Below are 144,179 nucleotides of genomic sequence, written 5' to 3'. Positions count from 1 at the left end.
GTCTATGGGGCCAGAATCCAGCACTTTAAAATGGTGATAGAAGGGGTAGGGGGATTGGAGCAGGCGAGCTATATTTACCGAGTCTCTGCAGAGCTCTAACGCTACTTCCGGGGTTGCTCATTATCCTTCATATGTATTCACTGCTTCCCCCACCCACCTGCAGTCCCCGCGTGTCTGATTGGTTGCAGTCAGATGCGCCTCCACCCTTTGTGATAGTGTGTCTTACTGTAACCAATGAGAGGCGCTGTATGTGCGTCTCTTGCGGCAAAAAATAAATAGATAAAAAAATTGGTGTAGGGTCCCCCCCATATTATGATACTCAGCACAGATAAAGCATATGGCTACAGGCTGAAGCCCCCAGCCGTGCGCTTATCTTGACTGTGTATCAAAATAAGAGGAACTGCATGTGGCTTTTTTTTAAGTTATTTAAATGAATAATTTTGAAAAATGGCATGTGGTCCCTACCAATTTTGATACCCAGCCAAGAAAAGCCCGACAGCTGGGGGCTGGTGTTCTCAGACTGGAGAGGCCCAAACTTATTGGGCCCCCAGCCTAAATATAGCAGCCTGCAGCCACCCAGGATTGTTACATCTTGTCCGCCATAGTTATCAACTGTTGAAAATGCTCCTTGTTGAGGAAATCTTTTCTATTTCTGGGAACCTCTTGGATGTTCTGGGAGAGTTGTCAATTATGATATACATTGTCAATACTCAATACTTTCGAAAACCCAATTCCAAAAATGCTGGAGCATTGTGTAAAATGTAAACAAAACAAGAGTGCAATGATTTGGAAATCTCTTATCGCCATATTTTTTTCACAACAGTACATAGAACACAGATTAGATGGTGAAAGTTGGACACTTTTCCATTTCATTTGAAAAATTGAACTAATTTAGAAACTAATGGTAGCAACGCATGTCAAAAATATTGGGACAGGGTTAAAAGATGTATTACTAATGAAAAATAGATGGTGGGTTAATTTTCAACTAAGTGACATACTATTTATAAAATGAACATGTAACAGAGGCAGAGTCTCTCAGAGGCTAACATGGTCAGATGCTCACTGATCTGTGTAGAACTGTCTGTAAATATTGTGGAAACATTTCAGAAAAATATTCCTCATTGTAAAATTGCAAAGACTTTGACTAGCTCACCATTTACAGCACAATATCATCAAAAGATTCAGAGATTCTGTGGATATCTATGTACACAAGGGAAATGGCCGAAGGTCAATATTGGATGCTCGTGATCTGGAGACTGCAGTATGAAAAAAAACACGATTCGATCATGCAAATCACTGCATGGGCTTATGAATACTTCTAGAAATCATTGTCAATACAGTGTGCCATGCAATCCACAAATGCAAGTTAAAGCTATATCATGAAAGGAAGAAGCCATAAGTCAACACAACCCAGAAATGCTAATGTCTTCTCTAGAGCAAAGCTCATTTAAAATGGAATGAAGGAAATGGAAAAATGTTTTGTGGTCAGATTAATCAAAATTTTAAATTCTTTCATGAAACCTGGGGACTGAAGAGGAAAGAGACCATCCAGATTGTGATCAGTGCACAGTTCTGCATCTTTGATGAAATGGGGTTGTATTAGTGCCTATGGCTCTGTGTCACGCTAGGTTTTTGGGGAATAACAGATGAACGTCGAAAGGGGGTAGAGAGGGGAAACCCTGTCTCTAGGGAAGGGGGGAAATGGCTGATAGCCCTGGCTCCCCTGACATCCTTAGATAGATTCCGCACCTATTCCCTGATCAGGATACCTAGGCCCTGGCTGACCGTGAAATAGGCCCTAGATAATGACCACAGGGGATGAGCACTAGCCAACTCCATTTAAGCTGGGTTCACACTAAGCGACAGCGACAACGACGTCGCTGTTACGTCACTATTTTCTGTGACGTAACAGCGACCTTGTAAGTCGCTGTTATGATCGCTGCTTAGCTGTCAAACACAGCAACGCAGCAGCGATCATAACGTCGCTGTGCTACATGTGCAGAGAGCAGGGAGCCGCACTTAGCGCTGGCTCCTTGCTCTCCTAGGTACAGTACACATCGGGTTAATTAACCCGATGTGTACTGCAGCTACATGTCACAGTGCAGAGAGCAGGGAGCCGCGCACACTGCTTAGCGCTGGCTCCTTGCTCTCCTTGCTACAGTATACATCGGGTTAATTACCCGATGTGTACTGCAGCCACATGTGCACAGAGCAGGAGCCGGCGCTGGCAGCAAGGGCGGAGGCTGGTAACGAAGGTAAATATCGGGTAACCAGGGAAAGGTCTTCCCTTGGTTACCCGATGTTTACGCTGGTTACAGCTTACCGCAGCTGCCAGACGCCGGCTTCTGCTCCCTGCTCGCTTCATTTCGTCGCTCTCTCGCTGTCACACACAGCGATGTGTGTGTCACAGCGGGAGAGTGACGACCAAAAAATGAAGCTGGACATTCAGCAACGACCGGCGACCTCACAGCAGGGGCCAGCTCGTTGCTGGATGTCACACACAGCGACAGCGACGGGACGTCGCTGCAACGTCACAGAAAATGGTGACGTAGCAGCGACGTCGTTGTCGTTGTCGCTGTGTGTGACACCAGCTTTAGACCTAAAGATCACACAGGGAATACAAACAGGGGAATGCAAACAGATAACTTATCTGCAAGAAGACTTTGGTAGAATGACAGCAGCATACAACAACAGGAGATTCCAAGTCGACTGCAATCTGGACAGCATCGGAGTAAACTCTATCATTCCTTAACAAAACAAGTGGAAATGCAGGTATATAGAGACACAGGGAGTAGGGATAAGGATTTGCAGCTGAACTACCAAGATATCCGCAGGGACCAAAATGAACAGAGTTAACCCTAACAGGGGAGATACATAAAACTCCATTCACACCAAGGAACAAAGAATGGAATATGAAGAAGGTATTTGTGTAGCCAAATGTAGCGACCTTCTGCAGCCGGTCACCACAGGGTTGTCTGTCAACCGTGACACACCCGTGACACTCGGACAGCTTACATATCTTGAAAGGCAGTTTAATTGCTGAGCATTATATAGTGGTAGAGGTTATAGAACAACATACTCTATACCCCCATCCTGACAATGTCTATTTCACAGCAGGCATTATATATTTCAGCAAGACAGTGAAAAACCATATACTGCATCCATCACAACAGCATGATGGGTGTGCTGAAGAAGAGTTTGGGTGATGCACCGGCCGCCTACAGTCCAGACTTTTCATCAATAGAAAACATTTGATGCATTATGAAACAAAAAATGGCAAAGACCCAGAACTATTGAGCGGCGAAAATCCTACATCACATAAGAATGAGACAACATTCCTCTCCAAAACTCCAGAAATTGGTCTTCCAGATATTTACAGTGTTGAAAAAGAAGAGTGGATACTACACAATGGTAAATATGACCCTATGCCAACGTATTTGAAATATTTTTTTTTTTGTCGTAAGATAATTTTTTTTCAAATGAAATGGTAAAATGTCCAATGTTCACCTTCTGATCTGTGTTCTATGCTCTGCTGTGAACAAAAAATATCTATAACAGATTTCTAAATCATTGCTGTTACACAGTGTTTGGCTCTAAACTTGCCGAGTGTCATGGCGGCGTCTGACACTGTTCACACTGCAGAATCTGACACTCCACACTATACCTTCTCTGGTGCGTGTGAGTTGCACAGACAGACTTATAGACAGGCGTTAACCAGCTGTTTGCTTGCAGGAGTTAATCTCTACTAGCCTTCTGGATATCTCTTGGATAACATGTTGTGGGAGACCTTTACTCCCTGCCTTTTTAAGATGGTGTAACCTGGTTACCTATGTCGACTATAGCCTTTCCTTTGCTGTATTGTCTTACATCCCTGTGTGTGCTAGCTGTGTGATAGAGTTTTGGTTTCTCCGTTTGTCTATATCTGCGGGTTCAACCACTCCTGTCCTGGTCTTACCCTGGGGTAGGGAAGTGGGGGAGTAAATCAGGGCTTGCCAGTAGCAGTTCAAAGGAAAGCGGCTCAAACATCTTCACCATCAGAAGTATCTCTGGGATTAGGGACAGCAAGTAGCCCCCTAGCCAGAGGGCCAGTCTAGGAGCCCTAATCCCCTCCATGCCAATTGCATTCTTGTTTTCTTTACATTATGCACAGCTTCCCAACTTCTTTTGCAAAAGAAAATCTGCTTTTGCTTAGACACAGTAACCAAATATAGCACAGCTTTCATTTTATAAAAGATGTTTAAAAAAAATAAAGTTGTACCTTGATTGGCTGTTATGTTAGTGTAAAATAGGAACCAAAATATTGTTTCCACCAATTTTTTTTAAGCCGAAAAGGATAATTTACATAAAGGACAAAGAGACACAATTCCATGATGAAAAGTCAGAATCCATGAAGATATTTTGTTGTGGAATATGGCAATTTTATTAGGTGGTGAGGGTTATTTCCCCCATGTCAGTTGTAGCATTACAGCCAAGACAGTGCTGTGTAAGGCTGTGTGCACTGTGCATTTAATTGATCCTCTTCTCCATTATTCATGCCAGGAATACAGTATGGATGATAGCGGAGGGAAGGTGGAGGAAAGGCCAATTAACCTGAATGTGCACATAGCCTTAAGAGCAATTTATGTACAATGTGTAGTTTTTCCTCTGGTAATACTTGCAGGGGTAAAATGTCTTTTAGCATTTAAGACAGCAATTACAAAAAAAAGGAAACAGTTTTGGCACTTTAAAAACCCACAAAAAAAAGCCTGAAATAAACAGTTAATAATAGCTAAGAAAACGCAAGTAACAGAAACCAACTATGCATAACGATTTGGACAGCCGAGAATTATAATGTTTAAACTAAGAGAGCAATTATTTATTTTGGCACTCATTTTATTATACTTTAGGCCGCTTTACACGCCACGACATTGCTAACGAGATGTCGCTGGGGTCACGGAATTCGTGCTGCACATCCGGCCTCGTTAGCGACGTTGTTGCGTGTGACACCTACGAGCGACCGCTAACGATCCAAAATACTCACCACATCGTTGATCATTGACACATCATTCATTTTCAAAATGTCGTTGATCTTCTGGGATGCAGGTTGTTCGTCGTTCCTGAGGCAGCACACATCGCATTCGCTATGTGTGACACCCCGGGAACGACGAACAACAGCATTCCCGCGTCCTCCAGCAACGAGGTGTGAGTGACCTTCATGCGGCTGCTCTCCGCCCCTCCGCTTCTATTGGTTGCCTGCTATGTGATGTAGCTGTGATGCCGCACGAGCCATCCCCTTAGAAAAGATGCTGGTCGCTGGCCACAGCGACGTCATTTGGCAGGTAAGTATGTGTGATGCGCATTACCGTTTTTTTCCGCCACGGGCAGCGATTTGCCCATGACACACAAACGATGGGGGCGGGTGCGATCGCTAGCGATGTCGCAGCGTGTAAAGCGCCCTTTTCTCATATATAAAAAGTGAACAACTTCTTTAAATAAAAATTAATTTATACTAAATATTAGGAAAAAATCCTTCCGCGCCTTGATGTACTATTATGTCATGATGCAAGTGCAGGTGTACGCCTCTGACTATAGCGACCGGAGCTAACTCTGATCACTCCTGTTAACCCGTTAAAGGGAATCTGTCAGCAGGTTTTTGCTATTTAATCTGATAACACCATAATATAGGACACGACAACCTGATTCCAGTGATGTGTGACTTATTAGGCTGTATGTTATAGTTTAGTACAAACAATGTTTTATCAACAACAGATTATCACTGTCAGATTACATATCATGCACAGAACAGACGAGCTACTATGTCCACCCCGACCACTGATTAGCAGCTTGCTGACAATTCACACTGCCAGTCAGGGGTGTGGGCCAGGTGCTAAAAAGAGTAGAAAACATAGCTCTGACACATCTATATTAGACACAACAGATATTCTATGAAAACCAAGCAGCCCAGTAAGTGACATATTCCTGTAATGAGGCTTTCTTGCCATATCTTATCCTTCTCTCAGATTATATAGCAAAAACCTACAGGTTCCCTTTAGGCTATGTGCGCACGTTGCGTTCTCTGCAGTGCAGAAAAGAACGCACCCTCTGGCAGACTGGACACTGCGTTTGTAAAAAAAATGCACCCACAATGCATGCATTTTGGATGCTTTTTCCATGCATTTAGCATGCGTTTTGGATGCATTTTTGACAGTGCGTTCCCCCGGCAATTCAGCTCTGCTACATGCCGGCTGACAGCAGACACAAACAGAGTTGCGCGATGAGTCCTGATTAGCGGTCACCCGTGAAGGACTCACCGGTGACCGCTAATCCCCTGGGTGACTGAAGTGAGCAGCGCGATTAGCGCTGCCATCACTCAGGTTACCGGCGGCCAGCTGGAGTCCTCTACCCGAGACCGCAACTCACCTGTGACTTCATTGCTGATCGCGCGGCTCACTTCACTTGCTGCGTGGAGCTGATAGAGAGCGGTCTGGTCTGTGACCGCTCTTGTCAGCTTCATGTAGCAGAGCTTGATGCGTCACGGGACCTCTGTGGATTACGTCGGACCTAGAGGGGTATTTGAGGATTTTAATAAAGTGGTGAAAGAGGGTGTTTTTTTTGTCTTTTATTTCAAATAAAGGATTTTTTCGGGTGTTTGTGTTCATTTACTTTCACTTACAGGTTAATCATGGGGGGGTGTCTCATAGACACCTGTCATGATTAACCTAGGACTTAGTGGCAGCTATGGGCTGCTGCCATTAACTCCTTATTACCCCGATTGCCACGGCACCAGGGCAATTCGGGATGAGCCGGGTAAAGTCCTGGAACTGTGGCATCTAATGGATGCGGCAATTCCGGGCGGCTGCTGGCTGATATTGTTAGGCTGGGGGGCGCCGCATAACGTGGCGCTCCCCATCCTTAGAATACCAGCCTTCAGCCGTGTGGCTTTACCCTGGCTAGTATCAAAATTAGGGGGGGGGGGTAGTTTTTTTTAATTATTTATTTATTTTATTGCACGATATAGACCCACCCACCTGCGGCTGTGATTGGTTGCAGTGAGACAGCTGTCACTCAGCGTGGGGGCTTGTCTGACTGCAACCAATCATAAGCAGGGAATACCAGATTGAATAATGAGCGGCCGGCATTTTCAAAAGAGGAAAAGCCGCTGGAGCAGTGTGACAGCTGTGCAGCGCCGCTCCCGTGATCGGAAATCGGTGAGTATGAGAGAGGGGGAGAGACTAACCGATGGACCGAGAAAGGGACAGACAGACAGAGAGACCGACCGACAGAGAGAGAGAGACAGACAGAGCGACCAACTGACAGAGAAAGAGACCGACCGACAGACAGAGGGAGATTCACCGACCTCCACAGACAGAGATTGACCCACATTGACAGAGAGAGACTGAAAAGTCTCTCACGGTCAAAAAAGCATGCGGAACGCAACAAAAATGCAGTCCAAGTGCATGTTTGTTGCGTTGTGAGCCACATCATTGATTTCAATGGGTGGAGAATGCAGCTACAACGCACAAAAGAAGTGACATGCTGCTTTTTTTCCCGCAGCGAGTTTACAAACGCAGCATGTGCATTGATTTTTCGGCTTTCTCATAGACTTTGCTGGGGAAGCTGAACGCATGCAATTTGGCACTGAAAACACTGCAGTTCAAAACGCAGCGTTTCCGCGGGAAAAAACGCAACGTGCGCACATAGCCTTAACAAAAACCTACAGGTTCACTTCTCTCAGATTATATGGCAAAAATCTACAGGTTCCCTTTAACCCCTTTACAACCTAGGACATATATATACATACGCCCTATGTATCATCCCTCCCTTATTATTCCCCCCGCATTATTCCCCACACGCACATGTCTGATGATCTGATCAGCAGACATGTGCAGCTAACAGGTGCGGGTGGATCGGAGAAAACGAAAAATGGAAAATTGATGGGTGGTAAAGAGGTTGAATACTTCTGCTAATCACTGTCAGCATTTAAGTCATTCTGAGTGCTCATCATTGCCCTCCCATGACATGAAAACAGGGCATTGATGGCTTTCAGCAACAGCTAGGCGCCCACTGAAGAACCCCATCATTGCCATGTTTGTACTCCCACAAAACCTGGCATATGATTGGTCTTCATAGGAAACCATAATTAAAAATATATCCTTTAATACCTAATGGGGTATTTTCCAATTGTCTTTTGGGCAGCACACAACTCTGCAGTCTCCTCAGTTTCCTTACTACCTGGTTTCTAGCAGGGAGGGCTCTCCTTCTTGAGAGATACCTCTGTTGAACAGTAGAACTCTAGTATTAATAAAACGATAAAGCTCAGCACAAGTTCTGTGATAACACATTCAGCCATCAGAGCTTGTTCTGTCGTGTCTGGATTGTTATCACTATATTTATGCATAGAGGTAGCAGAACAGGGCATTTGGACAAGCACACAGCTCCAGACAGTGAGAGCAGAGAGGCAATAGCAGAATCGCTCAGAAAGCTGTAGGACTGGTGATATATAACTGCATCTCTTTAGAGATGGAGGTGGAAAAAGGGAACAAATACTTGCTATCAGTGGCGTAACTACAGTCTGATGGGTCCCAGTGCAAAATTTGGACCTGGGCCTCCCCCTCGCCTGTATGGGCCCTTTTAGCATTCTAAATCCTATAAAGACATGTGTTACTCCCCCTCCCCCTTCATTATGTGGTAATCTCCCCAATCCTGTATTAATGTCCCCTATCCTGGACCCCTTCCTGGTAAATATGTCCCCCATCCTGGTCTATATGTACCCCATTCTGATCTAAATGTCCTCCATCCTGGGCCCCTTCCTTGTAAATATGTCCCCCATCCTGGTCTATATGTTCCCTATTCTGGTCTAAATGTCCCCTATCCTAGGCCCCTTCCTAGTAAATATGTCCCCCATCCTGGTATATGTTACCCATCCTAGTATATATGTCTCCAATCCTTGCCCCCTTCTTGGTAGATATGTCCCCCATCCTGGTAAATATGTCCCCCCATCCTTGCAAATATGTTCCCCATTCTGGTATGACTTTCCCCCATCCTGGTATATATGCCCCCATCCTGATATATGTCTCCCATCCTGGGCCCATATATATGTCTCCCATCCTTGCCCCCTTCTTGGTAGATATGTCCCCCATCCTGGTAAATATGTCCCCCCCATCCTTGCAAATATGTTCCCCATTCTGGTATAACTTTCCCGCATCCTGGTATATATGCCCCCATCCTGATATATGTCTCCCATCCTGGGCACATCCTGGTAAATATGTTCCCCGTTCTGCCTCTGAAATAAATTTTCTAGTCACCTTCCTTCACTCCCACGTCCTGCTGCATCCTCCTCCGTAGAGGGAACAGAGGTCAGCAGCTGACATTGGCTTGCTTGCTATGGCGACACATGATATTACTGCTATACGCTGCTGATGCCCTGGCATGCCGATGTCAGTTGTTGGCATCTGTTTTGCCAGCGGGTTTTTGTGCTGAAATGCATTTTAGCTCAATATGAATCTTTGGATGCACATCTAGCTGAACTGGGCCCCTTCCATACGATTGTTATGTCCCTGACTTAGAAATCAATGAGCTGGAGGGTTGTTACTGGAAAGAAAAGAGTCAACTTCTCTCCTGGAATGTAACTACTGTACTCTCAGGGTCTGAAGGACGTAACATACTGGAAACAAGTTGTATACTATAAAAGATAAAAGCTCTTATTATAGAAGAATGACAGAAGGTAGAAAAATAAAATCATATGCAAACTTGTTTATTTTCATGTTGTCTAACTAATTAATTAAAGCAAGCCACAAACTTGAGAATACTCCTTTAAGCATTACATTGTGTAGCGGCAGGTGCAAATTCCCTATAAAGACTAAGGAGTACTTCTCACATAGCGAGATCTCTAACGAGATCGCTGCTGAGCCACGTTTTTTGTGACGCACCAGTGACCTCATTAGCGATCTCGCTGTGTGTGACACTGAGCAGCGATCAGGCCCGTGCTGTGAGATCGCTGCTCGTTACACACTTCTCTGGTTCATTTTTTGGATGTTGCTCTCCGGCTGTGAAGCACACATTGCTGTGTTTGACATCGAGAGAGCAACAATCTGAATGTGCAGGGAGCAGGGAGCCGGCTTCTGACAGTTGCGGACGCTGGTAACCAAGGTACACATAGGGTAACCAAGCGAAATGCTTTGCTTGGTTACTAGCGTATGCCACTCTCAGGCTGCCAGTGCCGGCTCCCTGCTCCCTGCACACATAGCCAGAGTACACATCGGGTAAATAAGCAAAGCGGTTTGCTTATTAACCCGATGTGTACTCTGGCTACGAGTGCAGGGAGCCAGCGCTAAGCGGTGTGCGCTGGTAACCAAGGTAAATATCGGGTAACCAAGCGAAGCATTTTACCTTACATGATATTTACCTTAGTTACCAAGCGCAGCATCGCTTCCACGCGTCACTGGTGGCTGGGAGCTGGTCACTGGTCGCTGGTGAGATCTGCCTGATTGACAGCTCACCAGCGACCATGTAGTGACGCACCAGCGATCCTGACCAGGTCATATTGTGGTCGGAATCGCTGGTACGTCTTTTAGTGAGACGGTACCCTAAAGAAAAAAAAGTAGAAGGGAAAAAAAAAGTTTTAAAAAATATTAAAAAACATGAAACTTTAAATGACCTTCCTTTTCTCCAATTAAACATAAATGAGTTTAAAAAATAACAAACATCTGTAAAAGTCTGATCTATCAAAAAATACATTTGTTTAACCTGTAAGGGAAACATCGTAAACAAAGACAATATTGAAATGCAAAAATCGACATTTTTAACTGACAGCACTACCCAGAAAAAATGGAATAGAGCATGAACTCAACATTTCCTGTTAATAGATAGGAAACATGATGGGGCTAGTATCATCTAGTTGGCAGATATTGCTTTAGGGATGATGCTCTGGCCTCACAATGATGAGAAAATATTTATATTCCTCTAGTGATCACGGGGCCAAAGTTGTACCTCCCATAACTGTAGGACCTATGCACACCCTGATATTTATAACTGTCTGCTGGTTCCTTAGCGGCTAGGACCCTGGTTTGAAGTGGACAGTTGGTTTCTGCTAAAGGCTATTCTCGCCACCCTTATGTACACAAAACTCTGACTGACTATCTTTCTTACCAGTTTGAATTTTTTGTCCATGCCATTAGGTTCTAGCTTCAATAAGGCTATGTTCACAAAGGGCTTTTTGGTGATTTTTTTTTTCTGACCAAAACCTGACTTGTGTCAGGAAATCTCCTTTGAGTCATCTGCATTTTTGGTGCTTTTTTTGTGCGTTTTTTTAGTGGTGTTTTTACTACGGATTTGGTGCGGATTTTCTAAAAAATGGGTTGTATCAATGAAAAAATGTTGCAAAAGCGCTGCAAAGAATTGACATGCTCATTCTTTGAAATCTGCAGCAAAGACGCAGATATTTGAAAAAATAGTCAGGAAAAAATCTGCCGGTGTTTGTGTGCATGAGATTTCAGAAATCTCATAGACTTTGCATAAAACCAAGCCAAATCCGCAGCTAATAAGCATAGTAAAAACTTACCAAAAAAGTCCTGTGTGAACATAGCCTAAGGGGTACTTTGCACGTTGCGACATTGCTAGCATCGGCTAGCGATGCCGAGCGCGATAGTACCCGCCCCGTCGCACATGCGATATCTTGTGATAGCTGCCATAGCAAACATTATCGCTACGGCAGCTTCACATGCACTTACCTGCCCTGCGACGTCGCTCTGGCCGGCGACCCACCTCCTTCCTAAGGGGGTGGGTCGTGCGGCGTCACAGCAATGTCACACGGCAGGCAGCCAATAGAAGCGTAGGGGCGGAGATGAGTGGGACGTAAACATCCCACCCACCTCCTTCCTTCCGCATAGCCAGTGGAGGCAGGTAAGAAGATGTTCGTCGCTCCTGCGGCTTCACACACAGCGATGTGCGCTGCCGCAGGAACGATGAACAACATCGTATCTCCTATTGGTGCGACATTATGAAAATTACCGACGCTACACAGATCACCGATTTTCAACGCTTTTGCGATTGTTTATCGGCGCATCTAGGCTTTACACGTTGCGACGTCGTTACCGGCGCCGGATGTGCGTCACTTTCGATTTGACCCTGACGATATCGCAGTAGCGATGTCGCAACGTGCAAAGTACCCCTAAAGGCTACTTTACACACTGCGATATCGGTCCCGATATTGCTAGTGTGGGTACCCGCCCCCATCTGTTGCGCGACACGGGCATATCGCTGCCCGTGCCGCACAACATCACCCAGAGCCGTCACACATACTTACCTGTCCGGCGACGTCGCTGTGACCGGCGAACCGCCTCCTTTCTAAGGGGGCGATCCGTGCGGCGTCACAGCGACGTCACTGAAACGTCACTGAACCGCCGCCCAATCGCAGCGGAGGGGCGGAGATGAGCGGGACGTAACATCCCGCCCACCTCCTTCCTTCCGCATAGCGGCCAGGAGGCAGGTAGGGAGAGCTTCCTCGCTCCTGCGGCGTCACACGCAGCGATGTGTGCTGCCGCAGGAACGACGAACAACCTCGTTACTGCTGAAGTAACGATAATTGGGAATGGACCCCCGTGTCGCCGATTAGCGATTTTGCACTGTTTTGCAACGATGCAAAATCGCTAATCGATGTCACACGCAACGGCATCGCTAATGCGGCCGGATGTGCGTCACGAATTCCGTGACCCCAACGACTCCGCATTAGCGATGTCGTAGCGTGTAAAGCCCGCTTTAGAGTCCTTTCTCTACTTAATTTTTCTCACCTCATCATTTATCATTGATCCTATGTTTTCAGGGAATTGATGGGATGTATGTCCCTTGTGAGAGAGATATCTCATGGATTTATAATTTTTTCCATGACACAAACTAAAATTTACCCTTTTTTCCTCCCACCCTTGGTGGCGGCGTCAGAGATTTGGTGCAGTAAGACTGCTGTATTACTCGTCCGAGGATCAGCGGATTTCCTGATCTGAGAGTGACAGCATGTATTTCTATGCAACTGTCACACTCCGGTCAGCAGAGCCGCCAGCCAGGATTGAGATGCTATCCTTGGGAAAGTAATACAACAGTTTGACTGTTGACAGCATAGAGGGGTGGTGGGTGGGGGAAGTGGTGAATATTCATTTGTATAAGCCACAAAATCTGACAGTTTACTTTCATTGTCATCCCCAAGATCATTTAGAGATTAAAAAGAATTGATCGCTAACACAGATCCTTCTGGCTCTCCATCACTAATTTTAACCAATTTTTATAATTTGCCACTTATGACTACTAGAGTTGAGCAAAAACATTCTCAGAATCATGGTCCAGAGGCCCCATCAGTGGTCCAGACCAGAACCCAACAAACTTACTTCTGTTGTTCGGCACCTCCAGCATTTCTTCTGATTAGTGCCATGCAATGTTATTATGTGATGACATCACCAATGACAAGCTAGCGACAGGCCTAATAATCATAAGGGACACCGCGTGTACCAACAGCTAGGAGAAAGTTTACCAGGCCTTAATTTGGTGGCCATGGAATGATGTTGCCGCTGGACAAAAGTCCTGCAAATATTTTTGCTCAACTCTAATGATGACTCTTGGTCCCTTAGCCATTGCTACACCCATTTGTACATAGTGTCCCCTATTTCTATTTCTGAAGCTTCAGTACAAAGCTGTTGTGTATAAGAGGTTGTGGTTTTGAATATACAAAATTAAGATTCATCACATCAGCCACACATTCACCATCCAGATTTGCACTAACCTCAAATGCATTGGTTAGACATTTCTTGCTTTTTATGAATCCAAGCTCGTTGTCTGTTATTAGATTGTTCTCTGTTATTTCAATTTGCAAGTCATTTCTTATAATAGTTTATAAAATTTCCATACCACTACACTGAACCTTATCACACTGTAGTTTCATGAGGCACTTATCCTGCTTTAAGTGAGTCTAAGATAAGAGATAGCCATCTTATCAATTATTGAACTCAGTTTCCTCAATACCCTTGGATGAATACTGTCTAGGCTGGGACTATATCAGTATTTAATGTGCTCAGATGCAAGAATGCCACTTTGTCTAATAAATTAGTGATATTGAGTGATGAATAGAGATGAGCTGATTTTATTTTTTAATTCACATTCGCCGGCGTTTCTGAAATGTCCCATAAAATGTAATTTTCAGTAAATAAATTTCATTGAATTTCAATACTGGAAAGCTTGTACTTGTTCAGAAAATACACAATAGGAAGAGAAGAGAGAACCCTGATAACCATAAGAGCTTGAACTCTATAGGAGAGGACCATGCTGACCATATGAGCTTACACTCTACAGGAGAAAGAGAGGACCCTGCTGATCTTAAGAGTTTACAATCTACAGGAGAAAGAGAGGGCCCCTCTTATCATAAGAGTTTACACTCTACGGGAGAGAGAGTACCTCACTGATCATAAGAGTTTACACTCTACAGGAGAAAGAGAGGATCCCGCTTTTCATAACAATTTACAGTCTACTGGAGAAAGGTAGAGAGAGGACCCCTGATAACAAGAGATTACATTCTACAGGAGAGAAAAATTTACCAAGTGACTCTGGAGATGGAAAATCACTCTGCCTTACATCTCTACTTCATTGGGAAATGCTGATGTGTGACAGCCCCTGTACTGACCCCCACTGTACAAGATATGATAATCTGTAAGATGTCATTGCTGCAGGGCATTATGGGTAAGCCATGAAAAAAGACATTTATCTTTCGAGGGCGACCAGCCCTCTTAGGGAACTTAAAAGAGTTTGTGATGTTGTAAATATTCAATATTGTCAAAATCACAGACTTGTAATGACCAACTTTTCTTGCTATGGCTGATAGGTTCACCCCTTTTGGCCTTCATTTGGACAACCTGCTGCCGGAGTGTTTCAGTCACTTTGGAACGGCACACAATTTTTGCAAAGTCAGTGCAAACTGAAAAGTAAGGTGGCTTTACACACTGCAACATCGCAAACGACATCGCTGTAACGTCACCGGTTTTGTGACGTAATAGCGACCTCCCCAGCGACATTGCAGTGTGTGAAACCCATCAGCGACCTGGCCCCTGCTGTGAAGTTGCTGATCGCTACAAATCGTTCAGGACCATTCCTTGGTCCTTTGTTTCCCGCTGTGCAGCAAAGTCTCAGTGTGTAAAGGGGACTTTACAGCGACTTTGTTAGCGACTTCCCTTTCAAAAAGCTGCTTTACCTGCAACACACATCCGTTTAAAACGTGCGTGTTTGGTCCGTTTCCGTACATACCGGAGATACGACCAAACGTGCACATATGGTTTTTTATGTTAAAAGGCACACGTGCGTGTTATTTGATCTTCCGAGAAATGTCCGTGTGTGATGCAAAATGTCGTTACTACATTTCGGAAGACAGAGTAGCGGGATGAGAATGAACTCGGGTGAACTTCACCCGACTTCATTGTCATGCCGCGGCTCTGTCTGTGTGCCGTGTACTGATTAGCGGTCACCTGTGAAGGATTCACCGGTGACCGCTAATCCCCCGAGTGACTGAAGTGTCCCCCCCTCTCTCATACTCACCGATCCCCGATCAACGGCGCTGCACGGCGTTCACACTTCTCCGGCGGCTTTTTCTAATTTGAAAAAGCCGGCCGCTCATTAAACAATCTCGTATTCCCTGCTTTCCCCGCCCACCGGCACCTATGATTGGTTGCAGTGAGACACGCCCCCACGCTGAGTGACAGGTGTCTCACTGCACCCAATCACAGCAGCCGGTGGGCGTGTCACTATGGAGTATAGAAATAAATAAATAAATAATTAAAAAAACCGGCGTGCGGTTCCCCCAAATTTAACACCAGCCAGATAAAGCCATACGGCTGAAGGCTGGTATTCTCAGGATGGGGAGCTCCACGTTATGGGGAGCCCCCCAGCCTAACAATATCAGTCAGCAGCCGCCCAGAATCGCCGCATACATTAGATGCGACTAATCTGGGACAGTACCCGGCTCTTCCCGATTTGCCCTGGTGCATTGGCAAATCGGGGTAATAAGGAGTTATTGGCAGCCCATAGCTGCCAATAAGTCCTAGATTAATCATGTCAGGCGTCTCCCCGAGATACCTTCCATGATTAATCTGTAAATTACAGTAAATAAACACACACACCTGAAAAATCCTTTATTAGAAATAAAAAACACAAGCACATTCCCTAGTTCACCACTTTAATCAGCCCCAAAAAGCCCTCCATGTCCGGCGGAATCCAGGATGGTCTAGCGTCGCTTCCAGCTGTGCTGCATAGAGGTGACCGGAGCAGCAGAAGAAACCGCCGCTCCTGTCACCTCCACGCAGCAAATGAAGAGAGCCACATGATCGGCTGAGCTGTCACTGAGGTTACCTGGATCCAGCGGTGGATGCAGCGGTGGCCACGGGTAACCTCAGTGACAGCTCAGCTGATCGCGCTACTCACCGCCGCTCCGGTCAACTCCACGCAGCAACTGAGGTTAGTATCGCGATCAGCTGAGCTGTCACTGAGGTTACTCGCGGCCACCGCTACATCCACCGCTAGATCCAGGTAACCTCAGTGACAGCTCAGCCGATCACGCGGCTCTCTTCATTTGCTGCGTGGAGGTGACAGGAGCGGCGGTTTCTTCTGCTGCTCCGGTCACCTTCATGAAGCACAGCTGGAAGCGACGCTGGACCATCCTGGATTCCGCCGGACATGGAGGGCTTTTTGGGGCTGATTAAAGTGGTGAACCAGGGAATGTGTTTGTGTTTTTTTATTTCTAATAAAGGATTTTTCAGTTGTGTGTCTTTATTTACTGTAATTTACAGATTAATCATGGAAGGTATCTCGGGGAGACATCTGACATGATTAATCTAGGACTTATTGGCAGCTATGGGCTGCCAATAACTCCTTATTACCCCGATTTGCCAACGCACCAGGGCAAATCGGGAAGAGCCGGGTACTGTCCCAGAACAGTCGCATCTAATGTATGCGGCCATTCTGGGCGGCTGCTGACTGATATTGTTAGGCTGGGGGGCTCCCCATAACGTGGAGCTCCCCATCCTGAGAATACCAGCCTTCAGCCGTATGGCTTTATCTGGCTGGTATTAAATTTGGGGGGAACCGCACGCCGTTTTTTTAAATTATTTATTTATTTCTATACTCCATAGTGACACGCCCACCGGCTGCTGTGATTGGGTGCTGTGAGACACCTATCACTCAGCGTGGGGGCGTGTCTCACTGCAACCAATCATAGGCGCCGGTGGGCGGGGAAAGCAGGGAATACGAGATTGTTTAATGAGCGGCCGGCTTTTTCAAATTAGAAAAAGCCGCCGGAGCAGTGTGAACGCCGTGCAGCGCTGGTGATCGGGGATCGGTGAGTATGAGAGAGGGGGGGACACTTCAGTCACTCGGGGGATTAGCGGTCACCGGTGAATCCTTCACAGGTGACCGCTAATCAGTACACGGCACACAGACAGAGCCGCAGCATGACAATGAAGTCGGGTGAAGTTCACCCGAGTTCATTCTCATCGCGCTACTCTGTCTGCTGTCTGCCGACAGTTTTCACGGTGGTTTTCACAAATGTGTGTTTTAGGTCTGACAACGTCCCCAATGACTAGCTAGGTCGTTCTGCAGGTCCGGATCGCTATTGCGTCGTTGGCCAGGTCTGCCTGTTTGACAGCTCACCAGAGACTTTGTAGCGATTCCGGCCAGGGATCGCTGGTGGGATCGCTAGAAAGTCTCAGTGCGTAAAAGGGGCCTTTAGGCTGCCAGTTACATTGGGTTTGTCAGATAATTAAGGAAATTATCACCAGGTGTCAGATTAACACTGATAACTTGCAAGTATCTCAAAGTATTCTCTAATTTTGATCAGTGTTATTTTTCATTTATCCCATTTACATTATTATCATGTGCTTTGGAATAAATTAAATGTATGAAATAAGCTTAAAATATTGTTAGATTATTCAGTTTAGAATATAATTACATAGGATGACACAATGACCTTGACATTTAGGAAACTGTGTGTTGTTCTCTCATTTTGATCTCCGGTGTAGAAGACTCTGCGCTAAAGGGGGCTTTACACACAACGACATCGCTAACGAGATGTTGTTGAGGTCACGGAATTCGTGACGCACATCTGACCTCGTTAGCTACGTTGTTGCGTGTGAAACGTACGAACGACCGCTAACGATCAAAAATACTCACCCAATCATTGATCGTTGACATGTCGTTCTAATCCCAAATATCGTTGCTGTTGCAGGACGCAGGTTGTTCGTCGTTCCTGAGGCAGCACACATCGCTACATGTGACACCCCAGGAACGAGGAACAACAGCGTACCTGCGTCCTCCGGCAACGAGGTGGGCGTCACTTTTTTTCGGCTGCTCTCCGCCCCTCCGCTTCTATTGGACGGCTGCCGTGTGATGTTGCTGTGATGCCGCACAAACCATCCCCTTAGAAAGGAGGCGGGTCAGCGGCCACTGCAACGTCGCTAGGCAGGTAAGTACGTGTGACGGGTCCTAGCGATGTTGTGCGCCACGGGCAGCGATTTGCTTGTGACGCACAACCGACGGGCGCTGGTGCTTTCACCAGCGACATCGCTAGCAATATCGCTGCGTGTAAAGCAGCCTTTACATCCAATTTCCAATGTCTTCTCTCCCAAATGTTCGTCTGGATGAATAGACCAAAATTTCCAGACTCCTTCCAAATCTTGTAAAAAATCCCATCAAAACAGTGGGGACCAACTCCATATTAATGATTAGGTCTGTGAATTTAAAATGGGATGTCATAAAATCTCTTGAGGTGTAGGTGTCCAAATTTGTACATAGAGTGTATACATGTATATGTTCGTAAGCTCTGTAGTTTCTTCAGCTACTGAAAGATTGCCTAGCTTTTGTACTAAAATTTGGTTTCAAAACAGCAGGGACGATGAGATCAGATATGGTACTGTGTATGCTGACACAGCAAATGTGCCATTTTGCTAAGGTTATAACAGAAGTAAGTTCTGACCACATTTGCAAATAGTCTGTGAGAGAAAAGCAATAAGTGGTGCACAGGAACAGCGGGAACTCTGCAGCAACATAACAGTAATTTAAGGGCAGCAACATCTGTACTTGTCAAAGTATGAACCTCGCTGCTTCCTCCTGTGGAAAAAAAGTGCTGCTCTTTTAACTAACTGTAGACGTAATATAATATCTAAGCAAAAATACACAGTCTTTATTTAATATACTTAGCTCTGCTGCACACATCTTAAGTCGTAAAGAATGGAAAAGGTACAAGCTTTGCAAAAATGAGTTTTATATTACGGATTGTTAAAGGTAAAAATGAAAAGTCGCAGCTGTGAGAATCCAGAATGAATAAATAATTACATAAACTGGAAGATTTATGAATGCACCAACAAAAGCAAATAGTAAAAAGTATAAAGACACAACAACAGTGGATATAAAAAGTCTACACATCCCTGTTAAAATACCAGGTTTTTGTCATGTAAAAGAATCATTTCATAATTTTTTCACCTTTAATGTCAGCCATAAGGCTTCTTTACACGCAGCGACATCAATAGCGATGTCGCTGGTGAAAGCACCCACCTCCGTCGTTTGTGCGTCACTGGCAAATCGCTGCCCATGGCGCACAATATCGTTAGTCCCCATCACACAGACTTACCTTCCTAGCGACGTCGCTGTGGCCGGTGAACCGCCTCCTTTCTAAGGGGGGCGGTTCATGCGGCGTCACAGCGATGTCACACGGCAGCCATCCAATAGAAGCGGAGGGGCGGAGAGCAGCCAAAAGAAAGACACGCCCACCTCATTGCCGGAGGACGCAGGTACGGTGTTGTTCCTCGTTCCTGGGGTGTCACACGTAGCGATGTGTGCTGCCTCAGGAACGACGAACAGCCTGCATCCTGCAACAGCAACGATATATGGGATTAGAACGACGTATCAACGATAAGGTGAGAAATTTTGTACGTGTCACGCACAATGACGTCGCTAACGAGGCCAAATGTGCGTCACGAATTCTGTGACCCCAACGACATCTTGTTAGCGATGTTGTTGCGTGTAAAGCCCCTATTCTCCATAATCCATTGGGAGACAAACTGAAACCTTTTGGGTTGAAAAAGAATAACTAAAAAAATGTAGTTGCATAAATTTGCACACCCTTGAACTAAAGCCTGCTTTACACGCTGCAATGTATCTTACAATGTGTCAGCGGGGTCACGTCGTAAGTGACGCACATCCGGCATTGTAAGGTACATTGCAGTGTGTGACAGGTACGTGCGATTGCGATTGAACGGTAAAACGTTCATCGCATACACATCGTACCTTTCTCTAGAATTGCACGTCAGGTTGTTCATCGTACCCGGGGTAGCACACATCGCAGTGTGTGACATCCCGGGAACGATGAACAGATGTTACCTGCGTCCTGCGGCTCCTGGCCCACAATGCGGAAGGAAGGAGGTGGGCGGGATGTTTACGTCCCGCTCAGCTCCGCCCCTCCGCTTCTATTGGCCGGCTGCCGCGTGACGTCGATGTGACGCTGAACGTCCCTCCCACTCCAGGAAGTGGACGTTCGCCGCCCACATCGAGGTCGTATGGAAGGTAAGTACGTGTGACGGGGGTTAATCGTTTGTGTGGCACGTTCATCAAATCGAACATGCCACACATACGATGGGGCGTTGCAAATCGCATACGATATCGTATGCGAAATTGCAACGTGTAAAGCAGGCTTAATACCGCAGGTTTGCAAAATTCAGATTTCTGAAATTTGGTTCAAACCAATGACTAATTCTTATGTGTTCTTATGCCATGATTTAAAACAAACAAACAAACAAACAAAAAAAACCAACAAAAAACACTTCTCTTTTTAACCGTCCAGTATGGATTTTGCCCAAAACGGGAGTGAAATTACATACAAGCGAGATGAACAAGAAAAGTCTTCACTGTAGGAAAAAATGTACACAATATTATATATAAACATGTGTTGAACATTCATTCTGAAGCTTTATTGGAAATTAATTATTGAGTCTTTTCTTCTTCTCTTGATCCCTTTTCTCTTATAGAGGGATACAGATCTTCTCTGTGAAACATCCAGCAGTCGTCCCCCATCATCTTCATGTTCCATCTTCTTGATATCCTGATGCAACCTTTTTCCTTGCTCTTTGCTAACAGCACCAAGGTTTTCAGGAAAGTAGTACAAGTGGGAATGTAAAACATGTAACTTCAAATTTCACAGACAACCCAAGGCTTTGAACATTTTCAGCATGTTCTCCACCATGGACTTAGATTTTGGATCTTTGTTGTTACCTAGAAATTTCTTCACAACGTCTTTAAAAGTAGCCTAAGCCCTCTTCTCAACAACTTTCATTTTTGTTTCGAACACATTGTCCTTCATGAGTGTCCGAATATCTGGACCCACTTCCTTTAGTTTTACTTTGGACAGTCCCCGAAACTTGGTACACAGTCAGGTACTCTCTCCTTCTTTTGATTATGCTTTCATAAACTGCTTCGTCAGTCCAAGCTTGATGTTGAGTGGTGGTAGGAGAACTTTAATGGGATCTACTAAACTTCCTGAAACTATGTTCTTGAATTCAGGTTGCAAAGATGTTCTTGTTGGCCAACATTTTTGGCTCCAGTGATGAGTCCTATCCTGGCTGTCCCATTCACACAAAAGGGTACTTTGTGTATCCTCCTTGCTGCTCAAGGAGCAAAAAGAGGGAGATTTCAAATCACCACATTTTGATCTTGCTTGATCCACGTAGATATGTTTCCTGAGAATAAAATCCAAATTCTCATTGCTTTCCTTGAAGTATACAGAATGGCCCACAGACACTGATGCATAAGCCTATGGAGTCAGTGTTTGTGATAAAACTGTATGTGATGGGATTGTTTCAATAGTTTTACTGAGTTGAGCAATTGAAAGTATATAAAAATCAACTTTTACTTTTCAAACAATTTTACGCTTGCAGATCTGTGTACTTTGTTGAAGTTCCCTTTGAGAGTATTCAGTCTTTTTGAGAAGGAGGAGTCTATCAGCATGGCAAATTCACAATTAGCAATCTTTGTCCACTTCTTCTTGAAGTAGAGCTCCAAATCTATCAGATTGCTAGGCAATCTCTTGTGTACAGACCTCTTCAGGTCCACCCAAAAATGTTCAATTAGATTCAGGTTTGGGCTCTTGCTGGGCCACTCCAAAGCTTTGATCTGCTTCTGGAGAATCCATTCTTTCGCTGATTAAGGCTAGGTTCGCACACTGCGTCTTTTTGACGCTGCGTTTTTGTGAGTTTTTGGCCACTAAAAACGCACAAAAACGCACCTGCGTCGAAAAAAACGCATCAAAAAACGCATGCGTTTTTTGCCGCGATTTGGTGCGTTTTTGTCTGCGTTTTGCTGCGTTTTTGATCTCTGCGTTTTGCTGCATTTTTCAAATGCATTGCATGGGCGGAAAACGCAGAAAAACGCAGGAAAGAACTGACATGTCCATTTTTTTTTTTAACTCAAAAACGCAGGTAAAAAAAACAGATGTGTGCGGACAGCAAAAATGAAAACTCATAGACTTTGCTGGGGAAGCAAAGTCCTGCAGTTTTGAGGCCAAAAACGCACCCGAAAAACGCGCAAAAATGCCGCGAAAAACGCACTGTGCGCACATAGCCTTAGATGTATGCTCAGGAATGCTTTCATTTCGAAAGGTGAAATTTCTCTTCATCTTTAGCTTTTTAGTAGAGTCTTCAAGGTTTTGATACAAAATTGATTGATTTTTGGAACTGTTCATAATTCTCTACACCTTGGCTAAAGCCCCAGTTTCAAATGCCAAACAACAGTCTCAGACCATAATGTTTCCACCACCATTCTTCTTTGTGGGTATGGTTTCCTTTTGTTCATATGCTACACATACTTTTTAGAATTGTGGTTCAACCTTGGTCTTATCAGACCAAATTTTCCCACATGGCAGACTCGATATAGGTTTTGGCAAAATATATCCAGGTATGGATGTTATTCTTTGTAAGAAAAGGCTTCCATATTGCCAATCTACCCCACAAGCCAGACTCGTGAATCATACCGAGATTGTTGTTACATGCTGTACACAACCAGTACTTGACAGACATTCCTCCAGCTCCTGTAATGTGGTTGAAGACTTTGTGGCAGCTTCTCAGACCTTCTCTCAGATGTAGTTCTTGAAAAGTTCTTACTGCCAGAACCTTTGATAGTGGCTAGAAGATCCAAAAACTTAAAAGACACATTGGTACATAGCCACTATGTTGCTAAATCTTGTAAGAAATTAAGCATACCATTATCCGATTTAGGATTCTTCCCATGCGGTTTATGCAAAGCTTGTGCTAATTTGGTCAAGTCAAAAACCTTTTCCAACTTTAATCTGTCTAAAAAATTGATCAGAAAGCACTTTTTGTGTACATCTAAAGGAGTAGTATATGTAGGAGAATGTTCTTGCAACAATAAATATGTGGGATTGACCTCATGGGAACTGAGAATCAGAGTATGAGAACACTGTAGAGACTTTGACTAGGCCAAGACTGGAGGATTATGTGCAGCTTAAAATTATAGCTAACCTTATTGCATCTTTGCACTTTGCTTGTTATTATTTATTTTCAAATGTTTTTAATAACATATCACTATTTTATTACAATATTAACTTAACATATTAGGCACATTATGAAGCACTTTAGCATATGATTTTTATATTGCACAATACTCCGCACACCATGCACAAACATTGCTGGTCTTGATAGGCATCGACATCTGTAGTAACTAGGGATGATCGAATACCTCAAATATTTGGCTATGCCCATATTCGACAAATAGGTCGCCGCAATTCGACTATTTGAGAATATTCGATGCGCAATGTAAGTCTATGGGAAACCTGAATAGTTGCCGAATAGCAACTATTCTGGCTTCCCATAGACTTAGTAAACAATTAAATAAGATCCGGCACTCAAACTTGTAGAATTTGCAAAAATAATTTTTTTTTTATTGACAGGCGTAGTATTCTGTGTGACAATCAATATTCAATATAACGTTTCAGTCATATGTGACCTTCTTCAAAATATTTCATACTGTAAACATGATAAACAAAAATAAACAAAATTCACATCATTTTGTAGAAAAAAATTTCACTTGTTAAACGCATGCATAATGAAAACATACAGTACATCTCATCAGGGTGGAAGACATCAAGACATCAAAACAAGAACCGACTAAATAAAAAGGGAACATAAAGTCCATATATAGTGGTATATTTGATTTTCAAATAAAGGAAAAGCACGGATTCCTATAAAAAACAATTGCATATATAAAAATCAATATATAGTAGGAAAATTTAGTATACAATAGTATAGTTTTATTGATGACATTTTTTACGTATGGGGGGGGTCCTTTGGATTCCCTTCTGGAATTCCATAAATATATCAATAGAATCTGGCCAGAACTACGGTTTACTTTACACTATGACCTTAAGCGGATTAATTATTTAGATACGGTGGATTAAGGATTCTAAAGGAAAATTGCAGACAAAAATATTTGTAAAACCGACTGATAGGAATAACTTACTTCTATACAATAGTTACCATCCTAAAGCCACGAGGAATTCCATCCCTAAATCACAATTCATGAGGGTTGAAAGGATTGTGAGTCAGCCAGACACAAAAAGAGAAAGATTGCGGGAAATGGAGTTAAGGTTCAGGGCTAGGGGCTATCCCCAGAATGTTTTAGGCTATGTGCCCACGCTAGAATGTCCCTGCGGATTTTTTTGCCTGAAAATCCGCGACTTTCGCGGCAAATCCGCACCCGCGGATTTGCCGCGGATTTGCCGCGGATTTACCGCGGATTTGCTGCGGATTTTGATGCGGATTTTTTTTTTTATTTTTTCCCCATTCAAAGCCAAAAATCCGCACCAAATCTGCACCAAACAATTGACATGCTGCAGATTTTTCCGGATCAAAATCCGCGGCAAATCCGCCGCGGAAAAATCCGCAGCATGGGCACAGCATTTCCAAAATGCCATTGAAATGGCTTGGAAGTGCTGCTGCTGCAGATTTTCGGCAAATCCGCGGCAAAATCCGCGGTAAATCCGCGGTAAATCCTGTAGCGTGGGCACATAGCCTTAAGGAGCAGTATAGATGGAGTTAATTTAGATCATAAGACAAATGACAAACGTCTGGCTTTTGTACACACATTCCATCCCTACATGTACAAAATTCATAAGATCATTAGGAGTAATTGGCATATTCTCAGTCGGGCTTACCCTGATGTTCCAGAATTCAATTTACCATTCTTACCATGCTTTCATCGTCCATCTAATCTGGGGAATAAGTTAGTGAGGGCGGATATTGGTACAATAGCTACAAGAACTATTCAGACTCACCTATTGACCCCTAGGAGGGGCACGTGTCCTTGTATCAATTGTACTCAATGTAATAACATACTAAAAGGAGACAAGGTCTTACATCCCCACAGTGTCCAAGGGTATCTCATAAAAGGGTTCTTCACATGTGACTCATCTTTTGTAGTTTATATTATTAAATGCACATGTGCACTTTTATATGTGGGTGAGACAACACAACCAGTGAAAGACAGGATTTCACAACACAAGTCAACAATTCGTTGTGAGAGATTAACCCTTCCATTACCCTTTCATTTCCAAAAATGTGGTCATAATCTCAATCAGTTGAGGTTTCAAGTATTGGAACAGATACCAATACATAGATGTGGGGGTGATAGGATCAAACATCTCAAACAAAGGGAAGCCTTTTGGATATTCACTAGAGTTGAGCGCGGTTCGCGGTTCGAGGTTCTCCAGTTCGCGGCTCGAGTGATTTTGGGGGCTGTTCTAGATCGAACTAGAACTCGAGCTTTTTTGCTAAAGCTCGATAGTTCTAGATACGTTCGAGAATGGTTCTAGCAGCAAAAAAAACAGCTAATTCCTAGCTGGCTTTCCGCTGTAATAGTGTAAGTCACTCTGTGACTCACACTATTATGACATTTCAGTGTATAGTGTGCGGGAACAGCGCATTCAGATCACTGCTGTATGTATAATGGCGATCGCCATTTTTCTTTTTTTTTTTCCTTGTCTTCCTTCCCTAAGCGCGCGCATGTAGTGGGGCGGGCCAGCATGTCAGCCAATCCCAGACACACACACATCTAAGTGGACTTTTAGCCAGAGAAGCAACGGCATGTGTGATAGGATGTCCATGTCACATGTCCCTGCATTATAAAACCGGACATTATTCTCCAGCACGCCATTATCTGCCTTCTGCGTCCTTGGTGTCAGACATCACTGGCGCAGCTCTTATCGCCGATACTGCTGTGTACGCTCCATACACAGCGATGGACAGCTTAGGGATAGCACTTTCTATCAGTCCTTTTAAGGGCTCTTACCGGCAGGGTCAGAGCCATAGGTGACAGAGTTTAAAACAGAGTTTAACAGCTACACAAGATGACAGCGTCTGTGTAGCTAAGGTCAGGGATTTCCTCGCTGCATTTCCTCATTAGGAGGGATAGAAAGGCAGGCTTCCTTTCCTCTACCCAGAGACACACAACCCTGGCACTGTACCCTCCTGCCCTTTGCACACTCCAACTCATTGTTACTAAGCCAATTTACTAGCAAACACTGAGTGAACTTAGTGGCATCCTAAACGTGGCTGTTGGACTGCTGTATTGCCCCAGTAGTGCAAAAATATTTGCAGCACGTCTGCCTGCATTGCACACTAAAACTCATTGTTACTAAGCCATTATACTAGCAAACACTGAGTGAACTTAGTGGCATCCTAAACGTGGCTATTGGACTTCTGTATTGTCCCACTAGTGCAAAGATATTTGCAGCACGTCTGCCTGCATTGCACACTCAAACTCATTGTTACTAAGCCATTATACTAGCAATTTATGCTGCCAGTTTAACGGCTGTAGTTGCATTGTCAGGGATAATTATTCTTTATTATTCTGCTGTTAATAAAGCTAGACCACAGCTGCAATCTACACCACCTCTCAATTTTTACTACCACATTTTAAGTGCACAATCTTGTCGCAATCAACATGAGTGGCAAAATGACAGATGCTGGTGGAAAGGGGAAGAGGCGTGTTGGAAAAGGAAAAAAAGGGTTTGTCCGTGGGGAAGGTGGCAAAGCTCCATTAACATCTGCTGAAGATAGACCATCTACCAGCAAAAGTAAGATGTCTACTACTTACCGTGGACAATCCGATGTGCTCCCTTTTTTACGGACACGAACAACAGGAACAAAGGTAGATGATGGCCAAAAAAGGAAAATGCTTGAATGGATCTCAAGTGGTCCAACAAGTGCCCTCTCAGCCACCTCAACTACCGCATCCAAAAAACACCAGTCCTCTGAGTTGTCATCCCAATCAAACTTGCTTTCTCCCAGCTCTGATGTCTCCATCAGCCCTGCACAGTATGGTGGAAGTGAGATGGCTGAGTCTGCAGAGCTGTTCAGTCACACTATAGCCTGGGAATCAGAGGTCTGCTCCCAAGCTACAGTGAGTACAGACCAGAAAATGGTCTGCAGTGATGCCCAGAACCTTTGTGACTCTGATTCAGGCCGTGAGAACCAAGTTTCTGAGCATAATGTTGACCCTTTGTCACAAACTGTAACACCTGTGGTTATAGACAATGAGGAACATACTGATGACGATGAGATGCAGATACCAGATTGGGATGACAACTTAAATATTCGGTCAGGGCAAGAAGAGGCTCGGTCTGAGGGTGAGGGGAGTGCAAACACAACAATTGATGAGGAAGTTCTAGATCCCACTTACTGTCAACCCACAGTCAGGCACTCGAAGAGGTCAACAGAGGCGGTGGAGGAGGATGCAACCGACGACGAAGTTACCTTGCGCCTTCCTGGACAGAAGAGGAGCACTGGTAGCACGTCTACAACTGCATCATCAGCCACCACTCTGCCTCTGAGCACTAGTCGGGAGGGCTCAGCAGGTCGCATGCCCTCTAAGCCTTGCCTAGCCTGGTCCTTTTTTGACATAGAAAAAGATCGCCCAAATTATGTGATGTGTAAAATTTGTCGTGATTCTGTTAGTAGAGGTCAAAACCTCAGCAGTTTGACAACTTCTTCCATGAATCGTCACATGAATAAATATCATAGGTCCCAGTGGGAAGCTCACCGTGCTGCAATGCGGCCTAGAGGAGCGAACCAATCCACGGCCTGCCCCTTCCAGTGCATCCGCACGCTCTTCATCTTCTAGGACTGTGGGGACAGCTGTCACACCTGGTTTTCCACGCACAACTTCCACCACTGTAACCGCAACAGGCAGTTTGCTTGGTAGGTCGTCAGTTGGTTTGGAAGAGGAAACAAGTGCGTGTGTACAGCTCTCTCAGACATCGATAGCACCAACATTGGATGAAGGCAACATCATGTCTCCGACTGCACTTTCCTCACAAACCTGCATTTTTCCAGGGACACCCTACTCAACACCGTCTACACACAGCAGCCAGATCTCTGTCCCTCAGATGTGGACAAATAAAAGGCCATTTCCTGCGACCCATGACAAAGCTAAGAGGTTGACTTTATCCCTCTGTAAGCTCTTGGCTACCGAAATGCTGCCTTTCCGCCTGGTGGACACACAGGATTTTAGAGACCTTATGTCTGTCGCTGTGCCCCAGTACCAGATGCCCAGTCGCCACTACTTCTCTAAGAAAGGTGTGCCCGCGCTACACCAGCATGTCGCACACAACATCACCGCTTCCTTGAGAAACTCTGTGTGTGAACGGGTGCATTTTACCACCGATACTTGGACCAGTAAGCATGGACAGGGACGTTACATGTCGCTGACTGGGCACTGGGTAACTATGGTGATAGATGGTGAAGGGTCTGCTGCACAAGTCTTGCCGTCCCCACGACTTGTGTGTCAATCCTCTGTCTGTCCAAGTTCCGCCACTGCTTCTGCATCCTCCACCTCATCTGGGTCCTCCACCTCCGCCCCAAGCCTGCCTGGTCATGCCACCAGCGTTCTCACTGCACAGAAGGAATCACGCACCCCTCATTACTATGCTGGCAGCAGAGCGCAACGTCATCAGGCGGTCTTTAGCTTGACATGTCTTGGGAATAAGAGTCACACAGCTGAGGAGTTGTGGTCAGCTCTGCGGTCCGAGTTTAATAAATGGTTGTCTCCACTCAACCTGCAGCCTGGTAAGGCCGTGTGCGACAATGCTGCAAACCTGGGTGCGGCCCTTCGCCTGGGCAAGGTGACATACGTACCTTGTATGGCTCACGTGTTGAACCTTGTTGTCCAGCAATTTTTAACACACTATCCCGGCCTAGATGGCCTTCTGACCAGGGCACGAAAACTGTCTTCTCACTTCCGCCGTTCAAGCGCCGCAGCTGAGCGACTTGCATTGCTCCAGAAGTCTTTCGGCCTGCCGGTTCATCGCCTGAAATGCGATGTGCCGACACGCTGGAATTCGACTCTCCACATGTTACAGCGACTGTGGCAGCACCGCTGAGTCCTGGTGCAATACGTCATGACGTATAGCCTGGGCCAACGAGATGCAGAGGTGGGGCAGATCACCCTGATGGAGTGGTCTCAGATCAAGGACCTATGCACCCTTCTGCACAGTTTCGACATGGCGACGAATATGTTTAGTGCTGACAATGCCATTATCAGTATGACAATTCCAGTCGTTTACATGCTGGAGCACACGCTAAACACTATTCGGAGTCAGGGGGTGGGACAACAGGAAGGGGAGGAACTACAGGAGGATTCATATGCGCAAGACATAACAACATCTCCAAGGTCCAGACGTTCATCATCACCAACACGGCAGGCATGGGACCATGGGGGACAGGGATCAACAAGGGCGCATGGTAGCAGGCGAAATGTTGAGGAAGGTGCAGGAGAACATGAAGAAATGGAGGACGAACTGTCCATGGACATGGAAGACTCAGCGGATGAGGGAGATCTTGGTCAAATTTCAGTTGAAAGAGGTTGGGGGGAGATGTCAGAGGAAGAAAGAACGGTTAGCACCTCTATGCCACAAACACAGCGTGGACTTGGTCCGCATGGCTGCGCAAGACACATGAGTGCTTTCTTGCTGCACTACCTCCAACATGACCCTCGTATTGTCAAAATTAGAAGTGATGATGACTACTGGCTTGCCACACTATTAGATCCCCGGTACAAGTCCAAATTTTGTGACATAATTCCAGCCATAGAAAGATACGCACGTATGCAGGAGTATCAGCAGAAGCTGTTACTCGATCTTAGCTCGGCTTTTCCACCAAACAACCGTGCAGGTGCAGGGAGTGAATCTCCCAGTTGTAACTTGACAAACATGGGACGGTCTCGTCATCTTCAACAGTCTACCCGTACCAGTAGGACTGTATCTGGTGCTGGTAACAGCAATTTTATGGAATCTTTTCATAATTTTTTTAGACCCTCCTTTGCAAGGCCAACAGAGACAACAAGTCTAACACATAGTCAACGGCTGGAGAGGATGATACAGGAGTATCTCCAAATGAACATCGATGCCATTACTTTGCAAATGGAGCCTTGCTAATTTTGGGCTTCAAATCTTGAAAAATGGCCAGAGCTCTCCCGTTATGCCTTGGAGATTTTGTCGTGTCCAGCTGCCAGCGTTGTCTCTGAACGTGTCTTCAGTGCTGCTGGGTGTGTGCTGACAGATAAGCGCACGCGTCTGTCCAGTGACAATGTGGACAGACTAACGTTCATCAAAATGAACAAGTCATGGATCCACAAGGAATTTACTACCCCTGTGTCATCCTGGGGAGAGTAAATGCTTGTGGATTTGGAATGTGCTTGATGCAAATCATAACATCCTGTTTGCAACTAGGGCACAAGTGCTGCCACTGATGGGGTGTCTGTGTGGCCCAATTTTTGGAAAAAAGGGAGACTCCGCTTGGAGTAACCCTTGCTTGCTGTGTTTTTTAAAAATGATCCAAGATGAACAGAGCTGGGATCAGGAAAGACTTTGCTACCTACCCCGGTGTCATCCTGGGGACGGTTAAGAATGGCGTATTTTTGAATGTGCTTGATGAAAATCAAAACATCCTGTTTGCAACTAGGGCACAAGTGCTGCCACTGAATGGGTGGGTGTGTGTGGGGCCCAATTTTTGGAAAAAAGGGAGACTCCGCTTGGAGTCACCTTGCGGTGTTTTACATGATTTTAGAAGGGCGTGCCATGCCTATATCTGTGTCTCGTCCTCTTTTTCCTCGTTACGCTCTTTTGTTTTCGCATGAGAATTTGTTCTTGTCACTTTCCCATGTGTTTGTGTTGTGTTGTGAGTTGTTTGTCACCTTTTGGACACCTTTGAGGGTGTTTTCTAGGTGTTTTTATGTGTTTGTGAATGCCTGCCATTGTTTTCTATGCGGTTCGAGTTCGGTTCGTCGAACGTTCGACGAACCGAACTCGAACGGGACCTCTGTTCGGCGAACCGACCTCGAGCCGAACCGCGACCGTTCGCTCATCTCTAATATTCACCCTTCAGTCATTAGAACCCAGGGGTCTGAATAGGGACTTTGACACCTCTAGTTTCATATAGATTTAGTTGTTTCGAATGTCATTTTAGACTGACTTGTCTCCTTTGTGTTTCTAGCAAAAAACCTGACTACTGTTGTGGAGGAGATTCAAGAATATAGGTATCTTTGTTACCTCTTCCCTTTCCTTTGTCCCATCCCCTGATTCACATATTATCTGTTATAGCCTTGGTTTTACAGGTTTGTAGTTAATTTTCTCTATTTCCCTTTCTCTTTTTATATTTTTTTTTACCTCTCCACATTCTTTTGTGTGTTCCTATGTACTTATCTGGTTTACTTATAATATGACGACATTCATAATACCTGTTTTATTTGTATTCACTTGGTGCTTATTCACACTAATCCCTAATCCCGGTTTACCTAACAAATCTCCTGAGGAAGAAGCCATAAGGCTTTGAAACGTGTAGACAAATAAATTCATTCCTTCTACATGGATCCTTTTTTCTACGGCAGCGGGGTTTATTAACCCCTTTCTCTCCATATTTTAACTGCATCTCCAAGTGGGTTCTGCTGCAGCTGTATTTACGCCATTACAGTGGTTGTAACCCTCGCAACTACACCAGGTGAGTCTACCCTTACAGCACCTTTGCTGACAGTGTTTTAGTATAAGACCCTATTTGCACTTACTGTCTCTTCCAGCACTTTTAAATATTTTAGGTTTTTTTTTATTATTTTGCCACTAAAACTATTTCAGTTTGTTTCTCAGTGGATTTGTACAGATTATGAGCGACATTAAAGGTGAAAAATGTTCTGAAATGATTCTTCTGGGAAAGATTATTTTTAACAAACAAAAGCCTTGGGATGTACTTTTACATCCACTGTATTTTTATATGGGACTATGATATTGATGGCCCATCATTACCATAGATCAGTGATGGCGAACCTATGGCATGTGTGCCAGCCGGGGCACGCAGAACCCTTTTTGCTGGCACGCGCGCTGTATCCTCATCCTGACGCTTTGAACTGCTGGTGTGATCGCGCCGTCAGTTCAAAGTTGTGTTGGAGCGGAGGGATATTTCTCCTCGCTTTCACACTCCTCCTCTCTTAGGCTGCTGGTCTGTTGCCTAGGAGACGGAGGAGCGTCAGTAAGCGGTGCTGGCATTATGAAGTCTTCTGGCCGAGCGGGAACTGAGGACCCAGCGGAGCGCAGCAGTGGAGCGGGTGCTGGAAGGTGAGTTGTGTGGTTTTTTTTGTCTTTATAACTTGTGTGCGGTAGTCCCAAGGTGGGGATGGGGGGGCCAGTGCCAGCATGGGGAGAACATACATGCCAGCATGAGGGGGGAGAACATACATGCCAGCGTGGGGGGGAGAACATACATGCCAGCATGAGGGGGAGAACATACATGCCAGCATGGGGAGGAGAACACACATGCCAGCATGGGGGGGAAACACACATGCCAGCATGGGGGGGGGGAAACATGCATGCCAGGATGAAGGGAAAACATGCGTGCCAGCATGGGGGGCGGAAACATGCATGCCAGCATGGGGGGGAAACATGCATGCCAGCATGGGGGGGAACATGCATGCCAGCATAGGGGGGAAACATGCATGCCAGGATGGAGGAGAACATGCATGCCAGGATGGAGGAGAACATGCATGCCAGTATGGAGGAGAACATGCATGCCAGGATGGAGGAGAACATACATGCCAGCATTGGGAGAACAGGCATGCCAGGATGGGGAAAACATGCATGCCAGGATGGGGGAAACATGCATGCCAGAATGGGGAGAACATGCATGCCAGGATGGGGAAAACATGCATGCCAGGATGGGGGAAATATGCATGCCAGGATGGGGAGAACATGCATGCCAGCATGGGGAGAACAGGCATGCCAAGATGGGGAAAACATGCATGCCAGGATGGAGGAAACATGCATGCCAGGATGGAGGAAACATCCATGGCAGGATGGGGAAAACATACATGCCAGGACGGAGGAAACATTCATGCCAGGATGGGGAAAACATGCATGACAGGATGGGGAAAACATGCCAGGATAGGGTACATTTACCAGGAAGGGGAACATTTACCAGGATGGGGAACATGTTAAGATGGGGAATATTTACCAGGAAGGGGAACATGCCAGGAAGGCGGACATTTACCAGGATTGGGGTACATGCTAGGAAGGGGTACATTTACCTGGATGGGGGTACATTTACCTGGATGGAGGTACATTAACCAGGATTGGGAACATTTACCAGGATGGAGGACATTTACCAGAAATAGGGTACATGCCGGGATGGGGGAACATTTACAAGGATGGGCAATATGTCAGGATGGGGTACATTTACCAGCATGGGGGAACATGCCAGAATGGGGTACATTTACCAGGATGGAGGACATTTACCAAAATGAGGTATATTTATCGGGATGGGGCCATGATGGGGACAAATATGCCAGTATGTAGGAAATATATGTAAGGATTGGGGACATGTTTACCAGGAGGTGGCCAGGAAGGGGGACATAACTACACAATGAAAGGGGAGGGTAGCAACTTGTACGTCTTTATGGGATTTGAGGATGTTCAGACTTTGAAATGTAGATGTGGATTACAGGGTGAAATCTAATTGCATTCCATGCTAAAATCTCTGTCTAATATGCTGCAATTTTTTCCAGAAAGATCAATCCAACTGCTGTGTCTGGAAAGGCAGGGGCTCAGCTTCAATGTGTGGTAAGCACGCATGAGCGTAATGCCCCCTGCTGAAGAGAAGACTGCAAAGATAAGGTTAAAGGGAACCTGTCAGCAGAAATTTTGCACTAAACCTAAAAGATTTCCCTTCTGCAGCTCGTGGGCTGCATTCTAGCAAGGTTCCTGTTGTTATTGTGCCCCCTTTTAGACCAAAATAAATACTTTATAAAGTGGTACCTTTTTGTATGCAAATCTTGTTGATCATACACGGGGGCGGGCTGTCTGTTGTCTGTTATTCTGCCTCCTGCCGCTTTACGCTGTCCCCCATCGCTCAATTTCATACCTCAGGACACCGCCCGAGGTCTCGCGCATGCGCCGTGCCATTCTAGCAGGACTGCACTGTGCACAGTGTGACCGCTGGTGACGTGTTGCACAGGCGTGAGATTATGGGCGGCACTGTGATTTTCATCAGCAAGTACCCGCCCATAATCTCGTGCCCGCGCTTTTCACTCTGCCTCCACCGTTATGCTGCTCCGCTCCTCCCATCTATTTCCTGCTCCAGGGCAAGATGGGAAAGAGGTGACGTGGGGTCATCTGCCCAGCGCATGCGCAGAATGGTGGAGGCAGAGGGGAAAGTGCGGGCACGAGATTATGGGCGGGTACTTGGTGATGAAAATCACAGCGCCGCCCATAATCTCACGCCTGCGCAACACGTCACCAGTGGTCACACTGTGCACAGTGCATAGTCCCACTAGAGTGGCACGGCGCATGTGTGTCGCCCTGGGCAAGCCAGGGGACACAGGTCACACACCACCACACCCTACATCCCAGTTAGGAACACCAAAGCTAACCTAAAATCCTTATTGCCTTCCTCCAGAGGCTGATGATTCACACCAGGGGGTGGGCCAGGCGGTTGGCTCCGCCCACCGAGGAGTTCACAGCTCTGGAGGCGGGAAAAACCAGGCAGTTAGAGCTCAGGGAGAGCTTGAGTAAACAGCTAAGATGAGTTAAGGAAGTGAAAGTAGAAGGAAGTAAAGTGGTAACGGAGGAAAGCAAGAGTGGTGACAGAGAGAAAGCCTGAAGTAGTCCAGCTGTGTGCAGGACAGGTCAGCAAGGTCAGCAACGGCGGTGACTGTCTGGAGTAGGACCGTTTGGAAGTTCCTGGAAGGACCGCGGACGGGTAGTGGCCCGGCGGTCTGGAGCAGTGTTCCGAAGGACAGTCAGCACCAGGGCAGGGGCCTCTCGGACCCCGGCAAGGCTAGGAGTCGCCAGAATTTGCCAAATCCGTCAGTGAAGGGGACGTAGATCCCCCAACAACCAAGTCCCGATTGAAGGCAACAGCCCAACCAGTGTAAGAGAGGCACCGCCACCGCCAAGGCACCAGTTTCTCAGGGCCAGCGCCTGCGGGCAAAGAGTAGAGCTCCCCCGGTCCAGCTTGAAGCCGGGGAGTGGGTTACCGGTGGGGACCCATCGCAACCAACAAGTAAACAAAGGTGCAAGGAAGAGGGACATCACCGTCACCTACTGGGAGAGCAAGTGCAGCCGTCCATGGGACCGTCTTACCAGCTGTGAGGTAAATCCGGAGATATGACGATAAATCATGATACTCAAGTATGTCAGGAAGCCCTCTCCTGGTGTCACCCCCCCTTTCCTTCACACAACTGGTTTAGCAACAAATCCCATGGCCATGTCCTGTGATATGGAAATTAGGTGGCTTAGGGACAATGGACACAGGATGACTCCCTGCCGTGACCCTGTAGTGGGGGCTGCTAGCTAGTTAGCAAGGCTATGGAAATAGCCAGACAGAACGACTCCAGTAAAAAATGGTTCATATCTCGCAAGCCATGTTTCCGATAAATATGGCAACCATAAAAATGGTGTCTCCGCATGTGGACGATGCCGGCACCCCCTTTTTATGGGAGCAGGACATTGGGAAATGCCCCAGGCGTGATATCAGCCAATGGGGAACTGGCAGACAGGTCATGAGTCCCCTCGTTCTGTAGCTAAATTCATAACTGTCACAATGAGAGCATTGGCGTCCGCCTACGACGCTCCCAGGCAAAGTTATGGCCATATTCCATGTTGTGGATTTTGTCCATAACTCCAGCCAGGGGTGGAGCAGTGCTTCCCTGTGAGGTCACTAAGGTAGGAGGGGACCTGGATTGCCCAGGTTGATAACCCTACTTCGGCCATTTTCCAGTGTTCTTCTGCTCGGGGGCCTGGTTGGGAAAGACCTGTGAGGGAGTTCCTGGAAACCTGGTCTACAGCGCCCCCCTGTGGCCAGACGCAACAAGGTAACTGCTGGAACTGTGTATGCCTGTTTGTAACCCATGCTTTGATTGTAACTGTACTCTGACATATGTATATTCTGTAGATTCCCTATTGTATATATTGTAGTTTCTAGTGTGCTTTAGGCTGATTAAATTATATAATTAATCTTGGGCTGTTCTGTTATCTCGATCTTGAATCCCACGTCTGTGTGTTCGGCTAATAGTTACCGTAAATCGGTTGGTGGCAGCGAATTGTGCCAAGGATTATTGTGGGGAGGCCAGTGAGATTCGGGGAGATTTTATATATTCCGCCCGCGGAGGTCGGGGGAATATATACCTTACTCTCACCGGGGACCCTTCAATAATCGGCATAAGTAGTATAGCGGCCTCCTTGCTTATTGTCGGGCAATTCCATAATTGGCCTGACTATAAGAGGGGCGCTAGAGAGCGCGTCACGTGCTCTGTCGGTCGGTCGAGAGGTATAAAGGAGGGGTGACCCCCACTTGTTACCCCCCGATTGTGACGTACTGGTAGCCAGCGCGGGGGATTTCTGATTGACCCCCCCGGTGGTTTGTGACATATTGGTGGCATAGCGGTGGGATCGAGATAATAGTGTGTGTGAGTGTGAGACCCATACTCCCAGACACTAAAGACTGCCTGCAGCAGCTGTGGCTGCTGGGGTCTTCAGACTAGCTCAACACTAGAGTGTCAGAGTGCAGATACTGTAAGGTGTGTGGAGGCATCAGGTGTCAGTTCTGTGTCAGTGACCAAAAGTCTGCAAGAATGGCTGATGGCACCAGGAGCAGAGCTATGCAACTGGCCAATGCTAAGGCAGGAGCCGAAGAGAGGGAGGACGGTGCTGTGGACAGCAATGAGGAGGTTGCCCACGAGTCCTCCAGGAGCTCGACGCCAGAAAACCGTTCTGCCGAGGACATTGCGCAACCTGGCACTGCTGGACAAGATGAGGAGGAGCTCACCCAAGGTTCCTCAACGAGCCAGATGCCAGCCCTCCGCTCTGAAAGGGACAGTGAATCGCCTAGCTCTGCAGCGTGCCGCAGATCACCACGTGCCATTCCACCGAGCCTGGGAGGCTCGGATAGCCTTCTTCAAATGGCTATGGCCCTTCTCCAGGCTGGAGACCAGAAGGGCTACAAGGAACTCCTGGCAGAGCGCAGGGCAGAGCGGCAGGCAGCGCGTGACGCTGAGGCTGCGGAGCGGCACGCAGAGCGTGAGGCTGCGGAGCGAGAGCGGCAGGCAGCGCGTGAGGCTGCGGAGCGAGAGCGGCAGGCAGCGCGTGAAGAGCGAGAGCGAGAGCGACAGGCAGACCGTGACTACCAGCTGCAGCTAGCTCAGCTCCGGCCCTCATCAGCCACATGTGACCTTCGAGACACCAAACTTCCAAAGGTCCGTGTTGAGGACTTCCCAGTGCTGGAGAAGGATGGAGACTTGGACTCTTTCTTGACTGCTTTTGAACGGACTTGCTTGCAGCACCATCTGGACAAGGACCAGTGGGCCAAGTACCTGACCCCCCGTTTAAGGGGTAAGGCCCTGGATGTCCTTGGGGACTTGCCTGCTGAGGCAGATCAGGGCTACGACACCATCAAGCGGGCCCTGATCCAACAGTACAACCTCACTCCAGAGTCCTACCGCAAGAAGTTCCGGAGCCTACAGAAGGGACCAAAGGACTCCTGGGCTGACCACCGGCGGGCACTTGCCCGAGCTGCCGACCACTGGACCCAAGGCCTGCAGCTTTCCACCGGACCGGAGATCCTGGACTTGTTCATCACGGAGCAACTCTTGTGGAACTGCCCTGAGGATCTCCGCCAGTTCATCCGAGACCAGAAGCCAAAGGGGTCCACGGCTACAGCTGCCCTTGCCGATGACTACACCAACAACCGGGCCCCTGAGGCCAGGAGAGCGGCCACCAGCAGCACCTGGAGAGGGGGTAAGATGAATTCTGCGACTGCCCCACCTGCCCCTAGACTGCAGGGGGTGTCCCCCTCAACTCCCCTCTCCAGGCCCGTGGCAGAACCAAGACGGTGCCACCAGTGCAACCTACCTGGACACTTCAAGGCCATGTGCCCTCAGCGTCCCAAGGCCCCGGCTCCGTCCCCGTCCCAAGGGCCGCCCAAGGTGTATTGTGTGGGTGGGGGTGGTGGTAGGTCCCTGGACAGCTTCCAACCTGTCACCGTCGGCCGGTCTGTGACCATAGGACTGCGAGACAGCGCCTCGGAGGTGACTCTGGTGCGGCCTGAGATGGTGTCCCCCCAAGACTTGATCCCTGGAAAAACCCTCGCTGTCTCCGGGATGGGAGGCATTGACCCGGCGCTGCCTGTTGCTGACATTTATGTGGACTGGGGCGCAGGGCGAGGGGTGAGGGAGGTGGGGGTAACTGATCGGATCCCTGCAAACGTGCTACTTGGGACAGATTTGGGGCAGATAACCTCCCAGTTTGGGCCCCAACCAAGGGCTGAACCTTCAGCCCGTACTGACATGCCTCCGGACAATGTTAATGTGTTATCTATGAATGATGTAAGGGAGGAGGGAGTGAACTCTGATATTTCTGCTTGCATAGACACCATAGACACACACTCAGCTGCAGCTGTGACAGGGGAGGGGGTCAGAGAAAGGTGTGACAATGCCTCTACAAGTAACCAGCCTGTGAGCTGGGATCTGTTGCCCTCTGCAGGGATAAGCAGAGAGCAGGGTGCTGCAGGGGGAGGACCAGTGTGTGGGGTGGGGGCTACCACAGCAAATGTGGGGTCCCCAGAGATTTCACAGCGGGGTTCTGTTGCTGCAGGAGGGGAACAGGCAGGTGAGATTGGGGCCGGTCCAGGAGCGGAAGTGCTCCCAGGTAAGATCTCGGTGCATGGTTCCCCCACAACCGGGGTGTCAGGAAGCCAGGTAGGTCTGCCTGAACCGGCGACTTGGTCAGGAACGGAGGAGGAGCAGGCACGACCCACGGTCGCAGCGGCTGTGGCCGCTGTCACCCGCAGTGGGAGTGCTGGAAGCCAAGGGGCCTCCCGGAGGTCCGATAGCTCTTCCCCTTCTGACCAAGTGGCAGCCGAGTCAGGTGGAGGCCAGGACACAGGTCCCGGGGTACTGACTGAAGATGTGACAGTCTCGTCGATTCTGGCCACATCTAGTCAGGGGTTTCAGGCAGCGTTAGAAGCTGACGACAGCCTGAAAGCTCTTAAGGAGCAGGCGGCACAGCCTCCCTCGGACTCGGACCCGGAGCGAGTGGTCTGGGACCAAGGACGGCTGTACCGGGCCACGGTCCAGCAGGGTTCACCGGAGGCGTGGCCCAGGGACCGACAGTTGGTGGTACCCTATCCGTTCCGGACGGAGTTGTTGCGGATCGCACATGAGATTCCGATGGCCGGACACCTAGGGATCGCTAAGACCAAGGCCAGGTTAAACCAGCATTTCTACTGGCCAAAAATGGGGGCCGATGTGGCTGCCTACTGCCGTTCGTGTGAAACCTGTCAGAGAGTGGGGAAGGCGGGGCCACACCCCAAAGCCCCACTAGTATCTCTGCCAATCATCGATGAGCCTTTCAGGAGGGTGGCTGTGGATCTGGTCGGCCCGCTGGCCATCCCCAGCAGCTCCGGGAAACGCTTCATACTGACGGTAGTGGACTATGCCACCCGGTACCCAGAAGCAGTGGCCTTGTCGTCCATTCGGGCTGACAAGGTGGCCACCGCATTGCTGGAGATTTTCTCCCGAGTGGGTTTTCCCCAGGAAATGCTCACTGACCGGGGGACCCAATTCATGTCCCAGCTGATGGAGGCCCTCTGTAGGCAAGTCCAGGTGCGACATCTGGTGGCCAGCCCGTACCATCCACAGACTAATGGCCTGTGCGAGCGGTTCAATGGCACCTTAAAGCAGATGCTTAAGATGTTGGTCGACTCCCATGGGCGTGACTGGGAGCGGTATCTCCCACACCTGTTATTTGCTTACCGGGAGGTTCCACAGGCCTCAACAGGATTCTCACCGTTTGAGCTCCTGTACGGGCGACGTGTGCGGGGCCCCCTGGCTCTGGTGAAAGAGGCTTGGGAAGGGGATTTGGCCACCCCTGGAGTGTCGGTTATCGAGTATGTCATGCGCTTCCGGGACAAAATGCAGGCCTTGACGCAACTGGTACACGACAATATGGCTCAAGCCCAGGCCGATCAGAAGCGTTGGTACGACCAGAACGCTTGTGAGAGGACCTACCAAGTGGGTCAAAAGGTGTGGGTACTGGTCCCCGTACCACAGGACAAGCTTCAGGCAGCCTGGGAAGGCCCATACCTCGTGTACCAGCAGCTCAACCCTGTAACGTACCTGGTCACCCTGGACCCTGCCCGTGGAAGGCGGAAGCCCTTCCATGTGAACATGATGAAGGCACATCATGAGCGGGAGGCATGTGCGCTCCCCGTGTGCAACCTGCCCGAGGAGGGAGAAGCGGAAACCCTCTTGGATATGCTAGCCCAGGTTAGGGCAGGCGGATCCATTGAGGATGTGGAGGTTGGCCACCAGCTCTTGGAGGACCAACGGTCCCAGCTGTGGGCCACCCTACACCCCTTCCGGGGGTTGTTTACCAACCAGCCCGGAAGGACTGACTTGGCTGTCCATCACGTGGACACTGGGGATCATCCCCCGATCCGGCGTTCAGCATATCGGGTCTCCCTGGAGGTGCAGCAACACATGCGCCAGGAGATTGACGAGATGCTGAAGCTGGGGGTGATCCAGGCATCCAACAGCGCTTGGGCCTCGCCTGTAGTCCTCGTCCCTAAGAAGGACCGAACCACTCGGTTCTGCGTGGACTACAGGGGGCTCAATGCGGTCACGGTCGCCGATGCGTACCCAATGCCACGCATCGATGACCTGCTCGATCAGTTGGCCGGGGCTCAGTACCTGACCATCATGGATCTGAGCCGGGGATATTGGCAGATCCCCCTGACTCGCAAGGCCAGGGAACGCTCTGCCTTTATTACCCCATTTGGACTGTACGAGTCCACGGTGATGCCATTCGGGATGAGGAATGCCCCTGCCACTTTCCAGCGGATGGTCAACACCCTGCTCAAGGGACTTGAAGGGTACGCGGCCGCGTACCTGGATGACATTGCCGTCTTCAGTCCCACCTGGGAGGACCACCTAGAGCATCTAGCACAGGTGCTCAGGCGGATCCACCGGGCAGGTTTGACCATCAAGCCGGGAAAGTGTCAGCTGGCCATGAGCGAGGTCCAGTACCTCGGTCACCGGGTAGGTGGGAGAACACTGAAGCCCGAGCCTGAGAAAGTGGAAGCCATCGCATCCTGGCCCACCCCCAGGACCAAGAAGCAGGTGATGTCCTTCTTGGGGACCGCTGGGTACTATAGGAGGTTTGTTCCATGCTATAGTAGCCTGGCAAAGCCCTTGACGGACCTCACCAAGAAGAAGCTGCCCTCTGCAGTCGATTGGACAATGGACTGCGAGACAGCCTTCCGGGCCCTAAAGGACGCCCTGTCCAGCCCGCCCGTGCTACAGGCAGCCGACTTCACGCGGCCGTTTGTAGTACAGACCGACGCCAGTGACTTCGGCCTCGGTGCGGTGCTCAGCCAGGTGGACTCTGCGAGCCAAGAGCACCCAGTCTTGTACCTGAGCAGGAAGCTGTTACCAAGGGAAGTTGCCTATTCCACGATGGAGAAGGAGTGCCTGGCCATAGTGTGGGCCCTGCAGCGTCTGCAACCCTATCTATACGGGCGCCACTTCATCGTGGAGACGGACCACAATCCCCTCAGCTGGTTGCACACCGTCTCTGGGACGAATGGGCGATTGTTGCGATGGAGCCTTGCGCTCCAGCAATACAACTTCACCATTCGCCACAAAAGGGGCCGTGACCACGGTAACGCAGACGGGCTGTCCCGACAAGGAGAGGTCGCGGACGGGCGCACGGGGGAACACCGGAGTGTGCTGCCCCTAGCGCCCTCAAAAGGGGGGAGGTGTGAGGTAAATCCGGAGATATGACGATAAATCATGATACTCAAGTATGTCAGGAAGCCCTCTCCTGGTGTCACCCCCCCTTTCCTTCACACAACTGGTTTAGCAACAAATCCCATGGCCATGTCCTGTGATATGGAAATTAGGTGGCTTAGGGACAATGGACACAGGATGACTCCCTGCCGTGACCCTGTAGTGGGGGCTGCTAGCTAGTTAGCAAGGCTATGGAAATAGCCAGACAGAACGACTCCAGTAAAAAATGGTTCATATCTCGCAAGCCATGTTTCCGATAAATATGGCAACCATAAAAATGGTGTCTCCGCATGTGGACGATGCCGGCACCCCCTTTTTATGGGAGCAGGACATTGGGAAATGCCCCAGGCGTGATATCAGCCAATGGGGAACTGGCAGACAGGTCATGAGTCCCCTCGTTCTGTAGCTAAATTCATAACTGTCACAATGAGAGCATTGGCGTCCGCCTACGACGCTCCCAGGCAAAGTTATGGCCATATTCCATGTTGTGGATTTTGTCCATAACTCCAGCCAGGGGTGGAGCAGTGCTTCCCTGTGAGGTCACTAAGGTAGGAGGGGACCTGGATTGCCCAGGTTGATAACCCTACTTCGGCCATTTTCCAGTGTTCTTCTGCTCGGGGGCCTGGTTGGGAAAGACCTGTGAGGGAGTTCCTGGAAACCTGGTCTACAGCGCCCCCCTGTGGCCAGACGCAACAAGGTAACTGCTGGAACTGTGTATGCCTGTTTGTAACCCATGCTTTGATTGTAACTGTACTCTGACATATGTATATTCTGTAGATTCCCTATTGTATATATTGTAGTTTCTAGTGTGCTTTAGGCTGATTAAATTATATAATTAATCTTGGGCTGTTCTGTTATCTCGATCTTGAATCCCACGTCTGTGTGTTCGGCTAATAGTTACCGTAAATCGGTTGGTGGCAGCGAATTGTGCCAAGGATTATTGTGGGGAGGCCAGTGAGATTCGGGGAGATTTTATATATTCCGCCCGCGGAGGTCGGGGGAATATATACCTTACTCTCACCGGGGACCCTTCAATAATCGGCATAAGTAGTATAGCGGCCTCCTTGCTTATTGTCGGGCAATTCCATAATTGGCCTGACTATAAGAGGGGCGCTAGAGAGCGCGTCACGTGCTCTGTCGGTCGGTCGAGAGGTATAAAGGAGGGGTGACCCCCACTTGTTACCCCCCGATTGTGACGTACTGGTAGCCAGCGCGGGGGATTTCTGAGTGACCCCCCCGGTGGTTTGTGACACCAGCCGTTTGGTTTACCGTAAAAAACTGTGTCAACGTCTCAGGCTGAGTGAGTACCACAGTGCCGCAAGGCACAGCGCTGCCCCCGCGTCCCTGCGCCCACCAGGCCCTGCACCTCCCAAGCCATCACCGGGCCCCGGGATCACCAACCCCTACCCATGGAGGGGCAACACAACACCTGGCTGCTCCGCATCACCATCCCCCATATAGAGCAGCAGTGGTGAAATCACCACAACCGTGGGTGGCGTCACGGACATTATCCCAACACCCCAAATTCCCCTTTCACTCACGGGCGAGGAGCACCGCTCGAGAACCCCCGGGATCCGGCCCACAGCTCGAGCCACCACTGAGCAGCGGCAGAAGGGGTGAGCGCGGTGTGCTGACACCCTCCTCCCCGCCCGCGACAACTTGGCGTCACGAACAGGATCTTACCGCTCTGCCGTCTGGTAGAGGTGCGCCTTGTTACCGCCGGAGGTATCCGGCAGGAAAAGTTCAGAAGCCGCCATCTTTGGCGCGAAAAGTTCCCGCTCGAGCGTCTTCTCGAGTAGTAGAGGCGCGAAGGCCAAAACCCCGCCCCGAGAGAGGAGGGGCCGGAATGAGCTAAGGGGGACGCGATGGCGGCTGGACGCATGTAGCTGCAGCTATAAAAGCAGGGACGCCAGGACTCTGCAGACTGACTGGGTTCCTGGAAGGCACGATTGCCAAGATGTACAACCCAACTCCCAACGAGGAAGCCCCCGTGCCCGGCACGGCGACGTGGTTGAGGGACCGGACCGTCCCGCTGAGTAACCGTCTGCAGGCTGATATGCAACTCCTCCTGGAGGAGTGGGAGACCGACATGGCGGACGTGGTGGTTGCTATGTGGAGACGCGAGGCAGAAGAGGATTTGGAGGAGCGGGTAAGCGACCCACGCCCCTGTATTCCTGAGGGACCGGCCGTTAGAGCTGAGGGGCCCGGCCGGCTTCTGCTCACCCTACCTCTCCCCCTGCTACCCTTAATAGCTGCTGCCACCCCACCATTAGGCCCGCTACCTGCCCAACCGGTAGCGATACCCTGCCCAGCCGCTCCGGCGGACCAGCCGGCTACAGACGTCCGGGACGTCCCTGAAGTACACCAGGGGGAACCGCTGGAGCCGCGGCCCCTTAACAGCGTGGTGCCTGAAGTCCCAATAGAGACTGTGCCAGACCCTGAGCCCGGAACCGTGGCCTGGATGAAGGCTCGGGTGATTCAGTTCCACCAGCGTCAGCAGGAACAAATCCTCCAGATGATGGAGCAGTGGACCAACGAGGTGGAGGAGCTGATTACAACTGCCCCGATGTACGGAGGGGAAATGGATGTAGCAGAGTCGACTGGTGACCCACGTCCCTATGTCCTACCAGGACCGGCCGCTGCGGCTGAGGGGCCCGGCCTAGTCTCGGCCTATGCATCACCCTTGCCGTTGCTTATGGGGCGCCTCAGTGTAGACTCGCCTGGTCTGCTATTCCGTGCTACTGCCGAGGGATCTGAAGTGTTGGATCCTGGAGGCCAGGAGGCTGCGGCAGCTGGCGGTGACCCGCCTGACGTAGGAGCTCCAGCGGTTTGTCATACCCCGGGTACCGGTGAAAATGGATACCGGGTGCCCCTGTCTCCGCCGGCATGTCGGTGCATGTTGGGCGTGCTGGTGGAGGGGGATGGAGCTGCCCTAGCTGAGAGTCCGGAGTAGGGCAGCGGAGCACCGCTGCGCAGTCCCCGTTGGGACCACCACTTTGTTTGTTGAAAAGTTTGAAAAGTTTGAAAGAATGATAAGAAGAAAATGATACCGAGTACATTACCTGATTTGCTTTGTGATTTGAAACCGGCAGGAGCCGGCACTGTTGTCCCCGTGGGGACTGTTTAAAAAGTTTATGCATGGGAACTATCCATGGACAAGCCCGTGAACTTGCAGGGCACCCACAAACGTTAAGTGTCTTGTAAATATGTTGTTTGCCGTTACCGTTTTCCGCAATGCTGCCTCCGGAGAGGCAGGTTGGAGGGAGGGCCCTCAGCAGAGCAGGCTGGGGCCCAGCCACCAAAGGAACTGGTGGCTACCCTCTGGAGGGAAGGACAGATCCCGCTCGGGTACCGTGTGCTGGACTGTGGGTCAAGGGGTGCTGCCTGGGCTTTAGGGGCAGCATCAGGGCCAGGTTGCTTGGGTGGGAGAGAGCGGAAACCGTAACCGTAAACCGTTATGCAACGTTAAAGAAATGTGCCTCCCGTTAAGGGAAGAGTTATTATTAAAAATGTACATATGTTATTATTTACCATGTTATCTTTTGCAGAAAAATAAAACCGGTGTTGGACGGCAGCCCGCGGACGGTCTGCATTTTGCTAAGGGGGAATGTGTCGCCCTGGGCAAGCCAGGGGACACAGGTCACACACCACCACACCCTACATCCCAGTTAGGAACACCAAAGCTAACCTAAAATCCTTGTTGCCTTCCTCCAGAGGCTGATGATTCACACCAGGGGGTGGGCCAGGCGGTTGGCTCCGCCCACCGAGGAGTTCACAGCTCTGGAGGCGGGAAAAACCAGGCAGTTAGAGCTCAGGGAGAGCTTGAGTAAACAGCTAAGATGAGTTAAGGAAGTGAAAGTAGAAGGAAGTAAAGTGGTAACGGAGGAAAGCAAGAGTGGTGACAGAGAGAAAGCCTGAAGTAGTCCAGCTGTGTGCAGGACAGGTCAGCAAGGTCAGCAACGGCGGTGACTGTCTGGAGTGGGACCGTTTGGAAGTTCCTGGAAGGACCGTGGACGGGTAGTGGCCCGGCGGTCTGGAGCAGTGTTCCGAAGGACAGTCAGTACCAGGGCAGGGGCCTCTCGGACCCCGACAAGGCTAGGAGTCGCCAGAATTTGCCAAATCCGTCAGTGAAGGGGACGTAGATCCCCCAACAACCAAGTCCCGATTGAAGGCAACAGCCCAACCAGTGTAAGAGAGGCACCGCCACCGCCAAGGCACCAGTTTCTCAGGGCCAGCGCCTGCGGGCAAAGAGTAGAGCTCCCCCGGTCCAGCTTGAAGCCGGGGAGCGGGTTACCGGTGGGGACCCATCGCAACCAACAAGTAAACAAAGGTGCAAGGAAGAGGGACATCACCGTCACCTACTGGGAGAGCAAGTGCAGCCGTCCGTGGGACCGTCTTACCAGCCGTTTGGTTTACCGTAAAAAACTGTGTCAACGTCTCAGGCTGAGTGAGTACCACAGTGCCGCAAGGCACAGCGCTGCCCCCGCGTCCCTGCGCCCACCAGGCCCTGCACCTCCCAAGCCATCACTGGGCCCCGGGATCACCAACCCCTACCCATGGAGGGGCAACACAACACCTGGCTGCTCCGCATCACCATCCCCGGGACCCCCATATAGAGCAGCGGTGGTGAAATCACCACAACCGTGGGTGGCGTCACGGACATTATCCCAACACCCCAAATTCCCCTTTCACTCACGGGCGAGGAGCGCCGCTCGAGAACCCCCGGGATCCGGCCCACAGCTCGAGCCACCACTGAGCAGCGGCAGCCGCCGGACCCGAGCAGAAGGGGTGAGCGCGGTGTGCTGACACCCTCCTCCCCGCCCGCGACACATGCACGAGACCTCGGGCGCACTGGGCGGTGTCCTGAGGTATGAAATTGAGTGATGGGGGACGGCGTAAAGCACCAGGAGGCAGAATAACGGACAACAGACAGCCCACCCCCGTGTACGATTAACAAGATTTGCATACAAAAAGGTACCACTTTATAAAGTATTTATTTTGGTCTAAAAGGGGGCACAATAACAACAGGAACTTTGCTAGAATGCAGCCCACGAGCTGCAGAAGGGGAATCTTTTATGTTTAGTGCAAAATTTCTGCTACAGGTTCCCTTTAAAATCAATTATTTACATAATAGGATTGGTTGGCACTTCGGAAAAAAATTGGGTTTAGGGCTAGAGTTTGGGCACTCAGCCTGTAAAGGCCCAGTCACACACAACGACTTACCAGCGATCCCGAAAACGATGCGACCTGATAGGGATCGCTGGTAAGTCGCTGGGAGGTCGCTGGTGAGATGTCACATAGTCAGACCTTACCAACGATACATGAACGATACAGGTCGCAGTAGTAGTAGGCCATCAGTGTTGAGTAGTGTAGCTGTGAATCCTGCAATGGGATAAGCTAGCTATAAACTGCATGATCTGTGTTTCTGCCCCTCAGTCTGTTCTTCTCTCCCTTTCACCCTCCTCTCTTCAAGCAGAAAGTCTGGGGCTCATAGGCACGGAATCGAAATTCAGGAGTTGGACGCGATGGCAGCAGAGAGGTGACCACGATCTTTTTTTTGCTGCGCATTCATTAGCATGTTAGTACACCCACAGGGGTGTGCTTACATGCTAAGGGGGCCAACTAGCCAAGGGAACTAACGCCCATGAGACTAGTCGCTGGCTTTATTAGCATATCATATGGGATATTTAGAAATACTTTTTCTAAAGACCCCTTTGTGTCGCCCTGGCAATACCAGGTAGTCACAGAAGTGGTACCATACTCCATCCTTCTTTAAATCCAACATAAAACCCACACCCAGGTACAACACACAGCCAGTAAAGCCTAGCCACCCCCTCGTGACAATAGGGACACACCAGTGGGCGGGACCAGGTGGATGGGAGCGCCCACATAGGGGTCCTGAGGTGTCAGGGGCAGGAACACAACAGAATGGTCTAGTTTAGTTAAGTTCTGACAGTTGACAGTGGAGGAGTGAGGAAGTGCAGTGGAGTCAGGGGTTGGGGCCCCTGGACTACCGGACTAAGTGGCAGACGGCAAACAGGACCGAAGGCGACGGAGATCCGGTCGTCGGAGACCTTAAGTGGACCGGGGCAGGGTTGTAGCCCACCGGTGCCGACATCGGGAATCCGGTCTGGAGGCCGTGCACAGTCGGGGTACCTGGACCCTAGGACGAGGAAGGTTGCAAGCTCCTTGTTAATTAATCAGCCGGGGACAAGGTTTCAGGCCGCGTTCCACAGAAGCCCAGAGAGCAAAACGGAAGCCCAACACAGGGGATAGGGTGTCCGTCAGAACCCACAGAAATCCCAAGGGTCAGATATAGTGGGCCACAGCTCCCAAACATACACAGTACCGGGAGTGGACTTCCCCGTTCCAAGCGCAGTTGTCCCAGAAAAGACACAGACACTGAATGCAGAAGGAAGGGACCCCTGTTTGCTACACCCGGGTGTGGGACCCGAATACACCCGCCGGAGGCGACCGGTCACTGGCAATTTGGTTTACCACTGGACTTTGTGTGTGATTCCTTGAACTGTGAGTACACCATTTACCCCCGTTCCAACCCGGCATGTCCCCTCCTGCAGCCATCGCTCCCGTGTTCCTGGGCCCCGGGACCACATCTCCCCTACCAGTGGAGGGGATTCCATCCTGCTGCCCCACTCCATCAGCCCTGGGCGCCCCATCATCAGGCAGCGGTGGTGCTACCAATTCTCACTGCAACCCACGGGTGGCGTCACCAACAAATCAACCCCCTGTAAATACTCCCTTCCTACGGTTGTGAGGACGGACGGCTGTGTGAGCCCGGGTCCGGCCACCACTCGAGCCGGTTCCGAGAGGCCCCTGCATCCCCATCCCTCCATCCCCCATCCGCAACACCTTTATTTATGCTACTATAGGCTGGGACAGTTAGGCAGGGATTAGCAATATGGACCCAGAACTGCTCATGGTCCTGGGTGCATATTGCACCTGACAGGTTCACTTTAATTTGTTACCTGTAGCCAACGCTTTTCCAGTAAGCCGGCTAGCCAGGCTTTAGACACTATTTAGCTGCAAATAAACCCTATATCTGCAGATAAATAGCACTTCTCGAGGTGACAGTTTCCTTTTAAAGAGGTGTCCAGTACATTTGTAGGATTTCACTCTGACTCCTAACATTGTGTAATGTACTATTAGGATTAACTCTCTCTGAGCTCAACACATTCCTGCTCTAGATGCAATTTGCACAGAAACAGTCACTTGCTATCCATTTTCTTTTCTGCTTCTCTCATTGTTTCAAATGAGAAAAACAGAACACAATGGTTGTAAGTAGGCAAACTGCACAAGGATGTGACATGTGCACAGTGTGTGAAAACAGCCGAATTCTAAAACAAAATCAGAATTTATTTTTTGAGGGTAAAAATAAATTTTCAAAAATGTATTTTATTTATTTATTTATTTTTTTAAGATTGTAGTCAAAAAGGGTTCACTATCTAACTTTAGTATAGTGTTCAGTTTTTGTCAACACAATTTGCTGTTAGATGAAATAGGTAAAACTATGAGAACAATTAGCAATTTACAATCCACAAAGTTTTTGTTCTAACATCATGTTATTCCCACATCTCTGTAGTAAGCTTGGTTTTGCTCCTGTATCTATGTAGTAAGCTCAGTTCCTGTACTATATTTATGAAATAGGATCGGTTCTGCTCCCATATCTATGCAGTAAACTTGGTTCTGCTTCTATATAAATTTAGTAAGCTTGGTTCTGATACCATATCTATGTAGTAAGCTTGTTTCTGTTCCCATATTTATGTAGTAAGCTTGGTTCTGTTCCCATTTCAGTGTAGAAGATTGGTTTTGTTCTCTAGTATCTATGTAGTAAGCTCAGTTCTGGTACTGTATCTTTGTAGTAGGCTTAGTTCTGTTCCCATATCTATGCAGTAAGCTCAATTCTGTTCCTGTATCTATATAGAAACCTTGGATACCGAAATAGATCAAAAAAGACAACCGTACATAGCACCAACATAAATAAGTACATATATCGCAGCTGAATAATAAAGAGGTGCATGGGCTGTAAGGATATAGAACGACCTACAGAAAATTATATAGGAGACACAGAAATGTAGAAAAAAATCCACAAAAAAAACGGTGAGGTCAAAAACAATTTATTTATTAATTAAAAAAGAGGCCTCCACAATGGCAGTGCAAACCAAAAGAAGAGGGCATCACATGTAGTGCAAAACATGAGGGCAAAGACTCTGTGACATATGATATTAAGCTTGGTTCTGTACTTTTATCTATGTGGGAAGCTCAGTTCTGGTACTGTATTAATGAAGTAGGCTCAGTTCTGTTCCCAGTAAGCCTACTTCTGTGCTCGTATTAATGTAGTAGATCGGTTCTGCTCCCATATCTATGTAGTAAGCTTAGTTCTGTTCCTGTATCTATACAGTAAGCTTGGTTATGTTCCGATATTTATTTAGTGAGCTTAGTTTTGGTACTGTATTTTTCTTGTAGGCTCCGTTCTTTATCTGTATCTATTCAGTAAGATCGGTTCTGTTCCCTTATCTATGCAGTAAGCTTAATTCTGGTACTGTATTTTTGTTGTATACTTGGTTCTTTTTTTTGTATCTACACAGTAAGTTTGGTTCTGTTCTTATATCTATGTAGTAAGTTTGGTTCTGTTCCTATAGCTATGTACTAAGCTCAGTGCTGGTACTGTATTTATGTAGTAGGCTCGGTTCTGTCCTTTATCTATGCAGTAAGCTTGGTTCTGTTACCATATTTATGTAGTAAGCTTAGTTCTGGTACTGTATTTTTCTTGTAGGCTCAGTTCTTTTTCTGTATCTATTCAGTTAGATCGGTTCTGCTCCCTTATCTATACAGTAAGCTTGGTTCTTTTCCCATATCTATGCAGTAAGCTTAGTTCTGGTACTGTATTTTTGTTGTAGGCTTAATTCTTTTTTTTGTATCTACACAGTAACCTCAGTTCTGTTCTTATATCTATGTAGTAAGCTTGGTTCTGTTCCTATATCTATGTACGAAGCTCATTTCTGGTACTGTATTTATATAGTAGGCTTGGTTCTATCGTGTATCAATGCAGTAAGCCTGGTTCTGTTTCCATATTAATTTAGTAAACTTGGTTCTGTTTCCATATCTATGTAGTAATCTTGGGCCACTGCTTTATGATTGCCACCCAGGCAACAATTTGCCAGCCAGCCTCTGCCAAACAGAAAGTACTGAGTCTGATAGGAGAGCCTGATATTGTTAGAACTGAATAGGTATCAGTCATTGCGTTTGTTACTTATTGAGCTTACACCAGCTTGTTGGCCAATACTGTTGAAGTAAAAAATAGATGAATAATTTATGAACAGCGTTCTTTTCCTATATAACGATCAATTATTCCAGAAGATTTCATAATTTGACACCTATTAACTTTTCACTTTGCCATGAGAAGTTTTTACTGTAAAGCACAGCTTGAGGCTACTTTCACACTTCAGTCTTTTTCCATCGGTTAAAATCCGTTGCCTTGAGAAAATACCGTATCCTGCAACATATTTTGCAGGATTCAGTTTTTTCCCCATAGACTTGTATTAACATCGGATTATGACTGATGGCCTTGCGTTGCATCCACCGTGCGACGGATCAGTCGTGGAATGATTGACCGTCTGGTGGAAGGAACTGACACTGTAACGTTATTTGGAGCGTCAAAAAAACTCACTGCGCAGGATTCCGTCAATCCGTCAAGAGGTATAATGGTTGTCTATGGTGCAGGATTCCGCCGTAATCCGTTGCACGACGGAATCAAGTGCTGGATTCCATCATGTTCTACTGAGCATGCCCAGTATGTATACACAATCACATTGCAAGGCTCCAGATAGGCTTGATAGAAATATTCCACACACAATTTTAGCTATAACTGCATTTATTCTGCCCCTTTCTCTACAAACTGTCACAGATGGCCTATGAAAACACAGTAATAGGTCACCAATATGTCTGGCACTCCCATTGGGCTGTCCGAAAAACAAACAGATCATGACGCATCCGTCGTAAAACAGACGCACAACGGATGTAACGGACACGATGGATCAGTTATTTCACAGGATTCCTGTGAATGGAATCCTGTGAAATAACACTTCCGTTGCATCTGTTGACAGCTGAAAAACGACGGATCAGTCGTTCCATCGCAACGACGGACCTGGCGGATTTGAAATGACTGAAGTGTGAATGTAGCCTTACAGGGGTTCAACAACAAAAAAAGTCTTGTCTTTTTTACTTTTAGCAATACCCATTTCCTTTTTCCTTTACACGTATCTCAAATTCACAAATTGCAAAAATGCAATATGCAGCCAAGAATAAAATATTCAGGTTGTTATTTTTGGTTGTTTGGAAGAATATTTCTGTGTGATTTAACAGATTGCAAAATTGCTAATTAACCATGGTTGCTGTAAACAAGTGTGATAATGTAGAAGTAATGTAGAGAATGCAGAATTCCATGACAAACACATTCTACAGAATATCACAAAAGTGAGTACACCCCTCCCATTTTTGTAAATATTGTATTATATCTTTTCATGGGACAACACTGAAGATATGATTTTGTGATACAATGTACAGTAGTCAGTGTATAGCTTGTATAGCAGGGTAAATTTGGTTAGAGTTCAAATGGTCTGCTTCTACCTGGAAAAATTATGAAGTAAATATAAGGACTCAGATTTAATCAATCAACATCTTCTTCAGCTTTCTACGGTATTAATTAAGGCCGGGTACGAGGATGATCCAGGCGATGTCATGCACATCACTGACCATAATCTTGCACCTGAACAAAGATCTCACCGGCTTGCGCGAGGGCAACTATGTTTTTGGTTCGGCCCGCAATGGGGCAGAGCAAACTGCGCCTGCGCAATCCGGGAATGACTCTGCGCAGGCGCGAGATTTGGCAGAGCAACGTGGATGGTGACGGAGGCGTCATCTGCGTCAATCATGAAAGGAGGATGGCGAACAAGGCCAGAAAGAGGGACAGGAGCCAAAAATGAGCACACCCATCTGACCCGAACACGTCAATAGCATACATGGCGGTCAGATTTTATAAAGTTATTTCTGGGGTCTGCAAGGGGAATCAGGAGCAAGGTGCACCTTCATAGAATGCAGCCCAGTAGCTGCAGAAGGTGATACGTTTGGTTTAATACTGAAAAAACTGGTGACAGGTTCCCTTTAAAGACCTAGTAGTACAGTAATAAGCAAATATGTTTATTTTTGTACAGACATTACAGGTGTGACACAAAATAGGCTTTTAAATTATTATTTTTTTCAGTTCATTTGAGGTATCCCAGTATCCATTCTACTATTGTTGTGTGGCAGTAGATCTGGTCCAGTGTGCCAGAATTACTTTGGGCACTGTAAGTTAGATGTATAATTCATTGTATGTGTGTACACAAAGGAATGAAAAATGTGCCTTGTGCCTTGTACTTTGCTGCCATCTACTGGCTGATGTAGGCATATGAAAGATAAACATTCATTCTCCCACCTCATGCTGACACATTTACTTTAAGCTGGTATAAGCCAATGTAGCCCAGGGAAAGAGAGGAAGCACCACAACTCCCAGGCTCAATTCCAGTCAAAGCTGAGGGGACATCATTCTCCATATACAGTGGCATGCAAATGTTTGTGCACCCCATGGTCAAGTTTACTATTAACAGTTGAGCAAGATGAAGATGAAATCTCTAAAAGGCATAAATTTAAACATGACACATTTCCTTTATGTTTTTGGCAAAAAAAAAAATATTTTCATCTTTTACATTTTAAAAATTATAAAAAGTGAAATGATCCAATGCAAAAGTTTGGACACCCTTGGAGATTTGTGTACTCAAACCTTAATTAGCCTGTTAGGCTTATGTCTGGTTCACTATTATCATTAGGAAAGGCCAGTTGATGCAAATTTCACAGCTTTATAAAAACCCATAGAATCATAGAATGGTAAAGTTGGAAGGGACCTCAAGGGGCATTGGGTCCAACCCCCTGCAAGTGCAGGCTTTCCTAAATCAACCCAGCTATATGTATAGAAACCCAGCCTCCTCTAACCTTGTGCCAAAAAACAGGAGCCATGGTTTCTCCTAAGCAACTGCCTAGCGCTCTGAAAATGAAAATAGTGGAGGCCCACAAAGCAGGAGAAGCCTACAAGAGGATAGCAAAGTGTTTTCAAGTTGGTCTTTCCTCATTTTGAAATGTAATTAAGAAATGGCAGTTAACAGAAACAGTGGAGGTCAAAATAAAGTCTTGAAGACCAAGCAAAATTTCTGTGAGAACTGCTCATAGGATTGCTAGAGAGGCAAATTAGAACCGCTGCCTGACTGCAAAAAAACTTTCAAGGAGAATTAGCAGACTATGGAGCTGTGGTACATGGTTCTACTGTTCAGAGTCACCTGCACAAATATGAGCGTCATGGAAGAGTTATCAGAAGAAAACCTCTCCTGCGTCCTCACCATAAAATTCAGTGTCAAAAGTATGCAAAGAACATTTAAACAAGCCTGATGCTTGGGAAACAAGTTCTGTAGCCCAATGAGGTTAAAATTGAACTCTTTGCCTACAATGATCAAACATATGTGTGTAGAAAAACGGGCACAAATTTACAGGAAAAGAATATCTCGCCAACCATTAAGCATTGGGGTGGATTAATCATGCTTTGGGGTTGTGTTGCAGCCAAAGGCACAGGGAACATTTCATGGGTAGAGGGAAGAAGGGATTCAGTAAAATTTTAACAGGTTCTTGATGCAAACATAACACCATCTATAAAAAAGCTGAAGTTGAAAAGAGGAGAAGAGAGGATGGCTTCTAGAAATGGATAATGATTCTAAAAGACACATCAAAATCCACAATGGATGATCTTAAAAGCTGAAGCTGAAGGTTTTACAATGACCTTCACAGTCCCCTGATCTGAACATCATTGAAAATTTGTGATTAGACCTCAAAAGAGCAGTGCATGAAAGAAGAGCCAGGAATCTTACAGAACTGGAAGACTTTTCCAAGGAAGAATTAATGAAAATCCCTGAAAAATGAATTGAAAGACTCTTGGGTGCTACAAAAAGTGTTTAAAAGTTGTGATACTTGTCAAAGGGAGTTCTTGCTTATTTTTTATTACCTGTATTAATTGCACTTGTTAGGCCGGGGCCACACTAGGACTAATGCAATCCTTGCATGACACTCAGCTCACGCTTGCAGCACAGTGTAAGCCGAGTGTCATGCAAGTGTCACTGCGACTGAGGTCCGATCATGCGATCGGACCTCAGCTGCGGGGGGCGGGCCGGCACTGAGGGGGGGCGGGCCAGCGCTGATGAGGGGCGGGCCGGCACCGAGGACAGCGATTTATCTACCTCTCTCCTCCGTAGCCGGCTATTGCCATTTTTGCCCTGCACTCGTGGTACACCGGTGTACCGCGAGTGCAGTGCGATCTTTCTCTCGCCCCATAGATTTGAATGGTGCAAGAGAAAGAGTCTTGCATTAGAATTGCAGCATGCTGTGATTGTTTTCTTGGTCCGATTAGGGCCGAGAAAATAATCGCTCATGTGCACTGACACATAGGCTAATATTGGTCCTAGTGGAATGCGATGTTTTATCGCATTCCACTCGGTCTGATTTTCGTCCCGTGTGTCTCAGGCCTTACCTGTATATAAGACAGCGATCCACACAATCAATCACACTCCAACCTCTCCACCATGGCCAAAATCAAAGAGCTGTCTAAGGACACCAAGGACAAAATTGTAGAGCTCCCCAAGCCTGGGATGAGCTACAGCACAATAGGCAAGCAGCTTAGTGAGAAGGCAACAATTGATGATGCAATTATTAGAACATGCAAGAAACACAAGATGACTATGAAATGTTCTAAGTCTGGGGCTCCATACAATAACTTGCCTTGTTGGGGTAACGATGATTCTGAGAAAGGTCAGGAATCAGCCCAAAACTACATAGGAGAACCTGATCAATAACCTGATGAGAGTTAGGACCACAATCTCAAAGATTACCATTAGTAACATACAACCCCATCATGGGTTTAAATCTTGCATTGCACGCAAGGTCCCCTTGCTCATGCCAACACATGTCCAAGCTTGTTTGAAGTTTGCTAATGACCATCTGCACGATCAATGGAGGCATGGGAGAAGGTCATGTAGTCAGATGAGACCAAAATAGAACCTTTTTGGTATCAACTCCACTCAGTGTTTTAAGGAAGAAGAAGGATGACTACAACCCCAAGATCACTCTCTCAATTGTGAATTATGGGGTGGAAATATCATACTTTGGGGGTTCTGTTCTTTCTTTTTTGACTGTTGACGGTCCCGGAAATACTTTCTCACGGAAAAGCTAATGTTACTGGAATGAAGTGGCCAAAGGATAGTTCTTGGACAGTCTCTGTTACTTCAGGATATGGATGTCATGATTTTAACATGGCTTTGACTCTGCAGAGCCAGTGCATGCACGTTGTCTCTGAGGTTAGGGCCGAGGGGAGGGGTCTGTTTGGTTGAGTCTCGTTCCGGAGGTCACACTGCCATATCTTGGTGTTGACACTGCCAGTAATAAGTCCTGCTCTGCAGCATGCCACTGCTTACTGTGAGTGTACTCTGATCAAGTCCCGCTACCCAGTACTGTTCTTCTTGACTTCCATCCCTTCTGCCCGGCCTGACCTCCCTGCCCTCCTGACTCGGGTCTTGTTCCATGTCCCAACCTCCGCTCCCTTCCCTGTGCTTACTTTTTCTCCCGGCTTCCAACCTCGGTTTTAGTTCTTTGACTTTGGCTTACTTACCCCTCGGTACAGATGTGACATCCCGGCATAGAGCTTGACTGATTGACGATCCCTGCACTTGTGTTAGCGACCTCTAGTGGGCCACTGTCTTACTGTACTCAGAAGTTCTTCCTCTACCTGAGTGCCAGTGCCCCCTAGTGGTAGTTTTACAATGGAGTTCTTAAGAATTGGACTCACTCTCGAACGTCCTCACCCTTTCTGCTCACCAGAAACACCGCTGTTCACCATGAGGTCCACAATAGAGTTTTAATGATCTACCATTTAGTCTATGTAAGAGATGACAGAGACCTCCTGTGGCTGGAGGTTGGAACTGCAAGTCTATTCCTCACCATTTCACACTTGGAAGAAAAGTGCTAAACATTGTGCCCCTATTGCTATTATGCATCAGCACCCACTTATGTGGTAGGTATCTCCATAGAGTAAACTTTTAGTTATGGAAAGCAAAAAACATGTAACGATGTCTCAAACCAAAATCACTAACATCTATCAGATTCTAATAAATATAAAGATTTTATTCTAAGCTCAGATTTGTGAATACCCACAGAGGAAATGGGGCAGAGATTAAGGAAATGCTCAAGCAGAGCATAAACATCAAAGTGCATTTCTCTCTCTAGAAAAGAGAAATGATCTGATAACCTGGTTTACCCTAATTCAGATGAATGTCAAGATTAGTAGCAATATACTCTGCTCTCATGGAGAAAAGCTGTAGACTTTATAGCACAGCTCAGGGGCGAACGCAGGGTTTTGTTTGCAGGGGAGTTCATGAATATAGTTCTGTACATACAAATATAGATGCAGATGCAATGGTAAATACAGCAGAGTCCTTATCATAAAGTCATTAAATGATATTATCATTCAGAGTATTTAGTTGAGCCCAAAAGTATTTGGACAGGTGCACAATGTGTAACATTTATGCCGGCGTCACACGGTACGATCTATCGTGTGATCGCACGAGCGATCATACCCGCCTCCTTCGTTTGTTCGTCACGGGCAATTAGTTGCCCGTGGCGCACAAAGTCGTTAAACCCCTGTCACACATACTTACCTCCCGGACGACCTTACTGTGGGTGGTGAACATCCTCTTCCTGAAGGGAGTGGGACGTTCGGTGTCACATCGACGTCACACAGCCACCGGCCAATAGAAGCGGCGGGGCGGAGATGAGCGGGACGTAAACATCCCGCCCACCTCCTTCCTTTCGCATTGCCGCCGGGAGCCGCAGGACGCAGGTAAGCTGTGTTCGTCGTTCCCGGGGTGTCACACGGAGCCACTTGTGCTGCCTCGGGAACGATGAACAACCGGAGCACAGAAGGAGGACCGACATTTTGAAAATAAACGACGTGTCAACGAGTAACGATAAGGTGAGTATTTTTGCTCGTTCACAGTCGTTCGGAGGTGTCACACGGTACGATATGTCACATGATGCCGGATTTGCGTTACTAGCGACGTGACCCCGACGACATATCGCCCGATATATCGTACCGTGTGACGCCGGCATTAGCCTCTGTACACATGTACAATGGATTTAAACACAGCCCTCAAATGTGATTGAAATGTAGACCCATTTGAGAGCAGCATGTTGTAATAGCAGAGTCTAGTCTTCTTGCTGTAGTTTTGATTAATTACTATTTTATCTTCTGCAGATCTAAAACTACTCAGTACTACCAGTACTAAGCTTTGCATAACCCTGTCCACACTACTGATTAGCAGCTCTCCTTGTACACTGTGCAGAGGCAGAAAGATTACAATCATTGGTGTGGGTGTGGTTTGACTACCTAAGAGTAGGTAAAGTATTCATCTAGGGATACTGATTTTATGAAAACATGCTAGGAAGCCTGTAATTGATGCATCTCTGGAATCAGGGTCTCTGCCTCTAGATTATGCTGCTTTCAAATTCAAAAAACTTGGTGAGAGATTGCTTGGGAATCTGAAAGCAGCATAATCTAGGGACAGAGAGCCTGATTCCAGAGGTGTATCACTTATTGGGCTGCTGGAATACTTCAGAGAACAAGGCTCCATACTTTACTCCAGGTCAGACCGAGACTCAGAGCTTCTCAAGCATCGTGACATCAGTAAATCAGTGACGTCACCACGTGTGAGATATTCCTGGTCAGGCTCTGACTGGGAGTGACTCCAGCGCCTGACCTGGAGTATCTCATGTCCGGTGACGTCTCTGAGTTACTGACGCCACTGCGCATGACAAACTCCAGGTCTGACGCAGACCTGGAGTAACCTATAGAGCCTCAGTCTGAGAAAGACACTCCATAGGTTGCAGTACGAAATCTGGGGACGTCATGAGACCACTATACAATGGATTATGTCAGATTTTCGTGGTTTTTTTTTAAATAAATTGGTGAATGAGCGATAGTGGGGCGGAATCGTTATTCAAATAAACAATTTTTTTCCTGTGTGTGTTTAACTTACTGGGTTAGTAATGGGGATGTCTGATAGATGCGTATCCATTACTTATCCCTGGGCTTCATGCCAGCTGACAACTCTCAGCTGACTTCAACCCTCCAAAATATTACCCCGATTGCTATCGCACCAGGGCCATTGGAAGAGCAGGGGCAAAGTGCCAGAATTGGAGTAACTAATGGATGTACCAATTTTGGGGCAGCTGCGGGCTTCCCACGTTGATAATACCACCCCACATCTGTCTGCTTTATCTTGACTGGTTATCAAAAATGGGGGGGACCCTACTCTGTTTTTGAAAATATTTATTTAGAAATAAATAAAAAAAAAGGCTTGGGGTCCCCTCCGTTTTTAATAAATATGAAGGATTCAAGAAAACCATAGGAGCTTGTACTTTACCTCAGAGACAAATCAACTAATAATACTGTTTACAAATTAAGCCACAGTGAAGCGGGTAGATATAATGAGTGACATGAACTTACAAAGTATTCGCACAAAGCTGATGCTCACGTCAAGAAATGAAAAAAACGCCAGAGGCTTGGAGCTTGGGAAGCAGCTGACCGCTACGTATCAGGAAGACGTGGTAGCTAGAAAAGATTTACTATAGCTTGCAAAGCGCACCCTAGGAAAAACGTTCAGCAAGCCACATGCAGTTCCTCTTATTTTGATACGCAGCCAAGATAAGCACATGGCTGGGGGCTGCAACCTGTAGCCGTATGCTTTAACTGTGCTGGGTATCAGAATGTAGGAGGACCCTAAGCCAATTTTTAAAAATGTATTTTAATTGTACAATATAGACCTGTAGACCAGATCTGTGATTCGAAGTGTCAGACACGCTGTTACTCAAGGTGGGGCGCATCTGACTGCAACCAATCACAGATGCCGGTGGGCGGGGAAAGCAGTGCTTATGCATAAATGATAATGCGTGGCCCCAAAAGTGAATGGGTGGCCTGGAAGCAGTGTACAGCTGTAAGGGAGTCTCGGTAAGTACAGTGCGCTTACTCCCATCCCCCTATCCCTTCTGCTAACATTTTTAATCACCGGATTCTGGACCCCATAGACCATTATGGGGACTGGCATCTGGCCTGGAACCAGATTTTAAAAAACAAATAACCGGTCCTGGTTATCTGCAAGTCCGCCCATCACTACTAAGCAGCAAATATTTGCTTCTAAAGGAGCATTAACTGGGCATTGAAACAGTACAGATTAATTGTGTTTGGAAGTGAAGGAAACAAATTATATCTCAACTTTCAAAATTCTTTGAGTAAATTACACTGATGAGCAAAGGGGTAACAATGTTTGGAACCTTTTATCTCATCATCCAATACAGTTTTGAGTGTGAGTCTACCATCATTTTATAGACTATCATCTTGACTATCTCATACATGAATTGGACTTGCAACTATTTAGCATATGATTAGTTTTGCAGAGTCATGTCATATCATTGTATTGGTAATTTTTGCTCCTGGTAGTGGAAAAGTATTTTTCTTCCTGTACACTACAAATGATAACAAATAATATTTAGTTACTCTTTAAGCCACATCAAGAAGGGGCAAATGCAGAATTTTAAGGAGAATTTTCAATGGAACCCCCACAGATCATTAGCATGAATTTTCTGAATCCTTATTTCTACTGAGTGAATGTGTGGCGCCCCTGACCTGGTCAGGCACCACTGAGTACTGCACCCATGCTGGGGACAGTACAAAACAGGTAATCCAGAAGGCTGACCGAGGTGTGACTACACAGGCGCATAGTGATCAGGTCTCACACATGTACCTTTGGGAGGACCCCTGGGGATCCCAGGAGGGGGCGAGGCCTCCATCTCCACTCAAGGGGTGTGGTAGAGAGCCTGGTTGCTAGGTGACGTAGGCAAGAACAGTGAGCCAGGCAGTTGAGTGGTGGAGTGCGGGGAGGGCAGAAGCAGACCCTGCAGCTTCACACAATTCTGACAACGTACGCGCAGTGACTACTGACGGGGGAGAACGGTCACCTAGTGGTGCCGTCCGAAATCCACACAAGGCTACAGAGAGAGCAACGGAGTGGAGAGTAAGAGGACTGCTAGGGAGGTACCAGGCCCGAAGGGGTAACAGGTCCCAGTGCAGAGATAGATCCAGCTTTCTTCTGCCAAACCTGCTTGAGGGGGCACTTCAAACCCCCAAGACAACACCACAGAGTCCGCAGCCACGTAGCAAAGTGAGGGCCCATAGTTCACAGGAGGCAAGCAGCCGGAGTGACCTGGTCCAGGCTACAAGCAAACGGGCCGAAACGAGGGGAGCAGTAACTTCCCTGGGTGACCCCCATAGGGACTGCAAGTCGGGGTTACCACAAACAACAGAAGGGCTAAGGAAGGCGAGTCAGTAGCCACCCTCACAAGTCAGCCTGAAGGACGCCTGGTTCCAGCCTGGTTCATCCCAGCTACGCCCGGGTTACTCACCCTGCCATCAACAGTGAGTAAAACCCCTGAAAGACATTCTGCTTGTGTTGAGTTATTCTGCGCCTTGTGGTTCCACACACCTACACAGGGCCCTGGGGCTTGCCTCGCTCTCAGGAGGCTATTACAACTGACTGCACCCACCATCAGCCCCAGGCATCCCTTAATCTGCAGTGGCGGTCCCCATTGACCGCAATTCTGAGAGTGGCGTCACGACAATCCTAAAAGAAGGTTTCCTACCTGTGACCAGACTGTTCCATCCACGTGGAGTCCCTGAAGGTAATGCACCGACACAACACTTGTGGGGCTTCACATCTGGCGTCACGAACAGGATAAGGACTAGACCTGTTCAGACAGGTGACCATGTGCCTGGGCGGTCCGCTTGAAAAATTGGAAGCGCCGCCATATTGCCACCATGAAAAGCGCGCTGAAAAACAACAGCAGCCCGCGCTGGGAGAAGTTACCGCCCACGAAGAGGTGTGGCTACCCAGAGATCCCCTGCAGAGTCCTGGTCTCGCAAGTGACGAGAGCGGAAGCGTTCAGAGACGTCGGGAAAGAAAGAGAGCCAGAAGCCTGCTACTAGAAGAAGGAGACGCAGAGGAAATGGCGTCCGAACGCAGAGACCCAGAGCCAGGCTCCGCTGCCTGGTGGTATCGGGAACTTGCCCAGTTCTGCGACCAACTGGAGGCCAGGGTCATACGGCAGATCAGCGAGGGACGCACGGAGCTTCTGGAGATGGCTGCAGCGGTTCAGGCCTATGAGGAGAGAGCCGCGCGACGAGTGCCCCACAGGACGGCTCAGGCCCCGATGATGCTACCGATGGGTGAGTCCTGTGTAGCCACTGCCAGCGCAAGTGCCCCGACCCCTGCTGCCATGCCCGCGGTCCCTGGAGAGATGCCCGGCGCAGCGACGCTGACCCAGGCCGCAGCCACGCCAGGTGCGGCCCGCCAAGCCCAGGCCGCCGCAGCGATGCCCTGCCCGGCCCGCAAAGATCCGGCTGCCACCGCGACCCTCATCCACGCCGCAGGTGTGACGCTGACCCAGGCCGCCGCCCTGCTAGGCCCGGCCCGCCAAGACCCCACCGCAGCAGCGACGCTCGTCCGCGCCGCAAGTGAGGTGCTGAACCAGGCCGCAGCCACGCCAGGTGCGGCCCGCCAAGCCCAGATCGCTGCGGCGACGCCCAGCTCGGCCCGCCAAGAACCGGCCGCAACAGCGACGCTGATCCAGGTCGCTGCGGCGACGCCCAGCTCGGCCCGCCAAGAACCGGCCGCAACAGCGACGCTGATCCAGGCCGCTGCAGCGACGCCCAGCCCGGCCCGCCAAGACCAGGCCGCTGCCATGCCAGGCGCGGCCCGCCAAGACAAGACTGTACAAGTATTTACCCCGGCCTGTAAGGCCAGAGCAGACACCGCTCCTCAGCCCAAGGAAGTCCCTGCTGGGAAGTCCCTGCTGGGGGAGGACCCCGAATACTGGAAGCTGAAGGCTGATCTAGAGGCCCACTTCCCAAAGGAGATGGTGGACCGGTATTTGCTCCCCCCGCACACCCACAGGAAGACTCCTGCAACATCCACGCCAAAGAGTCCACCGCCCTGGCCTGCTGATGAACATCCATCCCTAGCGCTGCCACAAGAGGAGTGCTCAGAAGAACTAAGGAGGAGGGGAGGCCAGAAAGCTGAGAAGCTGACTCCAGAGCCATCAGCAGTGGATGCAGCACCAGTCCAAGAGCCAGAGATGCTGCCGTACTCCCGCTGGGATGAAGAGGGTCCGACATCCTCCGCTGAAGAAGATCTGTCCAGATACATCACCTGGGAGCCTGCAAGCGGTGAGGTGGCAGTCAGGCAGGACCCAGCCCGCAGGACACGGCGCCGCAGTAGGACAAGGGATCCACCTGCACAGCAGTCTCCCGAGGAGAAGGACGAGGTCACGGCCAGAGACTTAGAGGAAAAGCGGTCCTTGAGAAGAGCCAAATCCCAGGTCAGAGGCCCACTTTGTCGAGGAGTTGTAGAAGACTTCAGTCTAAGGTCTGGATATGGCTTTATAGTAGCACCTGGTGTAAAGGAGGGCATCTTTGTGAACAGAAGGGATGTAAGAGCACATTTACCTAGAGGACATCCAGGAAGAAACCTACAGATAGGAGATTCGGTAGAATTCACCAAACACCAAGGAGAACGCGGATGGTATGCACTAGATGTTACACCATGTCCCAGAAGTCCCTACAGAAAACCTGCTGTCTCAATACTACAAGATAAAGAAGGAGAAAAAGAAACAGACAAAGAAGAAGAGGAAAGAAAAGACAAAGAACCCATTGATGAGACCACTACAGATGATGACAGAGATGGAGAAAGCAACAGGTGCCGCAGCCCTACAGGCCCAAGCCCTGGTGAGGAGGAATCTGTGTAAAGTAAAGTAAAGTACAGCAAGTTACAAGTTTTGCAACGTTTACAAGTTTAAGCATGTGCCCACATGAACTAATGTGAGAAACTCCTTTTTGCACTTTGAAAATTGAACCTTAAGGCTATGAACTGGCTATAGCCACAAACTCTCACAGTGTAAATAGTTACCCCAGAGGTACCACCACCAGAGCACGCCTGTTTATGGGGCCTGGCTCGCCTGCAACCAGGGAGCACGCCTGTTTATGGGGCCTGGCTCTCCACCACAAAGAGGGTACCTGGTCAGCACCAACTGTGGAGGCCGCCTCTACATCCTGCCAGAAGAGGCTGAAGGCGCGGCTCCACCAGGCCAGGTATACCCTGAAACCACCAGACCACGAAAGCCGCCTCTACATCCTGCCAGAAGTGGCTGAAGGCGCGGCCAACGGGAGAGGCAGATTGGAGGAAAGGTCTGGGGAAACGGATGGCCCAGACCTGGTTACCAAAAGAAACCGGTGACCTGCCTCCTGAGAGGGTTTTGGGTGGGTTAACGGACTTGTGGGTGGAGGGTGGTGATGTATGGTACCTGGTGGTTTTAAAATGTTTTACCATGTTTTACTGTTTTATGCATTTTAAAATGTTGTCTTGCAGCCCGAGGACGTGCTGGTGATAACTAAGGGGGAATGTGGCGCCCCTGACCTGGTCAGGCACCACTGAGTACTGCACCCATGCTGGGGACAGTACAAAACAGGTAATCCAGAAGGCTGACCGAGGTGTGACTACACAGGCGCATAGTGATCAGGTCTCACACATGTACCTTTGGGAGGACCCCTGGGGATCCCAGGAGGGGGCGAGGCCTCCATCTCCACTCAAGGGGTGTGGTAGAGAGCCTGGTTGCTAGGTGACGTAGGCAAGAACAGTGAGCCAGGCAGTTGAGTGGTGGAGTGCGGGGAGGGCAGAAGCAGACCCTGCAGCTCTACACAATTCTGACAACGTACGCGCAGTGACTACTGACGGGGGAGAACGGTCACCTAGTGGTGCCGTCCGAAATCCACACAAGGCTACAGAGAGAGCAACGGAGTGGAGAGTAAGAGGACTGCTAGGGAGGTACCAGGCCCGAAGGGGTAACAGGTCCCAGTGCAGAGATAGATCCAGCTTTCTTCTGCCAAACCTGCTTGAGGGGGCACTTCAAACCCCCAAGACAACACCACAGAGTCCGCAGCCACGTAGCAAAGTGAGGGCCCATAGTTCACAGGAGGCAAGCAGCCGGAGTGACCTGGTCCAGGCTACAAGCAAACGGGCCGAAACGAGGGGAGCAGTAACTTCCCTGGGTGACCCCCATAGGGACTGCAAGTCGGGGTTACCACAAACAACAGAAGGGCTAAGGAAGGCGAGTCAGTAGCCACCCTTACAAGTCAGCCTGAAGGACGCCTGGTTCCAGCCTGGTTCATCCCAGCTACGCCCGGGTTACTCACCCTGCCATCAACAGTGAGTAAAACCCCTGAAAGACATTCTGCTTGTGTTGAGTTATTCTGCGCCTTGTGGTTCCACACACCTACACAGGGCCCTGGGGCTTGCCTCGCTCTCAGGAGGCTATTACAACTGACTGCACCCACCATCAGCCCCAGGCATCCCTTAATCTGCAGTGGCGGTCCCCATTGACCGCAATTCTGAGAGTGGCGTCACGACAATCCTAAAAGAAGGTTTCCTACCTGTGACCAGACTGTTCCATCCACGTGGAGTCCCTGAAGGTAATGCACCGACACAACACTTGTGGGGCTTCACAAATGACCACTCAGTCAATTCCATCAACTGATTAACTGCAGTTCCATCCTTCATAAGGAGAAATGAATGACTCAACATTAGAGGTGAGCGAACCCATGGAAGTTCAGTTCAAAAGGCGCAGCCAAACCGACCCTCCACAGGTTCGAATTTGATCCAAACCCCAATGGAAGTCACTGATTGGCAGTTGGGGGTCTCCACTCACATGCAACCAGCAATAAACAGATCCCTTCCGCGGGAGGATGGGCGGGGTTTTTTGAGCAACAAGGATATTGGAGCATAGTGATGCTCCCGCGAGTGGTCAGCATATGTAAAGCACCTGAACTCCGAAACCAAACTGTTTTTTTTTTGTAAAGTCGATGTTTGCCCCAAAAAACGAACATCGGGTTCACTCATCTCCGCTCAACATCTCCATTCTTGATTGTGCATTTGTTACCTATCCTGTTTTTGGCCCTGTGCGCACGCTGCGGATTTTACAGCGGAATTGCCGCGGATTTCACTGAAGGAATGCTGAAGAAAATGTTTATAACCTTTCTGCAGTCACTCCCCAGCAAAACCTATGGGGATTAAAAAATGCTGTGCGCACACTGCGTTTATTGTTCCTGCTGATTTTGCGTGGAATTTCCGCTACGGAATTAATGAGCATGTCACTTCTTTTCCGCAGGTACCTGCGTTTTTTGCCGTAGATAAAGGTAAAAAACCGCAGGGAACAACCTGCGGAAAAAACCCGGCAATACCGCGGCAAAACCATGGCAAAACCGAGGCAAACCAGGGTAAATCCACATGCGGTATTCGGGTGCTGTTTGCTGCATTTTTTTACCGCAGGTGCGGTAATCTTTCAGAGGCTGCGGGATTTTCTTAAGAAAATTCCATTTTCTAGTACGCACTGGGCCTTAAAGCCTTTGTAATTTTATTACACGGCTGCATGTTCCCCTGACTTTGGCATTTTTGTCAGCGGTCTTGTTGCATATTATGCACAGCTCAGTTACTACTTTTTCTGTATCTTTTCCTTAAACTGTGTGACTGTTTTCATTTGTAAATCACTATATCTCTTTGTGCGCTAGGTACTAAAATTGTAGAGCATGCTCTTGTGGCTGGTATGCATTATGCTTGTGGTATTCAGTTATGTGCAGCCAGGCATGCATTGACATCTACAAATAAAGATGAACAAGAATGAGATATATGTATTATTTATATCTTCGGATTTCATGTATTTTCAGCCCTTCAGTTCTTACTGGTATGGAAAAAATCTTCTCATATTCTTTGCAGCGTTTATGTATTCAAGGCACAGTTTGTGAAATGAAATAACCCATGCATTTGGAAGGAGTGGGAAGAGTTCACAGCACTGCTGCCTGTATATTAATGGATATTAATAATACAAGTGAAAGCGGCAAATCCAGAGTAGGAAGCACTCTGTGTATAGATGAGACTGAAGTCAGTCTGCTATTGAAACTATCTGCTATCATGTAACTTTATGGTCACCAGTTAGCGATATGCAAGCCAATTAAGAGACTAAATGCTAGATTCTAAAAATGGTAACATGTTGCGTATTTGTTGGATGTAGTGATCATGATTTTGGAAAGATTATTGGATTATCCTGAAAAAAGGGACCACTCATTGTCTATCGAAGGACTAGGATTGTCCCCTTTTGGTACTGACACCCAGTATTAGACAGGTCGAGAGAAGTAGGGAAACAAAGACTAACCTCACTCCTAATCCATCTTGTCATCTCTGTTGATAAAGGTGGATTACACTTAAAGAGGTGGTTCGCTACTCAGCATTAGTGACCACATCCCTGTAAAACTGATAGGGAAATCTTTTTCTAAATACCTTGTTCAGCCAATTCTGCCTGTGAGTGGTGCTGTTGTGGTCCGTTCATCCCCATGAAGTGACCCTAACCCTACGTGCTCGTTGACCTCTGGGATCCGATGATGTCACGTCAACTTCCAGTTGACCTGACATCACCGCAGACGGCCCCAGTCTTTCTGAGTGGCTGGGCTGTGGGCGGCGTTTCACCGCTCATCACAGTCCAGCGTCACAGTGCAGTATGTCGCGCGCGATCTCCTTCACTGCAGAGCGTCACAAGCTGGAGCGATGCTGAGCTGTGATGAGTGGTGAAACTCTGCCTCCAGTCACTCAGGGAAGGGCTCGGTGATGTCAGGTCAACTGGAAGTTGACCTGACATCACCGGATCCCAGAGGTCATGGAGTCCGGGATTCACTTCATGGGGAAGAGAGGACCGCGATAGCGCCACTCACAGGCAGAATTGGCTGATCAAGGTATTTAGAAAAAGCCTTGCCTACCAGCTTTACAGGGATGTGGCCACTATTGCAGAGTAGTGAACCACCCCTTTAACAATAGGCAGTGGACTGCAAGTTAGACACAAGGGCGACAACCAGCACATTGGAGTGCTATTTAAGAATATGGCAACATAATTATTTGCAAATTTATCCATGACCAAATAAGATGTTAGAATGTTCAGTGGCTATTGAAGATAAAATAATTATTATAAATTGAAGTGCCACCTTTAGCATAGCACTGCAAGGCATAGATCTGTTATGGCCTCCTGCAGCTCCACTGGATGACATATACAATTATATCCATGACTTAAGGACACTGATGATATGATTTCATGTATGTAGCAGAGGTACTCCAGGAAGCCATTGTTAACGTACATAAGAGAACTAGAGCGTATTGAAGTCAAACCAATTGTTCTGCTCTAGATTCCATTCTAAAAGTCAGAGCAGAAAGCTGCTATCAGGCATTTTCACATATAGTTTTGTTAGGAGTCAACAAAGCTACACGTGAAATGTGCTTTGGAGTACTGGCCAATCAGTGTTACCTGGCCCTTCTATTATGGCATGTGGTGGGTATTGTATATTATGTCTTTATTTTCTTATGGTCTACACGGTAGATCTATTACACAATGCCATGATTCTTCCTGCTGGTCTGTCTGATCTGGACGCAGTGAGTGACAGATCAGCCATCCGATCTTGGGCAGGGGTGTACTGAGCTTTCAGTATGCTGATGGACAGTTCATCCATCCGATCTTGGCTGGGGCATGCACAATTTCCTCCATGTGTCTCCTGTTTGGAGTTAAAACCTTGCTATTTAGCTGCCTCTCTGCCAGTTGTAGCTTTAGCTCGGTGGTGTCTGCATACATGTTGTTCCTGGGCCCAGTCTGAGCTATTGTTTACCCAACCTTGGACCTTGCTTCTAACTATCCATTTGACTAGCCCCTTTGTCGTGATCTGCTACCTTCCTAAAATTTTGATTTTGATAACTGAATATACCTTTGCCCCATTCCTTTGTTAATTGTTTGCCTTCTGGGTATCTGACCATAGACCTCTTAACTACCCAGCCTCACAGCTAGTGTAGCACCCCACGGGGCAGGTACATTTAACCTACTCATTGTCGAGCCATTGACTGTCATTGTCACGGGCGGCCTCATCCGGCTCCATTGCCCCGAGGCGTACAGAAGATGGCTGGGGAAGGGATGATGGGGGTAGTAGTGAGCTTTTTGTCGTGATGCCACTTGTGGTATGCGGCCAGGGAATGGGCCACCGCTGCTATCTCTGTTCTCCGGGGCAGATGGTAGTAGGAGCCAGGGATGGTATCGCTCTCCTCAGATAGAGCGGGCCCCTGGGAGGATGATGAGGGGAGTAGTGATGGCAGCGGTGAGCGCCAGTACGGGTAATAAAGAGTCAGAGTCTATAGCTGCAGTTCCAGGTTGTTTACTCACTTTTGTACGATGCCGCTCACCCAGGTAATACCAGTCACTTTCTATGATGGGCTTCGTCGAACCCGAATCCCTTTAGAGATCAGTCCGGTTTGGTGTTCGGTGGGTTTCTCCTTGTAATGCCTGTCTGTGGATCCACTGGCTTGAAGCTATGAGGCGGCTCTGTGTTTCACGAGATGTACTCTTTTCCCTATCTGCAGGTGCCACGGTTCCGAGGTGGGACCCAGCTTGAATCGAGACCCCGGATCCTATATGGCACTGTGCTGTCGGGCACTGTGTGGTAAGGGAAGCTTGAAACTTTCCCCGTCCAGGCAGATTCTGGAAAACCAACGTGAAGTATGATCTTCTCTAGGGTCCTGCCGCCCTGCGTGGTGTCGGTTCCGTGGGGAGCAGAGATCACTCTCCCTGCGGCAACCGTTGTGAACGTCTCCACCTTCCCACTAGAGCACCTGTAAGATGCAACTGCTCCGTTTCTCTCCTGCTGGAGAACTGCTCAACTCTTGTGTTGGCTCCTAATTCCCCCTACTGGAGGCACCTCCCCCCTCTCAGGTCCTAAGTTAGTGGGACTGGGGCCCCTGTTGAGGGCGACCCCTTTATTACCCGACCCTAGCCCAGTCCCCAGTGGGAACAGGGCAACCTGGTGTGTATTTGAGTGTGTAATGTGGTGTAACCGAGACTGACCTCCTCCGGAACCGGGTTTAGCATTACACCCAATGTTGGGTGCAATACTCTGTGGCGACTGAAGCCTCAGGGGCGCCACACTAACCTGTGAGCAGTGACTAGCATTACCTTCAGACTAAGGCTGAGGCCACATGGGGATTAGTGTGAGTACTCGCTTGACACTCTGCTCACGCTTGCAGCACAGCGAGAGCAGAGTGTCATGCAAGTGCCATGCGACTATGGTCTGATCATGCAGTCAGACCACAGTTGAGGAGGGGAGGGCTAGCGCTGCAGAGTGGAGGGCCGGCGCTGCGGAGGGGAAGGAGGGATTTATCTCCCTATCTCCTCTGCTACCTGCTGATGCGAGAATCGCACTACTCTCGCTTTACACCGGTGTACCGCAAGAGCAATGCGATGTTTCTCTCGCCTCATAGACTTGAATGGGTGCGAGTGGAACAAGATCGCATTCCACCCGCAGCATGGGGCAACTATTTTTTCAGTCCGATTAGGGCTGAGAAAACAATCGCTCATGGGAGCGGCCCCATAGAGTAATATTGGTCCGAGTGGAATGCGATTATTTTTATCGCATTTCACTCGCTCCGTATTACTCACCGTGTGTGCTAGCCCTAATTTGTGCAGTTAGGATATGGTAACCAAATCAAACGTAGTCTGTGTAAATGAGGACATTTTTTTTTCGTAACATTAATTGATGCAATATTTTTTTTGCATTTGATTGGTATTATTTCTAATGACTTTATGATCCTTCATGGCAGTATTATTATTATGTATTTCTATGTTGTGAATATCATGAGCAGTGATGTTTTTGTGCATTTGCTAGCATTTTATATCCACTGATGCTTTTATTTATTGTAGTTTTTATTATATTCATCTATTGTTTAACCTCTAAATGTGATGACACTGCCCTAATTTTTTGGCAATCGTGATTATTTTCTGTATCAAAGTGATAACTTCGTGGCTTGGTGTACAAAACATTGACATTTTAGGTCTATAGCCAGGAAACTCCCCAGATCTTAATACCACTGAGAACCTGGGGTCAATTATCAAAAAGCGAGAGGACAAAGAAAACCAGAAACAGAAATTGTGATAATCTCCATGCACTAGTTAGACAAGAATAGGTCACCATTTGATGTTTTTCTCAGTAATAGTTTAAAAACTAATGAATTGCTTAGAAATGTATCCATAGAAAAATGTGCTTAAAGATCTAAAAACACTGAAATGAAAAACTTTATGATAACCAAAATTTGTGTAAATCTCAAAGCTTTTGGTCATGACTGTACAGTATATATATATATATATATATATATATATATATATATATATATATATATATATATATATATTTATAAATGATAAGTATAAGTGATATACAACAGGTGAAATAAATATTAAACATGATATCAATTTTTTTAAGTAACTGTATTTGTAAAGATTCTATTGATAAGAAAATCTCAACAGATGTCAGTAACAACCTGTCCAATCCATACAGGCAAAGAAATCAAACTCTAGACTTCCAAAATTTAGTGATGTATTAATGAAGGGAATCAGGGATAAAGTATTGAACACATAAAGAAAGAGGTGAAAAAAGCCATGAAAAGTTATGATACCAGCTGAAATCTAGCAAAAATTAGAAAGCAATCCTGCCACATTATTTTTCAATATTAGCTGGTTCAACTGATGGCCTATAAAAAGGTAAAGGTGTCTCATTACTTAGGTGCCACACAAGAAAACATCTCATGATGGGTAAAACCAGTGAGCTGTCTCAAGACCTTAACAACTTTATTGTTGTGAAACATACTGATGGCATTGGTTACAGAAGAGATTCTAAACTACTGAAGGTTCTAGTGAACTCTATAGGGGCCATATGTCATGGGTGTATCACGTGTGAAAGGCAGTCATGTGGTTTCTAGCTGTAGAAAGTCACAGCGTCTGGATGCGCAGAATGCTCTCTGACCTTCCATTGTTCCTGCTGTCAGTATTCATTGGTATAGGTAGCTTTCCTGCTGGATTCACCTCTTCCCTTTTGGACCCAGCAGGAGCTCGAATTCCACCCAGCTGTTGATTATCAGTATTCCCTTGGTGTTTAAACACCCCTTTCTTCCTTGAACTGGTGCTGATGATATTTTCAGCTCCTTCAAGCCAAGGTTGCAAGCAGATGGTTTGTTCTCCTCTGTGGTATCATTGCTGAAAGCTCTGCTGAACTTCTACTTGATTCACCTAATGGTAACTAGTTCATGCTATTCCCCCTGTGTGTTCCCCTTGTGTCTTCTATAGGTGTTTAGTGGGGTTGATGAACAGCTCATCCCATTCGTTCCCCATTTAGGGCCCAGCACTAGGTATACCTAGGGTCAGGTACCCGGCTCTGTGCATAGGTGCAGAACCTATCTAGGGTGGTGAGGGACCCCAGAGACCAGCAGTAGGTTTAGTCAGGGGTCACCATCTTCCCTCTCCTTAGACACAGGTTTTCTCTTCTGTATGCGCTTGGTACTTCCTCGTACCTAGTGTGACACCATAATCTAGATGTGGAAAGAACATAATATAACCATAAACCAGCCACGACCAGGTACATCCTGCAAGATTTCAGACCTAGGAGTGAAAAGAATTATCAAAGCAGTTGTCCAAGAGCCAAGAACCACCTGTAGAGATCTACAGAAAGACCTCGAATCAGCAGGTACAATTGTTTCAAATAAAATAATAATTAATGCACTCAACCTCCATGGCCTGTATGCACGCTCGCCACACAAGACTCCACTGCTGAGCAGAAATCATGTTCAAGCACATTTAAAGTTTAATTTAGAAAAGTCTTTGAAATACTGGGAGAATATAGTCTGGTCAAATGAGACCAAAATTGAACTATTTGGATTTCATAATACACACCATGTTTAGAAGCTAAAAGACACTGTATATTACCACAAAAAACACCATACCAACAGGGAAGTTTGGATGTGGGAACATCATGGTGTGGGGCTGTTTTTCAGCATATGGCAGTGGCAAGCTTCATATAATTGAAGGAAAGATGAATGGACAAATGTATTGAAACTTTCTTGATAAAAATCTGCTGCCATCTCCAGTATGATGAAGATAAAAAAGTGGAAACTTTAGCAAGGCAATGATCCCAAACACTCAGCCAAGAAAATTCTCAAATAGGTTTAGAAAAAGAAAATAAAGCTGCTAGAATGGCCCAGCCCATCACCTCACCTGAATCCGGTACAAATATTTATGGATGGAACTAAAGCCCAGGGCTCATAGAAGGAGTCCACGGAGGATTTGAAGAGTGTTTGTTTAGAAAAATGGGTCAAAATCACACATGAGCAATGCATGCAACTACCGTAGTTTCTCCATACAGGAGGTATCTTAAAGTGTCATCCTCTACAAAGGCTTTTGCGTGAAGTATTAATTAAATTTCAGTAAGCATGTTCAATCAGTTCCGTAGAGAAATCCCAGTTTGTTGGCCGGGCGTTCCCAGAATTATTTCAAAATCCTTTTTCTTTTAGAATTTTTATTGAATTCAAAGGTATAAAACAATATCGATTAATTCATTGAGTAAACACACCCAGGATTTTAATTAATTAAGAAAGAAACTTTGAAAGAAACAGTTATGCTTGTAATGTACCTGAGGAAGGCTACTTGTTTGATATTGTAGCCGAAACGTGTTGTGATTTGATGTGGACCAACAGACGGATATTGTTTTATACCTTTGAATTCAGAAAAAATTCTGAAAGAATAAGGATTTTGAATTAATTCTGGGAGCACCAGGCCAACAAACTGGGATTTCTCTATTGAACTGATCGCTCTTGAGTCTTGACAGACTCGCCCTGTGTGATGTCTGATACTCCGTGGCCAAGCTAAAGACCAGATTTACACAAGAACTACTGAAGTCTTTCTATAAGCCTTATAAAGACCTGAGAAAGGTGAGCAATATATTTTATATGTGTGAAATTGAACTCTAACATCTACACTGAGATCTGCGCCCGCACTCTCCCTTTTATCTCCCCATATCCAGAGCCCAGCCAAAGAGCTTAGTATTTTATACACAGTAAGCATGTTCAATATTTTTTCAATGTGTCATTTCTCATTATGCAAATTGTCTTTTCAGGGAGGAAGGAGACAAACTCTAGTGCCACCTATTGGAAGTAGCAATTCTAAAAGTCAAAAATGTGACCCTTTAACAAGCCTTGTCATATGGGAAGCTAAGACAGGGTCTGAGGGGAAAACGTTTCTCCTTGAGGAGACTGACACATCAATCCAGCACGCCAGTAGTGAGGAGACTTAAGGCTGAATGCTACTCTGGGAAATAGGCAAATTTTCTATTCAGGGAAAAGCCTTCTTAAAGAGTCACTTTAGACTTTGAGGATTGCTACTTCCAATAGGTGACACACAAGTTTGTCTACATCTTCCCCGAAGAGACAATTTGCTTATTTCCTAGAGGAGCATTGCAGCTATAAGTCTCCTTACTACTGGCATGCTGGATTGGTATGTCAGTCTCCGCAAGGAGAAAGGTTTTCCCCTCTGGTTTCTTATTATTACACACAACTTAATTTATGGACATCTATGGTTTGATTTCTTTGCCTGTGTGGATTGGATGGGTTGTTACTAGGGATGATCGAATACCTTAAATATTCAGCTTCACGAATATCTTCCGAATAGGTCGCCGCTATGCGAATATTCGATGCACAATGTAAGTCTATGGGAAGCCCGAATAGTTTCGAATAGTTGTTGTCATGGTTTGCATCCCTGTCCACATGACTAGGGGACGGAGCCTTTTCCTGGGCCTCACTTCCAGAGCCTGGGTGCCTTAAAAGCTAACATTTCCTGTGAACCAGCGCAAGCTATAAGCTTAGCGCTGCTTTGCCTTTGATTGCTGGTCCTGTGAGTGATATCCTGATCCGTCTGTTCCTGTGCCCCCGTGCCCTTGTCCGTGTTCCGTCCCCTGGTCATCCCTCCAGTCTTCTGTCCCCTCTCCTACCTCCCGACTCGGTTGCTTCCTCTGGTACTGACCTCTGCCTGACTTTGACTCCGCTTCTGCTCTTTTCTCCGGTCCTCCTTCTGCCCGTACTGTGCTTGACCTGGCTCGCCTAACTATTCCTCGCATGCCTCGCTGCTCTGCCTCCCAGCTGTGCTGTGAGGCAGTGTACGAGAACACTGTGTATTTACTTCCTGGTTCTCCTTGCTCCGTTTAGTGTCTTCTGCTGCAGAGCTCCGGCTCCCCCTAGTGGCAGCTTGACAGTTATTATTCGGGTTTCTCATAGACTTATATAGCGCATCGAATATTCGTGAATAGTCGAATAGCGGCGACCTATTCGGAAAATATTTGTGAAGCCGAATATTTGAGGTATTCGATCATCCTTAGTTGTTACAAACATCTGGTGAGAATATAATGTGAATAGCACCTTTAAAAAAAAAAATGTACTTAGCAAATTGGTGATGTGTTAAATACTTATTTCACCCGCTGTACAAGCTCTGGGCATATATAGCAACATAAATAATTTACCAAGCACGTTTCCTGAGGATAACCATTACAGTTTGTATTCCTCCTGCTTCAAGTCCCAGAACTACTCTTCAGAACCTTTCAGTTTAAAATCATATTCAGTTTCATGATTAACGCAAGTGTAATTAGTACAACGAACATGATGATGTTGAAATGAGATTTTTCTATCCCCCAAATGTTGATTGAAGCATGCAAAGCGTGCTGAGTTGTGCAAGCCCTGGGGATCCAGACATAAAAGAGAAAAGAAAAGCCCAAATTCAATTTATTCCTTTAAATAATAGTGTCTCTTTGTTTGCTCCCATTTTACTGCATCAGTATTTATTATACATGCTATGTAAAATGTTCCAAATTCATAATGCATGATTTTTATTATTAGAGGATCAGAGCTTTGAAGCGTCTATTTGTTCTGTCACAATAAGTGCATCTGGAAGAAACACGCTTTGCACAACACAACATTTTATATGACAGCTTTCATAACTGTGTTGTAAATATCATGCAAAGCAAAGATACTGCTGGCATTACCGAGGGCTCTGTGATATTATAACAAAGTCACACAGGAATTTTTTTTCTAAACACTAATACTAAAGCAAATACTAAGGCAAATAATTCATCATGGAAAATAAACATTTCTGTTATTTTTCTTTAGTATTATATTTGAAAATTTTTATCAGGACTGTTTAAAACAACAGATCAATAGACATTAGTGGAGTAGAAGAGCTGTGTTTGGTTCTCAGAAGTTAAAAGACCCCATTCACATGAGATAAAAGATGACTTAAGGCCCTGTTACACGCAGAGATATCGCTAGCGAGCATACCAGCACCCCGTCGTTTGTGCGTCACGGGCACATCGCTGCCCATGGTGCACCATATCGTTAGGAGCCGTCACACGGACTTACCTGCCTAGTGATGTCGCTGTTGCCGGCGAACCGCCTCCTTTCTAAGGGGGCGGTTCATGCGGCATCACAGCGGCGTCACTAAGCAGCCGCCCAATAGAAGTGGAGGGGCGGAGATGAGCGGGCCGAACATCCCGCCCACCTCCTTCCCTCCGCATTGCCGGCGACCGCAGGTAAGCTGTAGTTTGTCGTTCCCGAGGTGTCACACGTAGCGATGTGTGTTGCCTCGTGAACGACGAACAACCTGCGTCCTCAACAATCAACGATTTTTTGAAAAGGAACGACGTGTCAACGATGGACGATTAGGTGAGTATTTTCCATCGTTAACGGTCGCTCGTTGGTGACACACGCAACGAAGTCGCTAACAATGCCGGATGTGCGACACGGAATCCGTGACCCCGGCGATATATTGTTAGATACGTCGTTGCATTCTAAGGCTACTTTCACATTGCGTTTTTACCTATGTTTACTGGCCCCGTCGGGGCATCTGTCCAAACCCCCATCCCCCTCCCCCCGCAAAACGTGTTTCGGATGCATACGCCGATGGGGCCATTGACTATAATGGAGCAGACGGAGTCACTGTGTGCTCTGTCTTGCACCATTTTCGGGCATATACGTTTTCTGCAGGTGGACACTTGAACGTAATCTACTACTTCTGGGTGTCCGCCTGTAGAAAGCGTATACGCCCAAAAATGGTGCAAGACAGAGCACACGCTGACTCCGTCTGCTCCATTATAGTCAAAGGCCCCGTCGGCGCATGTGTACTGCCCCACGCTCGGCTGCAGCCGAGCCACTCGGATCCGGGCTCGCTGGTAGGTGGCTGGAGCATCTCCGGACCCGGGGGCCCTGTGGTCACTTCGATCTGAAAGGGGCTGGCGGTTTAGGGGATGTAGGTGTACGGCCGGAGCCGTGGTTAAGTTTGTGACGCCACCCATGGGATGTGGTGAAGGTAGACACCACCGCTGCAGTTACGGGGCACTCGGGGGAGATGTTTCTGCAGCAAGATGTTAACCCCTCCGTGGGCAGGGATGATGGCCCCGGGACTCATTGGGTGTTGTGTGGTTGGGTAGTGCAGGGAGGTGCGCGGCCGGAGGGCACTGTTGTACTCATGATTAGTAACACACACAAGTCTCTGGTAAAACAAGATGATGGTGGTCGGTGCCCGCAGCCGGCTGAGTCAGGTCCCCCACTCGGTTGGTGGTCTCTGCCTTTTTCCTGCACCGTGTTCTGTATCTGTGGACTGTCTGCGCTTCAGCGACAGGAGTCCACTCCCCGGCTTTGTGGAAGTTGGGAGAGCCCTTTTGCCCGCAGACGCTGGCCCGTGGGATCTCTCTGCCTGTGCGGTGGCTTTCTATCCCCCTCGTTGGGCTGTTGTCTTCAGTTGGGACTTTGGGTGGGAAAGGACCTATAGTCCAGACCGCAATCAGTTAATTAACTCGGTTCAGTGGCTTTTGGGTCTGAGTACCCCCTTTTGTGCTCCGGTTTCCGAGTCGGTTCCCCGAGTTGGTACTGGCGGGACACTACACTGTCCCTGTCTGAGTGCTGCTCAGACCATCCGGGGGCATCACAGCCCTGGGACCAGACTCTAATCAGAAGACAATAAAACTTTCACACTGAACTGCTGCAATATTTATGGCCACAACAGTTTGTCCTCTTGCCATAGTGATCGTTCTGCTTCACATAACTTGTTTTATTTACTGCACTATTCTATATCCTGTTGTGTATAAATATGTGACTCTTCAGATTTTGTGTTATATTGAGCCTGAAGAAGAGACCTGAGCAGTCTGGAAAGCTTGCTATTATTACCATCTTTTCAGTTAGCCATTAAAAGTTATCAACCACTGAGGACTTCAGTTCTTTTAAAAAATGTTTTATCTCTACTGGCTAACACGGTACAAAGATATATTTTACCTGTATAATAACCCTGTAATTTGAGAGGAATATTTATGATGAAATCTATTATTAAAACTCCAGCATTAAGAGTTGTGGAGATAATCATTATAATCTCTGGTTTGAAAATCTGATTTGTCTGTTTAAATCACAATTATTTTCTGTTCTATTCTGATAATCCTTATCATGCAGAATATATTTGTATTTTTTCCAGTTACTTAAAGGATTTTTCCCATGAACAAAGTTTGTTTTAATCAATAGATCTTGGAATAACAATAATTTCCACAATTGGATGTGTTTAAAGAAAATGTTCCTGTGCTGAGATAATCTTACATATCTGTCCCTGCTGTGTACTGTGTAATGGCCGTGTCTGACTGTACAGGACATGGTCTGATCATACCACAGCTCCTGGGCCGGGAAGGACACAAAAGAGTATAAAGATATTACAGCACGGCATCACAAATCTTTCTTTATGATAAAACATTTTTTTAAAATAAACAAGGGAATGTTTTATCTCAAAAAAAGAATCAGCTATGATCCTGTGCTGTAATGTGTTTTTACTCTTTTGCATCCTCCCGACCCAGGAGCTGTGGTATGATCAGATCACGTCCCTGTACGGTCAGACACAGCCATTGCACAGCACATAGCAGGGCCACATATAAGATTATCTCAGCACAGGAGAAAAATGTAAACATATCCAATTGTGCAAATTATTATTATTCGAAGATCTATTGATTAAAATGAACTTTAAAATTAACTTTGTTCATGAGAAAACCCCATTAAATATCATCCGCTATGCAGCGCAAGGCAACTATTATTATTACAGAACAGTCCCTTTCTCTAGTTGCATTCAGCTGATACTATTTTAAACATACTAAGGCAAATTAGTTAATATCTTTATTTTATTGCTATGTTTGAGGAAACACAAAAATGTTCAGAAAATTTGTAAAACAGTTGCGAGATCCAACAGCACAATAAAGGGGACTCAGTGATGACTTAACAACAGTTATTTATTTTACAGAGATGAAGAATTAGCAGTAGTAAAGAATGAGGGGAGCATTGAGGAGTAAACCTATACTGGGTTAATCAGGCGGTGACAGCGCTAATCTTGTATGCTGTACCATGGTACAGCATACAAGATTAGCGCTGTCACCGCCTGATTAACCCAGTATAGGTTTACTCCTCAATGCTCCCCTGATGAATGGTATACAGGAAACGCGTCGGGAGAAGGAGATTCTGGGAGAGGAAAGTGGGTCCATTCATAAGGGGTCCTAGACCTGTTTGATGAGGGTCTTCTGGACTACGCCGAATATGAGGACACACTGACCTTCTGGGAAACAAGACACCAGGATTCGGGTGAGATTGTTCCCTGACAGATAGTTTCAGGTTAACAAATTGAATATTGCACCCCTGGATATTGTTTTTCAGTTTCAACCAGATGTGAAATGACCTAATATTTTGCTGTTAACTAGGGTCTCTCAAGAACCTCTTGTTATTAGTAACTAGTGGTTATTATTTTGGTGGATAACGCTGCTGCTATCGATATAAACGTAGTAAAGAATGATCATAAGCAGTACAGATCAACTTTACAATCAGGATTACACAAGGTCTATCTGAAACACTTTTGCACTCGGTTTCTTACAACACTAAAGGCCCCGTTACACGCAACGATATATCGCAGGGGTCACGGATTCCGTGACGCACATCCAGCGTTGTTAGGGATGTCGTTGTGTGTAACAGCTCCAAGCGAGTGTTAATGATCAAAAATACTCACCTTATCGTTGATTGTTGACACGTAGTTCATTTTCATAAAATCGTTGCTGTTGCAGGACGCTGGTTGTTCGTTGTTCCTGCAGCAGCACACATCGCTACGTGTGACACCGCAGGAACGAGGAACATCTCCTTACCTGCGGCCGCCCACAATGAGGAAGGAAGGAGGTGGGCGGGATGTTACGCCCGCTCATCTCCGCCCCGCCGCTTCTATTGGGCGGCCGCTTAGTGACGCCGCTGTGACGCCGCACGAACCGCCCCCTTAGAAAGGAGGCGGTTTGCCGGCCACAGCGACGTCACTAGACAGGTAAGTCCCATGTGATGGGTCCTAATAATGTTGTGCGCCACGAGCAGTGATTTGCCCGTGACGCACAACCGACGGGGCGGGTGCTTTCACCAGCGACATCACTAGCGATGTCGCTGCGTGTAAAGCCCCCTTAAGTAGCAGTAATTAATGTCAGTGTCCCCCACTTTCTTTTTAATATATCCTCTTATGCAAGCAACTTAAGATATATATTCTGCACCAAGGCATATATTCTGTCCTCAGTGCATAACCTTCAGCATTTGGAATTTGGCGTTCGGTCTTTGAGTTCCTTCGGTAGTCTGTATCTGGTGTTTGGTCTTCAAGTTCATTCTCTAATCAGTATTTGGTGTTTGGTCTTTGGGTTCCTTCTGTAGTGAAGGCCACAAACTTCCACTTGGCTCTTGGATATGTGAGGTCCTTTCCAGGATATTGAAGAAAAGGACTCTGCATATAAGGATGTGCACACCATATATATCTAAAATATAATATTTTTATTAAATATCAACAAGACATATTAACCCCTTAGTGACGGAGCTAATTTTCACCTTAATGACCAGACCAAATTTTGCAATTCTGACCAGTGTCACTTCATGAGGTTATAACTCTGGAACGCTTCAACAGATCCCGGTGATTCTCAGATTGTTATTTTCGTCACATATTGGACTTCATGTTAGTACCAAATTTAGGACAATATTTTTTGTGTTTATTTATGAAAAAAATTGAATTTTGGCAAAAATTTTGAAAATTTAGCAATTTTCAACTTTTGAATTTTTATACCGTTAAACCAGAGATTTCTGTGACACAAAATAGTTAAGAAATAACATTTCCCACATGTCTACTTTACATAAGCACAATTTTGGAAACAATTTTTTTTTTTGTTAGGAAGTTAGAAGAGTTCAAAGTTTATCAGCGATTTCTCATTTTTACATCAAAATTTACAAAACCATTTTTTTAGGGACCACATCATATTTGAAGTGACTTCGATAGGCCTAGATGACAGAAAATACCCAAAAGTGACACCATTCTAAAAAATGCACCCCCCAAAGTACTCAAAACAACATTCAAGAAGTTTATTAACCCTTCAGGTGCTTCACATGAACAAAAGCAATGTGGAATGAAAAAAAGCAAAAATTAAATTTTACCTAAAAATGTTGCTCTAACCCAAATTTATTCACTTTTAGAAGAAATAACAGAACAAAATGGACCACAAAACTTGTTCCCCACTTTGTTATGAACACACTGATACCCCACATGTGGTCAGAAACCTCTGTTTGGACAAATGGGAGGGCTCGGAACAGAAGGAGCAATATTTGAATTTTGGAAAGCAAATTTGGCTGAAATAGATTGCGGGCACCATGTTGCATTTACAGGTCCGCTAAGGTACCTAAACAGAAGAAACCCCTCACAAGTGATGCCATTTTGGAAACTAGACCCCTCAAGGCTTCTATCTAGGGGTATAGTGAGCATTTTGGATCCACAGGTACTTCACAGATTTTGTTAACGTTACGTTGTCATATTGAAAGTTTTAATAATTTTCTCAAAAATGTTGCTTTAGCATCAATTTTCTCACTTTTTCAAGAGGTAATTCCAAAAATTTGACCTCAAGGTTTGTTACCCACTTTTTTATGAGCACGGTGATACCTCATATGTGGACTGAAACCTTTGTTTGGACAAACGGGAGGGCTTGGAACGGAAGGAACAATATTTGAATTTTGGAAAGGAAATTTGGCTGAAAAAGATTGCGGGCACCATGTCGCATTTGGAGGTCCCCTAAGGTACCTAAACAGCAGAAACCCCGCACATGTGACCCCTAGTTTGGAAACTAGGCCCCTCAAGGAATTTATCTAGATGTTTGGTGAGTACCCTGAACCCCCAGGTGCTTCACAGAATTTTATAACGTTGAGCCATAAAAATAAAAAAATAAAATTTTACCACAAAATTGTTATTTCAACAAGGTAGCTTTTTTTCACAAGGGTAACAGGAAAAAAGTCACCATGAAATGTATTGTGCAATTTCTCCTGAGTTTGGCGATACCTTATATGTGGTGGAAATCAACTGTTTGGGCACACGGCGGAGCTCGGAAGGGAAGGAGTGCCATTTGACTGCAAAATTGTCTGGAATCAATAGCAGACGCCATGTTGCATTAGGAGAGCCCCTGAGGTGGCTATACAGTGAAGCTCCTCAACATGTGGCCACATTTCGGAAAATAGACCCCACAAGGAATTTTTCTAGATGTTTGGTGAGTACCCTGAACCCCCAGGTGCTTCACAGAAGTTTATAATGTTGAGCTGTAAAAATAAAAAAAATACATTTTTACCACAAAATTGTTACTTCAACCAGGTAGCTTTTTTTTTTACAAGTGTAAAAGGAAAAAATTCAGCATAAAATGTATTGTACAATTTCTCCTGAGTTTGGCGATACCTTATATGTGGTGGAAATCAACTGTTTGGGCGCACAGCAGGGCTCGGAAGGGAAGGAGTGCCATTTGACTGCAAAATTGTCTGGAATCAATAGCGGATGCCATGTTGCATTAGGAGAGCCCCTGAGGTGCCTAAACAGTGGAGGTCCCCCACAAGTGGCCCCATTTTGGAAAATAGACCCCTGAAGGAATTTATCTAGATGTTTGGTGAGTACCCCGAACCCTCAGGTGCTTCACAGAAGTTTATAATGTTGAGCTGTGAAAATAAAAAAATACATTTTTACCACAAAATTGTTACTTCAATCAGGTAGCTTTTTTTTTTACAAGTGTAAAAGGAAAAAATTCAGCATAAGATTTATTGTGCAATTTCTCCTGAGTATGCTGATACCTTATGTGTGGTGGAAATCAACTGTTTGGGTGCACAGCAGGGCTCGGAAGGGAAGGAGCGCCATTTGACTGCACAATTGGCTGGAATCATTAGCGGACGCTATGTTGCATTTGGAAAGCCCCTAAGGTGCCTAAACAGTGGAGGTCCCCCACAAGTGACCCCATTCTGGCAGCAAGACACTTCAAGGCTTTTATCTAGATGTATAGTGAGCAGTTTGAATCCAAGAGTACTTCACAGAATTTGATAAGCTTAGGTTGCCATATTGAAAATTTTCATTTTTTTCACAAAAATGTTGCTTTAGCATCAAGTTTCTTACTTTTTCAAGAGGCAACAACAAACCGTGGACCCAAGAGGTTGTTATCCAATGTCTTATGAGCACAGGGATACCCCACATGTGGCCAAAAACCTCTGTTTGGATAAATAGGAGGGCTTGGAATGGAAGGAGCACCATTTGAATTCTGGAAAAGTTGAAATAAATTGCGGGCACCATGTCACATTAGCAGGCCCCTTGGTTACCTATACATCAGAAACCCCCCACAAGTGACCCCATTTTGGAAACTGGATTTTATTCAGGAGTATAGTAAGCATTTTGAATCCACAGGTACTTCACAAAAATGTTGCTGTAGCAACAAATTTCTCACTTTTAGGCTATGTGGCCATGATCCAGCGACACGGCATCTAGCACACCGTGTCAGCCTTCCTGCAGAGATGTGAGTGTTGTCCACGGGAGAACGCAGCTGCCCATGCCCACGATTTGGGTTCAGGCTGCTGTGGAGCTCTAAGCTACCTGCAGAGAACACTCTTGTCTCCGCAGCATAAATTGACATGCTGAGGCTCGGGAAGCTGCACCACAGGTCGGTTTATGCTGCAGAGAAAAGAAGCACAGTGGGCATGGGATTTCTAAAAATCCTTCCACTGTGCTTCTACTGCACAACGCAGCGCTATGGATGCAGGGAAAACACTCTGTGCCCAAAACGCTGCAAACCCTGATCGTGGGCGCACAGCCTAAAGTGCTACAATGGATGAATGGATAGATGTCAAACAAATATAACGTCCCATTCCCCTGCATATTCTAAGCTGGCGCCCTCTAGTGCCTTTCATGTGGCACTAAAGGGTGCCTAGCCTTGTATTTAGCCCCCCCAAAAAATTAATAATTAAAATAAACGACGTGGGGTCCCCCCTATTTTTGATAGCCAGCTAGGGTAAAGCAGACATCTGTAGCCTGCAAACCACAGCTGACAGCTTCACCTTGGCTGATGATCAATTTGGAGGGCTCCCCAGGCATTTTTTTTAAAAAAACAAACAAACAAACAAACGTGGGGTCCCCCCAAATTAGATCACCAGCCAAGGTGAAGCGGACAGCTGGGGTCTGGTATTCTCAGGGTGGGAAGAGCCATGGTTATTGGACTCTTCCCAGCCTAAAAATAGCAGACCGCAGCCGTCCCAGAAGTGGCGCATCCATTAGCACTTTTCGGCGCGCGGCGGCGCCATTTTGGATGTCCGGTGGGGGTGGTTGATTTCTCCGGTACCGGGGGCTTTGGGGGCACTAGAGTATTATATTTCTTTATCATCTGACATGTTTGATCATGTCAGATGAGAAAGAAATCAGTATTATTTGCCATTTTTTTTTTTTATGTGTACGTCGGTATACGGTGTATACCGGCGATCACATTATCGGGGTCCAAAAAAAACACCCCGATTCATAATCTTGGGGGTTTCAGCTACCCCCGGTAGCTGAAACCCCCGAGATTTTTCGTCACTAGGGGGGCGCTACAAGCTTTTTCCGGCCTGACGTCTCAAGACGTCGGAACAGAATAAGTACCCTGTTTTTCCGACGTCTTGAGACATTAGGCCGTCGCTATGGGGTTAAAAACATTAAAAGAAAAACAACACACAAAAAAAGCTGACATTTAGTATAGCAAATGATTCTAATACAAAGGAAGCTTCAGCAAAATCAAGTTCCCCTAGTAACAAAAGGTCTACAATAATATCATTTGATTAAATAGCATGCAATACAATTCATATTAAGACATGATACAGAGACACATTAGTCTTAAGTATACATAAACTATACACAGGATATGAATCAGCCCACTCTAATGTCAAACGACTTTCCTGGTGTAGGATCTGGCACAAATTCCTCCTTTTATCAGCCTGGCCTGGCTGTATATATTGTAACTGCGACACTACTGTCACCTAACCCAACATTTCTTTTAAACTCTTCCTTCAGGGTAACACTCATTTCACTGTTTAGTTCCTGTTGTCTCCTCTGGCCGCAGAAGGCAAGGTTTCTCCGCAAACACTTTGAGATGTCGCATCAGTGTGTCTTCCAATGTCCAGCTCCCTTACATTTACCACCTTCATACAGCTGTTACCTATGTTAACCCCTGAGCCGCTATGCAGCCCATATATTAGAAAGTTTAACTAAATATCAAAACATCAGAACTGTGGATTTTCGGTTGCCACATCACGAAAAAATGTAATAGGCAATCAAAACATTCTATTTACCATTAAAGGATACAGTATCTTTAACAACATTGTCTCAGTGTGCAAAAACAAGCCCTCACACAGATCCATATCCCAAAAAATTAAAAATGTTATGAAAATCGCAACATAATCAAAATTGTTTATTTTAATCATCCGATTTTTTTTTCACCACTTAAATAAAAGAAAAAGTATGCATGATTGGAATTATTGTAATCGTACTGACCTGGAGAATCATATTACTATGTAATTTGTATGGCAAAATCTATGCTGTAAATAACACCCCCTAAAAAAAAATAATTTCAGAAATTGTGCCTTTTTTACTATTTTCCGTTTTCCAGCACATCAAATGATAAAATGGATTGTGTAATTCAAAAGTACAACTCATCCAACAAAAAAACAAGCCCTTACATCGACAGAAAAATAAAAAAAAGTTATGGCTCTTGAAATAAGGGGAGGAAAAAACTAAAGTGCATAAACAAAAAGCAAAAAGTTGCCTGGTCCTTAAGGGATTGATACAGTAAAGGATGTGAAAGGGTTAAAAAAAAAACCAACAAAACTATTGTTGTGAATATTGTATGCTTGTGTATTTCCAGTGTCCTGGATAAGTAATATTTTTTGGCATAGACATGTACAATTCATATTTCCATATTATTAAACTAATTTAAAATAGTGTAAGCTCATAGTTTTATCAGTTAATATGAATTTGTTATTAAAAAATCAACATATCACATGGCGTTATTAGTTTTTTTTTATTTTAATCATTAAAAGATAAAACACTGAGTAGGGGCTTGAGGTATTCATAATTGAAATCTAATGTATAATAGTAGCTTCTAGAATTATAGACATGTCTGTGATGGATAATTAATTATAGTGTTTTCCCTTGAGAAATAACTGATGGAAGAAAAGTAAACAAAATTATCATTTTCAATAGGTAATCACTCAAAAAAGCATAAGTAAAAATGAATACATCCTCTCATAAAAACAAAAAAGAACTCCTACAAATCAGGTATTTTATTTCTTTTAAAGGCAACCTGTCACAAGGTCTTGGACCACCAAATCACCAGGAGAGGTGTATTGTCTTCTGCATTATCTGAGCAATGTACATCCTCTCCAGTAAGTCGTAACTCGTAAGATCTTTAACTGTCTTATGCTGGCAATGGACAATTTGCCTTAACCACAGTCATATGTACCAGTACAATATGCCTGTAAAGAAGAAGAAACCATTTCATTTTTTTAGACAGAAATATATACTCCTATCTTTTGTGGTGCAGCCGGTGCCTCAGAGCTATAGCTTATGCCTGCTATGCAACAGTAAGTAAAAGATGCTCAACACAACAAATAGCCCTACAAGATGTGATAAAAATAATATGTAGTCAAGGGACCAACAAATAGGGAATATATAAATTAGGACTATGAAAAAAGGGCAACCACAAAAACAGAGAAGGAAGGAAGAAGAAAGAAATGGTAACAAGCCCACATTTGAAACAATGTCTCTAAAAATATAAAGTTTATTCTGCAAGTAGATGACAGTAAACCATGAGTCCAACAGTAAAGGAAGCCTCATGAAGAGCAGGAGAGGACAATAAGGCATATAGAATGTTTACTAGGTAGCCGGAAATGACAGTATTATACGGTATGATGGTGTTATCCAGTTAAAGTATGGCTGTATTTTCCAGTTATGGTGTTGTGATATTTTCCAGTCATGGTATGTTGGTATTTTCCAGTCATGGCATGGTTTTGTTATCCACTTTTAGTATGGCGGTGTTACACAGTAATGGTAAGGTGGTTTTGTTCAGTTTTGTTTTTTAGTGATATTCAGTTGTGTTATGATGGTGTTGTCCAGTAAAATTTTAGTTGTGCTTTCCAGTGGTATGGGGGTATTTTCCAGTCACTGTATGATGGTCTTCTTCAGTTATATAAGGATGGGGTTTATTGGACATAGCATGGTGGTGTTGTCCAGTCAAGAATTGGTGAGATATTTAGTCATGGTTACATGGTGTTAGTTATGGACTGCAGGGTGGTGAAACATATAGTCCACATCACTGAACACCAGACAATAACTGTGTACATGGCAGCAATGTCTTGTGTAAATTGCACTATTATTTTCATAACATTTACAATATAAATGGTGACAATAAAAACAGTTATACAGCAACATAACTCATAACTGTAATGCTCACGGGGTGAGCAAGGAGTTAGTAGATCCATTGGACCAAGGCATCGATCCCTGCCCTGGAGGAGTGTACCTAAACAGCTACCAAGTCGTCACTAAAGCCACAGGTGGTGGAGATAGGCTAAACGCTGGTACGTAGTTGACAAGGGCAGCCTGAGGGGATCACGGTACCTCAGTAGCTAGCGCCACAGATATGGACACAAAATCTCTGATAGTAGGAGCAGCAACAGCAGCCAATATCGTAGGTTCGGCCGGGATGGCTGGATGCAGCAACAGCGACAGATATCATAGGAGTGGCTGGTGTGGATAGTTGTAGCGACAGGGGCCAGTATCGTAGGAACGGTCAGTGTGGACAATTGCAGCAACAGCGGCCAATATAGTCATGTACTGGAACACAAATAAAAATCATCAATACAGCACAGTATCAGCTGCACCAGCACAAAGGGACTTGAAAACTAGCAACTTAAGACAATGTTGCTCAGGCACCTTTCTTAAGGGGAGGGTGCCTTAAATACCTGATGCCTCTTTGCAATAGGTTAGGGAACCTTAGCCCTTTAAGAAAAGAATAGTTTCCACACGCACACCCTAAGAACACACCTAGGCACAGCAGGGACCAGGAACGGAACAACGCGGCCGGGAAGGTGAGAGTGCCGGCATCTCCAGTGGGAGGGAGGACCAGGACAGTGCGAGGACGCTGGTAAGGGCATTATATTAATGAACAATAGTTCATTGATCATTGATCCTCTCCTTTATAAACACTGATCAGTTATTATTGCAATTGCTGAGAAATTAATAAATATGAGCACAATTATCAATTTTCAATATTTATTGGGTGCATTCAGGCTTAGATAGCAATGGGGGTGTACACAAGCTTAGATAGCAATTTTTTTTAATATCTTTCAGATTTGTTAAGGGCCCGTTACACGGGTCGATGTATCGTGCATTCGCATGTGCGATTGCACCCGCCCCCATCGTTTGTGCGTTACGGGCAATTTGTTGCTTGTGTCGCACAAAGTTGGTAACCCCCATCACACGTACTTACCTCCCGAACGACCTCGCTGTGAGCGGCGAACATCCTCTTCCTGAAGGGGGAGGGATGTTCAGCGTCACAGCGACATCACACAGCGGCCAGCCAATAGAAGCGGAGGGGCAGAGATGAGCGGAATGTAATATCCCGCCCACCTACTTCCTTCCACATTGCCGGTGGCCGCAGGTAAGCTGCAGTTCATTGTTCCCGGGGTGTCACACGGAGCGATGTGTGCTGCCTCGGGAACAATGAACAACCGGCACGCAGAAGGATGATCGATTTTTTTTTTAAAATGAGCGACGTATCAATGAGCAATGATAAGGTGAGTATTTTTGCTCGTTCACAGTCGCTCATAGCTGTTACACGCTACGATATGTCAAACGATGCCAGATGTGCGTCACTAACGACATGACCCCGACGACATATCGTTAGATATATCGTAGCGTGTAATGAGTCCTTTATTTTGTATGAATTTGTATTTTCTATTTATTCTGTTTAGTTAAACAGTAACAAAAGGAACATTTCCCCATGACTGTGTTGGTATTGAAGGTGACACTAAGAAGGACACGTTTGAACTAGACACTGATGTTGTTACATATGTTCCTCTATTTTTGGATTCACTTCCCAGCTACAAAATAGATATTCAGAGTCTGATTTTCTCAACTGAACATAAATCTTGGATTGCTGCCACGTCTTTTTGCTTAAATCTTAAACGCAAACAGCTGTAATCTATGGATTACTGAAAATACACAGAGGTATTTTGAAGCTTCCCTATGGACCGATTGTGGTTGCTTAACATTGTATTTTTCAAATTCTCATTGGCAATCATTTACTGCCGATTGCAAACAATTTTCCGGCTAATAGTTTAACCCCTTAATGCTCTATGACATACTATTACGTCATGGAGTGTGTCAACGACTTTGGAGCAGGGTCAAAAGCAAAATCCACTCCACAGTGGACAGAATACCGCTATATTTTATGGCTGACATCTGCCTTTAAATGCAATGATTGGCGTACCCACAGATCCTTGCTGTCAACCTCCTAAATACCACTGTCAATGTCAGTTTAATTATAGTTATAACTTTTATTCCTTTAATTATATTTATAACATATATTTAAAACAATATAAAGTATTATAATTCTTTTTCTAAAAAATGCTTTGTCATGGGAGCAGATGTGTGTAACCGACGATTTTTTTGAATTGCCAGTAGGCGGTCTTTCTCGTGTATCACATCATTCACATGTATACTGTAAATGCATGTAATCTTTGGTCTTCTCATGTATTGTTGATTTTTCTTCTTTTTTGATCCTGAAGAAGGGTTCTTTAGCCCTGAAATGCGTTGACCTACGGAATAAAACATTTTTATGATCAAATCAACAATTTTTTTCCTCCTCTTGGCAATAGCGCCTCATTAAACCCACTTCTCCTCTCCAGCACTGAAGATCCCTCTACGTGGGGCTGCAGCAGCCACCATTGTCTTTTATGCTTTCTTGGTGGTTATGAACCTCACAACTTTATAAGGTGAGTGTATACCGCTATTTTAATATCTGCTAAGCCCTTTGTCACCAGCTTTTAATGTTAGTTTGGCAACCATCGTACTCTACCCTGCAACGGGAGTCTTAGGCCCCTTTTCACACATCAGTTTTTTGCCATCAGTCGCAATCCGTTTTCTCGGCGGATCCGTTGCAGATTGTGGCTAAGCTGATGCGACGGATCCGATTTTCAATGGATCCGACTACATGGGGGCTAAATAATAATTTGGAGCATGCTCAGTTAAAAAAAACGGAATCTGTCGCTGGATTCTGTCATTTGACGGATTATGACGGATCCTGCGCCCATAGGCTTCCATTCTACCAAATGACGGACAGTTACGGATCCGTCGCTGTCCGTTTTGTCGACGTACACAAAAAATGTTTCTGTGGCCGTCGTCCATAGAAATAAGACTGTCATTTTTACTATATACAGCAATACTGCAGTATTGCTGTAGGGTAGTACAAGCGATGACAGGTTTAAGGCCCTTACGGGGACTAACAAAGTAAAAAGTAGAAAAAAATATATAAATAAAAAATCTAAAATCTTTTTTAGAAATATAAAAATTCAAGTCACTCCCCTTTTTCTCTGGTTAACAATAAAGATGTGTAAGAAATAAAAAAGCAAAAAAGAAAATTGTTATAATAATTACATCCAGAAAAGTCCAATCAATTGAAATAGAAAATGAATATTCCTATTGATAATTCCATAAGAAGTAAAAAAAATATAAACCACAGAATTGCGTTTTTTCAGATCATCACAATAACACAAAACAATACAATAAGAATCAATTAAACCACAGTATGCACCACAATATGGCATAAATGAAAACACCAGGTCAACATACAAAGAATAAGCCCCCACACAGCTCTAGTGATAGTAATATAAAAAAGTTATGAGTCTCGGAATATGGTGACACACCAATTTTTTTCTTTTTTCTTTCCAAAATTCTGAATTTTTTAAATGCAATAAATAGTAAAAAATAACAAAAAACGATACTGCAGATGTTTTACTTCTCTATAGCTGTACTAATCTGGAGAATTATTTTTTCCAGGTCACTTTTACTGTGCTATGAACTCTATAATAATAAAACTCAAAAAACATTGGTGGAATTTTGTATACTTTAGTTCTCCTTTACAACACACTTAGAATTATTTTTTTCCATTTTTTCATACTCTATAATGTAAAGTGAACGCAAAAAAATAAAATAGTTACCCATAATAAATAAATAAGCAGAGAAAAAATAAAACGTATAAACAAAATTTGCTGCGGAGGAAAGAAGTTAAGCAATTACAAATTCTGAAGCAAGGGGCAAATTTTGGAAGTAGTTAGGAAAGTAATTTAGTATTTTACAAATGCAATTGCACATGCAATAGTTACTGAAAGTGTATTCATTAGCGATAAGCAAATCTTCCGAGAATTGATTTTGGCAGATCGCTCAAATTTGTCGGAAATATTCGATTTGCATCAAAGTGATTTGCTGAGAACGAAATGTACCTTATTATGCTCTGAGGTCTTTATACTGATGGGGTGAATCATGAGATGAACTATACTTACCATGTCACTTACCTGTCCTTCCACACAGCTTGTTGTATGATCTTATGGTCAGCGGGGTCCATTCTCTATTCTGAAGAGTGTAAGCTCTTATGGTCAGCAGGTTCCTCTCTCTATCTCCTCTAGAGAGTACACTCTTATGGTCAGTGGGGTTCTTTCTCTCTCCTGTAAAGTTTAAGCTCTTATAGTCAGTGGAGGTCTCTCTTTCTCTCTCCTGTCCTGTAGAGGGTAAGCTCTTATAGTCAGTGGAGTCCAGGCTCTCGCTCTCCTGTAGAGTGGTGTAAGTACTTTTGGTCAGCAGGGCCCTCTCTCTCCTGCAATGTGTAAGCTCTTTTGGTCAGCAGGGCTCTCTCTATCTCCTGAAGAGTGTACGCTCCTATGGTCAGTGGGGTCATCTCTCTCTCCAGTAGAGTGTAAGCCTTTAGAGTCCTCTCTCTTTCTTACTGTGTAAGCACTAATTATCATTGCATTCCTTTATCTCTCCTGTAGAGTGTAAGCTTTAATGCTCAGCATGGTTCTCTCTATTTTGTAGTGTGCAAGCTCTAATCATCAGCGGGGTCCTTTCACTATCCTGTAGAGTGTAATCTCTTATGTTCAGTGTGGTCCTCTTTCTCTCTTTTCTCTCTCCTGTGGAGTGTAAGCCCTTATGATCAGCAGGGTCGAGGCTCTTTCTCTCCTGCAAAGTGTAAGCTCTTATGGTTAGCAGGGCCCTCTCTTTTCTGTAGAGTGCAAGCTGTTACGGACAGTGGGGTCCTCTCTTTCTCTCTTGTAGAGTGTAAGTGTAGCCCCCACGGAGCAGAGGTTAACTGTACTCGACGCCGGGTCGGTGATGTCGGGTCCGCGATATCACAGGTGGCCCTGCCCGGCTTCATGGCCCCCATGTGTACAATGAAAAGGAAGGAGGATGGAGTGATGAGATGATGGGGATGAAGAATGTTGATAGTTGTCTCGTGACGCCACCTGTAGTATGCGGCCAGGGATTAGCCGCCGCTGCAGTCGCTGTCCTCCATGGTGGATGGTGTGGCAGCAAGGATGGTTCTGCTCCCCACAGGAAAAGCGGGCCCCGGGGAGGATGATGGGGGGTGTAATGGCCATTGACGCTGGAGCAAGGGGCGCCACCGGCTGAGTCAACTGCTGCGGTTCCAGGTCTTTTTACTCACAGTTCAAGTGCTGCCCTAAGGGTACCGGTCTCTGCCGTTATGGGCCCCAGCCGATCCGGGATAATTCGGAGGTCACTGCCGGTGTTCCCACTGTGTATCCTTTCTGGTCGGGGTCCCTCCAATCCCTTGTATGTAAGATGTAACGGGCTGCGGATGTTTCCTGCACTCTCCGCAAACTCTGGAATTCCCGGTAGCTGTGAAGAATCTGGGCTGAGCTACCTGCTCCAAGCCACGGGTCTTGTAGTGCTTCCAGAAGTGCAAAGGTGATACCTGGACCAAAATCCCAACTGTGCTCCTCACCACAAGCTGTGCTCGGGGTCAACTCACTAAGTGTGAAGATGCTCCTACCTTTTCCCCAAGTGGTGCCCGCCCCCCAGGTGGTTGTCCTAGTGACCGGGAAGGTCCCATGCCTCGTGATGGCCACCCCCCTGTCTACCCTAGGCCAATCTCAGTGGGAAAGCACCTAATTGTGGGTGGTTTGTGAATGTGAGAAACACCAGCGATTAACCTCTTCCTTACCTGGGATGAGTACTGCACCTTAAGTGAGATGCAATACCCTGTGGTACCTGAAGCCTCAGGGGTGCCACATTAGCCTTTATGGTCAATGTAATCCTCTCTCTCTCTTTCATAGTGTGTACACTCTACTGATCAGTTCAGTACTTTCTCTCCTGTAGAGTGTAAGGTTTTAAGGTCAACTGGTTTTCTCTCTCTTGTAGAGTTTAATCTGTAATGCTCAGCATAGTTCTCTCTCTCTTTGGCAGTATGTAAGCTTTTATGATCAGTGGGGGCCTTTTTCTCTCCTGTACAGTGTAAGCTTGTTGCAGGGTGAGCTGAGGTGTTAGCAAACTCATTGGGCTACAGAACACAGAAAACCCAGAGGGGCTTGACTACAAACCTGCACCTGTTCTTCTCCAGAGCCCCTGATGGTGGAGGTGTTATGCTGCAGGTGCAAGTCCGGGTGCCACTTGGGAAGGCTAGTACTACGTCAACTGGCACCAGGGGTGCAGGATCGACAGTCTCTGACAATGGGTTGCAGCAGCAAGTGTCAAGGATCCGTCCGGGATGGATGGATGGATTGACAGAAGGGTACAGTAGCAGTTGCTGGAGAGGATGCTTGCATCAGCGGGTGTAAAGGATCTGTTCCAGATGGATGGACAGATGAATACAGCAGCTGCGGCTGGAAAGATGCTTGCAGCAGCAGGTGTAATGAATCCATGCAGGATGTGTACAGCAGCTAGTGGGAGTGATGGCAGCAGCACTCTGTAATGCAAACAGGTGTAAGAAACAGAACTAGCGCAAAGAGACAGCAGCAGAACAGTACTAGGGAACCCGACTTCAGCAGTGCATCTAACTCCCCTTATTGCCCAGGCAACTCTCAAAAGGCCACAGTTGCCTTAAATATCTGCAACTACCCAGCTGACCTGGAAGGCAGTTCCGGCTTAGGAGGACGCTGGTCCTTTCAGAAAGAGGACGTGACCACTGGTGTGCCCTATGGGCCGAGGCCTGGAGCCTGTCAGGAGTTCAGATGCTCCGTGGGGATGCAGCATGGGATGGGGACGGGACCACTGCGGTAGGATGCCTGGACAGGAGAGAAAACCGTCGACCTTGCTGGGGGAGCAGGAGAGTGCGAGGATGCCGACAAGGGCATTACAAAGCTCTTATGATCAGTTGGGATTTTCTCTCTCCTCTCCCCCAAGTATATTTTTTTTTTAGCAGTTACAAGTATTTTAGCGTTGAAATTCACACAAATCATTTTTTGTGGAGAATTCAACAAATTGAGATTTCAAAATATCTGCTCTTCTTTAGTTAGTACCACGCAGCAGGCTGTGGCAGCAAGACAGGTAAGCGGTGAGGCAAAAAAAATTTTTTTCATGAGTTTGCTAAGTACAATTTCATAAAATAGCGGCCACCTGAATTTGAGGAAAGCAAATAACAAAATTCTAATTCTGCAATATTTTATATTTTGTAAAATTTGAGGTGAAGTCACCATGAGTAGAATTGCACGTGTTAAGTATTCATCAAATACAGAACAATTCTATAAGGCATCTTTTGTTTACTTATTTGCACCAATTTATTTTATGTGTATATTTACTGCTTTGTTCTTCAATGTATTTAGTATCATTGTACCTATATATAAGCATTGGTGTCTAAACTGTGGCAATGTTGCTGTCATGGAGTGGCAGGAGTGGTTTTTGAGCAAGACCTAGAGAGCCACAATTTGCAAATTACTGCTATATTTAATTTGATACTTTGATTGAAGTTGTTTTTTTTAGTGGAGTTCTTTTGAAGAGATATCTTTTATTTATCTCAAGATTTCACATTTTTCTGTTATTATCTTGGCAATGTCTCATCCCGAGTATGTAACTAAGGCAGTCAATCACAGCTCATCGTAGGAACATGCTGTCTGTAGTCATATGAAGAGGCGATGATTGGCTGCTGTCAGATTACGTGGATGAGACTTCATCATGCACCACTGTAATCAAGGAATCATAGGAACACAAAGAAAATGGCAGTAAATGGAGCCATGAGGAATTGTTTAGATACAGTTATCGAAAATAGTTTTTTAGATGATGTTTTTAAATAACCACTTTAAAACCAAATTAACTCCACCTATAGTCCCTGACAGAAGTTCTGTCGCTTATCCATGTTATGTAAATAAAAGCTTATAACCTGACTTTAAATTCATCCATTGGTTTTATAAATTACTCTTTTGAGAGCTGAAACCCTCCCAAATTTGGTTTAGGTTATGAAAATAAAGTTGCTGCGAAGCTGAAATATTGATCATTTAATGAACTCAGAAAGGTCAGATTTTGGCAAGACAAAAGTTTTGTCGCCCACAGAAAGTAATGTGAAATTCAAACAAATTAACTTCTAATACAAAGACATGTTGCATTAAATTGGTGAATGAAGTTGTGGTGCTATTAGAGCCATATATAATATTTTGTGTGACTTCCATGAGCTTGAAGGACTGCATCCATGCAGTTCAACAATGATTCATACAATTTATTGATGAAGTCATCAGGAATAGCAAAGAATGCCATCTTACATGCCTCCCAGAGTTCATGTAGAATCTTTGGTTTTGTCTTCCAAGCTTCCTCTTTCATCCTACCCCAAACATGCTCAATAATGTTCATGTCTGGTGACTGGGCTTGCCAATCCTTGAGCACTTTGATCTTCTTTGCCTGGAAGAACTTTGTTGTAGAGATGGATGTATGAGTTGGAGCACCATCCTGCTGCAGAATTTGACCCCTTTTATGATTGGGAATGTAAGAGGTAGCTAATACTGCTTGATATTTTAGGCTATTGACATTGCTCTCCACCTTGCATATGTTTCGCACACCCCAATACTGAATGTAATCCAAGACCATGATCTTTCCACCACCAAACTTAACTGTTTTCTGGATCCATACGGGCTCCAGTAGGTCTCCTGCAGTATTTGTGGTGGCTGTAGTGTAATTCAACTGAAGATTCATCAGAGAAATCCACCTTCTGCCACTTTTCCAGTGTCCATCAATTTAGCAGGCTGTAGGACTTGGCAAATGCCACTCATTTTTTTAATTGCCTTTTGTTTAGTGCTGGCTTCTGGGCACTTACTCGTATTCGACCATGGAAGCTATTTCGAGACAGAATCCTACAAAGTATTGTAGCTGACACAGAGACTTGAGGTGACCAGGCCTGTTGTAGCTTGCTGCAGTGGAAGAGGGGCTCACTTTGGATTTTCTAACCAACAAACGTTCCTCCTGAGCAGTTGTCTTGCGGGATCTGCCGGACCTGGGCTTGTCAAAAACATCTCCAGTTTCTTCAAATCTTTTTTTAATTCTTTGTACTTGATGCTGAGACACATTAAAGGTGCCAGCCACCTCTGCAGTGGATCTGGTCTTCAGCCTCTTGATAATCAAGGCTTTGGTCGCAGGGTGGATTTTTGGCATGTTGTCAGAGGTCACGTTGCAGTTCAAATGAAGGTCTGGGGTGCTGGGTTTCTTTTTACACACACCCACTAATTAACTGATCATTTTGTGAGCACAGGTGAGGATGTAAACTAGGAATGAGTGCATTATATGGCAAGGTGACAAAACCTTTGTCTTGCCAAAATCTGACCTTTCTGTGTTCATTAAATGATCAATATTTCAGCTTTGCAGCAACTTTATTTTCATAACCTAAACCAAATTTGGGAGGGTTTCAGCTTTCAAAAGAGTAATTTATGAAACCAATGGATGAATTTAAAGTCAGGTTATAATATAAGCTTTTATTTACATAACATGGATAAGCAACAGAACTTTTGTCAGGGACTGTATAGGCTAATTGGATGTATCTTATTCAGTACTGTCTTGCAAGGTCTCAGCCTGGAAACATTTCCCAATCCAAGTATTGCCATCTGTAAGTAGAGCAAATATTAGGTAAGTGAGTAGTGATGAGTGGACCCAGACAGTAAAAGTTTGCATCAAAGTTATTTGCTGACAATTTACTGTTCCTTATTATTAAGCTCTGTGGTCTCTATACTGATGAGGAGAAAAATGGGGTGAAATATACTTACCTTGTCACTTACCTCTCCTTCCATTGCAGCTGTTGTATAATCCTATAGTCAGCAGGGTCCAGTCTCTATTCTGTAGAGTGTAAGCTCTAATGGTCAGCAGTGTACTTTCTATCTCCTGTACAGTGTAACCTCTTTTGGTCAGCAACATCCTCTCAATCTCTCCTGTAGTGTGTAAACCCTTATGGCCAGCGGGGTGTTCTCTCTCCTGTAGCATGTAACCTCTTATGGTCAGCTGGGTCCTCTGTCTCTTCTGTAGAGTGTAACCTCTTATGTTCAGTGGATTCCTACATTTGTCTCTCCTGCAGAGTGTAACCTCTTATGGTCAGTGGGGTCCTCTCTCTCTGTCCTGTAGAGTGTAACCTCTTATGTTCAGCAGGTTCCTATCTTTCTCTCTCCTGTAGAGTGTAAGCCCTTATGGTCAGTGGGGTGCTATCTTTCTCTCTCTTGTAGAATGTAAGCCCTTATGGTCAGTGGGGTCCTATCTTTCTCTCTCCTGTAGAATGTAAGCCCTTATGGTCAGTGGGGTCCTATCTTACTCTCTCCTGTAGAATGTAAGCCCTTATGGTCAGTGGGGTCCTATCTTTCTCTCTCCTGTAGAATGTAAGCCCTTATGGTCAGTGGGGTTCTATCTTTCTATCTCCTGTAGAATGTAAGCCCTTATGGTCAGTGGGGTCCTTTCGCTCTCTTGTGGAGTATAAGCCCTTAAGGTCATTGGGATCTTCTTTCTCTCTCTCCTGTAGAAAGTAAGCTTTTATGGTCAGCAGGTTCATATCTCTCTCTCTCTTGTAGAGTGTAACCTCTCATGGTCAACGGGGTCCTCTCTCTCTCTGCTGTACAGTGTAAGCTCTTATGGTCATCGGTGTCGGCTTTCTCATCTGTGGAGTGTTACTTCTTATGGTCAGCAGGGTCCTATGTCTCTATCCTGTGGAGTGTAATCTCCTATGGTCAGCATGGTCCTCTCTCTCTCTCTCCTGTAGGGTGTAAGCCATTATGATCAGTTTCAATGTTGTGTTATTGTCAAGTCTTTACAAGAAAAGGAGCAGAAAAATGTCAAATTTCATATGTATTATACTTTTCATGCAAATAAAACAGTTGTATTTTATATTTTCTCACCATAAAATGCACTGTTTCCAGGTATTTTTTTGTTGCACTTTACTGCCCCTTGCCTAATTTACCCTGGTTTTATACATTGTGATGAGGCTGTAAAAGCTTTAACCGTTAATCATGGACGAAAAAAAGTAGAGTGTTATGCGACGAGGAGACACAAGCTTAATTACTTCAAAATACCCCATGGAATTATATCGGCAAGTGGCTGCTTGTGTGATAATGTGCGGCAGTAACATTTGACACTAATTTATCACAACATAAAAATGCATATAAAATGACAAAACATGTTGTTGCCTTAATTGGAGCATTACAGTAAAAGAAACATTTGTTGTGGCTAATAAATTCATATTACTGAACCCTCCTCTTAAACAGTTATTTGGTTTCATTATGATTAGACTTTCCCATAGTGTAATGTATAATTCAGTTTGTGCAACACAAGATTAGATTTTTTTTTTAGTGTTTGGTAAGCACAGGTAGTGAAAAAAGTATTAAACACCACCAATTTTTTAAGTAAATTTCTAAAATGTGCTATTGACATGAATTTCTCACCAGTTGTTGGTAACAAGCTATCCAATCCAGGCAGACAAAGAAATCAAACCATAAATGTCCATAAATTTAATGATATTTAATAATGAGAGATGACATAGGGAAAAAATACACAAAAGCCTTTGTTGGTGATGACAGCTTAAAGACACTATATGAGAAACTAGTTGCATACATGGCTCAGATGTGATTTTGGCCAGTCTTAAGGTCCCGTTACACGCAACGACGTATCTAACGATATATCGCCGGGGTCACGGATTCCGTGACGCACATCCAGCGTTGTTAGCGACGTTGTGTGTAACAGCTCCGAGCGACTGTTAACGATGGAAAATACTCACCTTATCGTCCATCGTTGACACATCGTTCCTTTTCAAAAAATCATTGATTATTGAGGACGCTGATTGTTCGTTGTTCCCGAGGCAGCACACATCGCTATGTGTGACACCCCGGGAACGACAAACAACAGCTTACCTGCGGCCGCCGGCAATGAGGAAGGAAGGAGGTGGGCGGGATGTTACGGCCGCTCATCTCTGCCCTCCGCTTCTATCGGGTGGCCGCTTAGTAACGACGCAGTGACGCCGCACGAAGTGCCCCCTTAGAAAAAAGGCGGATCGCCGGCCAGAGCAACGTCGCTAGGCAGGTAAGTCCCATGTGACGGGTCCTAACGATGTTGTGCACCACGGGCAGCGATTTGACTGTGACGCACAAACGATGGGTTGGGTGCTTTCACCAGCGATATCACTAGCGTGTAAAGCTCCCTTTACACACAAACACTCTTAGATATATTGTTAAGAGAAGGGGTTAAAAGACCGCGCTGCCGGGAAAAGTTAGAGAAATGATCTTTGAGGATTGGAAGATTTTATTCTTCTATGCGTTTCAGAGTATATACAACGCCTTCAGAAACAAAAATCATCAATGTACATTAAAGAAGAATTAGGACTGAATCCTTATATAGACTGCTTAATTTTGAAAAAAGGCGCCAAGTAATTGCCAGTTAACCTGACATGTCACTCTCCACAGATAGGTTGTTCATAAACAGATTGGTAAACAATAAACAACAAATAAAATTATGGGACTACAATTTCAATAGTGTAAGAACAAACAAAAATAAATGAAGAAGAGGGTTTGGTAATAAAACTAAACTGAATACAGAATGTTTGAAACACTAAGGATCTAACTCATACAAAGTGCTGTTGGTGGAAGGCAGAATATTAGTGCAATACACCATTTCCTATTTGGGAAAGATTTTCCCAGAAAGAAACTATTTGGTGAAAAATGAAAAAAAATTAAAAAGGAAAATAATAATAATAGTGTGACTATTGCATATCGGGAGTGAAGCAGTAGACATAGCCAGGGAGATTCGCCCGAAAGAAAAAATACAAAACACAACTCCCTCATCAGTATCAGGGATCGCATCTGTAGGATACTACTCCCGATGGTCTGCAGCTTTGCTGGCTGTCACAACCAAGGCAGTGCCAAAATGCATGTATATGTGTGAAAAAAATTGTCTTTTATTGGATTCACTTTAGTTCATTCATTTATTAACTTTTATTTATCTTTATTATAGAAATCTATAGAAAAAAAGAAGAAACTACAAATATTTTCTCCTTTTTTTGGGTCTAGTGAGGTGTTGTCATCTAGACTATCTGGTGATAGCGGTACTTGTTGCTGAGTGCGATTGTGGAGTTAACTCTTGTTGTGTTTTGTTGCTACCTTCCTGCTCTTGATTTTCTCTTGAGTTTCTCATTGTCTATCCTGTGTGTCTGAGTTTTGGCTTTCCTTTATCTGTTTTTATCTGTGTTTCCATCTCACTCCTGGCCCTTCCTTTCCTGGTGGAAGAGAGGAATCATATTATATCTGGTCAGGAGTAGAGTTGAGCGAGTACCTAACCATTTATACTCATTATACTCACAACGAGTACTGTCTAATACTCACGTATTCACTCTGAATAGCATGTGTCATGCAAGTCAATGGGGAAAAACTCGTAATGTAACGAGTAACCTGAATGACGTACTTTTCGTGAAAGTAGCGAATATTATGGAATTCGAGTTACTCGTTACATTGCAAGTTTTTACCCACTGACTTGCATTGCACATGCTATACAGAATGAATACGGGAGTATTAGAATGTACTGATGTACTCGTTATGAGTATAGTGAGTGCGAATAGTTAGGTACTAGCTCAACTCTAGTCAGGAGCGTAGCCAGACACGAGACTCAGGCATCTCCACCATCAGGAGTAACACTGAGGCTAGGAATAGCCTAGGGTCTTCTATTGTGAGGATAGCATAGGTGCCCCTATCCCTCATCATCCTACAGTCCCATCATGACGGTGTCATCTGAAAAAAAACTTAGTGTTTAAATCAGGTTTTCATGTTACATGTACTTTTAAAAAGTCTTGCCAATGTTTTATTTCTTAACATTGCAATCTTTAATAAAAAAAAAATAAAATGTAGTAATCTTGCTATTTTCATACTGGTCACTGGGGATCTTTTAAGCTCACACTTGTTTCCTTTTAGGAAAAGTTTCAGCAGGCTTTTTAGCATAGTTTTTTAAGGTTGAAGGTACAGGTCTCTATACACAGCTGATATCACAGGATCCAATAAATAAGCGCTGTCTAAGCTGACCCTGCTCCCCCATCCTTCATAATGACTTTTGCACATGCTTATTAGGTGCTTAAATACCAAACACATGGTCAGAGTCTGTTCACTGCTGCTAATGTACATGTGAACTATCCGAAACAAAAGGAGGTTACAATCCTAAAAGACACTGTTACGTCACCGCCGGAGTCTGCTCCAGCGACTTCTGCTCCGATCGCCAGGCGACGCCGTGTTCCTGCCGTGGATGGTGCTGGTGATGGGAGAGGAGTCGATGCCAGCAGCACCGGTGGGCGCAGGCTCCGATCATCCACTGGGCTGGGTTAGCTTGGGATCTGCAGTACCGCTGGCTGACTGTGGGTGGCATGTGTCTTCCAGCTGAAGTTGCCAGGGTTCAGCTACAGCCAATGGGAAGACACCACACCCTTCTTATTTCCCCTCCTGTCACATGACCACTGCCAGAGATAGTTCTGATTTTCCTGGCTCCTGTTACGTCCTATTCTGTTGGTGATTCCTGTGTTGACTTCTGCGTGTTTTCTGACTACCCTCCTGCCTACTGTTTTTGTACCTCGCTGCCCAATCCGGATTTGACCTATGCTACGTTTGGTGACTACATCATTGCCTGCCGATTCTGTCCCTGTTCTGCAATTCCTGGTTTGACCCTGCCTGACTACTACTCTCATCGGACTGCAGCCTTCCACAGGTAGTGATCTCCAGTGCCCTGTGTAATTCCAAATCACTGTATAGGGGTTAAAGGGTTTCAGGGTTCTGGGGGTCCTGCTTGGTGAGTGGCTTCCCTCTAGCCTCCCCTTTACAGCCCATCTGAGTCTGTGGATCCAGGCAGGCGTTACAGACACCCAGTAGTCAGTGTGAAAATTCCAAGATTTGTATTATTGGTTTTATTGAAGATTGTGATATGGGATTAAAAAAAGACTAAACTAAAAGCTAATTAACCCCTTCACGACCATGGATGGACATATCCGTCATGGAGCGTGTCCCGTTAAGCCCCACCCCCTGCCGAAGGTGGTCGGCACACATATCAGCTGTTTTCAACAGCTGACATGTGTGCCAGCATGTTGCGAGTAGAATCGCTTCCACTCGCAACATTTAACCCCTTAAATCTCGCTGCCAAAGTCTGGCAGCGAGATCTATATGCGCGCGGCCATGATTTTTACTTACCACCGCCCCCACTGGAAGTCACGTGCGTGATCACGTGACTTTCGGTGGTTGCCGTCATAGCACAGGGTCATGTGGTGACGCCTGCAGCTATGAAGTTTCACTTTCGTTTTCCCTCGGCCGAGAGCAGAGAGAAACAGGAAGTGACTGAATCTGCTGTTTACAGCTGTATAGCTGTGATCATCAGATAGATAAGAGCGATCGGATTGCTGATCGCTATAGCCCTCTAGGGGGACTAGTAAAATTAAAAAAAAAAAAAAAGAAAAAGTTTTAAAAAAATTAAAAAAAACCCTAAAAGTTCAAATCACCCCCCTTTCCCCCCATTGAAAATTAAAGGGTTAAAAAATAAATAAATATACACATATTTGGTATCGCCGTGCTCAGAAATGCCCGATCTATCAAAATATAAAATGAATTAATCTGATTGGTAAACGGCATAGTGGCAAAAAAATTCCAAACGCCAAAATTACGTTTTTTGGTCACCGCAAGTTTTACGCAAAATGCAATAACAGGCAATCAAAACGTAGCATCTGCGCAAATAGGGTACCATTAGAAACGACAGCTCGAGACGCAAAAAATAAGCCATCACTGAGCCATAGATCCAGAAAAATGAGAATGCTACGTGTTTCGGAAAATGGCGCAAAACGTGCGCCACTTTTATTTGACAAGCTTGTGAATTTTTTTTAACCCCTTAGATACAAGTAAACCTATAGATGTTTGGTGTCTACAAACTCGCACCAACCTCAGGCATCATACCCATACATCAGTTTTACCATATAGTGAACACTGTGAATAAAACATCCCAAAAACTATTGTGCCATCACACTTTTTTTTGCAGTTTTTCCACACTTGGAATTTTTTTGCTGTTTTCCAGTACACCATATGGTAAAACTTATGGTTTCATTTAAAAGTGCAACTTGTCCTGCAAAAAACAAGCCCTCATATGGCAAGATTGACAGAAAAATAAAAAAGTTAAGGCTCTCGGAAGAAGGGGAGCAAAAAACAAAACTGCAAAAACGGAAAGTGCCCCGGGCTGAAGGGGTTAAATAATTTTCTGATGATATATTCCCTTTACGTTTCTGGAGTTGGGAGTTAAACTTACAAGAATTTAATCAACACAAAATGGTCCTACATGGGTTTTCAGTTCTGATGGAACGTTTTTTGTGCTTAATGGGAACCAATCACTAAGATTTTCGTATATAACCTAAAGCCAGTGCTATACTGGCACTATCAGGCTGATTCTATACATACCTGTAGTGGCAGTGTAAGGGGTGGACGGATCCCTTACAAAGAGGCACAGTTTCCCCCCCTGAAGATACCCCACGCTGGGGTAGACAAAGCCGTTAATGTTAATGTGTATGTTTTACTGTAATTGCACTGTATAGATGGGTTCCCCTAGTGGCCGGGTGGGACGGCTGTCCCCATAGAAACAGGGCAGGAGAAAGGAGGAGCCGGCAGCAGAAGGGGGAGGGAGAAAGTGTGGTAGAGAAAGGAAGGAAGTTTTTTGAGGCAGTCGAGTCCGGGACGGGAGAGAAGAACAGCGGGGGGCAGAGTGTGGAAGCTAGGTGGACAGTTAACGAAGGAAAAGACAGAGTGTCCTCTATGGTGAAGCAGAGTTGGGTGGGTCAAGTCTGTGGTAGCCGGAGTGGGAGCCCAGGTGAAGTGGAGTAGCCAGGCACAGCCCCATGAGAGGATACGACCAGAAGAGTTTTCCCCCCCTCAGCAGAAGTTGTGAATCGATGCTATCAAATTGCTGCCTTTGTTGTGAAGATACGTGCAATAAATATGTCTTCTGATTCAACTGATCTTCGTCTGCAGAGTCTCCCTACGTCTGACAACATTCTCAGTACCACCACACTCTGCCCCACCAAGCAATCTCCTGTCCCAATAGTGACGGCGGAGCCGGGGGTTAGCCTGATGGAAAAAGGGGCCACGACTACAACCCCCGAGGCACCCCCGGCACCCCGTTACAGCAGCTCGGATGTTTAGGTTTTGAAATCCAAGAAAGTAAAGTTTATAAAACCGTCAGCTGCTTGAGTGACAGCAGCTGAGGATCAGATAATATCTGGTGGGGAATTCATACTTATTCCCGTCCCCCTGTTAGTATTAGTATATGAAAATTCTGGTGATTGGTTCCCTTTTAGTACCACTAATTTGTATATACTCAGAGATATCAGTATCTAAATACTTTCTTAAGGAACACTCTGTAGAATGAGTCCTGACTATTAATCATATCCTTTAATATTGTAACTGCTGGTATTTGATATCTCATTTTAAGTGGTTTGCAACTATAACTTTCATCCTATTTTATATACGCTGTTTATTTCCGTACTCACATGCCTGAAGACATACCGGATCAGTTAGCACCACTAAATAAGAATTTTATTGCAGCATATGACTCAGATGGCAGAGCAGTCACTTTAATATGACACTTTATTTCTGTAGGATTCACAGACTCATATAAAGTTACACAGTCTTATGAAATAGTATACGTGATAAATAACAGCCAGAGCTGAAGTTTTTAGTGAAATCCTACAAGAAATGTGACTACATATCTCCAATTAAAGTGTTAAACACCAACTACACTGAAAAAGCAAAACTTATAATAATCAGAAATTATTAATTTTATGGCACTTTGAATAGATATTTATGAACCTTCATATTTTAAATAAGAAAAGATTCTATAGCACCAATGCGTCACCTTTTTTTTTTTTTACAATTTGATACCAGATATATAACTTTTTTATATAACTTTTTACAGTTTTTATTTCTAATTGTATATTTTAGTTTTACATTCTGACATGATTAAGCCTCTTGCATCTTCTGCTGGTAACAGAATTTAGATTTAAGTTTTACTTCAGCTATGTGGACCTTAGGAAACAATAGTCAAGAGATGGGAGAGTTTTCTAAGCATGTCATCTGTCCAGAGTTATTATGCGGATGTCATGAAATATAAAGGGATAACCGGAAACCGAGGCTCCTAGCCTGGCTCACAGGCTAATGGGCCCTAGCTGTCCCTTATCCCAGAGGTACTTTTGATAGTGAAGAGGTCTGGACTGCCTGCTCCTGGCCATCGCTGCTCTAATACCCCCTATCCTCCTCCCTAGGGGAGGGCTGAGACAGAAGTAGCTAAACCCACACAAATAGTCAAACGGAGAAACCAAAACTCACAGCAATCATGCACAGAGGTATTAGACAATACATAATCAGGAGGAAATAAAGAGCAGGGAGGGAATAAACAGACAAAGGAATTCCCACAACTCACCAAACAGCACTCAGTAGTTCACCTGGAACTAGATCACAATAGCACATGGACTGGTATCGCTTAAAGCTATAATCGGCTCAGAAGCCAGTTTCCACCATTTTAAAAAGGCGGGGAGAAGCTATGATAGGTTTCTCATAACATGTGATCCTAGAGGTAATGGGCAGGCTAGGAGAGATTAACCCTACCTTCCCGATCACTAATGAGCACACAGCTGGTCGACGCCCGAGCTTGCCTGTGCAATTCAGAAGCCCCAGAGAAACCACAGTGGGGAGTGTCAGAGTTTTTGGTGTGAACAGCACCAGATACCACCATGACACTCGGCGCGTTTTGAGCCAAATGCTATGTAGCAGCAGGGAGGGTAGAAAGTGAACTGTGCCCTTTACATGTTTTGAATAATGTTATCTTATGTTATTTAATGTGTCTGTGATGATATTAATATGATTGCTGGAAAAACAGGATATTTTACCCTATTGTGCTTAGTGATCAGAGTATAGGCTGTAAGATTTCAGAAGTTTTTGTGGTGAGAAAAAAAACCTTACTGAATTTCGTAACAAATATGCCTAACTAGCAAACATGATTTGGAATTTTCTGTTTATATGTTTGTTTTAAGGTCAGGATTCCAAAGTCAAGTCAGATCAGCAATGGAAATACTAGGAACTAGAGATGAGCAAACCGGTCGTGGTTCGGCTCGAGTTCGGTTCGTCGAACGGAGGTCCCGTTCGAGTTCGGTTCGTCGAACGTTCGACGAACCGAACTCGAACTGCATAGGAAACAATGGCAGGCATTCACAAACACATAAAAACACCTAGAAAACACCCTCAAAGGTGTCCAAAAGGTGACAAACAACCCACAACACAAACACATGGGAAAGTGACAAGGACATATACTCATGCGAAAACAAAAGAGCTGGACAAGGAAAAAGAGGAGGAGACACAGATATAGGCATGGCACGCCCTTCTAAAATCATGTAAAACATCGCAAGGTGACTCCAAGCGGAGTCTCCCTTTTTTCCAAAAATTGGGCCCCACACACACCCACCCATTCAGTGGCAGCACTTGTGCCCTAGTTGTACACTTCACAGCTAGATTTGCATCAAGCACATTCAAAAATACGCCATACTTAACCGTCCCCAGGATGACACCGGGGTAGGTAGCAAAGTCTTTCCTGATCCCAGCTCTGTTCATCTTGGATCATTTTTAAAAACAATGTAAGCAAGGGTTACTCCAAGCGGAGTCTCCCTTTTTTCCAAAAATTGGGCCACACACACACACCCACCCCTTCAGTGGCAGCACTTGTGCCCCAGTTGTACACTTCACAGCTAGATTTGCATCAAGCACATTCAAAAATACGCCATAATTAACCATCCCCAGGATGACACCAGGGTAGGTAGCAAAGTCTTTCCTGACCCCAGCTCTGTTCATCTTGGATCATTTTTAAAAACAATGTAAGCAAGGGTTACTCCAAGCGGAGTCTCCCTTTTTTCCAAAAATTGAGCCCCACACACACCCACCCCTTCAGTGGCAGCAGTTGTGCCCCAGTTGTACACTTCACAGCTTGATTTGCATCAAGCACATTCAAAAATACGCCATTGTTAACCGTCCCCAGGATGACCCCGGGGTAGGTAGCAAAGTCTTTCCTGATCCCAGCTCTGTTCATCTTGGATCATTTTTAAAAACAATGTAAGCAAGGGTTACTCCAAGCGGAGTCTCCCTTTTTTCCAAAAATTGGGCCACACACACCCACCCCTTCAGTGGCAGCACCTGTGCCCCAGTTGTACACTTCACAGCTAGATTTGCATCAAGCACATTCAAAAATACGACATTCTTAACCATCCCGAGGATGACACCGGGGTAGGTAGCAAAGTCTTTGCTGAACCATGACTTGTTCATCTTGGCTCCTTTTAAAAAACACAGCAAGCAAGGGTTACTCCAATTGGAGTCTCCCTTTTTTTCCAAAAATTGTGCCCCCCACACACCCACCCCTTCAGTGGCAGCACTTGTGCCCTAGTTGTACACTTCACAGCTAGATTTGCATCAAGCACATTCAAAAATACGACATTCTTAACCGTCCCCAGTATGACACCGGGGTAGGTAGCAAAGTCTTTGCTGAACCATGACTTGTTCATCTTGGCTCCTTTTAAAAAACACAGCAAGCAAGGGTTACTCCAATTGGAGTCTCCCTTTTTTTCCAAAAATTGTGCCCCACACACACCCACCCCTTCAGTGGCAGCACTTGTGCCCTAGTTGTACACTTCACAGCTAGATTTGCATCAAGCACATTCAAAAATACGCCATAATTAACCCTCCCCAGGATGACCCCGGGGTAGGTAGCTAAGTCTTTCCTGATCCCAGCGCTGTGCATCTTGGATCATTTTTAAAAACAATTTAAGCAAGGGTTACTCCAAGTGGAGTCTCCCTTTTTTCCAAAAATTGGGCCACACAGACACCCCATCAGTGGCAGCACTTGTGCCCTAGTTGCAAACAGGATGTTTTGATTTGCATCAAGCACATTCCAAATCCACAAGCATTTACTCTCCCCAGGATGACACAGGGGTAGTAAATTCCTTGTGGATCCATGACTTGTTCATTTTGATGAACGTTAGTCTGTCCACATTGTCACTGGACAGACGCGTGCGCTTATCTGTCAGCACACACCCAGCAGCACTGAAGACACGTTCAGAGACAACGCTGGCAGCTGGACACGACAAAATCTCCAAGGCGTAAGTGGAGAGCTCTGGCCATTTTTCAAGATTTGAAGCCCAAAATGAGCAAGGCTCCATTTGCAAAGTCATGGCATCGATGTTCATTTGCAGATACTCCTGTATCATCCTCTCCAGCCGTTGACTATGTGTCAGACTTGTTGTCTCTGTTGGCCTTGCAAAGGAGGGTCTAAAAAAATTATGAAAAGATTCCATAAAATTGCTGTTACCAGCACCAGATACGGTGCTACTGGTACGCGTAGACTGTTGAAGATGATGAGACCGTCCCATGTTTGTCAAGTTACAACTGGGAGATTCACTCCCTGCACCTGCACGGTGGTTTGGTGGTAAAGCCGAGCTAAGATCGAGTAACAACTTCTGCTGATAATCCTGCATACGTGCGTCCCTTTCTATGGCTGGAATTATGTCACAAAATTTGGACTTGTACCGGGGATCTAATAGTGTGGCAAGCCAGTAGTCATCATCACTTCTAATTTTGACAATACGAGGGTCATGTTGGAGGTAGTGCAGCAAGAAGGCGCTCATGTGTCTTGCGCAGCCATGCGGACCAAGTCCATGCTGTGTTTGTGGCATAGAGATGCTAACCGTTCTTTCTTCTTCTGACATCTCCCCCCAACCTCTTTCAACTGAAATTTGACCAAGGTCTCCCTCATCCGCTGAGTCTTCCATGTCCATGGACAGTTCGTCCTCCATTTCTTCATGTTCTCCTGCACCTTCCTCAACATTTCGCCTGCTACTATGCGCCCTTGTTGATCCCTGTCCCCCATGGTCCCATGCCTGCCGCGTTGGTGATGATGAACGTCTGGACCTTGGTGATGTTGTTGTGTCTTGCGCATATGAATCCTCCTGTAGTTCCTCCCCTTCCTGTTGTCCCACCCCCTGACTCCGAATAGTGTTTAGCGTGTGCTCCAGCATGTAAATGACTGGAATTGTCATGCTGATAATTTCATTGTCAGCGCTAAACATATTTGTCGCCATGTCGAAACTGTGCAGAAGGGTGCATAGGTCCTTGATCTGAGACCACTCCATCAGGGTGATCTGCCCCACCTCTGCATCTCGTTGGCCCAGGCTATACGTCATGACGTATTGCACCAGGGCTCGGCGGTGCTGCCACAGTCGCTGTAACATGTGGAGAGTCGAACTCCAGCGTGTCGGCACATCGCATTTCAGGCGATGAACCGGCAGGCCGAAAGGCTTCTGGAGCGATGCAAGTCGCTCATCTGCAGCGGTTGAATGGAGGAAGTGAGCAGACAGTTTTCGTGCCCTGGTCAGAAGGCCATCTAGGCCGGGATAGTGTATTAAAAATTGCTGGACAACAAGGTTCAACACGTGAGCCATACAAGGCACGTGTGTCACCTTGCCCAGGCGAAGTGCCGCACCCAGGATTGCAGCATTGTCGCACACGGCCTTACCAGGCTGCAGGTTGAGTGGAGACAACCATTTATTAAACTTGGACCGCAGAGCTGACCACAACTCCTCAGCTGTGTAACTCCTATTCCCAAGACATGTCAAGCTAAAGACCACCTGATGCCGTTGCGCTCTGCTGCCAGCATAGTAATGAGGGGTGCGTGATTCCTTCTGCGCAGTGAGAACGCTGGTGGCCTGACCAGGCAGGCTTGGGGCGGAGGTGGAGGACACAGATGAGGTGGAGGATGCAATAGCAGTGGCGGAACTTGGACAGACAGAGGATTGACACACAAGTCGTGGGGACGGCAAGACTTGTGCAGCAGACCCTTCACCATCTATCACCATAGTTACCCAGTGCCCAGTCAGCGACATGTAACGTCCCTGTCCATGCTTACTGGTCCAAGTATCGGTGGTGAAATGCACCCGTTGACACACAGAGTTTCTCAAGGAAGCGGTGATGTTGTGTGCGACATGCTGGTGTAGCGCGGGCACACCTTTCTTAGAGAAGTAGTGGCGACTTGGCATCTGGTACTGGGGCACAGCGACAGACATAAGGTCTCTAAAATCCTGTGTGTCCACCAGGCGGAAAGGCAGCATTTCGTTAGCCAAGAGCTTACAGAGGGATAAAGTCAACCTTTTAGCTTTGTCATGGGTCGCAGGAAATGGCCTTTTATTTGACCACATCTGAGGAACAGAGATCTGGCTGCTGTGTGTAGACGGTGTTGAGTAGGGTGTCCCTGGAAAATGCAGGTTTGTGAGGAAAGTGCAGGCGGAGACATGATGTTGCCTTCTTCCAACGTTGGTGCTATCGATGTCTGAGAGAGCTGTACACACGCACTTGTTTCCCCTTCCAAACCAACTGACGACCTACCAAGCAAACTGCCTGTTGCGGTTAAAGTGGTGGGAGTTGTGCGTGGAAAACCAGGTGTGACAGCTGTCCCCACAGTCCTAGAAGATGAAGAGCACGCGGATGCACTGGAAGGGGCAGGCCGTGGATGGTTCGCTCCGCTAGGCCGCATTGCAGCACGGTGAGCTTCCCACTGGGACATATGATATTTATTCATGTGACGATTCATGGAAGAAGTTGTCAAACTGCTGAGGTTTTGACCTCTACTAACAGAATCACGACAAATTTTACAGATCACATAATTTGGGCGATCTTTTTCTATGTCAAAAAAGGACCAGGCTAGGCAAGGCTTAGAGGGCATGCGACCTGCTGAGCCCCCCCCGACTAGTGCTCAGAGGCAGAGTGGTGGCTGATGATGCAGTTGTAGACGTGCTACCAGTACTCCGACTCTGTTCAGGAAGGCACAAGGTTACTTCGTCGTTGGTTGCAACCTCCTCCACCGCCTCTGTTGACCTCCTCGAGTGCCTGACTGTGGGTTGACAGTAGGTGGGATCTAGAACTTCATCATCAATTGTTGTGTTTGCACTCCCCTCACCCTCAGACCGAGCCTCTTCTTGCCCTGACCGAATATTTAAGTTGTCATCCCAATCTGGTATCTGCGTCTCCTCATCATCAGTATGCTCCTCATTGTCTATAACCACAGGTGTTACAGTTTGTGACAAAGGGTCAACATTATGCTCAGAAACTTGGTCCTCACGGCCTGAATCAGAGTCACAAAGGTTCTGGGCATCACTGCAGACCATTTCCTGGTCTGTACTCACTGTAGCTTGGGAGCAGACCTCTGATTCCCAGGCTATAGTGTGACTGAACAGCTCTGCAGACTCAGCCATCTCAGTTCCACCATACTGTGCAGGGCTGATGGAGACTTCAGAGCTGGGAGAAAGCAAGTTTGATTGGGATGACAACTCAGAGGACTGGTGTTTTTTGGATGCGGTACTTGAAGTGGCTGAGAGGGCACTTGTTGGACCACTTGAGATCCATTCAAGCATTTTCCTTTTTTGGCCATCATCTACCTTTGTTCCTGTTGTTCATGTCTGTAAAAAAGGGAGCACATCGGATTGTCCACGGTAAGTAGTAGACATCTTACTTTTGCTGGTAGATGGTCTATCTTCAGCAGATGTAAATGGAGCTTTGCCACCTTCCCCACGGACAAACCCTTTTTTTCCTTTTACAACACGCCTCTTCCCCTTTCCACCAGCATCTGTCATTTTGCCACTCATGTTGATTGCGACAAGATTGTGCACTTAAAATGTGGTAGTAAAAATTGAGAGGTGGTGTAGATTGCAGTGGTGGTCTAGCTTTATTAACAGCAGAATAAACAACAATAATTATCCCTGACAATGCAACTACGGCCCTTAAACTGGCAGCATAAATTGCTAGTATAATGGCTTAGTTACAATGAGTTTGAGTATGCAGTGCAGGCAGACGTGCTGCAAATATCTTTGCACTAGTGGGACAATACAGAAGTCCAATAGCCACGTTTAGGATGCCGCTAAGTTCACTCAGTGTTTGCTAGTATAATGGCTTAGTAACAAGGAGTTTGAGTGTGCAATGCAGGCAGACGTGCTGCAAATATCTTTGCACTAGTGGGACTATACAGAAGTCCAATAGCCACGTTTAGGATGCCACTAAGTTCACTCAGTGTTTGCTAGTATAATGGCTTAGTAACAATGAGTTTGAGTGTGCAATGCAGGCAGACGTGCTGCAAATATCTTTGCACTACTGGGACTAAACAGAGGTCCAATAGCCACGTTTAGGTTGCCACTAAGTTCACTCAGTGTTTGCTACTATAATGGCTTAGTAAGAATGAGTTTGAGTGTGCAATGCAGGCAGACGTGCTGCAAATATCTTTGCACTAGTGGGACAATACAGAAGTCCAACAGGCACGTTTAGGATGCCACTAAGTTCACTCAGTGTTTGCTAGTATAATGGCTTAGTTACAATGAGTTTGAGTGTGCAATGCAGGCAGACGTGCTGCAAATATCTTTGCACTACTGGGACTATACAGAGGTCCAATAGCCACGTTTAGAATGCCACTAAGTTCACTCAGTGTTTGCTAGTATAATGGCTTAGTAACAATGAGTTTGAGTGTGCAATGCAGGCAGACGTGCTGCAAATATCTTTGCACTACTGGGACTATACAGAGGTCCAATAGCCTTGTTTAGGATGCCACTAAGTTCACTCAGTGTTTGCTAGTATAATGGCTTAGTAACAATGAGTTTGAGTGTGCAGTGCAGGGGCAGACGTGCTTCAAATATCTTTGCACTACTGGGACTATACAGAAGTCCAATAGCCACGTTTAGGATGCCACTAAGTTTACTCAGTGTTTGCTAGTATAATGGCTTAGTAACAATGAGTTTGAGTGTGCAATGCAGGCAGACGTGCTGCAAATATCTTTGCACTACTGGGACTATACAGATGTCCAATAGCCACGTTTAGGATGCCACTAGGTACACTCAGTGTTTGCTAGTAAAATGGCTTAGTTACAATGAGTTTGAGTGTGCAGTGCAGGCAGACGTGCTGCAAATATCTTTGCACTAGTGGGACAATGCAGACGTGCAATAGCCACGTTTAGGATGCCACTAAGTTCACTCAGTGTTTGCTAGTATAATGGCTTAGTTATAATGAGTTTGAGTGTGCAATGCAGGCAGATGTGCTGCAAATATCTTGGCACTAGTGGGACTATACAGAAGTCCAATAGCCACGTTTAGGATGCCACTAAGTTCACTCACTGTTTGCTAGTATAATGGCTTAGTTACAATGAGTTTGAGTGTGCAGTGCAGGCAGACGTGCTGCAAATATTTTTGCACTAGTGGGACAACACAGAAGTCCAATAGCCACGTTTAGGATGCCACTAAGTTCACTCAGTGTTTGCTAGTATAATGGCTTAGTTACAATGAGTTTGAGTGTGCAGTGCAGGCAGATGTGCTGCAAATATCTTTGCACTAGTGGGACAATACAGAAGTCCAATAGCCACGTTTAGGATGCCACTAAGTTCACTCAGTGTTTGCTAGTATAATGGCTTAGTTACAATGAGTTTGAGTGTGCAGTGCAGGCAGACGTGCTGCAAATATCTTTGCACTAGTGGGACAATACAGAAGTCCAATAGCCACGTTTAGGATGCCACTAAGGTCACTCAGTGTTTGCTAGTATAATGGCTTAGTAACAATGAGTTGGAGTGTGCAATGCAGGCAGACGTGCTGCAAATATCTTTGCACTACTGGGACTGTACAGAAGTCCAATAGCCACGTTTAGGATGCCACTAAGTTCACTAAGTGTTTGCTAGTATAATGGCTTAGTAACAATGAGTTTGAGTGTGCAAAGGGCAGGAGGGTACAGTGGCAGGGTTGTGGGTCTCTGGGTAGAGGAAAGGAAGCCTGCCTTTCTATCCCTCCTAATGGGGAAATGCAGCGAGGAAATCCCTGACCTTAGCTACAGAGACGCTGTTATCTTGTGTAGCTGTTAAACTCTGTTTTCACGGACCTGTCACCTATGGCTCTGACCCTGCCGGTATGAGCCCTTAAAAGGACTGATAGAAAGTGCTATCCCTAAGCTGTCCAGCGCTGTGTATGGAGCGTACACAGCAGTATCGGCGATAGGAGCTGCGCCAGTGATGTCTGACACCAAGGACGCAGAAGGCAGATAATGGCGTGCTGTAGGAAAATGTCCGGTTTTATAATGCAGGGACATGTGACATGGACATCCTATCACACATGTCGTTGCTTCTCTGGCTAAAAGTCCACTTAGCTGTGTGTGTGTCTGGGATTGGCTGACATGCTGGCCCTCCCCACTACACGCGCGCGCTTAGGGAAGGAAGACAAGGAAAAAAAAAAAAAAATGGCGATCGCCATTATCCATACAGCAGTGATCTGAATGCGCTGTTCCCGCACACTATACACTGAAATGTCATAATAGTGTGAGTCACAGAGTGACTTAAACTATTACAGCGGAAAGCCAGCTAGGAATTAGCTGATCTTTTTGCTGCTAGAACCGTTCTCGAACGTATCTAGAACTATCGAGCTTCAGCAAAATGCTCGAGTTCTAGTTCGATTTAGAACAGCCCCAAAATCACTCGAGCCGCGAACTGGAGAACCTCGAACCGCGAACCGCGCTCAACTCTACTAGGAACCTGTGTCCAGGAATTGTAAAAGTCAAGTAATGGTGATTCCCTGTGCATTCTCTGCTTATTCCTTCAACCCTAGAGAATAAAGAAATAATAATAAAATAACTCTAGTTTATTCCCATTTATGTGTTGAAATAATTGTGCTGTCACATACAGTAGATTCATCTCCAAACCATGTGTTTAGCAAATTTAGTCATGTTGTATGAGGTTCCAAGAGGGGAAAAATTCATTTTTTTGTGGGTGAAAAGCATTGAGCAAAATAAGTTTATTTGAATCTTTTTTATATAGTAAGTCACAAAGTTATGCCAATACTACATGTTCATGATGGTGCCATGAATCTGGTGAAACGGCTGGATTAGTGCACTAAATAACAAAGAAGTGAGTTTTACATTAGCTGACTATACTCCTAAAAATTAAGCAGCTTTAGGCTATGTGCGCATGATGCGCTGTTTTTTTGCGTATCAGCAGCGTTTTGAGCTGAAGCGTCACATTGTCAAAATTCATGCGAACGGCTTCCCCAGCAAAGTCTATGAGAATCATGCAAAATCCGTGCGCACGATTCTTTTTTAAACGCAGCATTTTGATTGTCAAAAATTTGTCAAAATCTCTACATTTAGAAAAGCAGCATGTCAATTCTTTTGAGCGTTTTGGCAGCAGTCTACACCCATTGAAATCAAGGAGTTGTTGTAAAACGCTACCAAAATCCTAAGCAGTGCGTTTGCACTGCTTTTTTGTTGCGATTCGCATGGTTTTTTGACAAAACAAACGCAGATCTTTCAGTCTCTCTCTGTCCATGTCGGTTTCTCGCTCCCACCCCCTCTCCCATACTCACCGATCCATGATTACCGGTGCTGCGCTGCACGGTGTTCACACTGTGGCGGCTTCTCCTCTTCTAAAAATGCCGGCCGCTCATTATTCAATCTCGTATTCCCTGCTTCCCCTTCCCACCGGCGCCTATGATTGGTTGCAGTCAGACATGCCCCCACGCTGAGTGACAGCTGACTCATTGCAACTAATCACAGCCGCCGGTGGGCGGGACTATATCAAGCAGTAAAAAAATAAATAATTAAAAAAAAAAAACGATGTGCGGTCTCCCCAATTTGGATACCAGCCAGGGTAAAGCCACACGGCTGAAGGCTGGTATTCTCAGGATAGGGAGCTCCACGTTATGGGGAACCCCCCAGCCTAACAATATCAGCAAGCAGCCGCCCGGAATTGCCGCATCCATTAGATGTGACAGTCCCGGGACTCTACCCGGCTCATCGTGAATTGCCCTGGTGCGGTGGCAAACAGGGTAATAAGGAGTTAATGGCAGCAGCCCATAGCTGCCACTAAGTCCTAGGTTAATCATGGCACGCGTCTCTCCGAGATACCTTCCATGATTAACCTGTAAGTTAAAGAAAATAAACACATATACCCAAAACATCCTTTATTTGTAATGAAAGACAAAAAAACACCCTCTTTCACCACTTTATTAAATCCTCAAAAACACCTCCAGGTCCGACGTAATCCATGCAAGGTCCCACAACGGTTTCAGCACTGCTACATCGGAAGCTGACAGGAGTGGCAGTAGAACACCGCCACTCCTGTCAGCTCCATGCAGCAACTGAAGTGAGTCACGCAATCAGCTGTGATGTCACTGAGGTTACTCGCGGCCACCGCTCTCAGGTGGAGGACTGCAGCTGTGGCCGCAAGTATCCTGAGTGAAAGCACAGCTAATCGCGCGGCTCACTGCAATCACTCAAGGGACTTGCAATCACAGGTAAGTCCTTCACCTGTGATTGCAAATCAAGCCGCGGCACACAGACAGAGCCGCGCAATCACAATGAAGTTGGGTGAAGTTTATCCGAGTTCATTCTGATCGCGCGGCACTGTCTCACAGCCAGCCATGCTCTTTTTGATAGTGCAGTCCCACTCGGCTCTGCTGCAAGTCTATGGGGATGCAGCAGAGCCGAGTGGAACCGCACTGTCAAAAATGAGCGTTCTGGATGTTTTTCAATGCGTCTCAGAACGCAGCTTTTTCGGCTGTGTTTTGAGACGCACACGCTGCAGAATAGAATGCAACGGGCGCACATAGCCTTACAAATGCATTGGTGGGATGGAATGTGTTCCATGTAATAAAGTGGTACTTGAACATTTGTGACTTTCCAAAATTGTTCATAATTCTGCATAAATTTGACCTTAAACTACAACAGATTTTCAAAGTAGTCCTAAAAGTAGATAAAGAGAATCAAATTAAACAAATGAGTCAACAAATATTAGATTTTGTAATTTTTTTTAAATGAGGAAAATGATCCAATATCAATTGTTTGTGATAGGCAAAAGCATGTGAGCATTTACGCTAAGTATCTGGTGTCTGGTGTGACCTGTGCAGCAATAATTGCATCCAGGGGCTCACGATCTCACCACAGTATAAATCAAAAGAGAGAGAGAGATTTTTATTGGACAGCACTCAGACCAATGTTAATCAATGGGGCAGTGCTCATGACCGATTTTGTGTCACTGACAGCATTTGTCCGTGAAAAAAAAAAATCGCAGACAGTATGTTGTGATTTCACACTGAAATCAGATGAGACTTCCAATTTTTAAATATGCTACAGTTCTGTAGCACAGGAAACTAAATTCTCCTGTAAATGATTAATTACTGGTACTGTTAAAAAAAAAAAAAAAAAAAAGATTGCACACGGACAGCACATGGATGAAAAGTGAGAAAAAAATTGAATTGTACCAATTTTCTGCATGAAAATCGAACTGATTTTTTAAGACGTCATGTGACCCCAACCTTAGTGTTTCTGGTACGTAGTGATTAGATGTCATGGGTGTGTCACAGGTGTGTCCGGCTTGTAGTCTCTGGCTATAGAAGGTCACAGTGTATGGCTGTGCAAACTACTCTCTGATCTTCTATTATTTCTGCTTGATTTTCATCCATTTCCCTTTAGGACCTTGTGGAGTTCCTCAGCCTTTCAGCTGCTTTTCATAAACACTTCCCATGGTGTCTTTATATACCTTCTCTTCATATTTCTTACCCTCCAAGTCTCCAGTGCAAGAAGTTGGCTTGGATACATCTCTCGTCCATACTGTTTGGGCATGCGATAGCTGGCTGAGACTGGCATGGAAGAGCCAAATGTCTCACTATTTTCAACTTCTGAGTTGTACAAAAATATTTCAACTTATTAAGGTGTTTTGTGCCAGGAATTTGGTGTAAATGTGACACCCCATGGAGCCCAGGATAGGAGCTTCAATCCTAACCTGGTATACCCATCACTGGGCCAGTGGTTTTCAGAGGTCGTGGCCTGACCCGGTTCCGTGGCCCCATGGTGCACAGAAAAATTGGCAAGCAACGATTGTTCCTGGAGAGGTTGTCACCGGTTACAGTGGTGACTGGGGTCCCAGCCTCCTCCGCTGCGGACCCTTCCTCCGACCTTCCCCCTCCAGAAGTGGAATGGATGATGTCGACTACGCCACCTGTGGTATGCGGCCATGGATAAGGCCGCCGCTGCAGGGTACCTCACCGGGGAAGATGTTGGGGTGCAGCCGATGATATCACTCCCCACAGGCGGAGCAGCTCCCGGGAGGGAGAACGGGTTACTGAGAATTGCGGGATCACAAGGCGACGACAAACAGAGTCAGAGTCACTGGGTTGTGGGTTTCAGATTTGTTTACTCACAGTTCTTTATGTCGCATGCAGGTGGCTGGTCTTTACTTCAATGACTCCGGTTGTTCCCAGGCAGGGCAAAGGTCAAAGTCTGGTTGGGAAGCCTGTGGGCTTTATCCTTTTGTGTGCTCGTGTGGTGGTCCCCTCCTAGTTTCTGGACCTCTTGGGACCCGCTACTCTGCCACCCGAAGCTGTGCTGGTTCCATGGGTGCAACAAAATCCTCCCCTCTGTAACCATCTTCACCTCCTTGCCACATGACTAGCGGTCCCAGGCTCTCAACTCCTTCCCAGCTAGCCACCTCTCCCATTTCAAGTCTCTTCCGGCTAATGGACCTGGAGCCTCCTAACTGTCAGCTTTCTCAGCTTAGGGGTCTTCAGCCATCTACTCACCTGGTCCAAGGTAAGGAAAGGGTGTATGAACCAGTCTGCACCTGATTGTTCCTCTGCTCTGCCTCCCTGAGAGAGAGAGAGCACCCTCAGGGAGCTGGTCACTGCGTGTCCACTCTGACTGCTCTCCCAAGCTGCTCTGAGGTAAAATGAAACTAAACTGTCTGTTTTGTAACTCCTTCCTGCACATTCCCCCACCTAAGGAATGTTCCAGCCTGCTCTGTGTGAGGCACCTGCTGTCTGTGTTTGCAAGGCTGTGTGATGCAGAAAACGAAACCTACCAGCCTTTAACCTTCTCCTGCCCAGGATGGACGGACATTATAAAATACATAAAAATACATAAAACACAATATCCTGTAACAACCAGTCTCAGGGGCGCTACATAAACACCATAATAAATTGGGTCCAATGTTCCTGTTTGCTGTTTATGTTAAAGAACAGCACAATGATGAAAAATAATGGTTGTGGGTCTCCCAATAGGCATGTAACTACAATAGGTGCAGGGGTTGCAATCCCACCTTGGCCTGAAGACCCTCTTTGGTCTGTATAAATAGGTCAATGCTATTAAAAACGTGGAATAATTGGAGTCCATGAGCTTCAAATTACACCACTGTCTCGCAGCTTGGAACTTAGTTTCATAAGCATATGTAATATAATAAAATATATTCACTGATATAGCTCCATTAATCCCTCAGCGCTTTACATACATCAGCAACACTGTCCCCATTGGGGCTCATGAGCTAAATTCCCTATCAGTATGTTATTGGAGTGTGGGAGGAAACCGGAGAACCTGGTGGAAACCCACGCAAAAACGGGGAGAACATACAAACTCCTTGCAGATGTTGTCATTGGGAGGATTTGAACCTGGACTGCAGTGCTAACTACTGAGCCAACGGGAAGTTACCAAATTTTGACTTCAGATCAAGAGAATGAGGACCAGTCCGTACACTAGAGTTTTGACATGGATGTCTGAATTCAGCCCAAAGGCTCATGCAGCTATACATGTAAATCGGACCTCAATACACGGACTTGCCACAGGTCTCCCGACCAGAGCATGACAGCTTCACATATTTCTATGGGTCAGCAGAACTACGAGCCTTAGGATACGAGATTGGACCGATTTACATGGACGTCGGCATCTGCCCTAAATTTTAATACATGCTGCAAAAAAATTAAGAACAAAACACTTCAATATAAAATTGACTTTAAGACAACAATAAAGTCTGTGAATCCTAGGCGTTTTAGAGCGCCATATGGTGTTTAAAAAAAACAAAAACTGAGAAAACCCCACAAAAATAAATGTAGAACTTTAATGTATGCAAATATAATGTTGTTCAGTCTTAGCTTTAGCTATTTAATCTCTTACATTTTTCTCTTGCTTGCATTGCTCAAAAAACATAACTTGTGATTTAAGCTACATGAATAGCAAGTGTTCAAAGCAAAGAGTAAACAGCTACTTAGGGGGTCCTAATCTGTATTCATCAGGAGTCACATTCATATACATAGAAGCAGCACCTGTCAAGAAGTCATATTAATCAGACTAAACCACTGACATATATTGGAAATAGTTTTTTTGCCTATGCACTTGCTTTATGGCTAGATTGAAGCCTATTGCATATGATTTTAATAAAAGAGTCCCAGCTGATTTTAATCTACTTATGACAATAATTTTAAGCTGTTCTTGATAATCGTCCAAAGTAATAATAATGGTGGAGCTGCTGCTTGCTCCGGAACACTTGCCAAAGTCAGCAACAACATCAGCAGCGACAAAATAACAGGGAGCTTTTCCAAGGTATAATCATTACATCAACATGGCTCAAAGTCTGGTACATAACAAGCCGTTACCTTCTCTTTTTGGAGACATGTTCCTGCTGAAAGATTTAACGGGACCAAGATCCCCTGAGTGGAAAGTTATTTGTAAGAGTATAAGGACTCTCTGAGTCTTATTTCTCAGAGCCATTAAAAAGCAAATAGCGTCCCCCACAGGCAAAATATATATGACAGCTGACACCCGAAGGCATTAGCCCCAACTGGTTTTGGAACTGAATGGAGTCAAATAATATCTTAAATACTGCTATCAATCGCTGTCAGTGGTATCTAAAAGGTTAAAAGGGAGTTAAAAGACTTCCTTTGTCAAAATTGACCTCCTGCGATTGTCATCGAGAGTCCTAAGGGGGTGTTACAAGCAGCGATATCGCTGGTGTAAGCACCCGCCCCCGTCGTTTGTGCATCACGGGCAAATTGCTGCCCGTGGCACACAAAATTGTTAGGAGCCGGCACACGGACTTACCTGCCTAGCGACGTCGCTGTGTGTGGCGAGCCGCCTCCTTTCTAAGGGTCGGCTTGTTCGGCATCACAGCGGCGTCACTAAGCAGCCGCCCAATAGAAGCGGAGGGGCGGAGATGAGCAAGACGTAACAGTCCGCCCACCTCCTTCCTTCCTCATTGCCGGCGGCCGCAGGTAAGCTGAAGTTCTTCGTTCCCGAGTTGTCACACGTAGCGATGTGTGCTGCCTCGGGAACAACGAACAACCTGTGCGATCAACAATTAACGATTTTTTGAAAAGGAATGACGTGTCAACGATGGACGATAAGGTGAGTATTTTACATCGTTAACGGTCGTTCCTTGCTGTCACACGCAACGCTAACGACGCCAGATGTGCATCATGGAATCCGTGACCCCGGCGATATATCGTTAGATACGTCATTGCGTGTAATGGGACCTTTAATAATTGCCATGGCACCCTGAGGTCATTGGTGAACCAAGGTTATGGTAGCCTGTTAGATCCTGCTCTAAGCAGGGTCTAAAAGGCACATTCAGTGAGTCCCTTATAGATCTATGCCACTGGAGGAGATGAGTCCTGCAAAACATGAGATCAGTGATCAAAGGAGAAAAAATATTTATGTCCCACAATGAGACTAAGTTAATTTTTTTACAAAGTTAAATAAAAATGTAATAAAGCAAAACAAATACACAAAGTGCACACAGATCACAAAAAAACAGGTTGCCACTAAAAACGCAGCATTTGAGTTTAAAACAAAAACTTTAACAAAGTATACAAAGAAAAGTGTTTGTTCAGCACCAATATGGGTAATACTTTCAATGTATTGAATTTTTTTTTTTTTTTTTAAAACATCATAAAACACATGACACCTGACGCGTTTCAGACGTCAGTCCTTAGTCATAGGTACTGCATTAACATACATTTCAAATATTTTATATACCCCACAGCGGATATTACCTAAGCCTCATGTGAAATTAACTAAACGTTAATGAGAAGCAAGAACAGGCTAAAAGCTTAACCATTTAACCTCTGGAAAAGAACCAATCACAAGACTGTGCCTCAATAGGAATAAGTAACTACAATGTGAACAAGGTCTATAAAAGAAAACCATCAAAACAGAAAAATGGTATACAAAAATGCATGAAATAGATGTGCATATATTGCCTGAATGGTATAACAAATAAGTATAATGCATAATGAATACAAATAATGAAAAAAACAAAGTATACATACTTGGTATCGGTGACCCAAACTATTAAACTCTCACATTATTTATGTATAGCGAGCACTGTACGAAAAAAAATAATGAAAAACATGCCACAAATGTTGCTTTTTTCTTCATACTGACACAAAAAATGAATAAAAACAATCAAAATGTCATATGTAAAAAAAAATATATATATGGTATACAGTAAAGAAAAACAGCAAGCCGTCCTGCAAACAAAACAAGCCGTAATATGGGTAATTTGGCAAAAAAAAATTTACAGCTCTACCGAGGCAGTATGGTGCGCTTTAAATACTAAAGGCCGCTTTACACACAACGATATCGCTAGCGATCTCGTTATCGATGTGACCCACCCAGATCGTTGCTACGATTTGCCGATATCGCTCATAGGTCATTTTGTAGCGGTCACATGTACCCATCTCACAAACAACGCTACATCGTTCAGCGATATATTGTTTGACCAAGGCGGTCGTGTGGACACCGTCACAAAGCATTCCTCCCAATGATTCCGGCAACGACAGAGGCGTATTAATTGTCCATAGCATACACCATGGCGTAACACCACTCAGAGTGGAAGAGGTGTGGAGCATTGCTCGTAACGTTACGCCCGCGTTGCTGATGACGGACGCACTAACGTTGGTAGGGTGTCAAACGTAGCAATATGTCTGCTACGTTCGCAACGACAAACAATATTTTGAAAATGAACGTCGTGTCAACGATCAACGATTTTTGCTAGTTTTAAGATCGTTCGGAGTCACTCGTAGGTGTCACACGCAACGACATCGCTAACGACGACAGAAGTGCATCACAAAAACCGTGACCCCGACGACATATCGTCAGATAAATCGTAGCGTGTAATGGGGCCTTAACTCTGAAGTCTGCTTTTATGTAGTGAAGTAAGTATGGTAAGGGTTAAAACCTAACTTGGCTGTTATGTAGCATAGTGGGGAAGGTGAGAGTTAAATCCTTGTCCTTCATATATTGATTGCACGTACACCTGAAATGGTTTGTATAGAACCAGGCATGTGTTCACTCTGTAGGGATGCTCAGGGAGAGGGAGCTCTCTCTTTAGGGCTGGGGCTGGGAACCTGTGGCTCACGAGCCAGATGTGACTCTTTTGATGACCACATCTGGTTCACAGACAAATCTTCCATTTTGTAAGACACACTTTTTTTCCCCAAACCTGGGAGAAAAATGGGGGTGCATCTTACAAACTGCATATGGCTTACCGGGGCGGTAGTGGTGGCACACGGTCGGCGATACTGCGGGCTCATAGAGCGTCACTGTGGCACGTGCCATTGATCTGTGAGCTGCTTTAAATCTCCCGCAGTTGACAAGATCGACTTCTAGAAAATGGTTGCGGAGCCGATGTGTGTGCAGATAGGACTCCGCAGACATTTTGTTGAAGTACATCGCATCGATCTGCGCACACAAGACTGTCATTTTATTGAAGTTGATCTCATCATCTGTGGGAGATTCAAAGCAACACACCGGCAGATCAATGGCGCCCACCGCTGTGACATCGCACGAACTAACAGCAGTATTGTCGACCATTTGCATACTGACCCTCCTCACGACACTACCTCCTCCATGCCCGCAGCATCACCTACCCTACCCGCTGGGACCTTCTGAGCCGCTCCACCACCACAGTTCCCCCCTTGTGGGTATGGCTCTCACAGAATTACATTTTAAAATATGTAGCGTTCATGGCTCTCTCAGCCAACAAGGTTCTTGACCCCTGCTCTATGGGGATTGCTTGTGGAAGCCGGGACAGATAGTGTCTGAATGAAGTTTCAGGGACAGCGAGGCTCTGAGGTAGTTGCATGTGGCAACTGAGACGCAGAGTCTATCTAAGTGGAGTCTGCTGCTGACTAGGGATGAGCGAACCAAAATGTAAAGTTCAGGGTTCATGATGGATACTGGGTGTCTGGGGCTCGGACTCGAACATGGACTTTTAAAAAAAAAAGTCTATAGCGGGCTTTACACGCTACGATATCGCTAGCAATTGCTAGCGATATCGTACGCAAAAGCACACACCCCCGTCGTGCATGCATTTTCGTGTGAACGCTGCTGCAGCGAACACTATCGCTACAGCAGCGTCACACGCACTTACCTGGTCGGCGGCGTCGCTGTGACCGGCGAACAATCCCTCCCTCAAGGGGGAGGGACATTCAGCATCACAGCAACGTCACTGCGATGTCACTAAGCGACCGGCCAATCAAAGCGGAGGGGCGGAGATGAGCGGGACGTAACATCCCGCCCACCTCCTTCCTTCCGCATTGCCGGTGGAGGCAGGTAAGGAGACGTTCCTCGCTCCTGCGGTGTCACACACAGCGAAGAGTGATGCCGCAGGAATGACGAACAACATGAATAACCAACCATTACCGATTTTTGGTTTTGGGACGACCTCTCCATGGTGAATGATTTTCACCATTTTTGAGGTCGCTTAAGGACGCTGGTAAGTGTCACACGCTGCGATATCGTTAATGACGCCGGATGTGCGTCACTAACAACGTGACTCCGACGATAAAACATTAACGATATCGTAGCGTGTAAAGCCCACTTATGTCAGAGGTTGGTGTTCGGGTACTGTTTGTATGTTAATAAAGTTTGCTGAAAGGCTGCAGCGCAGCTGAAAAAACATTAGTTTTTCATTTTCATTGCACATAGTTACATAGTTACATTGTACGTCTGGGTGTCTGCCTGCAGAAAACATGAATGCCCGAAAATGGTGCATGACAGAGCACGCAGTGACTTAGTCTTCTCCATTATAGTCAAAGGCCCCATCAACGTATGCGTCCGAAACCCATTTTGCGTGGGGGGTAGGGGGTTTCAGTAGGATGCCACGATGTTACCAGTGAACATAGGTAAAAACGCAATGTGAAAGTGGCCTCACTCACATGTTACATAAAAATTTGACACAAGTTCAGTTTACATAGAACTAAAGGGCCTGTTACACGCTACAATTTATCTGACGATCGCATGTGCGACGTGACACGCCCAGATGGTATTTACGATTTGCCGGTATAGGTCGTTTATTTGCTGTCATACGTAACGATCTCAAAATGGACGCATCAGCGATCAACGATATATTGTTGGACCCAGGCGGTCGTTTGAATGTTGTTCAATGTTGGCAGGGTGTCAAATGGAGCAATATGTCGGCTGCTTCCCCAAAACGAACAATTTTTCAAAAATGAACGACGTGTCAACGATCCACGATTTTCATCCTATTTGCGATCGTTCAGAGTGGCTCGTAGGTGTCACACGCAACGACTTCACAAACAATGGCGGATGTACGTCACGGAACCCGTGACCTCGACGACATATCTCCCAATAAATTGTAGCTTGTAACGGGCCTTTAATAGTCAGCCATTTGTTCCTGTAATCCAGTTATTCCTATACTATGAAACAGACGGCCTTATGTTCTGTGAGCACCACACTAAGATACATTTGCAGATATTAATGATTAACGTCAGAATAATTACAATTATTCACAGCTTATTACATACATTAAATATTTAAAAAAATAAATGAGTATTTAATGTGTTACTGAGTGACTAAACAATAAATCCTCATCTTTGGCTGCTTTCACGCAGCGATCTACTGCCCTCAGGTACAGTATTACCGGCGGCTCTAAAGCACAAGGGTGACTTTGTTCAACTCGCAGTATTTCTGTCGGCTCCTGGAGGTACTTGATAAAATGTTCAATTACAGTCGTTTCAGATCTCAAAGGATAGTTTTGAGTGGAGTCCATTGTTTAATGGTATGAAATAAAATCTCTGAATATTTAGAAATTGAATCATATTTCACAATGTTGCCTAAATTAAGCTCAAGATCTTTTTTTATATTATTTGATAATAAAGATACAGTATTGACTGATTTAATTAAAATATAATTTTTTCACTTTTTAAAAAATGTACCTGAATGTAAATATTCAAAAGATAATGGCACCATAGCTCAGAAGTAGTTTTTTCATTTTCTTGCTATTTTCTCTATAGTTTGTATGATGGCGTGATTACAACTTTGCTTCCAGTGTCGGATTGGAATGCCCTGGGGCCCTCAAGTGAAATTGATTTTTTGGGGTCCACCCTACTGCTAGTGTACATGGAAATATTACCTGTTCATATTTATAAACCAACAGACCGGGTTCCGTAATTTAGGACCGCAGATATAAGGCCAATACCAAAATAATTAAAAAATATTAAATTTTATTAATAATTAGACAATCCTTTTTTTAAAAGAAAAAGAAAAACAAATACATAATAAAACTGGCAATATAGTCATATAGTAGACATAAAGGGGGGGGGGGGAGTCCAGACACCGAACAATAAACATAGTTCATATATAGATGTGTGAGATGTGTTGTTTTTTTTAAATACACGGTGGCTATAAAATAACCTAAGGTGTTTGCAGCTGTGTGCAGACTGACCCAGTGGACAGAATTGGCTGAAAATTGATATGTATGCTATTCAAGGCATGGGGGAAACAGAAGTCATCTTAAAATTTTTTTATACCAAAACTCCCCACCAGGTGAAAAAGTGGCGCTGTACTGTGAGCGCGCCTTGCAACTCAAAATTCAAAAAAGTCAAATTGCCCGTCTTTTTACCAGATTGTGCGCACTTAGTGCGGTTTTTTTATGAGAATGCCAGGAATACTACAGCTGCACTGAGATTCGTTTGTCGTTTGAAAGACCTTCACCAGGGGCGTATCCGGGGGGGGGCTGGCGGGGCATCTGCCTCGGGTGCAACTGTGAGGGGGGCGCTGTCGGACTACCAGATGCTGCGCTGTGAAAGTCTCCCCGGGGGCTGCGGTTGCCGCTCTGCAGTGGGAGCCGCTATTCTCTGAGCGCCGCTGTCACGCTGACAGCCACTCTCATAGAATCTACAGCGTGCGGCTCCAACTGCTCAATTGTCCTCTTATATGTCAGACAAGAGGACAATTGGAGCCATGACGCCGGAGCTGACTTCTGGGTCAGAGCGACGGCTGTCATGTGACCAGTCAGCTGATCACACTGCTGACCCGGAAGTCAGGCCCGCAATGGAGAGGTGGCAGAGAGCGCTGATAAGTGCTGCACTGTGGAGCTGAAGAGGACACGGATGGAGGAACATTATGGGATGAGGGGGGAGGTATCTATGCACACGGAATGGAGGGTGAGGAGAGGGAACTATCAGTGGACACATTATGAGGGGATAGAGATTGGGGAGGGGGCAGTATCTAAAGACAGTATGGAGGAGAGAGGATGGGAAGGGAGCAGTATCTATAGACACAGTAGGGGTGAGGGGGAACGATGTTTTGACAGTATGGTGGGAAGAGAGGTTGGGGAGGGGGAAGGAGAGCTATTTGGGAGCTCACCCTGTCTATACAGGGATAATGTGTGAGCTCATAACATGTATAAACAGACTATTTGGGAGCTCAAACTGTATATAGGGTGACAATGGTGTGGCTTTAAAGTGCATAAGGAAGCTATGTGGGGGCTCATACTATGTATAAAGAGGCTGTGAGGGCTCATACTGTATATAGCGAGGACTGTGTGGGGCACACACTGTATAGGGGTGGTCACGCTTTATATAGGGGGCTGTTTGTGGGTTCATACTGTATGTAGGTGATGTGGGGGTGCACACTTTATATAGGGGGCTGTGTGGGGGTTCATACTCTATATAGGGGAATTGTGTGGGTTGCACACTGTATATAGAGGGCTGTGTGGGCATTCATACTGTATATAGGGGGCTGTGTGTTGACTCATACTGGTATGAGTCAGAGTAAGGACATAACATCCAAAGCGCATTCTCTATCTACAATATGGCTACCTATCTCACATGATGGGGTTTTTAATTTTTGTCATAATACATTTTTTAACCTTTAAAAATCCCCGGACTTGATTGCTGGATAATCTTTTTCCTCGGTATGTAGTGGCTGTATGTGAGGTCAAACGGTATATTGGGAGGGGTGTCATCATATATAATTTTTTTCAATATTAAGTGATACAATGAATATGTTAATATTGAACAAAATTATTTTAAACCTATTGCTTCAGGCAGTCATGGCTTCTAATGTGGCCGCTTGAGAAAATAAATTGCCCACCCATTCTACAAATCATTCTTTTTCACACCATAATAACATTGTTTTTGTTTTTTTTAATTTACAAAGATGAATATGAAAGAAGGGAAAGAAGGATATGGTTGTTAACTGTATCCTTCTTTCCCTTCTTTCATATTCTTGAAAGAAGAAATTAATCTTGTTAAGATTCATTCTTAAAAAAAAAAAAGCTGGAGGAGAAAAGGCCACATAAAAATCAGCACCAACATGTCTTTCATTCCTATAAGGAAACAAAGGCTACACGGAGATGCTAGGATAACTGGTGATAAGGTGATGACAGTGACTGAACAGTAATTACATATATTCACAGTGTTTCTGGAGCAAAGAGAGAGGGAGAGAAAAAAAAGAAAAGCTGCCATGCTATCAATTCTTCGGCAGTACATCTCGACAGCTACAATCAGTGAGATTATCTCCTCCGACATTAGGGCTGGAAAATGAAACGGAAGACGAATGTATCTTAGATGACAAGAATAAAGTGCTTCATAATATAAAGGTGGCGACAAGCAGAATGCAGTAATTGAGTTGGTACAATAATGGTTACATGCACCGAAATAACAGACAACGCAAAGGTGTCAATAAACATCCGGAGAAATGTCACCCAGAAAAATAGTACGTTGGCGACGGAACATAGGGAGAAAATAATATATGTGAAAGAAATGCTGCAATTGTTTGGTCCAGGTCAAACAGGCTTGTAGTATATCCACATCGAGCTGGCTGAAATATTGGATTGTAACCAGCGCAGGACTATCCAACGTAATTTATTTGTGTTACAAAACACGTTCTCGAGAAAGTAATTCCGGCCAAACAGAACATCTCTGCAATGTATCAGCTGTTTTATGCAGTAAATGGGTAAATGAGGACGGCCTCTCAATGTGAACTGTATTCACTGCTGTTCTGGAGCGAGAACAGTAATATATGGGGCGGAAAAGAATAACAGATGGTTCCTAAAGGGATCGTAGCAAAAATAACTGGATCATAACATGAATAATTTTTTGACACTTGTTCAAAATAGACTGAAGAAAAATGCTATCATTCCAGGCACATTTAAGGCTGGATGTACTAGCTTGGTAATATCTGAAGAGAGTTTTATATTTTTATGTCATGCATTAAATATAGGAAGGGAAATTTATGTTACGGAGACTGTAGAATAAGAGATTGTTGACGCCTTTACAGTAGCAATTATTCACTAGAGGTAGGGAAGTGATATATATATGAGTACAGTTTAGTGTAGAATTTATGTGCACAGAATATATTTATAGAGCTGTTCATATCTAATTTTATTATGTATTCAATGGGTAATAGAGGAATACATTTGACTGTGAAAAGTACAAATAAATGAGAGATTGGTGGGAACTGAAAAAGAAAATAAGTGGGATCCCCCACCGCTCTATGAGGCAAATTTTAAAGCCATCTCCGGGTACATCTCAATAAATTAGAATATCTTCAAAAAGTAAATTTATTTCAGTTATTCAATACAAGAAGGGAAACACATATTATACAGAGTCATTACACATAAAGTTATCTATTTCAAGTGTTTATTTCTGTTAATGATGATGATTATGGCTTACAGCCAATGAAAACCCAAAAGTCATTATCTCAGAAAATTAGAATAATTACCACAAAACACTTGCAAAGGCTTCCTAAGCATTTAAAAAGGTCCCTTAGTCTGGTTCAGTAGGCTACCCAATCATGGGCCAGATTGCTGAATTAACAGGTGTCCATAAGGCAGTAATTGACACACTGCACAACAAGGGCAAGGAGGGTAAGCCACAAAAGGTCTTGCTAAAGAAGCCGGGTGTTCACAAAGTGTTGTATCCAAGCATATTAATGGAAAGTTGAGTGGAAAGAAAAAGTGTGGCAGAAAAAGGTGCACAAGCAATGGGCATAACCGCAGCCTTGATAGGATTGATGAGAAAATGCCATTCAAAAATTTGGGGGAGATTCAGAAGGAGTGGGCTGCTGCTGGAGTCAGTGCTTCAAGAGCCACCACGCACAGGCGTATCCAGGACATGGGCTACAAGTGTCGCATTCCTTGTGTCAAGTCACGCATGACCAATAAACAATGTCAGAAGCGTGCTACCTGGGCCAAGGAGAAAAAGAACTGGACTGTTTTTCAGTAGTGATGAGCAATCCTGAACTGTAAAGTTTGGGATCGTACCGATCCCATAGTGATTGCCTATACAATCTCGATCACAAGCTTTCCTGGGAAGCTTGGTTTACAGATTTGGTCCAGTTCAGGTCCAGGAGCTGTAAAAACAAGCACAAAATTAGAAAACATTATGATCATACTTACAGGACCCGCAACGCATCCGGCAGACTCTGTCTCTTGGCCGCTTCAGCTTCCATATCCGATCATTGCTGTGTCCCCAGTAAGCACCACTGCCTAAAAGACCTTCCATGATGTCATAGCAATGTGAACAGTCTGGTGTGAATTTTGTACAGACATTGGCTTACAGACTGGTCACATGACTATAACATCATCGAAGGTCGTGTTAACTCAACTTTGACTGTCAGTGTGCAAGTCTCGCATTGCATCACGGCGCACAAACTCCCGACAGGAGTGGTCGACTGCATGTATTTCCATGCAGCTGAGGTGCTCCTGTCTGGAGAGTGTCAGGCCATGTGGGGTGATGCTGATGCGAGACTGCATGAGTCATACGCACCAGCCTCAGTGTCAGCCTGCCTGCTTCTCGATTTGCACAGAGCAATGTAGCAGAGTTGACATGGCTCTATATGCTTCTCACTTTGTATAGACGCTGCCTGTACAGAGGGATGAAGCTGACATTGCTGTCCTTGTGGACTACGTCAGACTAAAGATTTTTTTTATAAGAAAGATGGAGTCTCGAAATGTTTTTTTTTTATTTCTACTAAAATTTTTTTCTCTTTGTTGTGTTTTTTTACTGTTTACTAGAAATTCATGGAGGCCATGTCTAATTTTGTGTGACACCATGAATTTTGGGCTTAGCACCATCTGAGAATACAAAGCTGGTATTAACCCCTTTATTACCCAGTGTGCCACCACCCCCAGGGCCACTGGACGAGCTGGGTAAAGTGCCTGGAAATGGCGCTAAGAAACAATGCACCATTTGAAAAACTGACAATTTTGCAGTGGTCTCTTAATTTTTGCCAGAGCTAGATATATATATATATATATATATTCTCAGTGCAGATAAAGCGGACGGCTACGGGCTGCCACCCCCGTCTGCCTGGTTTTACCTTGGCTGGCAATCAAAATACAGGAAACCCATTAATTTTTTTTTTTATTTAAAATATGATTTAAAAAAAAGAAAAAATGTGTGGGCTCAGCTTTATTTTGATCGCCAGTCAGGTAAAACCAGGCAGCTGGGGGCTAGGATTCTCCACAGCGAACAGCCGCCCCTGGAAATGGTGCATTGTTTGTTAGTGCCATTTCCAGGCGCTTTACCTGGCTTGCCTAGCGGCCATGGTGGCACGCTGGTTATCAAAGGGGTTAATACCAGCTTTGTATTCTCAGATGGTACTAAACCCGGAATTCATGGTGTCACGCCAAACTAGACATTGTCACCATGAATTTCTAGTAAACAGTAAAAAAAAACAAAAAAAAACAACACATAAAAATTTTTTTTATTAGAAATAAAAAAAAGAATATTTAGAGACTCCATCTTTATTATAAAAAAATCCTTAGTCTGAAATAGTGCACAGGGAGAGCCATATCAACTCTGCTTCTTCAATCTGTAAAGACAAGCGTCTCTACAGAGAGAGATGCACAGAGAGCCATGTCAGCTCTCCTACATCACTCTGTACAGAGTGAGAAGCAGACTGACAGTGAGGGGATGATTCCACTTCAGTCTCGCATCGGCAGAAGCCTGAATGGACTGACACTCTCTGGACACGAGCGCCTCAGCTGCATGGAAATACATGCAGCCGACCGCTCCTGTCAGGAGAGTGTGCACCGTACTGGGTGATGCCGATGCAACACTCGCACAGTGACAGTCACAGTTCCATTAACAGGACCTTTGATGACATCATTGTCATGTGACCAGTCTGTAAGCCAATGTCTGTACAACATTCATACCAGACTGGTCACATGGCTCTTTGATGACATCATAGTCATGTGACCAGTCTGTAAGCCAATGTCTGTACAACATTCACACCAGACTGGTCACATGGCTATGATGCCATGGAAGGTCCTTTAGGCAGTGCTGGTTACTGGGCAGCACAGCAATGATCAGACACGGAAGCAAAAGCAATCGGGAGATTGAGTCATTTTACAGCCCCTCCCGTCCCATCACATAACTGTAAAGCCCGAGTTCGGTGATCAGACCAAGTTCACGTTCTCGATCCTGATCTCGATCCCGATCTCGATCTTCACAAAACAATCGAGCGAGGCTCCCGATCCCGAACATCTGGTGGATCGCCCAAGCTCAGTGGTCCAAGATATTGTTTTCAGATGAAAGTAAATTTTGCATTTCATTTGGAAATCAAGGTCCCAAATTCTGGAGAAAGAGTGGAGAGGCCACAATCCAAGCTTCTTTAGGTCTAGGGTGATGTTTCCACAATCAGTGATGGTTTGGTGAGCCATGTCATCTGCTGGTGTAGCTCCACTGAGTTTTATTAAGACCAAATTCAGCGCAACCATCTACCATTAAATTTTAGAGCACTTCATGCTTCCCTCTGCTGACAAGCTTTTTGTAGATGGAAATTTCATTTTCCAGCAGGACTTGGAACCTGTCCACACTGCCAAAAGTACCAACACCTGCTTTAATAACTACAGTATCACTGGCCAGCAAACTCACCTGACCTAATCCCCTAGGGAATCTATGGAGTATTGCCAAGAGGAAGATGAGAAACACCAGACCCAACAATGCAGATGAGCTGAAGGCTGCTATCAATCAAAGTAACCTGGGCTTCAATAACACCTCAGCAGTGCCACAGGCTGATCGCCTCCATGCCACGCCGCATTGATGTAGTAATACATGCAAAAGGAACTCAACCAAGTATTGAAGCATTTACTGTACAGACTTTTCAGTAGGCGCCAACATTTCTGAGTTTCAAATCATTTTTTCAGTTGGTCTTATATAATATTCTATTTTTTTGCGATGACTTTTGGGTTTTCATTGGCTGTAAGCCATAATCATCACCATTAGCAGAAATAAACACTTTAAATAGATCACTCTTTGTGTAATGACTATATAATATATAGAAATAGATCACTCTGTGTGTAATGACTCTATATAATAAATAGGAATAGATCACTCTGTATGTAATTACTCTATATAATATATAGGAATAGATCCCTCTCTTCTCTCTGTGTAATGACTATATAATATATAGAAGTAGATCACTCTGTGTGTAATGACTATATATAATATACAGGAATAGATCCCTCTGTGTGTAATGACTATATAATATATGCGTTTCCCTTTTTGTATTGAACTATCACCGGTCCAGGTCGAAGGCACGGTGGGGTACACGGACCCTAGGACCGGGAGTAGCTTCAGGCAACCCGACAATTCACCTGAGGAGAACAGAGCCTTCATGATCCGTTCCCAACTGCTTCAGAATCGGGGCATTAGCTCAATGAGGGGAATAGGACTTTCCAAATCCAAAACGGTCCAGAAAATCCCAAGTGTGAGCCCTGAGAGCAAGCTCCCATACTTAGCCATAGTAGGGAGCGAGGCCCGGCTAGTTCCATGCTGCCGGACCCACAAGTTGAAGTCAAACTAAGTGCCAGGAGGCAGGTCACGGATCACCAGGCAGCACCATTGGGGACGAGACCCGGACAAGCTCCCCTCAGCGGCAGCGGTACCCAGAGACTTGGTTTACCCGGTTGTCAGTGTCTTCTTATGAACTGAGTGAGAATGAGAGTGACCCCTGCACCCCCCAGAACCCTTCACCGAGTCCCGAGGCATTCCCCTTAACTGTGGAGGGTTACAACACCTTGCTGCCCCACTTCATCACCCCGGGTACTCCCAATGGCAGCGGCGGTACTTCCCAAAATTACCGTACACCACGGGTTGCATCACAAACTACATACCAATTCCCCTGTAAATATCCCCCTTACATTTGAGTGGCCACACGACCCCTGGGTCCGGAGACCCTCGAGCCACAGCAAACCCGGATCCGAGCAGCTCGGCTGCTTCCACGGGGGCGGCACAGGAGGAACTTAGAAAATAAATAACCATGAAGGGGATGAAGCTCTGAAACTATTTTGCAGCTCCATCATTCTCAAATTCTCAAAATTTTTGAGGGACCCAGAGATTAGACAGCCAGTGATAGAAGATAGCATATCATAGCACAAATAAAAAAAATGGAAAAATTCTGCCCAACCTACCTGTTAGTGCTTTGTTTATGGCTGGCTGCATGTGGGCAGAGAGCTGAACTGCCTAATCAGTGACTTCCAGTGGGGTTCAGGTTAAGTCCCGAGTCCCAAGTCCAGCTGAACACACCAAACAGAATTGCAACAGGTCTGCTAATCTCTATTATTTATATATAGATATGGTAAAACTTCATAATGATGATATAACATGAAATTATATAAAAAGATCTAGAATGTAAATTCACAGCTAGTTTAGTGGCTGGCTGTATTAAGCAAAACATATTTTGCAGGAAACTAGTCCAGTAACCATCTCTGTAGTCCATAGCCACTGGATCAGAGTCCTGCAACTTTGTTCTTACCTGGTGGCATCCTTGATTATTATGCCTAGAATGATGTCATTGTGGCGCCCTGGACTAGCCAGGTAGCCACAGACAAAACACACACGCACCCCCACCCCCAAGACAGTTACATTAGTCAGACAAAAACCCTTGTTGCCTCCCTCCAGGGTCTGATGTCCACACCAGGTGGGGCGGAGCCAGGCGGTTGGCCCCACCCACCGAGGAGTTCACAGGCCTGGAGGCGGGAAAAGTAGTAGTTCAGTTCAGGAGGTGAAAGTGAGAGGTCACGAACTGCAGGTGTCTAGGTAGGAGCCCAGGCACTGACAGCAAGGTTGGCAGACGGTGGTGGCCGTCTGCAGGAGTTGGTGGAACTCCGCAGAGCCGTAAGGACCGGGGCTGGGCGGTGGCCGACCGGTACCGGATCGGGGAACGGAGTGAAGCTAAGCACACAGGCAGGGCCATCGGACCCCGACCAGGCTTGGAGCCGCCGTCAATAGTCAAATCCGAATGTGACAGGAACCCCTGGGGTTCCCTAACAACCAAGTCCCGATTGAAGGCAACCGCTCACACCTTGAGGATATACAGCCACCGCCACAAGCTAGAGATCCAAGGGCCAGCGCCTGCGGGCAAAACGGGCTCCTCCGGCACCTATACACCGGGGAGCGGACTACCGTTGGGAAGCCATCGGAGTCAACACAGTACACAAAGGTGCAGGGAAAGACAGCCGCCATCACCTGTCCAGGGAGAGACACTGCAGCCGGCTGCGGAACCCGTCCGTCCAGCCGTTTGGTTTACCGGAGACTTTGTGCATCTATTGCTGAGTGAGTACACCAGTGCCATCCGGCACCGAGCCGCGCTGTCACTGCAACCCTGCACCTCACCAACCCTGCGTCCCTGTCACACCACCAGGCCCCGGGACCACCGACCCCTACCCACGAAGGGGGAAAACAACATCCCAGCTGCTCCCTACCATCGCTCCTGGGATCCCCGCCACCAGCAGCGGTGGTGTCCATCTTAACCACAACCCGTGGGTGGCGTCACGGACTAAATCCCTAAACAAACCACCCCCTTTTCACTCACAGGCGAGGAGCGCCACTCGAGTCCCCGGATCCGGCCCCCCGCTCGAGACACCGAGCAGCAGCAGCAGCAGCGCTGGACCCGAGCATTAGCGAGCGCAGCGCGCCGCCGCCCACGACAACTTGGTGTCTGCGAACAGGATAGAACCAGTCTACCTACCGGTAGAAGTGCGCCTTGCAGTCCCCGCCGGCGGCGTCCGGCCGAAAAATTTGAAGCGCCACCATCTTTGGCGCGAAGATTTCCCGCTCGAGTGTCTTCCCCGAGCAGGGAAGGCGCGAAAGCGAAGCCCCGCCCCCAAAGAGGAAGTGCGAAAGAGAACCAAGGGGGGACGGGAAAAAGATGTCTGCGCCCGATGGAGCCGTTGGAGGAGTGGCGGTCGCAGCCACAGCAGCGCCCGTAGATGGAAACGGGATAGCCCATGCTCTGGCCGCAAGAGCGGGGGAGGCCGCGGGCCCAGTGGTTGCCCAGGTGATGCCGTTCTCCCTGCCCTATGTGCCTGGTGCTACCTGGCTACCGCAGTATGATGGGAAGCCTGATGCTTTGCAGGTGTTCCGGAAAAAAGATTAGCCCGGTCCTCGATTTATACCCCTTGACTGATAGGCAACGGGCAGCGGTAGTGCTAGGGCAGCTAACCGGCGCGGCTGAGCAGGAGACGGAGACCTGGACCGACGCGGACCGGGCCTCAGTGATTACCATTTTTGAGAATCTCCAGATCGCTTTTGAGACCCGCACGGAAGCGGAATTGCGGATGCAGTTTTATCAGTGTCGACAGCGGCCTGCGGACAATATAAGAGACTATGCCCTGCATCTGCAATCAGCCCTCCGTACGCTGAAGCGGGTGGACACTATCAACGATGCGGACAGCAATAAGATGCTAGTGAAACAATTCCTGCAGGGGCTGGGGTCTGCGGAAGACCGCAAGCAGCTACGGCTGTGGGCCCTAGAACACCCCAATCTGGACTTTGCAGTGTTGAAGGAGCGGGCCATCAAGGCCATGCAGGCCCCAATGCCAGACGCTCCTGAGGCGGCCCCATGGCTGGCTGATATTGCTCTCATCATGGTGGCACCTCCTCTCCCGGCTCTACCGGCCCCTGCAGCACCCGTCGGGATGATGGAGGAGCTAGCTGCCCAGGTCCGCCGCATGGATGGAGACCTAGTCAAGATCCTCGCCGCACTCCAGCTTCCGACGAGAGTCAAGCCCCCAGGGAGGATCCAGCTTGCCGACAGCCAGGAGGACGTCCCCTCGATACAGCGGAGAAGGACCAATGACTCATGGTACGGGCCCCCTATTTGTTCCAGGTGCAGCAAGCCTGGCCACTACTCTAGGCGATGCCCGTTAAACGAGCAACCCCTGGGGCCAAGGGCCAATCCTCAGGAGTAGACACCAATGGCCCCCCCGACTGGCAAGACCGGTATGTCAGAGCTCGCCCCATCATCCCTCTGGCAGTGGATGGCATCCCGCTCATGGCCCTCTTGGACACTGGATCACAGGTAACCACTATACCATATACACTGTACCAGCAGTATTGGGGTACTGATGAACTTGCCCCCTCTGACGATAGCTTGACCCTTATCACAGCTAATGGACTCCCGCTAACCTAAGTAGGATACAAACAAGTGACCCTGACTGTGGGACGTGCGGAGTTAAAGAATCAAGGGATGATTGTGGTGATGAATGAACCCAGTGATCATACCCCGAAAGTAATCTTAGGAACCAATGTGATGGAGCATTGTATGAGTGAGGTGCTGAGTCTGTGGCAGCAGTTGGCCGCCACCGCAGGAGGAGGCCAACAGAGGGCTGTGCAGCATGAGATCCAGGCCCTTCTGTATCGGCAGCAAGTGAACTCAACTGGTGGAGAGATTGGTGGATTAAGGGTGATTGATGTGGCCCCCTTGGTAGTGCCACCCTGAAGCGAGATGATGATTTGGTGTAAGGCAGCAGTAGGCCCCCAGGGGCGCGACTACCCGGCGATGGTGGAACCCACACCTTCTGAACACTGGCCCACGGTGATGGCGGCCAGAGGGGTGGTTGACGTCAAAAAGGGGAGAGTGCCTGTAAGAGTGCTGAATTGTGTAGAGGAGGAAGTTAGGCTTCCTCTTTATGCTACCCTTGCCAAATTGCTTACCCTAGACCCTCACACCATTCACGAAGCCGCCCCTCCTACTTCAGCATCCCCTGCCAGTAACCATACACCCCCTGAACAGTTAGAGGAGTGGTGCCAGGAACTACATGTAGGCACTGAAGCCACACCCACGCATCACAAAGAGTGGGTGTACAGGGTAGTGCAAGAGTATGAACAGGTTTTCAGCAAGCACCCATTAGATTTCGGGAGGATTAAAGGGTTTCAACACCATATCCCTACAGGCATACATCCACCCATCAAAGAAAGGTATAGACCCATCCCGCCAGCATATTATCAATGCGCCAAAGACATGTTGAGGAACATGAAGGAGGCAGGGGTCATTCGGGATAGTTGTAGTCCCTGGGCAGCCACACTGGTTCTGGTAAAGAAGATGGACGGCACCATGAGAATGTGTGTGGATTACCGGAAGATCAACCAGATCACGCATAAAGATGCCTATCCTCTCCCCCGTATCGAAGAGTCGCTAGCTGCACTGAGAACTGCTAACTTCTTCTCTACCCTTGACCTTACCAGCGGGTACTGGCAGGTAGCGGTCGCACCAGAGGACCGTGAGAAGACTGCATTCACCACTCCCATGGGACTCTGCGAGTTTAACAGCATGCCGTTCGGGCTGTGCAATGCCCCTGGAACCTTCCAACGGCTCATGGAGTGTTGCCTGGGACATCTCAATTTCGAAACGGTCCTGCTGTATCTGGATGATGTGATTGTATGCTCCCAGACGTACGAGGCTAACCTGGAACATCTGGCTGAAGTGTTCGCGTCCCTAGCCAAGTATGGGATGAAACTGAAGCCCTCCAAGTGCCACCTACTGAAGCCTAGAGTACAGTACCTCGGACACGTAGTGAGCGCAGAAGGTGTCGCCCCAGATCCCGAGAAGATCATTGCTATCCAGGACTGGCCGAGACCGACCACAGTGAGAGAGGTGAGACAGTTCCTGGGCCTAGTGGGCTACTACCGTCGCTTCATCAAGGGGTACACGAAGATGGCCGCCCCCATGCAAGACCTCCTCGTGGGACAGACCAAAGGCGGCAGAGCCCCAGGATCCCCGTGGGTATGGGAAGAGAAGCATGAAGAATCCTTCCGCCAGCTGAAGATGGCCTTGACCGGGGAAGAAATCCTGGCGTACCCCGACTACAGCCTCCCATTCATCCTCTACACCGATGCCAGTAATGTGGGCTTGGGAGCAGTCCTGTCCCAGGTCCAGAACGGAAAAGAAAAGGTGATCGCCTACGCCAGCAGAAAACTCTAGCCCACAGAAAGGAACCCTGAGAACTACAGCTCCTTTAAGCTTGAGTTCCTAGCCCTGGTGTGGGCCATTACCGAGCAGTTCCACCATTACCTCGCAGCAGCAAAGTTCACCACCTATACGGACAATAATCCGTTAACCCATCTGGACACGGCCAAGCTGGGCGTGTTGGAGCAGCGGTGGGTGGACAGCCTGTCTAACTATGACTTCACTATCAAGTACCGAGCCGGCCGCAAGAATACCAATGCGGACGCGCTATCCCAGATGCCCCACCTGCCGGATGAGGGGTCGAAAGACGAAGACCTGAAAGAAATTGAGTTGCCCGCGTTCCACCTGCCACCAATCGAGAAGTTGCATGTCAAGCAGCAACAGGTGAGCTTGGACCCGCTACCCAGTCAGGGATGGCGAGAAGCCCAAGACCAAGCGCCTGCCGTCCAATTGGTCAAGACCATGATTGAACAAGGCTCTGCTGGAATGGACCCTGCTGCTCCTCCCAAGGCCCAACGGCTGTGGAAAGAACGAGCCCGGCTGCACCTGTGCCAGAGGAAACTGTATCGGGAAATGATCAACCCGAAGACTCATGAGAAGGTTCGCCTGCTGGTGGTTCCCCAGGCTAACGTGCCCACAGTTCTACAAGCTTACCATGATGGTGCCGGGCACTTTGGGTGGAAGAAGCTGGAGATGCTGTTGAGAGAGCGGTTCTATTGGAGTGGGATGCGGGAGTCTGTAGAGGCCTGGTGTCGAGAGTGTGGTCCCTGTGCACTGAGAAGGAGGGACGAAGCCAGCCAGAAGGCCAATCATTACCCATCAACTGCTGGAGTTGTTCGCCCTGGACCACGTCAAACTCACCCCTAGCCGAAGTGGGTACACCTACGCCCTGACCATCGTAGATCACTATTCAAGGTTCATGGTGGTTGTCCCAGTCAAAGATCTGACCGGCCGTACTGCAGCTAGGGCATTCCAGGCCTACTTTTGCCGACCGCACGGGTACCTGGAGAGGGTGCTTACCGATCAGGGCCCGTCTTTTGAAGTGGAGGTGTTTCAAGAATTCTGCCAGTTATACTGCTGCAAGAAGATTCGGACCACGCCATACCATGCCCAGACTAATGGCATGTGTGAGAAGATGAACCATCTGGTCCTGGATCTCCTTAAGACGCTACCGTTAGAAGACCAGAACCTGTGGCCAGAGAAGCTGCCTGACCTGGTAGATATGTACAATAATATTCCCTGTAGCTCTACCAAATGCACACCAGCGTATCTGATGAGAGCCCGACCGGGCCGGTTGCCGGTGGACCTGGAAATGGACTTGGAAGCTCCAGAGACCCTTCCTTTGACTGCTGGTTGGGACACCCGGCGGAGAGCGCAGTACTGACAGGTCCAGGAATACGTGGAAAGGAACCTGTGTCGGAGCCGGGAACAGCAAGAACAGTACTTCAACAGGCGGGCTCCAGCTGGTCCCTTTAAGCTGGGGATGCAGTGCTAAAAAGGAAAAGAAGAACCCATAAGCTTGATGACCAGTGGGAGAAAACCCCGTATGTCATACAACCCACTGAATGGGAGAATGAGAAGGCTTACCAGATCAGTCGTGACCAAGGGGAGACTTCAGCCACAGTTTCCAGGGATCACCTGAAGAGGTGCCCACCTCCACTGAGGGTGGCAACTGAAGTTCCGGCCCCCAGACCAACCGGGGAGAAAGAAAAAGAGGTGATCCACACAGGGATGGGTGACTTCCCAGTGGACTGGCCTACGTAGAATGGCGCGGTGATTATTCCGGTAATAATGTTCCCACAACCTGTGGAGGAAAAGGAGATGGAAGTAACCGCCAGTGAGCCAGTGCCCAGGGCTGCACCTGTACCTAGTTCCCCTGGGTCTCCGTCTGCCCCACACGATATACGGGAGGAACCGGTTGTCTCTTCTGTTCCCTCGCCTGTTACTACTGACATTGGGCCCCGAAGGTCCACAAGCTCCAACCTAGGTAGGCCCCCGCTTAGGTATAGGGAAACCAACATTTAGGGGTGCAACCTGTTGCTTGTGTAAATATGTGAGTGAATGAAAATGAATCAATCCGAATCAACCGAGTTTTCATCTAATTATCTACTGTGATTACCCCGGCCGTTGCCGGCAAGTTGTCCCCGGAGGGACCCTATGTGTTTACTACCCACATGAGAAACTGCTCATGGACATGGCCAAGAACTTGCAGGCCACCCACGAACTTGTGATCTTGTACATAATGTTGTGGGATGGATACCGTTGCCGTCTCCAGAGAGGCTGATTTGGAGGATGGGCCTGGAGGAAAGTGATGGCCCAGGCCCGCCACTACCATAACCGATGGTGATCCTCCGGGGGTCTGGGGTTCCCCCTTGGATGTGGGGTCCCCTGAAGTGACAGTCGGGTGCGAGTTACCGTACCCGTTCCCGCTCGGGCAGCCTGAACCTGGACTGGGGCAAAGGGGTGCTGCCCACTTCTTAGGGGCAGCATCAGGGCTAGGTTGCTTGGGTGGGAGAGCGGAAGACATCCGTCCGTCCGTTATTAAAAATGTTTATGTGTGTTGTAGCATTTAAGAGGACCTAAAGTATGCTTATGTTTCATGTTTTACCGTTTTTCCGATGTTATTTATCTTTTTCAGTTTAAAAAATAATACCGGTGATGGACGGGCAGCCCGCGAACGGTCTGCATTTTACCAAGGGGGAATGTGGCGCCCTGGACTAGCCAGGTAGCCGCAGACAAAACACACATGCACCCCCACCCCTAAGTAGAGAAAAAAAGTATTCAGCTCACCCATGTAAGGTCCTCCAGTCTGCGGTTGATGCACGTAGTCCTGCGGACGGGCAGGTCCGGCTTCAGAGTAAACGGTAATAGAAAATGAGTGGGACTCAGCACCAATATGGATGAATATGTCTTAGGGGTGGGGGTAAACTTATGCTTAATCATAAGCTTATGATTAAGGACTGTTTTTTAATTCCCCTTTTGTGTCCGAAACGCGTCAAGCCGCACGGCAAGTCGCATGGCGATTTTGGATGATTTGTGACCCTTTTCTTTATTTTTAAACTTTTCAAATAAAGCATGAAGATTTTTATTCATCCATATTGGTGCTGAGTCCCACTCATTTTCTATTACCGTTTACCCCCACCCCTAAGACAGTTACATTAGTCAGACAAAAACCCTTGTTGCCTCCCTCCATGGTCTGATGTCCACACCAGGTGGGGTGGAGCCAGGCGGTTGGCCCCACCCACCGAGGAGTTCACAGTCCTGGAGGCGGGAAAAGTAGTAGTTCAGTTCAGGAGGTGAAAGTGAGAGGTCACGAACTGCAGGTGTCTGGGTGGTGGCCGTCTGCAGGAGTTGGTGGAACTCCGCAGAGCCGTAAGGACTAGGGCTGGGCGGTGGCCCACCGGTACCGGACCGGGAAACGAAGTGAAGCTA

The sequence above is a fragment of the Anomaloglossus baeobatrachus genome, chromosome 7 (assembly GCF_048569485.1).
Source record: "Anomaloglossus baeobatrachus isolate aAnoBae1 chromosome 7, aAnoBae1.hap1, whole genome shotgun sequence".
Lineage (NCBI taxonomy): Eukaryota > Metazoa > Chordata > Amphibia > Anura > Aromobatidae > Anomaloglossus > Anomaloglossus baeobatrachus.
Note: the sequence above shows the minus strand (reverse complement) of the source record.